This window comes from Sminthopsis crassicaudata, chromosome 2 (assembly GCF_048593235.1).
Source record: "Sminthopsis crassicaudata isolate SCR6 chromosome 2, ASM4859323v1, whole genome shotgun sequence".
NCBI classification, from domain to species: Eukaryota; Metazoa; Chordata; class Mammalia; order Dasyuromorphia; family Dasyuridae; genus Sminthopsis; species Sminthopsis crassicaudata.
The window spans coordinates 152,753,901-152,898,079 of NC_133618.1; positions in this window are offsets into that span (position 1 = coordinate 152,753,901).

Sequence of the window (144,179 nt, forward strand, 5' to 3'; positions counted from 1 at the left end):
TGTTTTCAACATTAATTTTTGTAAAATTTTGAATTTTAAATTTTTCTCTATTTTTTCCTTTCTTCCCTTCTCCCCAAGATATCAAGCAATTTAATGTTATATTATATATTATATAATACATAAATAATTATTATATAAATATGTAATATTATATGTAATATACATAATGATATAGATATTATATACAAAATTCAACATAAGATAGGGAAAATGGGGTAGAAAGCCTATGAAACCTTCTCACTGTTTCCAAGGAAAAAACAGTGTAGCACAAAACATTAGACTGGGGTCAGGCTGATCTTAATAATGGGATTATCTAGTTTCTCCCTTCAGATCTTCCTTTTCTTTCTTTGGTTCTTTCCGGTCCACACATACACACACTCCTTGCTCATCTTCTCTCTGGGTTATTTATAGATCATTGGTGACTTTAACAGTAGATAGACAGAGGAAATGAGAGGAGCTAAAAACTCATGCCAATCAGTTTTGTTGCCCTTTAGAGGATCTTGTAAAATGTACTTCAGAGGGCAGTGCAACTGTTAGCTGACATATATTCTAAGGGTTGTCAATATATTTTAATAATCACTGCTTTCCCTGCTTTTCATAATCACAGATAAATAGAACTTTGCTGCTATAAACTTGAAATAGTGATTGTAGGGGTAGAGTTGACTATGATAAACAGTGAAGATGAAGCTAAGGAAAACATTCAGGACTCAGAACTGTTCAAAGAGCTATTTCAATAGGAACTCAAGGTTGCTATCTCACACTTCTGTCTCTGGGTGTGGGTGGATCAGGTTAGGAGGAAGATTCTTTTCTGACAGGTTCCAGTCTTCCCTCCAATCTCTTATAGCTCATGAGTACTCTTCCCCATCCCATAGATTTCCCCCCCCCCTTTTTTTTTCTAGTATCACAGTAATAGAAGTGGGTATCAGTGTGGGGGAGGGGTATAGGATTGTTTTCCATTGATTTATGAGTGATTAATAATGATTTTTTATGACATTGGTTTTCCTGATTTGTGTTTTGTTGGTACTTTTTCAATTAAATGCTTCATAATTCGATACTTGATGATTTGTCTAAGGGAAATAGAGTCTGCCAATTTTTTGAGGGTTAGAGAGATGAATATATGTTCCCCATAGGTGCTCAAGTCTTCTTACATCTTACTCACCTTCATGACCTCTGTGATTCAGAGACAATGACTTCCTTGTTATTCATCATATATAACACATCTCCCCACTCGATATTTTCACTGGCTTTCCATCATACTTGTATTTCTCTCCCTCCTCATCTGTGCCTCTTACAAACCTCATTTCAAGAGTTATCATTCTTCAAGAAGCCCTTCCCAGTCTTTGTGACTCTTCATGTCTTCTTTCAGAGACTACTACTAATTTATACTGCATGGATCTTGTTTCTATTTAATTTTTTGCATATTATTTTCCCTATTAGATAGTGAGTCCCTTGAAGTAAAAAAATAGTTTTGCTTTCTTTTCATCCTCATAATATCTTTAAGCACAGTGTCTGATATACAATACATGCTTAATATGTGTTTCTTGACTTAACGACTCTGAGTACCATTACAGTTTGCTGCTTTCTGGTAGTTAAAGGGGAAGAGACATTATATATATATTTTTTCTCTTTTCAATCCTCCTGCCCAATTTCTGTCAATTTTTGATGGTACAACTTTCTGTTAACTCAATAAACGCTAATTAGTTGACTGACAGAGAAACCATGCATAGGTAAAGTGGGAGACATTGTTTCTCTTCATACCTAACATGAAAATTGCTTAGTAAATGTTTGTTTTTGCTGCATTTTCATATTTAATCCCTAAATGCACATCACCAAACTATTTTAACAACAGCTAACATTTATATATATAGCATTTTAGGTTTGTAAAATGCTTTACAAATAACATCTCATTTTATTTTCATAACCCTGGGAAGTAGATTTTAATATTCCCTTTTACAAAGGGGGAAACTGAGATGGGTTAAGTGACTTGCTCTGAGTCAAACAGCTAATCAAGCTGAATTTCAATCTTAGTCTTTCTGATTCTAAGTCTGTCTCTCAATCTACTACTCTGCCTTATTCCAAAAAAAAAATTCAAATTAAAAGAACTAGTTTTTCTCCTCCCTCACATTCCTGCTAGGTTTTTTTCTAGGGTCTCCTGATCCACATTATAGAGGTAAAGTCCCACTTTGTATAGATTTTGGAATCAGTTCTTCTCTATTAAACACATAAGAGGGACATCCCTCTTTCTGATGATATATCCCATGATGCCTGAATGGTTGCTTATTAGGGGATGTTTCCCAGGACTTTTTCAAATATTTGAATTCTATGTGGGATTAATGTTGCTTGTTCTGATGGTGATCAAAATTCTTTTTAAACTTTAAAGTGTTATATGTAAATTTATATCTAGGATATGTATCATAATATATATTGCATATATATGTCTTTCTAAATGTAAATCTATATCTACAACTATTATACACACACACAAACTTATAATTATTATGACTATCCCATAATCTGTGGATTAAATGAATTAAAGCAGTATAATTGGTTGGAGGAAAAATGAAATGATTGAAATAAAGAGAGAAACTACTTTATATAGTCATTGGCTGCAACTAAATTGTTCTCTTAAAGCTTATCTGAGCTCCCAGAATCAGGGGAGATATCTCAAGCAGTTCAAGAAACATGTCATATAATGGCTATCTATGCAGAGCAAAAATACAGGAAAAAAAAAAAGAACCCATGCTGTTGGCCTTTCATTTAGTTCACTCTGATTTTAGGAGAAAGCCTTCTCCTAATATGTAGCAAAAACTGTTATGCTGCCTCAGTGTTGCAATTATAATGTTGTATTTTGAGGTGTTGTGGGAGAAATATATGTATTACCCCTACAGAGCTGAAAAAGTACCTTTAATGTTTAGCGTCAACTCCCTGCTGTATAGACTTTGATTCATTCTGCTAATAGCAATTTTAGTGGGAATTTCTTTTGCTGAAAAGTTCAAACAGGACAAAATTGTAGGAATTTTGTTCATTTTTGTCCATTGTCCATTGTCCATTGTAGGAGTCTTTAATTGTTTAAGCAGTAGCTCACCATTGTATGTTTGGCACTTCTGTGCCACCTAAGCCAAATGTGTCATATAAACCAATGTTTTCAAGCTATGATTTTAAATATCAGAAAACGAATTATATAGATACTGGTTCTGTTTCTAATGCTTCTTATTTAGAGTAATTGACTCTATATTTTATTAGTCCTTCAATACAAGCCACAGGAGAAACACACACACTAGAACACATTCTTTTCATGATTTGTATTGTCTTTGCTTTCCCATTTATTTTTGTAATATTTATTAAGCACCTTTTATCAACACCATATTGAATGCTAGTCTCTTCCCCTATAGTCTAAGCAATAGACATTTTTTATCCCTGCTATAGTATGGTCAGAATACTGCAGTAATATATCAATACAAATATCTGTGGTAGACACTTTAGATGTACAATGAATTGGTTTTAGAAGTACAAAGGAGAATAGATTGGGTTACACTTGGGGAATTGTGCTTGTTGTTGTTCCTCCTTCATTCTCAAAGAGGACCACTGACATCACAAGGATAATGTTTTCACTTGCTCACTAATTGGATTTAAATGAAGCAGAGCTGGGCAAAGTCATCACCCTTAGTTTCTCCTCCAGAGTCCAGTGACAAGACAAGTCAAGATGATGACTTGAAATAGCCTAGGATGCAGAGGGTAACCTTGGTTTTTCAAGATTGTTTTGGGAAATTAAGCAATGCTTTTAACAATATCAAGCTGTTTTGGCACAAAGACCAACATTTTTAACCCAAATATTTTCTCAGCCTTATTATATAGTTGGTAATCTTGGCATACGATAGTCACATAAAAATCAAAAGGATATACAATTGAGGAAATATGATTGGAAAATGTCATGTGAGCAGAGCAACAATAACAGATAGACAGAACTATCTCTCCACTGATACCTATAAAACATAAAAGGACCTTGAACAAGGTTTCTAGCTTTTTGAGTGATTATGGAACATTTATGAAAGAACATGGATATAAATCATATAGAATAAGATGGCATAGATAGGTTTTGATTTGCTTAGTCTGAGTATTATAATGATATAATTGTATAATAATATAGTATTCATTATATTATTAGCACAGTACATAGACAGCATGGTGCTGATCTGTCTATACTGTGGATCTTGAGTTAGGTAATCAATTAATCAATAAACATTCATTAAACACTTACTAGTTCTAGGCACTTTCTTCTTCCTTTCCACCTTCCTTCCCTTCTTCCTCCTTCCTTCCCTGTTTCCTCCCTCAATCCCTCCTTCTCTTTCTCACATCTTCCCTTTTTACTTCCTCCCTTCCTCTCTTCTTTTCTCTTTCTTCTCTCCCTCCATCCCTGTCTCCTTCCTCCCTCCCTTTCTCCTTCCTCCTTTCTTTCTTTTTTCCCTCTGTATTATGTGATTATTTCACTAAGCCTAATTGTAAATTGTAAGTAGTCTTTTTCAGTTGTGTCTGATTCTTTGTGATCCTATTTGGGGTTTTCTTGGCAAAGATAGTGGAGTGGTTTGCCATTTTCTTCTTCAGCTCATTTTATAAATGAGAAACTGAGGCACACAGTGTTAAGTGACTTGCCCAGGTCACATAGGTAATAAGTGTCAGATTTGAACTCATAAAGATAAGTCTTCCTGATTCTAAACCCAGTGCTCCATCCACTGTGCCAACTAGCTGCCCCTCTAATTGTAGGAGAAAGGTATATTTTGTTGTATAATCCATTTGAATATACACAATTATCTGACACTAGCAAGATTGTAAAAGTTCAAAAACTGAGTCAATTTTAACTTCTATAACAGCCTAAGCTACATAATTACTTCTCTGATTATTAGAAGTCCGGATATTTGAATTCAAACTCGAGCTCTATAATTCTCTCTTTATGTGATTTTCCTGAGCTTCAGATTCTTCATCTGTTAGTGGAAGATGAATGATATGGTTGGTTAATCTCTGAGATCCCTTTTACTTCTAAATCTCAAGATTCTTTTTGTGAAATTCATTAAAAAGAAACCATGCAGAGATATCTGTACATTGGTGCAATAGACCCCTGAACATCTCTTTATTAAACAGAACTATATACCTTTTATTAAGTAAAACTGCCTATTATATGTTGTAGGTTTCATTAATATATAAACTCACAGGGCTGTTTCTAAACGCCTGCCTTCCTCCTCTGTTCCAGTTCATAACTGAATATTCCCTAGTTGAAGATAGAAGGTTGGAGTTTCTATTTTATTTAATTCTCAGGAATCAGAAGTAGTAGTTAAGACCCTGAAAATAGAGGTGTAGTTTAACTTTCATTCACTATGTTCTTAGCCCAGTAAAATGAGATCATTTGACAGAAATCTAGGTGAGGTTAAAATTCAATTTGACCCCTGTAAGGGTTAAAAAGCCTCTAGAAGCAAGGAATGCAGTTCAAGGCATGTGGGAGGACCTGAGGGATGAGAGGTTCTGAGGCGCAGGTGAGTCCTACTTGTAGGTGGGGCATAGCCTCAAGAGCTAGTGTCTGACTCCAGGTGTCACGCCTCCTTCCTTAGTGCTCTCAAAGCCTAGCACGCCTTTCTCCTTCTTCTCAGGCCAATCCCATTATGCCAGGTTCCTAGAGGACCTCCCCTTCCCCCATATCATCAGGGGGGTGTAAATATGTGCTGTCTAAGAATAAAGTTCTCTTTCACTTCACCCCTACCTTCTGATGGTCTGTCTCTATGGGATTCGGGTTGGTGCCCAAAGACGGGTAAGTGTGGCCCAGCTGTGCTGTCCACAGACGGGCATTAAGAGTAGCTCTAAGGGGAGCTACCAGGTTAGAGTAGTCCATAGGGGTGTAACAAGTGGCGCCCAAACAGGGACATTTTTGGCTAGGACCTCACCTTGTAGCAGGTCTACAGGTGGGAAGAGAGACAGAACTCTACTCTAAAGTGAGTAGAAAGTTAGGAAAATGGGATACGTTATTGTGACGATTCCAGACCAGAAGGTACCAGGGAAAGAAGCTTCTAGAATAGCAAAGCAAGTAAAATTAGAAATGGATTTTAAAAAGTGGGAGGTAATAGGTAATCAGATGGCTTCCTATGATAAGGAAACTCTGGGAGCCATCCCGGAATGGCATCAAGTGATTGGAGGCACTTTAAGAGGTGCAAGCTGCAATCCACTAAAAGTAGATAATGAAGTACAAATGGAGAGTCATAAAACAAATAAGGGTGGTAAACTGGCACTCACAGGGACCAGCCATGCCCATAAAATGGAGCTGGTGGAAATTAACTATGGAAAAGATGAAACTTTTCCTGATTTTATGGCCCACCTACAGGTGGCTGTTGAGAGGTCAGTGGGCAGAGGAGCAGCCTCCAGCTTTTTTATGCAGAAATTGGCAATGAAGAATGCTAATACTAACTGCCAGAGGGCCATGCCTACTATAGATAGGGAGGCTGGCCTGGAAGAGATGAAAAAAAAGAGATGGGAGAATATTGGCTCCAGTGCCTTTCAAATGGATGCCCCATAGCTGCTATATCTAAAGAGATTGCAGCAGAAGACCTGCCCTGGCAGTTTGCAGGCAAACAGGGGATATTCCAACCCCTGGTGGTTGCAAGTTTCAGATAAAATCTATGGAACAGGGACATATTGAAGGCTTGTGGGGCCTCAATCTATATGCAACCTCCACAGGATTTTTAATTGGGGTCATTGGGTGTTTGGTGTTGTTTCATATCACGCCCACACCATTAACATGGAAATCTAACACCCTGGTTTGGGTACCTCAATGGCCTTTCTCAGTTTATAAAACCCGAACCTTATATGAAATTATAAAACAACAGTTGGAGGCGGGACATATAGGATCAATGTCCAGCCCATGGAATAGCCTTGTATTTATTAAAAAGAGAAAATCTGGAAAATTCATAATGTTAGTGGACCTTAGGGCCATTGATGCTACTATTGAACTTAAGGGAGACTAGGAAACATCCCATTTACATCCTGCATGTATATTCTCACCAATACTGTGCAGGAGACATATTTGTTGCCATCTCCTAATCTAGTACCCACTGGCTGGCTAGTTACAGTAATAGACATACAAGATAGTTTCTTCTCCATCCCTCTGGACCCAGAGAATAAGAAAAGATTTGCTTTTGCCATTGCCTCTATAAACAATGTAGGACCTGATTTGCACTACCAATGGAAAGTTCTCCCCCAAGGGCTTTGTTTTAGCCTCACTTTGTGTCAGGTGTACATAGTGCAAGTGCTAGAGCCAATTTGGAAGGCACAGCTTCATGCCATGATACTGCCTTATATGGATGATATACTATTATCAGTGAGCAGTGAGAAAGATCTGTCTGCCCTGCTTAAAGAGACTATGAGCATTCTTGCTCCACATGGACTGGTGGTAGCCCCAGGAAAGATCCCACGTAAGTATCCCATCATTTATCTGGGACTCCACATGGGGACTTCTGTAGTTACTAATCAGATACCTAACTTACAATTAGACAAGGTGAATACTCTGAACCTATTTCAGAAACTAGTTGGACAAATTCAGTGGTTAAGGGCTCATGTCCCTATTCCTATTTCTTTGATGCAGCCTTTATATGACATCTTGAATGGATGTAAGAGATACCCAGAGCCCATTAACATCATATCAGACAGCTTATATGTTGTCCAAGTGCACAGAGGCATTGAAGGTACAATCTTACAGCCTCAGAATTCTTCAATTGCTAACCTTCTTGGTGAATTGCAGCTGATTTTACAGACTAGGAAACATCCCATTTACATCCTGCATGTATATTCTCACCAATGCTGTGCAGGAGACATATTTGTTGGCAATGAGGTGGTGGACCTTGCTTTACAATGCTCCCTTCTCAGGGTCACCAGACCTTCTGAATGTGCCCATGATTTTCTCCACTTACCTGCTAATTCTCTACATAGCCTTTATGGCCTCACCTGGAAACAAGCCCAACAGATAGGGAAGCAGTGTGCTCAGTTTCTCCCTCCTCCGTCTAGTAAAGGAGTTAATCCCAGGAGTTTATTCCCCAATGATTTGTGGCAAATGGATGTGACAAATGTGGATTGTGTGGCCATCCACATCTGTATTGACACTTATTCTAGATTCCTTTGGGCCACAGTGGCCTCCTGTGAGAACACTCCTTCAGTCATTAAACATTTATATAGTTGCTTCTCCTGTCACGGAGTTCCTAATACCATAAAGACCAACAATGGGCCAGCTTATACCCTAAGCAGATGGCCACCTTTCTCACCACATTCACCATTAAGCATGTTACAGGGATTTCTTATAATCCACAGGGTCAGGCCCTAGTGAAACAGGCCCATCATACTCTGAAAGCCACCCTTGTTAAACAGAAAGGGGGAGTAAATAGGCAGAACCCACGATGGCCCATACAGGTGGACATGGATAAGACTTTATATAATTACAATTTTTTGTGCCTGGATAGGGCTATCAGCCTCTCTCCAGGAATGATACATTTGGCACAATCTTATAGATAGGATAGAAAACTAAGCTCCATGAAAACTGCACTTCAAGCGCTAGAGAATATTCAAAAGGTCCTTTGGAAGGGTGAGGAAGGACATTGGCAAGGTCCATCCTTAGTACTTTGGAAAGGGACGGGATATTTATGTCTTACAGATCCTGATCGGAAGGCCTCTGGATTCCAGAAAGAAGGACAAGGAGAGTTATCCCTATTAAAATAGGGGCTGAAGAAGAAGAGGAGATGACTCAAGAGATGCCCAAAACAGTGCCATAGCAGAGAGATGACTACCCTTGCTGGACCAACTTAGTGATTGGATCCAACATACTTAGTTTCCCAACCCCTTCTATTGTATCCCATGGGCTCTATGGAGCCATTTTTGTATTGTTGTTTCTTTTGCTTTTGCCTACTTTGTTAGGTTGCTTTATATGTATTCTTATATATCTTATATATATATATATCTTATATCTTATATATATCTATCATATATATATATCTTATATATATATATATATCTTATATCTTATATATATATCTTATATATCTTATATAGGTTATATCTGCATAGTCTTGCAAAAGATTTCCCTAATAATCTTGTTGTGAAAGAAAATGTAAACAGAACCCCCCCAAAAAAAAGTTTAAAAATATTCGTCAATTTATATTCAGACTCCATCAATTCTTTCTCTGGGTATGGATAGCAATTTCACTGTTAAGTCCTTCAGAATTGTTTTGGAGAATTAGCTTCCCATTTTCAAATTTAGTAAGCTTTTATTGAGTTCCTGCTGTGTAGAAAGTACTGTGCCAAGACCTTGAACACAAAAAATGAAAAACTGTTCTTAGGAACTGGGTGTGAGATGGTGGAGAGGAGAAAGAGGGAAATGAAACATTCACAAAGATAGGCAATTTGAGGAGGCAGAAGACCTTAGCAACTAGAAAAGTCAGAAGAAATTCCCTGTAGCAAGAGGCAATTGAATTGATGACCTCTGCCTGCCCCCAAAGCTTTTATGAAGGGATAATCATTGTCCCCATCAGCACCTTGGAAGGTAATGCTTTTCCTTATGGTCTTTGGGGAGAGTGGTCCCACTCAGTTCATTTCCAAATAAAACATTGCTTGTCTTAGTTCTTGCTACTCTGAGTCCTGAAAATTGTTCTTTGGTACTTGGGACCTCAAAGATGTACTGGATGGCTTCAAAATCTGACATTTATTCAACTTTTAAAAACTTATAGGATTTTTTTTCCTCCATGCAGAACATCAGGAAGGATTCAAAATATTTAACAATAAATTTTCACTTAAAAAAATAATAGAAGAGATTATATTCATGACTGTCCATCTTTGCTTTCTAGTAGGTTATTTTTGTTCTCTGTTGTACACTTTTGCATTTTTCTGTTTTTCCTCTTTCATTTGCCCTACCTCCCCTAAACAGGTTAGAGTTAAGAAGAGATATATTTATAAATACATAGATATATACATACATATTCATACCCACAATGTATCCATCCACATATATCTATCTATCTAAACACACAATACACCTATATACATACATAAATGCATATATACACATTTACACATATATAAACATTCATCTAAAACAATGTTAATATATTGACATAATGCTGATTTCTCTCTTGATTGAATCTTCAAACTTGATTTGAGATCAGTGATTAGTCTTACTTCTCCTGCCCCCCAGTAGGCTCTTTTTATGCATCTATTCCTAAACATTAGGATATTTTAGCTTTTACCCACATTCACCTAGCCAGCAAAATCCTTGACTCTTAGATTGTCTTTATATGTTCACTTTTCTACTTGTAACTCTCTGCCTTATTTTTGGATTTATTAGTAAAATTCTTTTTAATTTCCAAGATAAAATTGACTGCTATTAATGGGAAAATGCATACTCCCAAACTTCATTTAGGAAGATTGATGGTATTATGAGATAAAGTTGGTAATCTTTGCCCTGTATTCTTGTTGGCAACAAAATTGATGCTTCTCTTATATAGGATAAGAACTATCCTGAGAATTTAAGCCACTTGTTTAATTCCCTACAGGTAGTATCAGTTAATCAATAATGATAATAATAATAATAATTATTATAATAATTATTATTATAGTTATTATTGTTATTGTTATTATTACTAACATTTATATAGAATCCCCTATGTGCCAGACACTGTTTTTAGTTTTTCTGTCTTGTGTAATCCTCACAACAAATCTGGGAGATAGGTGCTATTTTTACCTTCATTTTGTAGAGGAAACTGAGGGCAATAAAGGTTAAGTGATTTATCCAGCCAGTAAATCTCTGTGACCAACTTTGAATTTAAGATTTCTTAATCCCAGAGGTGATATATCTACTCTGTCACCTAGCTGCTCTATATGCCTTCACTCTACATTGAATATGCTTTGCTCTGCACCAAGAAACCTTTCCTCAAACGATGATGCTTCATGACTCTGGAGAAGATCGTTTAAATACATGTTTATATACTTATTATATGCAAAGGTACATTCACACTAATCCTTCCAAAACCAGATTCTCGTAATTATTGACCACTACACTTCCAAATGATGATTCTTGCCTCTCAAACTTATATCTAGCATTTGGCATTGAATCATCTATTTCTTGTTGGTATTGTAATGCCAGAGAAACTGAGGCAAGACAGAGATTGGTTTTTAATCTTTTAATGTGGGTAATTTTAGACTAGCCAACAAGTTGGACTCATGTCTAAAATCATTCTGGCCCTGAGAAACTGAGGCAGGGAACTTATATAAGATTTTAGTTAATTAGGATTTAACAGAGGCAGATAAGAGGAGTGAGGATGCTGGGAAGACAGACAAGCCATAATACCTGGAAAGGATCATAACTTAATTCTGACAGAAAGTTGTGGATAGGAGACAACAAGGTGAAGGGCAGTAAAACAAAACGAAGGGGAATTATCCCAACAAGGATTGAGATAATACACCTGAAGTTTATGACACAATAATGCCATATTAATTAATTAATATTAATGTCAATAATAATTAATGGTCAGAGCTTCAAGGTTTTTCCTGACTCAATTCTTCCAGTCCTAATGGAAAGGAAGGGGGCAGTAGCTATAATAATTTTATTCAGGGCATAACAGTATCCCTTGGCTTGTATTGCTTTTTAATGCTTCTTCTAGAGCTATATGTCTAAACATTATTTGCCTTTTTTGTTCCACACCCATTTCATTCTCTTTTACCAGTTTAGTTACAAAGCAGGAGGAATTAGTTGACTTAAAAGTTACCCTGACATTTAGAGGACAAAACAGAAAGGCAGGATGAGCTGGGAACTCTTTGGTTAAATGTATTAGAGATTGTCAGAAAGGAATTATAGTGTTGGCTACAAGGGATCCTTGAAATGTAGACTTCATTATGTAGTTCCTGGCTGTTGCCCTTCAGTCCCTCTCTTAGATCACCTTACATAGTCAGCTCATTTTCACTTAGATTTCCCTTGTAAATTAATATAATGATTTTGCCATTAGCTTTAGCACTTTGAGCCACAAATCCCACCAAAAGTAGAAGGGAAGTTGCTATAAACACATAGTTTTAAGGTTGTCCTTTGAACTGATCAATAAGAACTCAAAATGAGTTTGGTTCATCTTTATACAAATATAAAGTTATATGGTTACAGTTTTCTAACCTGATTAGGAACATTCTAAGCTTCTCTCTGTTCAGCTGAGTGTTCTTGCCAATCTCTGAATAACTAGATTTTTTTTTAAGAGGGGTAACCTACCCTCTTCGCCAGAGGGACTTAGTTTTTCAGAATAGCAATGAGGAATTCTGTTGTTCCCCTCGGGTAATCTCTTTCAGAGCTTGCTGTGACCAAAAACATCATGGGTGGAAATGGGGCACACATTTCTTTTTGATCTGACGGTTTTTATCTTGTCTACTTTGGGATGTTTAGGTTACCTCTGGAGAGTTCTGATGCTGTACTGCGATGTGATACAGAATCAATACATTCTCTTCTTTTGGATTAAATATTTGCCCAAAATGGGACAACATTTTTAGCTCACCCATTAGAGCCTGACTTGGGGAGAAAAAGTCTCAAAAGACGGCATCACTAAATGATGGGATTTCAGAGCTAGACTTCAGAAATTATTTCCTCTAATTTAAAGCTAGTTACAAAACTAATGGCAGAGGTATTATTAGAATAGAGGTGTCCTGACTCCCAAGTCTAATTCTTTTTGCCAGATTCATACTGTATATATGTCTTTAGGTGGTTTGCATTTTTTCTGATTTTTGGTTTTCATTTAAGTTGACAAGTTGCTTACTATGTAAAAGGGATTCTGTTAAATGCTAAGAATATCAATATAAGCAAAAAGAAAGTTTCTGCTCATAGGGAACTTACCTTCCAAATCTAGAAGGCAACACAAAAAAGTTGGAAAGCATGGAGAAGGAGAAGGAGTCTTTGAGAGGGGAAAAGAAGAGAAAGGCTGATAAATCAATAGGATGGCCTGGAGTGAAATGAAGACATGGCTGGCCTGAATAACTTCCTTCAAGTGAAGGTTCTTAGGAGGAAACAGCTGTGAGTGGTAAATAATAAGCTTTATATAAATGTCAGCTATTATTATTAATTATGAGTAGAGGATATTTCTATTGTGAGTAGTTTAGAAGTGATGGTAGAGAAATTTCAGAAGTAAGGAATGTAATTTTGGGTAGCTATTTAAACTAGGAAGAAATATATACATTGAGATTGGAAGCAACAAAATTGATGTAGTTCATACTAAAAACACATATACAGAAAACAGTAAGGTCACATTGACAATTTTCAAAGTATTACTACCTAACACACTAGTAAATCAAGCTGCTGACTGCTATCTTTAGTTGAAGTCTTCCCAAGGGAAGTTACTATACTTTTGAATAGATTTTATTATGAATCAGTTTTTCCTTTCAAGATGTCTATACTGACCTCTTTTCAATTGTCCATTGTCCTTAGTCTGCTCTTTGGGGCCAAACAAAATATATCTGAATTGTTTTCCATAGGAAGACCCTTTACTACATAGATAAAATTATTACGGTTCTTTTCCCACTCACTTCTTTATTCTGCATACCATATATTCCTATTTTATTCAGCCAGTCCTTGTATGAACTTGAGGCCCTTAATCATTTTGTTGCTTGAATGTAGGATACAGAACCTATAATTTCATTAATCTAGAGAACTTCAAGATTAGAAATCTCTCTCTACTAACTTAGGTTAAAATCTTTTCTGAATTTTATGGACAGCCTTCTAGAGTTCTAAAGTTAAGTGACTTGCTGGGGACTTATATATAATATGTAAGTAATAGTACAGAAACCATTAAATACATCAATCAGTAAGTCAATCAAGCAGCTAGTAGGTGTTAGCCTCTATAAAAGCACCAGGGAAACAAAAACAAAATCCCTAATGGTGAAAAAAGCAGGGAAGTATATCAAAATATGTATGACAAATATGAAGAATAAATACAAAGTTAAGTGCAAGGTGTAGTATGGGATAGAGAGATCATTAGCAGCCAAGCAATTCTTCATGTAGAAGGTGATATTTGAACTGCATCAATGTCTTTTTTTTTTTTTTTTTTTTGCTGAGGCAATTGGAGTTGTGACTTGCACAGGGTCACACAGCTAGGAAGTGTTAAGTTTCTGAGGTCACACTTGAACTCATATCCTTCTGACTTCAGGGCTGGTGCTCTATTCACTGTGCCACCTAGCTGCCCCATTAATGTCATGTTAACAGATATTAATATCTGATAGCTATGGGGGTTGTACAAAGAGTAGAAACTGCAAGCATATAAGAGGGATTATCAGAAATTACTGGCCTTTTAAAATTGTCCTAAAACACAATCTGACCACCTGATAATCCCTTTTTTATTACACATGTGAGGTCTCATATCAATGGACAAAGACCCATGTATTAGGACAATAGAGAAGTTGATGCATCCCTAAAAGCCTATGCAGTCATCGCCCCTTTAGAAAAAGCATTAAAATTAGAAATATTATTGTTCTGTAAGAAATGACCAGCAGGATGATTTCAGAAAGGCCTGGAGAGATTTACATGAACTGATGCTGAGTGAAATGAGCAGGACCAGAAGATCATTATATACTTCAACAACAATACTATATGATGATCAATTCTGATGGATGAAGCCCTCTTCAACAATGAGATGAACCAGATCAGTTCCAATAGAGCAGTAATGAATTGAAGCAGCTACACCCAGTGAAAGAACTCTGGGAGATGAGTATGAACCACTACATAGAATTCCCAATCCCTATATTTTTGTCTGCCTGCATTTTTGATTTCCTTCACAGGCTAATTGTACACTATTTCAAAGTCTGATTCTTTTGTACATTAAAATAACTGTTTGGACATGTATACATATATTGTATTTAACTTATACTTTAACATTTTTAACACGTATTGGTCAATCTGCCATCTGGGGGAGGGGGTGGGGAGAAGGAAGGGAAAACTTGGAACAAAAGGTTTTGCAATTGTCAATGCTGAAAAATTACCCATGCATATATCTTGTGAATAAAAAAAAAGAAAAATCATTAAAAATCCATGCTGATTATCATATTTCCATGAAATCTCTTAGAAAGTTATATCATATAAAGAAGAAAGAAGCAATTCAAATTGAATTTGAAAAGATGCACTGCTTATGTCCCTTATGCCCTTCACCCCTTCAGAACGGTGTTAATCCACAGGGGGGAGGAATAAACCTAATAATATGTGGCAAATGGATGTTACATATTACAAAAAGTCCAAAATACATGTTGCGGTGGATACTTATTCAGGATTCTCTATGGCCACTTTATAGAGAGGAGAGGCCACCTTTCATATTATCCACCATCTGTCTCATTGTTTTTCAATAGCAGGTTTGTCAATAAATATAAAATCTGTCCTATGTATCCAAGGCTATTCAGCAATTTCTTCTCAATCATGGCATATGTCATGTATTTGGCATACCATATAACCCCACAGGGCAGGCTATTGCGGAACATACAAATCAGGAAAAAAAAAGGTTCCTTCAAAAACAAAAAGGGGGAGTCAGAGGACACAAGGAGATATAGATAGTCGTATATGCTAAAATTATTTGAAATTTGACTCTCAAGAATTGAGTCCGGCTATGAATTTTTATACTTCAAAAGGTACAACAGGGCTTAATCAAGCCACTATAAGACACAGAAGACATGTGGAAAGGCCCAAATGGGTGGGAAGGCCCCTATAGGGTGTTAATTTGGGGACATCTCAAGGTTGTAGCTAACACCGAGAAGACACAGGAGAAGGTTATGCTGGTCAAAGAGACAGAGGAGGAGGAGAAAGATGAACTTATCCATTCAACAGATGCTCTCACAATGCTAACATGGATGCCATTGGCAGCCAATGGATATCATTTGGTACATGATGAAGTCATGTTTCAAGGAACAGGGAACAAAACAGTACTGTCAGTAAAGTGTAACTTTACAGGCCCCACTTTATGTCCACCATTATGTTGGTCAAGAAAAATATATCCCTATTGTGTACAAATGCAAAGCATCACACTTAATATGACTGTTCCAGGAATGGGGCTCCACCAGGTCTACCTGCAAGGAGTGCAAGGGACATCTTGTCCAAATACCACCTTTTTGTGTACAGGGGATTTGGACAGGTGCAAACTGACTAATGACTCCTGGTGGCCCCTTCTGAAACCACATGTTGGACATTTTTCTATTGGTATGAACTTGACAGGGAATGTTGTTCAATTGGTATATGACTGAAGGACATTTTTATGAGGAAATGCCTGTGCCTGTAGGGAATGCATGGAAATGGAATCTAGGGCATGCTTAGTGGAAAAGTAAGCATTTATGTGGGGAAATGACGTTAATAGTACAAATCAAGGTGAATATTTTAATGTTACCTGTAAAAACTGTACGGTTAGTGAATGCTTAGGCCTGAAATTGACCAACCAGACAGTGTTTGTTATTACTAATCAAACGTGAAGATCACATATTTGATACCATTATAAGAAAAAAAGAAAGACCAGTAACCCACAGAACTAACGATGCATCAGTTGTGTCATTTTAGGTATCACACTATTGGTGGCCCTGATTGCATCATCTATTTCATTAGCAATATCTATTTCTGAGGAATAAAATAACAGTGTAGGCACAATATGTAGAATTAGCTAGAAATGTGTCAGCAGGGTTTGCCAAACAAGCTAGAATGGAAGATCAGATTTATCTGATGATAAAAAACCTAAGAGAAGCTACTTTAGAAATAGGAATGGAAGTTGAACTACTTACATTATAGAGGAATCTTGAAATGAGATTACAGAAACACAAATATATGTGTAACAAGTCTCCAATATAATGTATCTGGGTCAGATTACTATTGGGATGAGATCAGAAAACATTTAAATGGTCTGTTCCTCAATAACACCATAGCCGATGATATTGATATAGAAAATCTATACAAATTGGTTTTAGACATCAAAAAGACTTCTCATTCAGATATGAACCTGGATAAGAGAGCAGAAAAAATGTACATTGATTTGATAACTCCTTCAATTGGTGGTGGGGTATTGAACATTGGATTGTCATAATTGTTGTTATCTTACTCATTTTATTGTGGGACCCATATATTTTGGGTGCCTCTTTAAAGCATTATTCAATACTGTGCAAGAAATCTCTGCTGAAATAAAACTAATGCACCTAAAAAACAAAAAGGGAGAGTTGTGAGGAGAAACCCATAGGAGTGAAAGGCATTTCCTTGTTCTTAGGATATGACAAGAAGTAGCCACGTAGACATGTGAGTGAGGGAGTAGCTGAGGGTCACAACAAGTTGCTGACTGTGCAAGGATGTTCTCATGGCGGTCAGCGGCTGACATGCTGGGCAGGCTCTTCTCCTATTGGTATTCCCTCACCATCCAAGAGGCTGAGGTGCTCATATAGGTTTTCTGCATAATGATGGAGAATGTTCACCAATCATGCTTGCTGACTCATATAAAACAAAGTCTGTACTGATCAATAATGTGAAATCTTTTTCTTACTATTACTACCTTCCATCCCATCAATCTGTTACTGAGAAAAGGAACCTGAGCTGGTCTCACTCTCCAACTGAATTGGCCATGACAGAGATGTAGTAGAACTTTTCTTCTATTCAAATTATAAAAGGCTTACAGAACCCACAAGTAATCATTACAATTCTCTTTCTTGTATAGTGGGTCTGATTCTGTATCCTTAAGCCTTATCCTGAAAATGTATCCTCTGAAACTTTTGACACTGTTACACTTCTTGATACTCTCTCTTCTTTCTAAGTTTTTGTGATACTTCTCGCCTGATTCTCCTCCGTGTCTGACTGATTTTTCTTAGTTTTCTTTGATGGATTTTTCATCTGGGTCATGACTTTAATTGTGGATATTCCACAGGGCTCTGTATTGGATCTTCTCTTTTTCCTCTATACTATTTTACTTGGTGAGCTTATCAGTTCCCATGGATTCAATTATGATATCTATGCTTATTATTTTAAAATATGTTTATCCATTTCTAACCTTCCTGCTGACCTCTAGCTTCATATCTTCACTATTTCAACTTTTCTAAAGCTGAATCTTTTCCCCCAAGATGGTTCCTTCATCCTAACTTGCTTATTACTATTGAAGGTACTTCACATTTCATCCTCCACCTATCTCTTCTACTCAAAAATCTCGTGGCTCACTAGCTTATCACTCTAGGATCAAATATAAAACCTTCTGTGTGGAATTCAAAGCCCTTTATAATCTTACACTCCTCATCCTACAACTTTACTCACTCCTCTAGCACATATTTTATGATCTAATGACATTGACTTCTTTATTATTCCTTGAACAAGGCAGTCCATTTCCTGATTCTAAGCATTTTCCCTGTTTCCTATGGCTGTATTGCTTTCTCTCTCATCTTTGTCTCCTGGTTTCCTTCAGGACCCAGTTAAAAATCTACCTTTTATAGGAAGTCTTTCCTGACTTCCCTTAATTCCTTATCATCTTCTGTCTGTTGAAAACCTCCAATTTATCCTGTTTATATGTTGTTTGTACAAAATAATATATAACTTTTTTTTTGAAAGTTGTCTTTCCCATTAGCCTGTGAGATCCTTACGAAGAGGGATTTTCTTTGTATCACCAATCTTTAACAAAGTGCTTGGCACATAGTAGGCACTTAATATTTACTGACTTATTGGTTCTACAGACTGATATATGTGTGTGTGTGTGTGTGTGTGTGTGTGTGTGTATACACACACACACACACATACACACACAGAGGCTTATGGTGCTTTCTAATGTTTACAATTAATGTTTGATGTGTAGACAATCCCCTGATATTCTGCTATGCCCCACTTTATATAGATACCTATATAAGCATTCAGACTTGTGGTACTATTTTGAGGGTTTGGATGTCTTCTGCAAAGAAAATGAGCTCACTAGAGCTCTTTCTGTGTAAATAATTCATAGTAAGTGCATAAAGCAAGCAACTGCTCTTCTAGCTGCCATATTCACGATCCCATTTCCCCCAGGAGACTAGCATTGCTTAGATCTCCCCCTCTACTCTCTAGACCAATGGCTTTTATTTGTCTCTAAGATAATGGGAATGGTCAGAAACTATCTTTTATCTTGACTTAAGGCTCACTTTCAGATATAGGGCCCAGGAACTCTTTTCTACAAGTGTGCTATTAGCAACATCTGGTGGAGGAGGTTGTAAATATGTACAAGCTATTTCCTCTAGAGATCCAGCTGTGCTCTGTGCTGTGTTGCTCTCTGGTCAAAAAGGGCCAATTTTGCAAGTGATACCCATTTTGAGACCTAGAAAAATGCATAGCTTTAACCCATACACTGTGGTGTTATAATAAATGATCATTTGATTGGGTTGTATCAGGCAAGACAAATCTAAAACCAGTATTTATAAAGATAAGATTGCTCCAATGAAGCATTGCCAAAAAGCAGAAATACTGGACATTTGAACTCATTTGGACCACTCTATGGCTTGGTTAGTAAAGTAAGATCATCTATTCTCTTTTGCTTTCATCTATGGCTTGCTAGTGATCCAAAAGACCTCCTAAAATCACTGTTACTTGGTAAATAGAAGGTGGAAGCTAAGATTTATCGGTGCCTCTCAGAATTGTTATGGTCATTTTTTTTTAAGTCTTCTAAGGAAAGCTCTTAGGGAATTGCCAGATATTATCAGGATTCTTCCAACCTCCCCTTGAAACTTTGCTTATCTGCCTGTTTCTGTGTTCTCTTTAAGTTCCAGAGATAAGAGTTGCTGTTCAATCCATAGTAGGTAACAGGTGCAGTCTCTTTAATCTTGTTTTGCTGTCACTGGTGCTAAATCTCATAGCAAACCACTCTCACTGAAGAACATTTGGGATTACTCTCTTCCTCATATTTATCTCATTAAAAATACAGTAAGTAAAATTCCATGCTGTAAAAATTCTCATGTCTCTTTTCTTATCTAGGTTAGGTATTGATTAAATTTATATTGCATCTTATTGTTTCAAAATGCTTTAAAAGTATTGCAGACAGTATAGGGAAAAACAATTCCTGGTACTCTATCACTTTGATGGAGAAAAAAGGTGTTTGGTTAACAGATCTTTATCATTTTGGAGCTATTGATTTCATTCAGAGGATCAGAATTTGTTGGTTTTGTCATTTAGTACCTATGAGACATCTGGCAAGTCATTTAATCTCTTTGTGTCTGCTTCCTGATCTATAAGTAATATTCATGCCTCTTCTATATAGTAGTAACAAACATGGCTGAGCATAGGCAAAATCAGGTAGGAGCAATGGATAAAGTCATGGAAGGGGATTTAAAGAAAAGAATGAGTTTGAGAAGGAAGATATTGGAGAAATAGCACTCAAACTCCTGATGGACTGTGCATCCCCCTCTCCCTCTGGTTTGCTAGAATTTTGATAGTTAGGCATTGTGTACTCTCTTTGTGTGTGTGAGTGTGTGTGTGTCTGTGTGTGTGTGTGTGTGTGTGTGTGTGTGTGTGTGTGCCCACAGGCAGCATTAAGGGGAAGGAAATAATAGAAACTAAAGCATTTGAAAGAAGAATGAGAAAGGATCTCAAGATTGGGGAAATGGAAATATGACTTCCTGGAAACAAAAAAATGCTATCTTGTTTATTCAATGTATGCTGCTTTTGGAAGAGCCCCAGGGTACTCTGAGTTCCAACATAGCAACAGGGAAAAGCTAATTTATTCTCATGTTTGTTTGTGAAAGTTTCCAACCAGGAGAGATGGAAAACTGAATTTATTGACTTTTGTTTTGCCTATTGCAAGAGTGTTTGTTGCAGAGACTGAAGGGCCAAAGGTTAAAAATGTGCCTGTTATGTGCATGAGTATTAACTTGTGATGTCTTATTTCTACTATTTTTCTTTTATCTTTTAAAAATTATTAAAAAACCACAGAATTAAAAAAGGAAAACAACAAAAATGTAGCATAACAAGAACATTGTCAAGTGCCCAGCAGAATATCAGGGAGGATTCAAAATATATGACAATAAATTACCATTTCAAGAAATGATATATAATAATAAAAGAAATTATATTCATGAGTATCCTTTTCTTTGCTTACTTTGCTTTGTTCCTGATATGTACTTTTTATTTTACTTTTTTTTTCTCCTTTTATCCCTTCTACCTCTCCAAGCAGGTTATGGTTAAGCAGAGATATATATTATATGTAGATATATACATATACACACGTACACCCACCCAAATCCATTCTACCACCCAGATATACACATATTCATATGCACACATATATATTTATAAAAACATTAACACCTACTCCCAGACCCACTCTCATATATATATATACATATACACACATATATAGAGCAACACACATACAGAGCATATCTACATGTATGCAGACACATATATGTATATAAACACATATATGCATACATTTACCCATATAAACATGCATCTAAAGCAATATTAATATGGCTGACACATAATGTATATTTATTTTTTGATTGAATTTTTAAATTTGACATTTCTTCTTTCCTATCCCTACTAACTCTTCTGTTATAATTCTGCTTCTTAAGTTGCCTTGCTATTACTTAATCTCTCCCTCATGAATCCCTTCCTAATCATTTTTTCCCAACCCTTTTCTTTACCCTCCATTCATCCTTCCTTATTTCTTTATAGATTTTGGAAGGTGCAATAGGGTGAATAGGTTTTCAGAATTAAGAGCCCTCCTCCCCTTCTCCCCTCATCTGATGCTTCTCTTTCTACTCTTCTTCTTCACCTCATTTGTATATAACATATCTTTTTCTAGGCAGTTTTGCTTGTTAGAGTCAGACCATACTCTACTTTGCTCCATGCTTTCTTTTGAGCTACCCAATTGCTGAGGTTAATCTTAAACATATAGTATATATTCCCATATAAAAAACAATTTGTCTATGTAATTGATCTTTGATAATGGCTCTTATATTGTTAAAATTTTTTATTAAATTTGGTTAGGTTGGGAAAAAAGGTCTCAAAAATTTAGTTTGTTGAATATCCAATTTTTTTTTCAGGAAATATTTTTGGCCATGGATCTGGTTCTTTTGATTCCCACCATGCAGGACCTGTGGTCTTTTACTGTAGTTGATGATAAGTCTTGTATAATTCTATTTGTAGCTCTTGTTTCTTGCAAAATTTTCTCTTTGATCTGGGGATTTTGAAATTTGTCAATAATATTCCTATGTGTTTTCCACAAAAGATCTCTTTGATGTGATAATTGGTGGATTTCTTCTATTTCTATTTTCTCTCCATGCTCTATCATTCCATGACAATTTTCTTGGATTATTTCTTGCATTATTGTATTAGGTTCCTTTTTTTGGCCACAGCTGTCAGGTGATATTATTCTTATATTTTCTCTTCTTTATCTGTTCTCAAGAGCTGTTGTTTTTTTCTAAGATGTTTCCCATTATGTTTTATTTTTTCATTCTTTATAGTCTGCTTTGTCATTTCTCAATCTCTTATAGTGTGACTGGCTTCTCCTTGCCCAATTCTAATTTTCAAAGAGTTATTTTCATCTTTAAGACCCTGTATTCTTTTTTTTTTTTAAGTTGGCTACATAATCTTGTTTTTCTCAGATGGTTTTTATTTTTTGGTTTTTTATTTTTATTTTTTCCTTACTGTCTTTCATTTTATTTTTAAATTCTTATTTGAGTTTTTCTACAAATTATCTCTGGGCAGAGAGCTATCTAACATTTTTCTTTGGGGTAGAAGAAGCTTTTTTAAAATTTCAGTGTCCTCTTCTGAAGATGAATCCTGGTTTTCCCTATTCCAATAGTTGATTTCTATGGCAGGGTTCTTTCTTCTTCATAGGTTCATTTTTTAAAAAATGAGAAGTATTAGTGTAAGCACCTCTAATGGTGGAGTGGGGGAGAGATACCTCTAGTTTTACTTCAGCTCTCCCTTCTGACCTGGAACCCCAGTCCATGAGCTCCCCACTCCTGCAAATGCCCACAGCTAGCAGCAAGTTAATCCCCAGGTTGGGGTCTTTCTTCAGATCTTATTGAGTTGTACTTGGAGGATCCCTGTGCTGCCCTAAGTCTTCTTGATTTTTCACCAGTCTATGTTTTCCTTGTAGCACAAATTTGTTCTGTTTGTGGGGGAAATCTGGAGAGCTTGAAATTTATTGCCTTTCTCTGCCATTTTCCTCATATCCTCCTTTTTCTACCATTTTGATGAAAGAATTTATATGTATTTTGTATTTAGTATTTGTATATGTATTTTATAAATAATTTAAAATAAAACACATGCAGATAAGGGATGAATGAGAGCAGCTACTAGACTCAGGGCTTAGGAGTCATGAGATTTGATTGGTGGATACCAATGATGTGGTGGACACAAAGCACAGAATGACACCATCACAACACTATCCAGAAGAATGAAGTGGCCAAAAGCTAAGGGTTATAGTCTATTTCTCCTAGTGTCAGGGGAGAGAGAGCCTACTTGAGAGTGCTCTCTGGTATAAGTATTCACTGCATTTAAATGGGGGACTGCAAAGAAACTTTCAAATTTTAAATGTGTGCTATTTATAGCAATCCTGTGACTTGGAGAGTACAAAAATATCCTCACATTTTTACAGATGAAGAAACTGAGACTCAAAGAGGTTAATTGGCTTATCAAATTCACATAGCTAGTACGAAACAGGACTGCACTAGAACTTAGGTCTCCTTACTCTACTAACTATGATCTTTTCACCACTATTGTTCTGCCCCTCTGACTAGGCTCACTTGTTATCAGTGCTTTGGATTTTGCAAAATGCTTAGTTGAAATAAGGATGAATGTCTGTGCCCCAGGAAATAGGCTTAATGACTTGTATTATCTAGTGATCAGAGGTTTGTGGTTGATTCAAAGTCTATTGGGTAACCAAATACAGGCAAACGCCATAGAAGAAGGGCCAACACAATATTTATGTTCCTTTATGTGAGCTACTATCACACTTAAAGAATGATAGATTTAGGAGGAACATTAGAGAATATATATTCTATCTCCTTCAATTTTATAAAAGAGGAAGTTGAGACCTAGAGAGTAAAAGTGACATTTAAAAAGTATTTCATGCATATCATCTCATTTAAGTTTCACAATAACCCTATGAAGTAGATTGGGTGTGTGATTATGACTTTGATACAAGGAAAGGATGCAGAGAAGTTTAGCATTTCTGTGGGTATAGTATTTTAACTCTTATCCCTTCTTTCTATCTCCCAAGTACACATTATTGGGTGAAGTTCTCGCAGCTGGATTAGCTACATCTATCCCAGAGTTTTAGGATATCCCATAAGAGTACAGAAGGGGTCATTTCTAATGTTATCATCTCAAGCCCCCATTGTAGTATGTTGTTTCCATTGTTAGTTAATAATGATTAGGCTCACAATTCTAATTAATCAATTAGATCAATTTACTTTTGCATAGGGATATTTACTTTGAAGTCAAATCATTTTTTGTTTTCTCATAGTTAAAGCAGTTTCTACATTAACATTTGCTCCACCAAATTTGTCATAGATGTTGAATGAATAAATGTAGTTTCCTGATAGTTTCCTTTAATCTATACTGATCAAATAGGCCCTTTGGGATCTTAGTCTGAAAAAAAAAAGCTTCATGGATTCTGGCTCCTGGACTTCTGATGGCTCATCATTCTAGTCTTTCAAATCTCACAAGGTCATTATTATCTCTAAAATATTCATTCACCTAAAATAAGAGAGAACACATCCAAATAGAGAAAGGGAGGTCTATATTCAATAGTACAAATATGAAGCCTTGGAAAAGGAAGGCCTGAGATCTCTTCCTCTCCAAGGGTTTACAAATTTCAAGAGATTATCTTTGGGTACACTAGGCCAACTCAAGCTCCATTGCCAATCAAAAAGACTCCTTTTCTTTGTGTGGTTAGTACAGTAGAGCAGGGTTTCTGAACATGCTCCAAATCAAAGAGTATGTTCTGTTACAAGTCATATGACTTTCCTGAAGCAGGTTCCCAATGTGCTGCACCTGAAAGACCTCTGATAGGGAAGTGATGATTCTTTCCAAAGGGTACTCACCTATAACGGATGCAAAATTAGACTTGGAATGGATATTTCATAATTCCTAAGGCTTGGGTCCTTTCTATTCCATCTGTCACAATATACATTGTAAATAATAGTGCTGACTACTGAAGGATACTACACCAAGACAATTTGTGTCCTTGGCTTGCACCTGAAGCAAAAGGCAATATTAGTGATTTCTTGGGAGGGAATAGCAGCAGCATATACCTGGTCTTCAGGTACTGCTTGTGAATCAGTAAATACAGCCTAGGAATAGGTTTTTTTGTTTGTTTGTTTGTTTATTTCTATGGTTCTGGCATACAATATTAGAACTGCCCTGATTTGCATCTTAATGCTTGTGTTGCTGGGTTTACTAACAACAACACAGTGAAGGGAATGAGTCTGGGACAAAATGCCAACCAATATTATGATGTTTAATTTACCAGTTCCTTCTGGAAACAAAAGGAGCAGGATTTTGGCAGGGGAGATCAGTTGTCCTTGTTTGTTTTTTTGTTTGTTTATTTGTTTTGCCTTAGAAACTCCCCAGTGGTCTATTTTAAGATCACAAAATTCAGATTAAATCTGAATTAAAACTCAGATGAAATCTATGAATATTGCTTCTAGTCTTTGAGTCTTCAGGTCTATAACTCTTATGCCTTGGAACCCTGGCCAAATAGGTGTGATGGAATTGAACACATAAGAGGGTGCTGGTCTCAGTCTGTGTAGTATGGTTTGAGGGATTCAGAAAAGATTCTCCTCTATTAACTCTTTTCCCACAATAGTGTTAATGCCTGTTGTTTAGTCTTTTCAGTTAAAATGAACACAATCCCAAGAGTCACAAGTTGTTCAGAGTCAGACTTTGGTATAAATTAAATTCCTTTCAAATACCTAGGAGCATAGAGAAGATTGTTATAGAGGAAAGGGGATGAAAAATTAGAGCTGTTAAACTGCCCAGGAAGAATGAAAGGATCTTAGACAGCCTTAGGGCATGAAAGGTAGATAATACCAAATATTTACTTTTTGCTTATGAAAAGTTTCCATGGTTTGTGTCTTTATGAAATTCATCTCTTTCTCTTGTACAAGGGATAATACTCCTTGACTTTGCTGCCATCCTTGGGTGATTGTATTTCCTAATCCATTAGTCCACTAATGGTTATTGTTACTACCACTATTTAGTTCTAGCCCCCTTTGGTTCTCTGACAAAACTTGTGGATCTCCCAAACTCCCAAGGTCACTTAGATACTTCCATTTCAGATCTTCATTCACTTTTTATTAAGAAATAAGAGTCAGAAAAGAGACAGAGGGAAGTCATGTGGTTACAGTTGCCACTGGGTAGGTGACTGACAATAGGCTTTTTCTCTCACTTTCTTTTTAGAAGGCAACTCCAAGTTGCCTTTTTCATGTTTTATCATGAAGTTATTGGGGTATATAGGGCATTCAGGAAGGTCTAGCGCCTCTGTTTGAGGGCTTGCTGCAGGGCTGCTCTTGTATCTTTGGTGTTCATTTGTAATTCAGCTTTCACTTGTAGCTCCAAGAAGCTCTAGTGTGTGCAGTGGCCATACTCAGTAAAAATGTCTTGGCAGACAGGCTAAATCAGGATGAGGGTAACTGATGGACCTCAAATGTGTTGGTGAGTTAGGATGATGAAAGCACATAAAGACTTCCCTGGCTGAACGGATGGATGCAAGTGCTGTGGAGCACTTAGAGCTTGGTCAGACATTGAAGACTCCAAGGTCATACTTGCCAGGCCATTGCCAATCATCCTGACTTTTGTCTTGCCCCTGGACTTTAATGACTTTGGAAGAGAGAATAAAGTTGATAACTTTAAATAACTCTGCCTCACTTAAATCTAATTAATGAGCAAGTCAAGACATTACACATCACCCACTATTTTATTGTCATTATTTTACTATCTTACTACTTTCTCTATCTAGGAATCTTGTAGTGATGGGCAAGTGACAAAGCACCAGGTATGGATATAGTCAGAGTCATGGGCAGCCCAGAGAAAGTGATCACCTTCTCACTGGACTGAAGCAGCAGTGGGATTCAGCAGCCCTCTAGGAGAAGTATTTTTATTTTTTTAAATAGTATTTTTAATATTTCCATATGTGTCATGCTGGGTAGGAAAAAGATCAGATCAAAAGGAAAAAAAGCACAAGAAAGGGGAAAAAACCTCAAGCAAACAAACAATAACAACAAGAGAGTAAAAATACCCTCTTTGATCCATATTCAATTGCGTACTTTTTTTCTTAAGGACCATGCTGCTCACTTCCTGACATGAGGAATGGGTTAGAAAAAGTGCTCTAAAAATTGTCTGCTTCACCCAGCCCTGGTCTGCTTACTGATTCAGGCAGGGATCCCAGTCTTCAGTTGAAATACAAAATATACAAACATTTTTGTGAATAAGACTGAAATTACCTTTAGTTTGTGAAATGTGTACATCCTCATGAACACCACAAAGTTTAATAGCTCTGAAAGACAAATGCTCTTGTTGCAAGAAGTACTGTAGGAAGTACTACATTCAAATAGCAGTCCTGAGGGAAACAAGTCTGGCAAATGAAGGTCAGCTTACTGAAGCTGGACATGTATACCTTTTTCTGGAGTAGTTGCTGTGAGGAGGAGCACTATGTTTCACAATTAAATCTAATCATGACACTGCAACTGTCACTCTCAGTTAAACACCATATCCCCATCATCAATGCAGATGATCCTACCATAGTAAACTTTGATGAGACCAAGGAAAAATTTATGGAGACCTGGAGACCGTCGTCATCAATGCTTTAATAGAAGACAAACTTGTAATTTTGGGTAAATTTAATGTCAGAGGAGGCACAGACCTAAAAGGGAGAACTTGGGAGAAAAAGCAACAGCAACAGTCACTTATTTCTATAAACTTGTACATCTCATGACCGTCTCACCACCAACACTTTTTCCACTTACCTTATTACAACAAAATGCTATGGTTGCACTTTCACAGCAAATACTGGCATTTAATAGACTATGCAATTGTGAGAAGAGACAAGCAATATGCCAGAGTGATGAAGGTGATGGTGCAAAATGCTGGACTTATCATAGACTATCTTCTCTAAGGACAATATTCTTACACTTTACCAGTTACAGTGGAGTAAAGCAGGGCCATGTGCTTCCTTCCATGCTTTTTAGCACAAAGTTTTCAGCAATGCTGTCAGATATCTTCAATAGAGATGAAAATGGCATAGTTACTGGACTGATGGTAAACTATTTACTTGGAAAAAAATTACAATCTAAGATAAAAGTGAAGGGTGAACTGGTGCATGATTTTTTGTTCACAGATGAATATACATTCAATGCAGCCTCTGAGACTGAAATCCAACAGAGTATGGATCAATTTTTTGCTACTTTTCCTAATTTTGGCTTTTAACAAATGGATTTGGATTTGGATTTTAACAAATGGAGAAATTTTGAGTGCTGTGGATAAATTCTTGGCAGTTTATTTTCCAGGGATGTCCAAATAGATGATGAGGTTAGTACATGGATTTTCAGATCTAGCTCAAAAAAATGTGTGGGAGAGAGGAAATATTAGGCTGCCTACTAAACTTAAGGTCTAACAAGAAGACTCTAGGAAGATAGAGAAGTAGGTCAGAAAATTCCAAGCAGTTCAGATTTTCCTCATAAACAAGATAAAATAGCACCTCAGTATGAACATAGAGAGGTAAAAACAAACAAGAGTTGGGGCAAAACAAGAGAGGCAATTGTCCTGGGACAAGTGGGGAAGATCCAAAAAAAGATTCCAGGACCAAAGTGTGAAGTATATAAACACCATCCCCTAGTTCCACTAAAACAGCAAGCAATAAGCCCCAGGGCTAGCTGTTGGGAGATGGCCTTGGTCCCAGCCACAGGAATTTTTACCTCCCAGATATTATAGAGAGGACAGCATCTGAGTCGGGGAAGATTGAGGGTACCTCTGCTGATGAGACATGTTAGGCCCAGCTGGGCTGCTGAGATAGGCCCCTGAGAGAGAAGGAAATAGCACATGCTTGGTGAGTAGAGAAGCAGGGGGCAGGGATGCTGCTGGCTGTGAACACTAACAGGAGGGTAGATTGGTTTCAAGTTCCAGGTCAGAAGGAAGAACTGAAGGAGGACTTGAGATCAGAGACATCATCAGCCATCCCCCAGGGCTAGAGATAATTACATTAACAATTTGCTCTAAATAAATTTTAAAAAAGAACAGGCAGAGGAGAAAGAACATAATCATAAAAAGTTACTATAAAGAATAGAGAAGATTGGGATTCATCTTCATGGGAGGATATTGAAGCAAAAAAGGACTTTCTTTCCTACACCAAAGAGGAATATTAAATAGTTAGTTTCCTTTTTTCCCCCCAGCTAGGGCAATTGGGGTTAAGTGACTTGCCTAGGCTCACATAGCTAGTAAGTATTAAGTCGGATTTGAACTCAAGTCCTCCTGACTTCAGGACTGGTGCTCTATCTATTGTACCAATTAGTTGCCCCAAATGGTTATTTTCTCAAAAAGAATTAATAGAACTTAAAAAAAAAGACTTTAACAATCAAATGAGAGAGATTGAAGAAAAGCTGAAAAAAAATCCCAAACCCAAAGCCCAAAATCCAAGAAAAAGATTATGAAAAGTAAGTCAACCAACTTGAAAAGGAGATCCAGAATGTTTAGGAAGAAAATGACTCCTTGATAACTAGAACTGGGGAAGGGGAAGCCAGAGAAGTGATCAGAGACCAAGAAGTAATAAAACAAAATATAAAGAATGAAAAAAAATAGAATAGAATGTGAGGCATCTCATAAGGAAAACAACTGATCTGGAGAACAGAATGAGAAGAGAAAATATAAGAATAATAGGATTACTTAAAAGTTATGATCAAAAAAAGAATCTTGATACATTAATACAAGAAATAATTAAAGAAATTTGTCCTGAAATATTAGAATAAGAGGGAAAAGTAAAAATAGAAAATATCCATTGATTACTACTGAAAGAGTGCCTATGAGGAAAATCTACAGGAATATTCAAAACCCCCAGATCAAGTAGAAAATATGAATAATAATAATAAAAAAACAATTCAAATAGAGTGAAACCACAATGAGAATCTCTGTAGGTCTTGATACACTATATTCTGAAGAGTAAAAGAATGGGGCTTGTAGCAGAAACTATACCTAGCAAAGTTAAGCATAATTCTGAATGAAAAAAATATATTAAATGAATTGCCAGACTTTCAGGATTTTGTTGCAAAAAGACATGAACTTAATAGAAAATTTGACATTTAAAATTGAAAAGAAATAAAAGGTGAACATCAAAGACTAATTACAACAGAACTCAAAAAGGACAAACTTTATGTTTTATATATGGAAATGTAAACCATATGTCTAAGATTGTCATTAATAATTGGGTTGTTTGAAAGAAATATTGGGGAAGAGCTGGGTATGATGTGATTCTAAAAAAGAAAAACTGTTTAGGAAAAGGTAAAAAAAGTAATTATATTGTATGAATGTGGTATCAAAGGAGGAATTGACAGGAATTAGAGCTGGTAATTCTGGAACCTTTCATCATATAAATTTAGAAAAGTCTTCTAAATGTATAAAGAAATAGAATAAGGGGGGTATAGAAAGGTATGCAGATTATTAGGAATGGTTTAAGATATATAGATTGTGAGGAACGGAACAAAGAGGGAGGGAAAGAATGAGGGGAGAGAATAAAGAAGGGGCATGTTAAGGTAAAGCCAGGCCAGGTTACAGGTAGAAATAAAGCAGAGGAGTCAGCTGAGACAGGAAATAAGATATAGACACAAACATAATGACAATAAATAATGATCAGTAGTAGAATTTATTAGAAAAAAACCCCATGGGTAGTAATCAACCATCGATCTTAGATAAAGTTAAAGCTAAGATAAATTAAATCAAAAAAGAAAAAAAATAGGTAAACTACATTGTCAGCCATATTAATCAATATTGCTTTAGACTATTTAAAACCAGATAGTATGTGTGTATGTGTATATATCCATGCTTAATTGTAACCTTCTTTGGGGAGGTAAGAGAGAGTAGTAAAGGGGGAAAAGCAACGAAGTAAAAAGTACACAGCAGAGAACAAAAGAAAACCTGTGAGGAAGCAAAGAAAAGATGAATAGTTCTGAGCCTAGTGGGTAGTATTTAAAATTATATAGGCTTTCTTGAAATGGAAATTTATTTCATATTTTGAATTCTCTTGTTTTCTGCTGTATACATAGCAATTGTTTTTCTTTTACTATTTTGCATTTCAGTTTTAAATGAATAAAAGGCAGAAAAAGCAAACTTAAGGTGTACTAAAATGTTGTGCTAACCTCATTGTTGTGGGCCTGTGAAACTGAGACAGTATACCAGTGCCATGCCAGAAAATTGAATCACTTCCATTTGAATTGTCTTAGGAAGATTCTGAAGATAACCTGGCAAAATAAAGAACCAGATACTGAGGTCCTCTTTCAGACTGAACTGCCAAATATTCAAACTCTACAGTAGAGAGTGCAAGTCTGATGGGCTTCCCATGTTGTTCAAATGCCAAAATTACATTCATCTAGAAGACTATTTTCATGGAAAACTTTTATAAAGAAAGTGTTCAGATGAAGTCAGAAGAAGTGATGCAAGGACACTCTCAAGGTCTTTCTGGAGAACTTTTGTATCAATTCTGAGACATAGGAGATGCTGGTGCAGGACCATTCAGCACAACACATCTACATCAAAGAAGGCACTAGGCTCTGTAAGCAAAGCTGAATCATAGCAGCACAAAGGAAATATAGAATGTGCAAATCTAGAAATATTCCCATTTAAAATGCTCACATGGTCTATTTGTGCTGAAACTGTGGTAGAGCCTTCCCGACTCATTTTGGACTGATCAACTGCAGTAGAACACACACTACCTTGACCCCCAAATTTTGATGTCATTTTGGTTCTCTTTGAGTATGAAGGATGAATAACAACAACTTCATCATGAACATAAAGGAAAGCTAGTGATGAAGAGGAGGCTTTCCCAGATCAACATCAGTTCTCTTCCAGTTCTGCAGCCAAGTAGAAGGCTATCCTCATACAATACAAAACTTTGAGTCATGGCTGTAGTTGTTTGGACTGAAAGCAATCAGGGAATATCTGCGTATTAATCAAGGACTAGTCCACTCAGCCCATCCAACCTTCACTACCTCAGGTTCAGGGACCAGAAATATTTTCATCCCAATTCAACATGAGTAGAGGAAAGAACAAATGAAAGCCACTTATTCCAGCCAGTACTGCCTTGAAATTCTGCTCCAGCAGGGACAATAAGTTACTAAAGTCAGTCTTTGGTGGTGGGAAATTTCTAACATTATAGTGAACAAAGTTATTTTTCAGTAATAAGGGGGAATTGGGAGTTATATATCTTTTAACTTAAATGACATGGTCCCAGTGGGACTTGGACCTATGGAGTTCTTTTCCTTAAAAAGAAGGTTTTTTTGGGGGGTTCTCTTTAGTATATCCTCAGATAATGAATGATGATTCTTGTGTGTGTTGCAGAAATGCCCTGTCTCTTGTTAACCTGGCATGTGAAGAAAAGTAATTCAAATACTAAGGACAAGTAGTAATTATGGGAATACATCAGAGATGTTCTTGCTGCCTTGGTAGCAGCTGATCACTGTGTGTCCAAAATTTCCAAATCAGGCCTTTCTCTTTATCTTGCCTCAAATGCATGCCTATTTTGGAGACTTAGGGCTCTGGTCTAGCCTTTCCAGACTTATGCTTTACTGTCTGTTAAAGAACCTTATGTTTCAGCCAGTCTGTACTATTGCTATTGCCATAATATATACCAAATTAACTTGTCTTGGGTTATATATTCACTCTATTTTTATGCCTATTCTCCCATCTTTGCTTGGTGAAATTCTATTCATCCTCCAAGACCCAACTCAAATCTCACTTATCTCAAAATACATTTCCTGTTTCCTCCTATAGTCATTCATTTTTACAAAGAGAGGTGAGTGCCTAAAGAGAAGTTGGGAGCAATCTATTTTACAACTAATGAGACATGATCATGAGCTTGGGTCTCTTGAGTTTTTTTTCTCTGAGTCTGACTTTAATGTGGTCCTCTCTAGTGCCTTCAGCTGATGAGGAAGAGTTTGTGTGTGCATTTCTTCCCAGGAATGGTTCCAGAAGTACCCTGTCTTATCAGCCTTGGATGTGACAGGAAGAAAAACAATTCTATACTCAGAGTCAAGTAGGAAACATGGAAATGAATCAGTGTTACTCTAAATGTCTTAGACTGTTATGTGTCTAAAATTTCTGAGACTTTTCCCATCACTATCTCTCCTAAAGAATTTAGTCTCTGACACTACCTTTTTAGTCTTAGGTCTCACAACCTTATCCCATATTACAAATCACTACTGTTTTGTATTGTAAATATTTGTACATCTATCTTCTCATTCCTACTAGACTGCAAATTATTGGAGAGTAGGGCGCATGTCTTATATGGATAGTGAATGGGGTGAAACAATATGGAAGAGGCTGGGGAGTCTGCTTCTAGGAAGGCATGATGGCCTGTAATGGAAATGTATTGCTCTCCAATATAGAGTAAGCACCAGTACTTCATAACTGGTTCCCAACTACTAGTAATGTGATGAAAAGAAACATTTTTGATTGGCTGAGTGTAACCACACCTAAGATATATTCAAAAAGCATAAGTCAACCAAAGCTTTGTTTTTTGGCTCTAGCTTTTTCTTGCCTGGCTGTATTTTGTAAAGAGAGATGACTCAGGCTCTCTCTATCTGAGTCCTAAATGTGCCCTCTAGCCAGGGATCTCTATCCATTGATTCTTTATATTTTTCTTTTTCATTTTAGGTAAAGGAGATTAGAAATATCCATGCCTTGTGAGCATTAAAAGTCCAGGGGAAGATGCCACCAGAGTCCAAGAATTTTAACAGGTTAGGATTTGCAAGAAGGAACAATGTAACAATCAACTTCTTGACCCAGTGCAGCAGTAATGGCAGAGATGCAGACTTAACTACCCATCTGCCATGTCAATTTGAAGTGGAGTTGGTGAAGAAGATGTTATGTTAAAAATGTCATTAAATCTAAACCCATTTGATCCAGGCACTGAGGTGACATTGCTGAGAATGTGTATATAGATGTTGGGGAAAATGTAAGTTCTGTTCTTGCTTTATTTTGGCAGTAAATATCTCTGTAAAAGCTAATTGATCTTATTTGGTTATATAGAACTGACTCATCAGTTAAAGGTGGCAAATAGTGACAGGAACATATATGATTGCACTAAAGAAAGACAATTGACCATTTGGGTCACCCCAGAACCTACAGGGAGAGATTTAGGCAGCTCTTCTATGGGAGAGTAAGGCAAAAGTCTCCCTAACTATGAGTCTGAATTCCACACATCACTTTATACTATGGTTAGCACATATGCTTGTTGAATGAAAGAATGAGTATACCATAAGACAGCAAGTAGACTGGAGTCACTCAGGGACTTGGTGGTAAAATCACAGGGATCAAACCTGGAGCTAGGAACAATTTTTCAGAAGTCACTTTAAATTTACATATCATAGAGAAGGGCCTGCCCAGGAAAAAATAAGTCTTTGTTCTTCTTGGCAGTCACAAAATGATTCTGGCTTCTTCTCTGTGTCAATAATTTTGAGTTATTTACAATTTTGTTGTTCTGGCTGAGAAACAGTTATAAAATAACCTGTCAAAACCATTCTCCATCTTATCTTACAAAAAAAAGGATATTGGAGGACTTTCAAGACAGGTCAGACATCATCCAGTGGAAATATGTTTTCTGTAATCAGAGGACTGCCCTTATCTGGCTCTGCCTTGAAAATGAACTTTTCCATTAGGTATATATAAGCTTTGTGGAAATTTCTGTTTTTGTTTTTTGTTTTCCTAGGTACTGTGCTTCATTTGCTGTGACTATTATTAAAGTATACCCACACATAATATTCCAGTAAAAAGGCAAATCTGAGGACATTGATTTTTATAATTCTTGTGCTTCTCATAGCTAGTTTATTACTTCTTTATATGAAAATCCCATGTCTGTTTCTAAGCACCAGTGTGAAGGAAGGCAAGTTGGTTAGTTTCTTTGGACCTCATACTATTTGTTTGTAAAATGAAAGTGTTGGACTAAAAGATCTGCGGTCATCTTCAGCACTAAATCTATAATGCTTTCAATGGAATTGCCATTCACCATGAGCACATCCTAGATGAACATGTGGTTGAGGTGGGGCAATATTGCAAATGGACACTAGGGGGTAACCAAGAAGCAGAAACAATTTTGCCTGATAGTGGAGGCAGCCAAATGCTCCAATCCAAGAGTAGGAGTCATAGGCATAAAGTTGGAAGGGAATTTCAAAGGCCATCTGATCCAACCTCCTTAATTTAAAGGTGTTTAAATGTTTAGAGTCTTGTTCTGGGCCACCCAGCTAGTAAGCACAAGAGGCAGCTAGTGATGGGTATTATGGTAACAGTTCACACACACATAATGCTTTTGTTATGGTTTCCTTAAGATAAACTTGAACTGCTGCAATGTAAGGTCATGAAGTTAGCAAGGGATAGAGTCCTGTAGGAGTCAAACCCAGGTTTCCCATCTCTAGGTTCAGTGCTGCTTTACCAGAGTGATGTGCTGGTTTCTTTTCTCTTCAATAATTCTGAGTGATTTTTTGCTGTTGCTCATTGTTCAGTTGTTTTAAGTCATGTTTAATTCTTTGTGACCCATTCAGGGTTTCCTTGGCAAAGATACTGGAGTGATTTGCCATTTACTTTTCCAGCTCATTTTACAGATGAGGAAACTAAGGCATGCAGGGATAAATGACTTGCCCAGGGTCCCACAGCTAATAAATATCTGAAGCCAGATTTGAACTCAGGAAGATCTGTTTTTCTGACTCCAGGCTTCAGGACTCTATGTGCTGTGCTATTATCTGCCCTCTGGGTTATTTGCAATTTACAATATGAGAAGTATAGAGATTTGATGAAAAGATAAAGGCCAATTCAATAAATTAAAGAAAAGACAGAGTAGTATTGAGGCGAGAAAGAACTGAAAGAGAAAATAGGGTTGGTATTCTGGGGAAGAGTCATAAGTACCAGTCAGGAAATCTAAGAAATCATCCGTAGCTGGAGAGTCAATAAACATTTATTACACTTAAAATGTGTAATATTTACAATGCTGATGCTAATCATTGGAGATAAAAAGAAGGGCAAAAACAGTCCTGGCCTGAAGAAAAATCACATTTTTATTGAGTTTAGAACACACAAACTACTCTCTCTCTCTCTCTCTCCCTCTCTCCTTCTCTCCCTCTACCCCTCTTTCCATCTTTCCTCTTCCCTCTTTCTATTCCCCTTTCCTTCTCTCCCTACCCCTCTTTCTCTTCTCCCCTCCCTAACTTCTCTCCCCTTTCCCTCTCTCTCCCATTTTCCCCACTTCTCTTCCCCCTTTCCTACCTCTCTCCCTCTCTCCCCCTTTTCCCCTTTCTCTTTCTTTCTCTTTCTTCCTCTTCTCTCTTTGTTTCTGTCTGTCTCTGTCTCTTTCACTTTCTCTCTCTCTCTGTTTCTCTGTTGGTCTCTCTCCATATATTCCAAAACATATATATGGATATATACACATTTATGTTTATTTCTGTATATGCACATTACCATACACATATATGTGTATACATATAATACACTTTTCCCCACCCTCTCCCCCACATTGAAAAGATAGAAGTTACAGCTAGGGAACTAGGGGTCATAGCGGATAGAGCATTGGTTATTGGAATCAGATTATGAGTTCAATTCTAGTCTCAAATACTTACTAGCTCTGGGACCCCAGGCAAGTCACTTAACCCTTTTGCCTTAATTCATCCTTCTGGAAAAGAAAATGCCAAACCACTCCAGTGTCTTTGCCAAGAAAAGTCTAAATGGAGTCACAAACAGCTGGATACAACTGGAAAACAATGGAACCAAAACTTACATATTGGATATGTATGGTTAAAGCAATTGAGAGGTTGAGGGTGACATAAAGATTACAAACCAGGGTTATTGGGAGGATTGTGCTTCCTCTGATAGTGAGAAAGAAGAGAGGAACATTTTTGGGGAAAGACTATTTTGTCCTAGACATATTTGATTCTAAGATGTCTACAAGAGATCTAGTTCAAGATGCTTAAGGGTTAGTTCATATTATTTGATGAACTTAGAGAGATTAGGACCGGACATATATATATAGGAAGGCCAAATACCAAGCCTTGGAGGATGCCCACATTAGTGAATATGACCTGAATAAAAGCCAAGGAAAGGAGACTGAAAAGAAAGGGATTTCGAGTCAGTGGATATCAGTTCAATTCTTCCTTGGCTATTTACTACCTATATCATCTTGTGATCTTAGTCCTCTTTGGGAAATGGAAAGCCCATATGGCAGCCTAATGGCAGAGGTGATAGAATGCTGAACTTGGGAACAGGAAGACAAATTCAAATTGTCTTTTCTTCAAATGAATTTACTGACTATGACCCTAAGAAGTATCTTAATTTCTCTGGGCATATTTCCTGTAATGAAAACATTGATCTCTTAGTTCTCTTCCAGCTCTGAATCTAAGGTCCTACGATTAAATATGGTGGTCAAAATATGAGAGCTGTGTTTGTGCAAGTCAGAGGACTAAGTGAAATCCTAGGAGCAAGTGAGGCCCTCAAGGCAATTTGCTTTGCTGTGTTCTACATTTTTTCTACCTCTTTTTGAAGCAGAAGGATATCCCTTTTGGCCCAGTATGACTAAAATTTAAAGGATACCTTCTTAGGTCAATGGTTGGGGAGTTGATAAGGATAGATATTGTCTGATCCATACTTTCCAATATTAATTAAGATTCCTAGTACTCTTATTGGGTAAGATTTCAAGACTCTGGAATCTAGGTCTTTTGGGAGAGGAATCTTAGGAGAAAAAATTTAAGAATTAAGAACAAATATGGAAGAAAAGTTTGTGTTTTCTTTGCCTCTTTCTCTCTGTCTCCCTGTCTCTGTCTCCCTGTCTCTGTCTGTTTCTCTCTCTCTCTCTCCCTCTCTCTCTCTCTCTCTCTCTCTCTCTCTCTCTCTCTCTCTCTCTCTCTCTCTCTCTCTCTCTCTTTCTCTCTCTCTCTCTTTCTCTCTCTCTCTCTTCTCTCTCTCTCTCTCTCTCTCTCTCTCTCTCTCTCTTTCTCTCTCTCTGCTGGGAAAGCTCCTTACAGACATTCCTCTCTTGCCTCTACTTTCTGGTCATAAAGATAATTTGCACTTGGCAGACTGCTAAGGAAATTGGGTCAAGTACACATTCCTTCCAACATTGAGAACATTTCTATGAGAAAGAAAACTGCCATTGGTAAATGAGAGTTTGGCACCTTCCATGAAAGTCCATGCTTGATAGCCAAATAAGGTCACTTTGACAGTTAATCAGCACTTCACTTTGTACTTTATGTCCAGGCAATTAATAGCAGACTGAAGCACCAACTATCCTCCTCTTCCTCCTGGGCCTATACAGTCCATTAACTTGCTTCTAAAGGACAAATGGGTCACATATTTAAATTGTGATATAATTTCTTCTTCATAATCACCCAGCCTCATAGTGGGAGGAGGATCTGATTTACTGCTGGTGGCTGCTTCCTGCTCAGTGCTGATGACTGTCTATCGTGGGAGGTTGAAAAGCTCTAAAGATAGGATGAGAGCAGCTGAGACTCAAAACATTCCAGTATTTTAAGGGCACAGGTTACAGGAAAGTTGCATTTCTTTGTTGATGGAAGGATTTCCAGACTAATGAAATAACAGGACCACATCACCAGCTGCTTGTGAAATATTTCCACTTGGATAACATTTAGGCATCTCAAACTTAATATGTCTGAATGAGAATTCATATTCCAGTGTTCTTCCAAAGTCTACCCTTTCTCACTGCTTAGCACCTTTATTTGTGTTGTGAATACTCAGGTTCATCAATTAGGATTCATTCTTTGCTTCTTCTTCTCTTTCCCTTAAGTCAATCATTTGTCAAGTCTTATTAATTTCAACTCCAAATCATCACTTGTTTATCCACTCTTGTGATCACCACCCAAATCCAAGTTCTCATCATCTCTTCTTAGGACTGTTACAAAAAACTTCTGATTGATGTCCTGCCCATTCTTTCCTGACTCCAATTTGACCTGAAAACTGCTATCCAATTGATAGTCCTGAAGCATTTGACTCAAGAAAAAAAATAAAACCTACACAAAACCAACTCCTCTGTTTGGTATTTAAAGTACATCACAATCTGACTTCTACTTTTCTTTCCCAACCTGTTACACATTATTCCTCTTCCTGTTTTCCATGTTCTAGCCAAACTGGCCTACTTACTATTTCTTTCACATTTTTATCTCTGTACAGTCTGTGCCTCAGGGCTGAAATGCACTCATTTCACTTGTTGGCTTCATAAATTGCCTAATTTCTGCTTGGTTCAGTTCAAGCACCTTCTCCCATATGAGACCTATCCTTAGTCCTCCAGGTCCAAGTGCCTTCAACTCCAGAAATCCCTTCCACTTTGGATATTTTATATTTACATTTGTTTATTATTTCCATCAGTAGAATCAAAGTCCTGGAGGGTGATTGTTTTGTTTTGCCTAGAGCTTCATGTAAATGCTTAAGAAATTATACATTTTTGTAGAATGTGGAAATGAATGAATGGAAAGAGGAAATTGTGAAATGAAGGAATAATAAGTGGTCCTAAAAATTCAGGTAAGTAAATGACTCAGATTATAGAGTGCTGAACTTAAGAGTCAGGAATTCTTGAGTTCACATCTGACTTCACTTAGTAGCCATGCAACTCTGGACAAGATGCTTGATTTTTGTTGACCTAAGTTTCCTCATTTGTAAAACAGGGATAATAATAGCACTTACCTTCCATGGTTGTTGTGAAGATCAAAAAAGATAATATTTGTAAAGCACTTAGCAAACCTTAAAATGTCAAAGAAATGCTATTATTAACAGATGAAAACTAAAGGCAGCAACGAATAAAAAACTTTTGTACTTAGACAATTCATTATGGCTTTCAAAAACACTTTCCTTATAATAATCCATTGAAGCAAGGTTTTCAAATGTCTTCATACTCATTTTTTCAGAGAAAGGAAATTAATGATTCACAGTCACACAGAAAATATATGAAACAGCCACATTTCAAATCCATTTCTTCTGGTTCCAATTTTTTTCTTTCTGCTAATCATTATCAAATTAAAAGTCAAAATAAACTGTTTAAAAGTGCCATTTGTTTTCAGAAGAAGAGATCATTGTAGACAGAAGTTGTAAGGAAAAAAAATTCTTGAAGGAAGTTAAACTTGCATTGGATTCTGAAAAACAGATAGGATGGTGAGGGAATGATCAGAAGGTAGGATGGGAGATGGCAGTATCAGCAAGATTATTGTTTGTCTTTTATTCAGGAAGAGGACCAATTCATTTGTATGCCATAGCATCACTTGCCATGACATGCAAATGAATTGGATTTGTGTGAGGGAGGGCTGTGCAAGGTCACCTGCCTTACTTTTCCTTCCAGAGCCTTCTGGAAACAGTGGCTAGATATAGATCAAGATGACTGGAGATGCCCCTGGATGTAATGGGACACCTTTATTTAAAAACTAAGGTCTTCAAAAGGTTTCAATTGCACTAAAAGGTTTAGACTAGACAATAACTAGTAATAAATGTTCAATGAATATTTGGGAAACAGCAAGGAATTTGTTCTAGCTGAGAATGGAAGGGCTTTACAGATAGATTAAGAAGCATGTGCTTTATTCTACTGGAATTAAGAAATGTGGGCTCTAGTTCCAATTCTGCTATTAACTAATAGTGTGGCATTTAGTTAACAACTTAAAGGCTTAATCTGAAAGATGGAGAAGTGGGATGAATAGAATGTCTAAGTCCCCTTTCAATTATATAGATCTGATATCTAAATTTATGTATATATATATATATATATATATATATATATGTATATATATGTATATGAATTAGCAATGTTAAAAAGGATGAACTGCCTACCCTGGGATCATCTGGGAGCTGAAGAAGGAAGACCAGTTAGGAGTTCATTGAAATAAGGCAGATAAAATGTTATAAAGGACTGGATTAAAATGGTGGTAGTAGGGGTGGATAGAAAGAAGTGAATTAAAGAAATAGTTTTAAGGGAAAAATTGACCAAATTGTGCAATTAATAAAATTTGGGAGAAAAGTCAAGGTTCTAGTTAAGATGTGACAAGAATCTTCTCTTTGATAATATAAATGATCACAACTAGCATTTTTATCATTACAAATACTATCTCATTACATCTTCACAACAATTCTTGGAGGTATGTGTTTTTTATTGTCACAATTTTATAATTGAAGAAATGGAGGAAAACAGAAATTAAAAGACTTATCCAGCTAGTAAGGGTCTGAAACTGTATTTAAACTCAGTTTTTCCTGTTTTAGACCTAACTCTCTATCTCCTGTGCCTCCTAGATACCTCCTTATTCTTGATGCTTTCTAATAATAACTATAATATTATATACTAATATACATTAAATATAATATATAACATTAATGATAATGGTAGGTCTAGTATTTATATCATTCTTTAAGGCTTACAAATTACTTTCCAAGTATTAATTTATTATCACAACAACTCTGGGAGGTAGGTAATACTATTTTCCATTCTGTAGATGAGACAACCGAGGCATAAGACCTTAAGTCTCTTGACCAAGATCATATAGGTAATGAGTATTCAAGGATAGATTGGAAATTGTCTTCCTGAGTCTATTAAGAATACCACTTAACTTGCCTCTATAAGAGAGTTATCCCAAGCTATCTCTTTGGGCCTCAGTTTCCTTATGTGTAAAGTTAGAGTATTAAGACTGATTTATAGTGCTACTTTCAGCTATAATGCATCACTAATATAATCTTCCTGACCATTCCTAGTTCTCTGAGTGTCTGTCAATTTCTATGATTTTGCTCAGTCACTCATCTTCATTCCATTATAGAGATTTCTCTTTCCTTAAAAGCTTTGTCAGTGAACTCTAGAAAATTTTTAAAAGTTTCATCAAGGGGTTGGGGGAAAATCCATTTTTGTTAACAAAACAGTTACCAAATGGATTTTTCCTCTCAATGAACAATGCTGTTAATGTGAATCATTGGGAGTAAAAAAAAGTCTGATATGTTATCAATCCTCAGGGAGCCAAAACCTAGAGAGTGGGTTGGATTTCTCTTCCATGTAACACCCTTTGGACAGGTTCTCCTGAAAGAATATATAACATCCTCCCTTTGAATCTAGTTCAGTCTTTCCTTACCAATTTTGCATATATTTGCACTGATAGCTCATAATTCACTTGTATCAAGACTTTTGCTAACCCATGGATGAGCGTATAGGTATGAAATTTAAGGTAAGAGTGGTACCTCCCCAGTATTCTCTGGAGTAAACACAATACAACTCTGTAGCCTACTACTGATTTCTTCCCTTCTTTATTGCCTTACTGGGTTCAAAGTCTAACTAGTAGGAATGACTGAGAATTATATCATAAAGTACTAAAAATGCAAAATATCTCTCAATAGTTAATTAACTTTAAGTCTCTATTGCAAAAAAATCACAGAAACCTTTTTTCCCCCATAATCTTTCCTCAGTCTCAAACTCTAGGCTTATAGACTTAGACAAGCATCAGTGCTATTGGTCATATAATACAAATAATACAAAGGCATAGATAAATATTTCAACTATATATTGGCAATAGTCAATCACCTCTGTTCTATTCAAAAGCAGGAAAAAATAGTCAGCTATAATTCTTTTGTCAATGATTATAACAGCTGATTCTTCCAAAACACTGAGACCATAGCAGTTAAAGTCATTTAGTTTCTCTTAGGAATTCTACTTTAAATATCTGCCCCACTGAATAAGTGTTGTTACACATGATTTGTAAATTGCTTACACTATGTCTTAGTAACAGGTCTGTCTTTTAGTGAACCATCCATACCATTTTGGGTGGGATTTTTATATCATTATATAATTTTTCTTCAGACTCTAGGATGATAGCTAACTTTTCATGTTTCCTACAAACTTGTTCCCTCTTGGTACTTAATTGTCCAAGTATTAGCAAATAAATGCTTTTAATTCTCTGCTTTCACAAAGATAACAGTTAACTATCAATTCCCAAGAGTCTATTTTCTATTAAAGACACAGTAATAATATTCAAAGACTCTGGGCTATTTAAACTGGGGTTACACAGAAATCATCCACACTGAAATTTACCATTGCAGAACTTGATATAAGGTCTCTGAGGACAGGCTTCATAGAATTTAAAGTTTTTTTCTGACTGCTCAATTAACCCATCAAAAATGCTCTCCAGCAATTTGGAACTATGCCCAAAGGGCTATCAAACTGTGCATACCCTTTGATCCAGCAGTGTTCCTAAAGGGCTTATATCCCAAAGAGATCTTAAAGGAGAGAAAGAGACCCTCATGTGCAAAAATGTCTGTGGCATTCTTTGTAATGTCTAGAAGCTGGAAACTGAGTGGATGCCCATCAATTGGAGAATGGCTGAATATATTATGGTGTATGAATGTAATGGAATAGTATTGTTCTATAAGAAATGATCAGCAGGATGATTTCAGAGAGGCCTGGAGAGACTTACATGAACTAAGGCTAAGTGAAATGAGCAGAACCAGGAGATCAATGTACAAGGCAACAACAAGATTATACTATGATCAATTCTGATGGACATATCTCTTCTCAAGAATGAGATGTTTCAGGCTAGTTCCAATGATCTTGTGATGATGAGAGCCATTTATACCCAGAGAAAGGACTGTGGGAACTGAATATGGATCACAACATAGAATTCTCACTAGTTTTGTTGTTTGCTTGCATTTTATTTTCTTTCTCATTTTTTTCCTTTTTGATTTGATTTTTCTTGTACAGCAAGATAATTGTATAAATATGTATGCATATATTTGGACTTAACATATTTTTATCATGTTTAACATATATTGAATTACTTGCTATCTAGGAGTGAGGGTAGAGATAAGGGGGGGGAATTGGAACACAAGGTTTTGCAAGGGTCAATGTTCAAAAATCATCCTTGTACATGTTTTGAAAATAAAAATCTTCAATAAAAAAAAGAAATCAAAGCAGACTAATTTCAGAAAGGCCTGGAGAAATTTACATGAACTGGTGCTAAGTGAAGTGATTAGAATCAAGAGAATATTATACACAATAACAGTTATGTGATGATCAATTCTGATGGACATGGCTCTTTTCAACAATGAGGTGATTCCTGCCACTTTCAGTAGACTTATAATAATAGAGAAAGCCATCTGCATTCAGAGAGAATAGGGGGACTGAATGCAAATCACAATATAGTATTTTCACTTTTGTTGTTTCCTTGCTTGTTTTTTCTTTCTCACTTTTTTCCTTTTTGATTTGATTTTTCTTGTGCAGCATGATAAATGAGAAAATATGTTTAGAAGAACTGCACTTGTTTAACTTATCTTGGATTACTTGCTGTGTAGAGGAGGGGGATGAGGGGATGAGAGGGAGAAAAAATTGGAACACAAAGTTTTTCAGGGGTGAAAACTATTTTTGCATGTATTTTGAAAAACAAAAGCTATTATAAAAATGCTCTCCAGTTCTCCCACATATCATAGTACTGATCTTAAGAAATATGTTCTCTTGTTAGTTTCTTTATGACTATGTTGGGAATCCTTACTTTTGTATGTTTGTATCTTCTCCCTCCTTCAGTGCAGATGTACATTTTTCTATTTTCTGGAGTTTGGCAGATTCTACAAAATGCCTGGAGACAGAGCGTGAACAATAAGTTTACTGCTAGTAGTTTCCATTTTATTAGTGCTTTACAATTCACAAAGCCAGTTCTTTACAAACTTCCTGTCAAGTAGGTTGTACAAGCCCATATGCTTGAATTATTCTTCTCCCTGCCCATTGCTGCTACTTTGAAGCTTTTGGGGAAGAGGCAGATTGGTTAGTAATATGAACAATAGGAGTAGGCCTTTTTTGTGAATGTTTATCTAAAAACTCATAAGAGAAAAAACTTGAAGCCTATCGGGAAGCACTATGGAATGGTTGCAGTGGTATGGGCAAGGGATGGAGGGTTTAATGACAAAATATACAACTAGATTTCATTCACTTGTGTAGTGGAGACAAGTTGGTCACAATTGCTAGAAAAAAATAGGATTTCTTTAGATGTCAGTCACTAGACAGTTAAGAAGAAGCTCTTGTTCTCTTTTCTTCTTCAGTGTGGGCAATTCCTGGGTTCTATCCCTTATATATTAAGGGCAACTCAATTAAACAAAAAGGCCAGTTTTTTTTTTTTTTTTTTTAGGGAAGGGCAGGGTCTTATTATGCTATAATTAACTGATTTCTTGCCTGTGAGTTCAAAGGTAATCAATTAGTTAAGTTAAATGCAAGCATGGGACATAGAATTTTCCCATAAAAATGTGAAAGTACAGGTTGGAATAAGGGACAGGTCCAGAGTAGAGGCATCCGTTCATAAGACAAGTTATACTTTCCAAAATATGGCTTTCTCTTCTTCATTGTTTGTATCTTCTCCCTCATTTTGCACACAATCCTCATTTTGCAGCTGAAGAAACTGTACTATGAGAAATGAAGCCATTTGTGCAAAAATCATAAATATAGCAAGTGACAGAAATGGGATCTAACTTCATCTACTATCCAGTTAAGGTTACTTTTCACTATTCACATTTTCAGTCAGAGATTTGTGCTTTCTCTTTTCAGAAAAATATTGAGAAAGGTGAATTTTAGAAATTTGATGATTTTTTCCATCTAGAATAATTGTGTTCATTTAGACTGTCATTCTCTTGGCCCCTTCTGCCACTGCACTATTTTTTCCAAACGGGATTGACTTTACTCAGAGGCAAAGTAGGTAGTTGCCTATGAAGTGTAATTTAAACTCCTGTACTCAAACTCTTTTGTCCTGCTTGCTCACTGATTTCTGACATCCTATACCAAGTAACAGAGACTTTTATTACATAGAAATAAGGAATATACATATATATATGCATATGTATCTATTGAGAGAGAAAGAAAAAGAAAGAGCAGAAGATGGAGGGAGAGAAATATGTAAAAAGGATGATTTGAATTCATATTAAGCTATAAACAATGAATATCAGAGCCCTCAAAAAAAGCAGCTTTTGATACCATTCTGCTAAAAATAGAGATGAAATTTTGACAAATCTTAGCCCAAGTTCCAAACAAAACTATAAGTATCATTCTAAGTATTCATATTCTCAAATTTATTTTTATCAATAGAATTATGTTATATAAGTGATCACATTTTCATTAAATATATAATTTTAGATATAAAAGCAATACAGATGATGATAATAATAACATATAGCATTTATATAGTACCTTTAAACTAATAAGCACTTTACAAATATTCTATCATTTTATCCTTAGAACAACCTTGGGAAGTAGAAGCTAATATTCTATTTGTTTTGCAGATGAGGAAATTGATGCAGACACAGGGATTGAGGGATTGTTCAGGGTCGCACAGTAAGTGTTTGAGGCAGAACTCAGGTCTTTCTAATTACAGGTGTCCTACCCTATTCACTGCATCAAAAAAAATGGAGAGATAATTAAAAAATCAAATTTCAGTTAAAATTAATAGGAAGCTGCTGTGAGAATTTGGTTGAATTTGATTGAAATAACCACTATTCTAAGGGGCCTATAAGGGACTTTTACTGAATGTACAAAATGCTGTAGTTCAGTTTCCTCCACTGTAAAATGGAGATAATAATAATACCACCTACATCATAGACTTGTGAGGATCAAATGAGATACTATTAGCAAAGTGCTTAGCATTGTACTTGGCACATAGTAGGTGCTTAATAAATGCTTGTTTCCTGTCCCCAGTCCAACTTTCTTCTTTTATAGATACAAGAACTGAAGCCCAGAGAAGGAAATAAATTTGGCCAAGGTAACAGTAACAGAGTAGTAAATACCAGAGACAGGACTGGACAAGTTATATCCTACTCCTCTCCTTTCCTGGGCTTCAGGAAGGCTCCATCTAGAAATGCCATCTAGGAAAGCAGTGACAGGAAAATTAGGCTTCTCATCTAATTCATTAAATTGTCAGGTAGAAAACTTAATTAATAGAATGTCTACCTCAGAGCAGGTGGAGTTGGTTTCCATAAGACCTAATGGAAGCCCTCAAGACTTATCAAACTCATATCACTTAGATATATCCTCATTCATTTAAAACTACATTGCTTCTTTTATTTCTCATCATGTAATAGAGCTAGGCAATACTCAGTTCCTTTATTTCTCTCTCATCTCATCCTCTTTCTCTTCTTTTAATAAAGGCCAACAGAGTTGTGATTAGAAGTTCTTTGTGATTCTTAAATGAATGATATAGGATACAAAGTACCAGGCTTTCCCTTGCCATTATTTTGTGGGCTGGCTATCTTGATACCAAATTTTAACATTACTATGGAAGAAACGCCTTTAATAAGAGTAAACCCTTAGGATATAGTTTTAGATGAACAGGGTATATATCTGGTCACTGGTCAATCTTTAGGAGCCTAACCTGACTATATCACTATATAACATAATTATAATGATAAAAATAAATTCTAGGATATGAATGACAAGCACTTTGTATTGTTCCTTTACTGTTGTTTGAAATTTAGGCCAGGATTTGTCAAAATTACACCCCTACTTTCAACAGAATAGTATCAAAATTGACTTTTATGAAGGCTATGATATCAATCTTTTATATCTTCATATAAATTAAAACCATCCTTTTTATCTCTCTCTGTCTCTCTCCATATATATGCTTTTCTAGTTTCTTTTAGTTTATTTTTTTTAAACACATTGTTTTATGAATTACATTGGGAGAAAAAAATCAGAGCAAAAAGAAAAAAAACAGGAGAGAAATAAAAAAAAACACACACACACCAGAGTAAATAAGTGAACATATCATGTGTTGATTTACATTTAGTCTCCTTAGTTATTTTTCTGGATGCAGATGGCATTTTCAGGCCAAAGTCTATTAGGATAGCTTAGTGGATTGCTGAAGTACTGAGAAGAACCAAGCTTTTCACAGTTGATCATCGTACATTCTTCCTGTTATTTGTACAATATATTCCTTGTTCTGCTTGTTTTGTTCAGCATCAGTTCATGTAAGTTTTCTTTCTATAATCAGTTTGTCCATCCTTTGTTATAGAACAATAATATTCCATTATCTTCATATACTACAACTTGTTCAGCCATTCCCCAGTTGATGGACATTCACTCTTTTTCCAATTCTTTGTTACCACAAAAAAGTTGCTAGAAACATTTTTGTGCATGTGGATCCTTTCCCCTCCTTTATGATTTCCTTGGGATATAGATCCAGTGATGGCACTGCTGAGTCAAAGGGTATGCACATTTTTATAGCCCTTTGGGTATAGTTCCAGATTGCTCTCCAGAATGGTTGGATCATTTCATAACTCCACTACCAATGCATTAATGTTTCACTTTTCCTACATTCTCTAAAACATTCATCATTATATTTTCCTATCATCTTAGCCAAGCTTAGAGGTAGGAGATGGTACCTCAGAGTTGTTTTAATTTGCATTTCTCTAATTAATAGTGAGTTAGAGAATTTTTTCATATATCTAGAAATGATTTTAATTTCATCATCTGAAAATTGTCTGTTCATATTCTTTGACCATTTAACAAATGGGGAATGACATGTATTCTTGTAAATTTGACACAGTTCTTTATATATTTTAGAAATGAGACCTTTATCAGAAATACTGGCTATAAAGATTTTTTTTCTAGCTTTGTATTTCCTTTTTAATCTGTTTCTGTTGATTTTATTTGTGCAAAATCTTTTTAATTTAATGTAATCAAAATTGCCCATTTTGCCTTTCATAATGTTCTCTAGTTCTTTGGTCATAAATTCCTCTCTTCTCTACAGATCTGACAGGTAAATTATCCCTTGTTTTCTAATTTGTTTATGGTATTATCCTTTATACCTAAATCATGTAGCCATTTTGAACTTATTTTGATATGGAGTATGAAATGTAAGTCTATGCCAAGTTTCTGATGTAATTTTACAGTTTTCTCAGCAATTTTTGTCAAATGGTGAGTTCTTATTCTAGAAGCTGGAGTTTAAGGATTTGTCAAATATTAGATTGCTATAGACCTTGCTTGTTGTGTTGGGTGTTTCTAATCTATTCCACTAATGTACCACTCTATTTCTTAGCCAGTACCAAGTGGCTTTGATAACTGTTACTTTAAAATATAGTTTTAAGTTTGGTACTGATAAATCACCATCCATTGTGTTTTTTTCATTAATTTCCTTGGTATTCTTAACCTTTTCTTCTTCCAGATGAATTTTGTTATTATTTTTTCTAGTTTTATAAAACAATGGTTTGGTAGTTTGATTAGTATAGCACTGAATAGTAGACTAATTTAGGCAAAATTGTCGTTTTTATTATATTAGCTTGGCCTAGCCATAAACAATTGATATTTTCCAATTGTTTAGATCTAATTTTATTTGTATGAGAAGTATTTTGTAATTGTGTTCATACGGTTCTTGGGTTTGTTCTACCAGGTAAACCCACAAGTATTTTATTTTGTCTAAAGTAATTTTAAATGGAACTTCTCTATCTCTTGCTGATGAGCTTTGTCAGTAATATGTAGAAATGTTGATTATTTGTGTGAGCTCTTTTTATATCTTGCAACTTTGCTAAAGCTGTGGATTATTTCTGATAGATTTTTGGATGGTTTTCTAGGATTCTCTAAGCATATCATATATTGTCTGCAAAGGGTGATAATTTTATTTTCTCATTGCATATTCTAGTTCCTTTTTATTTCTTTTTCTTTTCTTATTGCTAAAGCCAATATTTCTAGTACAATGTTGAATAATAGTGGTGATAATGGGCATCCTTATATCATCCCTGATCTTATTGGAAATACAACCAACTTCTCTCCATTACAAATAATGCTTGTTGTAGATTTTAAATAGATACTGCTTATTATTTTAAGGATATGCTCCCTTTATCCTTATGCTCGCTAATGGCTGAAGGTTGTGGTGTATAATTGTGATAGAATACTATTATGCTATAAGAAATGACATCAGAATGCTTTCAATAAAACATTGGAAGACTTATATGAATTGTTGTAAAATGAAGTGAATGGAACCAGAACATTGTACGCACTAACAGTAATATGTTGTTTTGGTGATCATCTGTGAAAGTTTTAGTTAGCCTGCTCAGGGCAACTATTTAAAATAATTCCAAAGGACCTATAATGAAAAATGCTACACATTCCCAGAGAAAGAACAAATGAACTCTGAATGTGGATTGAAGGATACTTTAAAAAAATTTTTTTTTTCTGTTCTAGACAACATAGCTACTATGGAGATACATTTTATATGGATAAATCCTATTAAATTTCTTGCCTTTGTTGGGAAGATAAAGGAGGGATAAATAAATTTTTCACAAGCTAACAAAGTGTTAATTTTTTACATGGAATTTGAAAATATTTAACAAAATAATTAAAATATATTTTAAAAAGGTTAAAGTTCATTGTCATCTCCAGATATGGGAATCAATTGGATAGGGCTGACTAAAAGGAGTCAAAATTAGTAATCTAGTTGTCAAACTCAGGTACAGTGATTAAGGAGGGGGGGAAGTCAAGGAAATACCAAAGGTTTGATTTAGATTTTAGATGTATAGAGATGCTGCAAATATGGTATAAGTAACAAGGGCTGATTTGATATTCTGCCACAATTTACTAGCTGTGAAGTCCTTCACAAGTCACTTAACATCTATCTCATGTATAATTATGGATAATAATACTTGTAGAACTTATCTTTGTAGAGTATTGTGAGCATTAAATGAGAATATATGTGTGTATTTGTATATATGTATGTATATACACATACATATATATATATATACTATATATGCATATACACATACACATATATTTTATAGATGGATATATATTTACATGTATATCTATATTTTTATATACACTATTCCAAAAGTTTTATATTAAAACTTAAAACTGCACTAATAGGTACAGCCTTTTCATGTTTATATATGTTTAAAAATTCCCAGTCTATGTGCCATATATATATATATGTCTACAAGCATAAATATATATATATATATATATATATATATATATACATGTTTGACTATCTGTATTACTTTATGACCCCCCCTCCCCCCAAATGCTTTATCAATGTCAGTTATTATTATCTTAATAGTACAAATTTAATTAGAAGCAGCCCAGGAGCAAGATCAGAGAGATTTGGGTTGCCCTTCATTCTTCCCCTTTACTACTTTAACACTAATCTCCCGAAGTTTTGAAGCCCCAGAAAAGCAAATTTCATTGGGACTATGATGTCCTATTATTATATAAAAAGATGAATTTTATAGAAATGCCTCCTTTAGGAGCATTGGCCCAAATAGCCAGATATATCACTTTATACCAAAAAAGTGTCTTGGGAATGGATTCAGTTTTCATATCATGGGTACTTCAGTGCTTATAATTTGCCACTTGTAGGTTAGATCACAATGAACCAAATTCTTCCCTCACCTTCCTGCCTAAGGCAGGACTCCCTGACCGACTAGAGGTGAACATTAGGGAAAAAAAATTGAGGGTTGTCTGATTCAATTGAATTTAGTTTAACAGAGGGGCACAATACTGTCTTTTTATATATCACATGTCATTGGGCTGGCTGAAAGACTGTTTCTTATGCCATGTCCGTTCTTGCTTTTCATTTCCCAGTGGGGAGGAAATACTTAGGCATTCTGCTATCGAACAGGACTTTGTGCTGGAAATGTGCAGAGGTGGATTCATGTATTTGCAAGCTGAAGCTCTAAATCTTAGTGTTCTTTTCCTAGATGGTTCAAGACTGTCTTCTATTCCTTGGTGATGGAGAGTTTTGCTAGGAAGAACAGTTTCATTCCGAGATTACAATAGAAAAAAGAGAATCAGTAATTTCCAGTCTGAGGGACAAACTTGTCACAAACTCTTTGCAAGACCTTGAATAAGTTCCTTAATGCATCTTCCTGCTGGGTGACAAGGGCTGAGACAGAGGCTAAGTGCTGCAAGCTCTTTGAGAACATCTCCTGGGGATTGGGGCACTTAGAAAAGTCAATGTTCAATTTAATTGTAAAAAAAATATTCTGAGAAGGAGGCTTTGAGAAGGTTTACAACTCTTTGTAAAGCCTAGCCCTCTGCCAAGGCTGAAGTCATCAACTACAATTACCTTGAAATCCCTGCTTTGTTCAGGGGAGAAAGATAGGGTCATGGGATAATAGCTAAAAGCAAGCATGTATATAATTTGAGCCGCCTCTGGAGTAAGTGGTATTACTATTCCTATTACTATCCCCATTTTACAAGCTGGAAGAGTTCACAGCAGCCCTGGCATTCTCCCATTGGAAGTACCCTTCACCCCTGCTACCTTTCCTGCTGATTGGATGGCTCTTCCCAGAAGGGTACCCATGCTAGTCTGGTTTCATGCCTGATCTCTTTCTCTCTCTCCAGCTCCCTCCCAATTACCTTGTATATTTTGTATATGATTAAATATTTTCTGAGACACGTATGAGATGTTCAACTTGGGCAAATCATTTAACTTCTCTCAGTCCACTTTCATTATCTGACAAGTGGTGGGTACCTAGATGGTACAGTGACCCCGGGCCTGAGTTCAAATCTGGCCTCTGTCACTTAGTGACTCTAGACAAGTCACTTCATGCTGTTTGTTTCAGTTTTCTCATCTGTAAGATGAGCTTGAGAAGAAAACAGCAAACTGCTCCAATGTCTTTGCCAAGAAACCCTAAATACGGTTGTGAAGAGTTGAATGTGACTGAAACAATTGAACAGCAATAATAACAATTATGGCAATACTAATAGAACATATTTCATAGTGTCATAGTGATCAAATTATATAGTACTTTGCAAATCTTAAAATAATATAAAAATAGAATCTCATTATTTTCATGGGCTTGGATCTGAATCACGTTTTAATTACTAGTTAACATTTATATGGGACTTTATATAGTTAACATTTATATAGAATTTAGTATGTGCTAGATACTGTGCTAAGTGCTTTACAGTTTACATGTACTATGTCACTCGACTGCTCCAATCATTTCTAAATAAGAAAAACAAAGTTTTCATGATTAGAGTTTTGTGAGTTTTAATGCTTGTTGAATATTGTAGAGAATTGGGGACTTTTGGAAATTATATATGATACTGAAGTTTGCAGATTGTCTGGGGACAATAAGAAGTCTTTGAAACTCTGTCTTGGGCCTTTAAGAGGGAACATCAGACACAGTTGGAAAATAGGATAAGATAAGAGATCAAAGATTTTTGGATCAGATTGAATTAGAAGGGGCATGAGAAGCCCAGTTACTCACTGTATAGATGAACACACTAAGCCCCAGAAAAATTGGGTGATACCCAAAGTCAAATAATAAGCAGCAGTGCTATATTTGAAGCCAATTTCTTCCTGGCAAAGCCATTATTCTTCTATCATACTAGCCACAGGGTATTACTGTTTATTCCAATAATACTTCTGAGCCCTTATGATCTACTGGGGTCTCTGATTACTGACCTTGACTGGCTTACTCTAGCTCTAAATCTGTATCTCACGGATTCTGACCTTGACTTCATCACCTGACTGCATATGTCCTCTTAAAAACCTTGCTAACTGGCTGTGGCTGTTGTAGCCTGTAGCTTTTTTCCTCCATTGGCCTGGATTGGCTCCAGTGCAAATTCTACCTGCAGGAACTTACAGATGGCATTTTTTGAGGAACTGTTGACAATGGGAGGGGAGCCAAAAATTGGAGATAGACAAATGTTGTCCTGATTTAAAAAAAAAAAAAAAAGGGACAAATTGGGTTTTTAAAAAGGTCAAATCAGTGACCTTCATACTAATCTATTTTCTTCTTCTCTTTCCTCTTAAACTTAACATGGACTTTGTTAGTTTTCTAATTATTAGTTATGGAACTCTCTAATGCATTTACTGCTTTTAGTATTGTATATTAGACAAATCTAATTGTCTATCAAATAAAATCTATTTGTGTAACAATTGCATTGATATCTTATCTTCCTTGTTTTCAGCCATTTCAATCCTGTTGGACTCTTTGTGATCCCATTTTAGGGTTTTCTTGGCAAAAATACTGGAGTCATTTGCCTTTTTCTTTTCATCTCATTTTACAGATAAAGAAACTGAGCTAAGCAGGATTAAGTGACTTGCCCAGGGTCACATACTGGTGTCTGAGGACAGTTTTGAACTCAGAAAAAGGAATCTGCTCCATTCTAAGTTCTTATCTTTTTATTGGAATATAAACTCCATAGAGACTTGAAACAGACCTTATCTAAACTGAATTGTTCTCTGTTCTATGTTCTAGAAGAAAGGAGATCCACATAGTTTATTGTAATATGGAAAATGGAGTCATAGAAGGCTCTGAAGTGAGTAGTGAGTGGGAAAGGGTGCAGGTGGTAGCTAGTGAAGAGTATGAGATATTTTTCTATATGACTCCTGTGGTGCTGGGACCATAAGAAACCATTTATCCCAGTGGAGGTTGAAGGGAGTATTTTAAAAATGGTGGGTTTAAGAGAAGTATTTCCTGTATCTGGCCAGCTTCTACTTGAAAGTGAAGTCTTACAGAAGAGTCTCAAGATGAGCCATACTCTTTTTTTAATTAATTATAGTTTTTATTTACCAGATATATGCACGGGCAATTTTATAGCACTGACAATTGCCAATTGTATATGTATGTAGAAGGGTAATATAGAATGAATGCAGATTAAGGACTTGTCATGGCTTCAAGGCTCAATATGGATTCAGTTACCATGGTCAGTAAGACCCAAATCTCTCTCTCCTCGTGTATATCTGAAGATACATAGGGAGAAAAGGGCTGGATTTGAGTCAAAGGATCTGTTTTTGGATCCTGAGTCCACTATTTACTACCTATATAATCCTGAGTAAGTAAGTCTTTGGTTCATAGATTCCTCATTTTAAAAAGGAAAACATCTTCATAGTGATAATCATCTTGGTACTTTACATCATAGAACTTCATTGGTTTATGCTACTGCTTTGTACAACAACCCCAGACCAACAAAGCAACCATGCAATAAAAATTTATTAAACACCTAATATGAGACAAATACCCATGTTAAGCACTGGAAATATACAAACAGAAAATAAAACAATCCTTGTTCCCAATAAACTTGCATTCTATGGGAAGACAGGGAGAGAGAAAAAAATAAGTTTATATGAAAGAAATGTAACATAATAAATAAAATAATAAAATGCCAGATAGCTAAACATAAGGTAATTAAAGAGGGAAAGCACTAGCAGTTATGGGATTAGGAAAGTCTTTGTGTGAAAAATGGTGCTTGAGGTGTATATTTCTATCTCTTCTTTTCAATTCTGTCCCCATTTCCAGTTGCCTTCAAGAGGATTGACGTGATGCTGTAATGATAACTTACTCTGACCTGAATGAGGTGTTTGGATATAAATTGGTGGAGATGAATCATACCCCAACTTGCTGTTTTAGACATGCAAAAAACTTCAAGCCCATGGAGAATGTCAATAAAAGCAGATATCTTTCTATGCTATTCCAGAGATCATTTTTTAAAGGACCCCATTTTCTTGAGGATGTGAATAAAGAGGCAAACACTAAAGGAAAAAGCTCACACTTCTCTTTGCAGTGAGTTGAAAGGCCTTTTTTTGAATGAATGAGGGATACCCACTGTCCTAAGAGAGTATATAGGAAGTACAGTCTTACAGAAGAGTCTCAAGATGAGCCATACTCTTTTTTAAAATTTTTTTTTATTAAGTATAGTTTTTGTTTACCAGATACACGCATGGGTAATTTTACAGCATTGACAATTGCCAAACTTTTTGTTCCAATTTTTCCCCTCCTTCCCCTCCCCCCCCAGATGACAAGTTGACCAATACATGTTAAATATGTTAAAGTATAAATTAAATACTATATATATATATATATATATATATATATATATATATATATATATATATATGTCCAAATCGTTGTTTTGCTGTACAAAAAGAATCGGACTTTGAAATAGTGTACAATTAGCCTGTGAAGGAAATAAAAAATGCAGGCAGACAAAAATAGAGGGATTGGGAATTCTATGTAGTGGTTCATAGTCATCTCCCAGAGTTCTTTCATTGCATGTAGCTGGTTCAATTCACTACTGCTCTATTGGAACTGATTTGGTTCATCTCATTGTTGAAGATGGCCACGTGCATCAGAATTGATCATCATAGAGTATTGTTGTTGAAGTATACAATGATCTCCTGGTCTTGCTCATTTCACTCAGCATCAGTTCACGTAAGTCTCTCCAGGCCTTTCTGAAATCTTCCTGCTGGTCATTTCTTACAGAACAATAATGTTCCATAATATTCATATACCACAATTTATTCAGCCATTCTCCAATTGATGGGCATCCTTGTAGTTTCTCAGTTTCTGGCTACTACAAAGAGAACTGCCACAAAAATTCTTGCACATGCAGGTCCCTTTCCCCTCCTCAGTATTTCTTTGGGATATAAGGCCCATAGTAGCAATGCTAGATCAAAGGGTATGCACAGTTTGATAACTCTTTGAGCATAGTTCCAAATTGTTCTCCACAATGGTTGGATCTGTTCACAATTTCACTAATAATGTATCAGTGAATTGAGTCATACTCTTAGGACAATCCCATCATGAGAAAATTTTAGCTCTACAACTTGAGCTAAGTTGGACAAGAGGCAACATGGTACAGTGGTTGGAGGGACAGTTTTGGAGCTAGGAAGATGGGTTAAAGTCCTGTCTCTGACACATATTGACTTCGTGACTTTGATCAAGTCACTTAATCTATATCCCAGGAAACTTTATAAGACTACACGTTGTAGATGAGTTGCTTCTTTACATTGGTGGTTGAAATTTTCCACATTGATGAAATCAACAATATTTGCATTCTCCTATCCCATATTCACCTCTCTAGCCTACATCTCCTGATCTGTAAAATGAAATATGTGGAATAGATGTTTCTTAAAGTTCTTTTCTAGCTTTAACAGTCTATGTTAATGATTTGAAATCCTATCATTGAGGTATTTATCTCTAGCTCTTGAGTTGATCTGTGCAGTATTATGTGGTGGAAATGTATAGGGGTTAAACCTTAACCATGCTTCCATTTTACTACTGAACTATGAATGTCAGGAACAACGGCTACCTATTATATTGGATGAAAATTGTGCCTTTCAATAAGATGACTTCTTTTCAAATATTTCTCACTTTATCAATTTTGTAGCTGTCTTATTACTTTCCTATCTTGCCAAGTAGGAAGGCAACAAAGCGGGTGTCTACTGATAGATGAAGTAATAAAGCTCCCACAGAAATCTAAGATTGCTTTTGTTTTGGAGTCACAACAGGGATCATTAAGAGAGATAAGTAAATAGTGTCTTATAAAAATGACAAAATACAAAACCAGCCCTTTAAAGGAGTTCTTGATGTTGGCTTTGATAAATAGGCTGCCTGTCTTTGGATAACTGGCAAACTCCATAAGATTGGGATGTTACATACCTTTGAATGTCTCTCAAAAACATAAAATATATTGATTGCCCCTATATTTTGGGTCCTGTACCTGGAATGAAATGTCACTGCTCTGGTTGCCATCTGCTACCACAGGGGATAAGATTTTAATTAGCAATCAATAAAATGCACTCTCATTTTTCATTATAATGAACCTAAAAGATGTTATTTCCATACAATCATTATTCAGTGTGGCTTTAAATGTCGGTAGTTAGCTGGTGAACTCAACCTATGAAAAAGAGGATTTATTCACTACCAACTTTTCCTGGTTTTCCTCAAATAGTTTCTTTATTCCTGGCAGTTTTGTAGAAGAGATTGCAATTTTTATCCTGCCACATACACCGAGGTTTCACTCAAAAACTTTGTTATCTTAGATTGTTTTTGTATGCTGGGTGAATGAGCTTCCCTTCACATCTCTGTCTTTCTGTCACTTTGTGTTTTGAGTCCCAAGACCATTGTGGGTCTAGAATGGGCTAATTTAATCTTTCGGGTTTTATTTCCACCACTCCCTTAACTGCTGTCATTCTATAAAAGCTACATTTATCTTGATAGCATAGATTCTGTAGTTCTTAATGAAGGTTGACAAGGGATCAGTGGGAAGAATCAAACCCTTCATAATTTTCTTAGGATCAATCATGACCAAGGAAACTGATAGCCTGAGAAATGTAATGACATCTAGATAGATTTCTGTCCATTTTCTTTCCCTAGTCAGACACTATTAAGAAAGAAGTTTGTAAAGCACCACCAGGATTAGGGGTGGAGTTAATAGGGTTTAGAGGTTTAAAGCATGTGGCAGTTAATACCAGTTTCTTCCAAGTCTGTGGGTGATTGATTCCCTTTCAAGGGTGATTTCCCTTTTTATTATTCCCTAATTACTTTAAGCTTAAACACCCACTTTAGCTAGAGAGTTTTCCCAGTTCCCAAGCCATTAGCTAATTTCCTTCTAATCTGTATCTATTTTATGACTTTTGTTGTAATTGTTATTTAGTTGTGTCCAACTGTTCATAACTTGATGGACCACAACATGCTAATATTTGTATATGGATTTATCTTGGCAAAGATAGTAGAGTTATTTGTCCTTTCTTTCTACAGCTCAGTTTACAAATGAGGAAACTGAGGCAAGCAGGGTCAAGCTCAGGGTTACACAGCTAGTAAGTGTTTGAGATAAAATTTGAATTTAAAACTGATTTCAGGCCCAATGTTTTGGAAGCCATCTAGCTTCCTTTATCTTATAGAACTATTTATAAATATTTGTACCCTCACCCTTCATCAGAAAGTAATTTCTTTGAGGCTACAATTTTGCCTTTTTCATTTTAGTACAGTGTCTGGTACATAGCAAGTATTTAATATATTTTTTACTGATTGATTCAACTTTTAATTCTAGTGCTTTCTGTAGATTATCTCCAGTTAATCCTGTCTCTCATTTGTTTGTATATATTCATTTGCAAGTTATCCTTTCCATCAGACTGTGAGCTCCTTAAGATTAGGGATTGTTTTTTGTTTTATGTATCAAGTATAAAGAAAGACAGGGACAATCCCTAACAATCTCTCAAGGAAGTTTATGGAGACATTCTAATCTCCATTCTAACAAGGGAAACAATGTATAAGCAATTATGTACCTGCAAAAAGTTATAGACAGGATAAATTAGAGGTAGTTTCAGCAAGAAAAGGGACCAGAAATGGCTTAAAACAAAATATTAACATCAGCTATTTTTATTACTGCCACAATTAATGCAGTCAATGAGTAGCTTTGTCATAATTTTCATTTGTGGAGTTTACTTATAATCAGGGAAGCTAATGTTTATTTTCTGCCTTGGTTATATTCAAATGTCTAGGCCTGTGTGATTGACCTTGAGACTATGCCTGAGCGTTCAAAGTTCTCTTAATTTGCAGCATAACCCAGAACTGCTTGAGATGATGTAATAAAATCTGAAAAGACTGTCCTGCTTGATACAATAAACTTTCTATTATCCATCATAATTAGAGGGTGGTGTAAAAATAACAGCTAATCTTTAAATAATATAATATATGGGTTATATTATAACAAAATATAATATAATATGACATTACATATATGTGTATAATATAATAATCTTTATAACAAATGAGAATATTTTAAAATAGAGAATTTTGGTTCAAGTCTTTATTCTTCCACTCAGAGTTGTAACTAGTATAGGGTAGATGGGGCTTTGATTAAGGGTACTGACATTTGGGTAAAGCATATTTTTTTTCCAATAATGTTGGTCCCTTCATCTTACATCTTACCTTGTTTTCTGGTAGACCATGCTATTATAGGGCATAAGTATCTATATCCCACTCCTTGCTGCCACTGAGAAATCCCATATCTATGGTACTCTTGTCCCTGACATTTATGATCTTGGGGGAAAAGTTCATTGTTGTAAATTTATATGTTGTAGAGGGATCAAGTTGGAGCATATCACTTAGCATGATATGGTGAAAGTAAATTTTAAGTTAGAATTAGACTTGTCTTTGAACCATTCATGTGAAGCTGGGTATGTTATTTTACTTTTTTTTTTTTACCTCTATTTTCTCATCTGTAAAATAAGGGAGATGTGTTACATGATCCCAAAGGTCACTTTAAGCTTTAAATTTATGATTCTATGACTCTTAGTGAATATCCCTATTAGTGAAACCTATCATATAAAATGTACATATTATTATATATGATTAATTATCATAGGATTAGCATAACAGAAAATTCATTTAAGGCTAAGTCCTACTGAATATGATGTTGCTCTTTTTTATGAATTCCAGGGCACCTTGGGATCTTAAAACATTTTAGGGGCATTATTGTTCACTATAATTATTTTCCAATAGCTGAAATACAAGTTAATGGCATGTTTTGGTTGATAGGATAATAATGATGATAATAATATGCTTTACATAGAGCATTAAGGTTTGAAATGTGCTTTTCATACTTTATCTCATTTGATTCTAACAATTACTATGTGGGACAAATTCTACAGTTTGCACATTTTTTTTATGGATAAGGAAGTTGTGTCTCAGAAAAGTCACACAATTAGTAAGTATCAGAGGAGGAATTTGAATTCAGATATGTCCTGACCCCAGATCCAATATTCTTTTCACAATATTACTCTGCCACATTTACAATATTCATAGGAAAAAACAAATAAATACCTAAAGGTGTTCAATGAATGCTGTCACTTGCCCAAGGAGGGAACTCATTATGGTAAGAGTACTACTTTTAGCTCTTCAGTATTCCCATTCTGAAGATACTGAAGGATGGAAGTAGGGATGAAGAGAGAAAAGGATACATATGGAAAGTTGGACTCCTATGGACCAAGCACAAGGAACCAATGCAGGGAGTAGAGGGTAGGTTGGGTTGAGGGCAGGAGAATCAAACCATTGGGGAATGAGTTAGAATCTTTGTGGTTTAACTTATGTGTGTATGTATCATGATGATAATAATAATAATTGAATATGTACATACACATACATATTATATGTATATATTTATGTATATCTATATCTATATCTTTAAGGTCTAATAAAATACTTCTCCCATAACTTAGACAAGTAGGCAATTAATTAATACTAAGGCCCTAATAAGCCCATATTATGTGTAAGTAAACCAAGGCAGAAGAAAAATGAAATGACTCATTAGGGTCACAAAGCAGGTAGATCTAAGGTATTCATACCTCATATCCATATATTTCTGATTGAGACAATTTTATTAACAGAAATGGAAATAATAGAAAATAGTCACAAGAGAGAAACTAAAAAATAGTATTTCCTCAGAGAAAGATACTTATTCACAATCAAGATGGCTCATGTGTTTGATTTTCCAGCACCTAATTTATATATAACTGACATCAGGATATTGTGATCCAATGATTTGACTAGAACCAAATGATTTGACTGTGGGACACCATTAACTCTTAGTCATAAGCAATGGATAGAGCAGTCAGGAATCCCTGAGTTCAAATTGGTCTCAGCTGCTCACTAATGTGTGACCCCAGACCTATTTGTGGTGTCTGACAGAAATCTGGGTTTTGGAAACTTGAATTTTTCACTCATTTCATACTTTGATGCTTTGGTACTATAATTTGATCAAGATCAAACCTCTGGCAGGGTCTGAGAAAAATCTACAAATCTGAGCCCAAGAAAAGACCTCAGAAATAGGCCACAAAAAGAATTCAGAATTTGTACTTCCATAACCCTGCATGGAAATGTGGATTCGAGGAAAAGCATTGCCGCTTGAAGGGAAGGTAAAGGTAATATTTTTTCCTTTCCTTGAGCTGCCATCTATTGCTTTAGAAGTAAATATGTCCTCTCCCGCCTTCTCTCTCTACATCCCCATTGCCCCTGGCTTGGAGGAACAGCTTTTGATTGAAATTAGGGTGCCTCAGCTAAGGGAGAACACCTGGAAAAGCCCTGAAGATGGAAAACATAATGACAAATGTTGGAGGGGATGTGGGAAAACTGTGAGACACTGATACATTGTTGGTGTAACTATGAAAGAATCCAACCATTCTGGAGAGCAATTTGGAACTATTCTCAAAAAGTCATCAAACTGTGCAGGCCCTTTGACCCAGAAGTGTTTCTACTGGGCTTATATTCCAAAGAGATCTTAAAGGAGGGAAAGGGACCCACATGTGCCAAAATGTTTATGGCAGCCCTTTTTGTAATGGAAAGAAACTAGAAACTGAATGGATGCCCATCAATTGGAGAAAGGTGAATAAATTATGGTATGTGAATGTTATGGAATATTATTGTTCTGCAAGAAATGAGAAGCAGGCTGATAGCAGAGAGGGCTAGAGAGACTTACATGAACTAATGCTAACTGAAAGGAACAGAACCAGAAGATCATTATACACAGCAACAACAAGATTATATGATGATCAATTCTGATGGACGGGTCTCTCTTTTGTTCAGTGATGAAGAGAACCGTCTACACAAAGAATCAGGACTGTGGGTACTGAATGGGGACCACAACATAGCATTTTCACTCTTTCTGTTGTTGTTTGCTTGCATTTTGTTTTCTTTCTCAGGTTTTTTTTTTTTCTTCTTGATTCAATTTTTCTTGTGCAGCAAGATAATTGTATAAATATGTATACATAATATTGGATTCAACATATATATTTTTTAACATATTTAACATATATCGGACCACCTGCCAATTAGGTGAGGGGATGGGAGGAAAAAGAGGAAAATTTGGAACAAAAGGTTTTGCACGAGTACATGTTGAAAAATTACCCATGCATATATTTTGTAAATAAAATAAAAAGGGAGAAAAAAGAAAAGCCCTGAAGATTTCAGGGTTAGGATATCTACTTTTCTAAAAGAGTTTATATTTGAAGCCTGTGAGAAAAACCTAAACAAGAAATCTGAGAGGTTCAAAAGAGGAGCAGCCTCTCTCATCAATGAGCTGAAGTAGACCAAAGGCATAAAGCCTTTATTCCAGAGCTATAAGTTGCCCCAGTCAGATATGTGCTCTATTCATTATGATTTTGTAAGTTCTTCCCTCAAGGACACTGTGTGCTTTGATGAGAGATTGTGTTCTGGGTTTATGAGTCGAATGTTATATTTTAATTATTTTTGCTTTATCCTTTATTTAACAAATAGCTAACAGGCAGCTAAGTAGTATAATAGATAGAGCACCAGACCTTAAGTCATGAAGACTCGTCTTCCTGAGGTCAAATCTGGCTCCAGATACTTATCAGCTGTGTGACCCTAAGTAAATCATTTAGCCCCATATTTTCAGTTTCTTTATCTGTAAAATGAGCTGGAGAAGGGAATGGCAAGCTACTCCAGTATCTTTGCTAAGAAAATCCCCAATGGGGTCACAGAGAGCCAATGACTCAACAACACACCACTTAACATTTATATTATGCCAGCATTGTGCTAAATATTTCCAAATATTACCTCATTTGATCCTCACAACAACTATGGGAGGCAAGTACTATAATCACCCCCTTTCTTTGGATGAGAAAACTGGTAAAGTGACTTGCCTGGGGTCACACATTAGTGAGCAGCTGAGACCAATTTGAACTCAGGGATTCCTGACTGCTCTATCCATTGCTTATGAAACATCCCCTAGTTAAAGAGTAGGGAGCTAGCCTTGATGCTGTGGGACTAGTCTTCAACCTGATGCAGTGGGATTGCAATTTAGGATGAGACTAAAATATATCTCACTTGACTCTAAAGTTTGGTGCTCTTTATGTAAGGATGTGACAACATATATATATATATATATATATATATATATATATATATATATATATATATATATATATATATATATATATATATATATATATATATATAATGTATATGTGCCAGCCCTTCTGAGGACACTTCTCTAGAGAGTGGTTTCAATATACTTCCCTTCAGGATACTAGGCATAAGTCTATAGGACTGGGTTTTCAACTGTTATAATTCAAGAGCTTGGTGTACTTCCTATTGATTATCAGCCTGAAGTCTCAACTGACTTTTTTATAATTGAATTTACTGAACAATTATATTAAATAGTTGATGAAAAACATTCCTTTCCAATTGTGTATACTTTTCCCACTTAATTGTGCAGAAGCCTGACTCTAACTCTCTGGCTCACTGTTGAAAAGTCTGCTGCTAAAATTCTACCATTTAAAATGCTCAGGGAAACACCATATACCAAAATAAGGTGGAAATGAGTTCATGATCTAGACATAAAGAATATTATAAACAAATTAGATGAGCATAGGATAGTTTACCTCTCATATCTGTAGAAGAGGAAGGAATTTGTGACCAAAGAACTAAAGATCATTATTGATCACAAAATAAATAATTTTGATTATATTAAGTTAAAAAGTTTTTGTACAAAGAAGGGAAGACATAAACTGGGAAAACATTTTTGTATTCAAAGGTTCAGATAAAGTCCTCATTTCTAAAATATGTAAGGAATTAACTCAAATTTATAATAATTCAAGCGATTCTCCAATTGATAAATGGTCAAAGGATACGAACAGACAATTTTCAAATGAAGAAATTGAAATTATTTCTATGAAAGTGTTCCAAATCACTATTGATCAGAGAAATGCAAATTAAGACATCTCTGAGATACTACTACACACTTGTAAGATTGGCTAAGATGACAGGAAAAGATAATGATGAATGTTGGAGGGGATGTGGGAAAACTGGTACATTATTGATGGAACTGTGAATGAATCCAACCATTCTGGAGAGCAATCTGGAACTATTCTCAAAAAGTTAGCAAACTGTGCATATCCTTTGATCCAGCAGTGCTACTACTACTGGGCTTATATCCCAAAGAGATCTTAAAGGAGGGAAAGGACCTGTATATGCAAAAAATGTTTGTGGCAGCCCTTTCTGTAGTGGTCAGAAACTGGAAATTGAATGGATGCCCATCGATTGAAGAGTGGCTGAATAAATTATAGTATATGAATTTATGGAATATTATAGTTCTGTAAGAAACGACCAACAGGATGATTTCAGAGAGGCTTAGAGAGACTTACATCAACTGATGCTGAGAGAAATGATTAGAACCAGGAGGTCATTATACACAGCAACAATAAGACTATATGACGATCAATTCTGATGGACATCACTCTCTGCCACAATGGTATGATTCAAATTAGTTCCAATTGTGATGAGGAGAGCCATATACACCCAGAGAGAGAACCATTGGAACTGAGTGTGGACCACAACATAGCATTCTCCCACTTTCTGTTGTTGTTTGCTTGCATTTGTTTTCTTTCTCAAATTTTTTTTCCTTTTTGATCCGATTTTTCTTGTGCAGCAAGATAATTGTATAAATATGTATACATGTATTGGATTTAGCATATATTTTAACTTATTTAACATGTATTGGATTACCTTCCATCTAGGGGAGGGGGTAAGGGGTAGAAGAAAAAAATTTGGAACAGAAAGTTTTGCAAGGGTCAATGTTGAAAAATTACCCATACATATGTTTTTTAAATAAAAAGCTTTAATTAAAAAAAACCTTAATTCAAAAATAAAAAAAGAAATAAAATGCTCAGGGAGTGGCTAGCTCACTTGATGAGCTAAATTAGTGTCTCTCTGACACACTCAAAAACCATCTTGTTCACACACTTAAAATCCTAGTCAATATGACCACTTTTACACTTAATACTTTTTAATGGAGGGGGACAGAAAGCCAAGAAGTGTTGTATATGAAGAATAGCAAGGCTGTGTCTTGGACTACAGTAGGGAAAAGGAAGTAAATATATGGTAAGATTAGAAAAGTTTGTTTTTGTGTCTCCAACATGTAATATGTTATCTAGCACATAGATACTTAATAAATGCTTGCTGATTGATTCAGTCAAGGCAAAAGAGCTAGCCTTACCACAGTGCCTGGCACATAGTAAATTAATTAATTATAATTGACTGAAACAAGAACTAGGACTTTTTTCTTTAACATGTTTTATGTGTATGTATGTGTGTGAGGTGAGGTGGGGTGTGGTTGTGAGTATGTAAATTACTAGAATCATAGATTGATAGATTTATAGCTGTAAGAGATAAAAAACAAACAAACAAACAAAAAAAAAAAAACAAAGCAAAACTCAAGACCCACAGAGTTGGCAAAAGTTACACAAATATTAATCAGCAAAGTTAGAATTGGAATACAGGTGTCAAATCCATTTCATTTTTCCACCTGAGCATACAAATTCAGTTTAGTGATACTAAGGCCATGATATATAACCTTCCAAAAAGCTGGAAACATAGATGATGATGATTATAGATACTATAAAGTTGGAAAAATGAGAAGAGAAAACCAAACAACTTTGTTTAGCTTTGCAAAAGTCATATTAATTACAGTCATTTGTGTGAACAGCTTACTATTTATGCTTAATTACCATGTATGATAATGATTATGTATGTAACAGGCCAACTTTTTATTTTATTTAATTGGAACATTTTCTGTTCATGGATGGTTATTCACCTAGCAATGTACTCTGTTTATATTCTAAAATAGTCAGATGAGTAATTGTTCTGAACTCTACATCCCCACAGAGAACAATTTAACATATTCTATAAACATTTCAATTTAATTTAACTTCAACTTACTGAATACCTAAAATATGCCTAACAGTTTATTTAGCACTGTGGGTGATAAGAAAGAATCCTGGATCTATAAAGAAATAGGGACCAAAAGAAATCAGTTAATATAATCTTCATTTGTGTCTTACAGATGTGGAAACTGAGTCAGTGAGAGAGGAGATTACTTAGTCAAGATCACAGGATCACAGAATTTTGGAGTTCATCTCTTTTGTGCCACTTCTCAGACACAAATCATCATTGGATTGGAAAAAGACATAGCTGGGTCAAATACTTAGGGCAATGGATAAATTGCTGGACTGCTTGGCTGTTTCATTGATATCCACAAAATAGTAAATCATATCTTGGAAGATCACCAATATGTTGGTTATAGAATTAGAATCACATTAGAATCATATAACTTTTTCATCCACTTACTCCAAACCATATTCCAAAAGGAATCCTTACTATATTATACCCAAATAGTGGTCTTCTAGCTTCCTTTTGTACCCTTACACTGAAGGGGAACACCTACAGCACCAGTCTGAATATGTTATATGCCTGATCAAGAAATTCCATTGGCTCCCTACTGCCTCTATCATGTAATACAAATTACTTTTTTGGCATTTAAAAAGGTGTTCCCCATTTTACTCCAGCCTACCTTGCTGTGTTTACTACATTCTTCTTCTTCTTCACACAAATATGGTCCTACTTGCTGTTCTGTATACGTGCCATTCCATTTTCTCTCTCGGTTCTTTTGAAGGGCTCTTCACTCATACTTTGAATAGGTTCCTTTTTCATGATGTCCTTGAATTTCTTCAAGGTCAAGCTTTGGTGCTATATCTTTCAGGAAGTCCATTCTTCTCTCCACATTTGTTGATTTGTTGGTATTTAGCACTACCTTCTTCCCAAATCATTTTATATATACTTTAAAATAGACTTTTGTATTTAATTTGCTTTCTATATGATGTTTTCTGCCTATAGAACATAAGCTCCTTGAATACAAGGACTGTTTTTTTTTTTTTTTTCTTTTTTGGTCTTTGTAGAATGTGCTGTCCATGGAGTGTTCTTGGTAAAGCTAGAATGATTTGCTTTTTCCTTCTTCAGTGAAGTAAGGAAAACAGAGATTAAATGATTTTCCAAGAATCACACAGCTAGTAATTCTATGAGGCAGAATTTAATCTCAGGTCCAGCATTCTATCCACTGAACCATCCAACTGCCCCCACAAGCACATAATAGGGACTTAATAATAATCACTTTTGAATGAATAAATGAATGAATCTAGTCTAATATCTCATTCTCTGATAGAACTTACTAATTTAAAAGGTTATCCATTACATTATTGAATCACTCTAATAACTAAAGTGTTCTTCCTTAAATTAAAAATACATTTTCTCCCTGTTATGGTCCTAGATGTTACCCTATGGATCCTCTTGGACCAAATAAAATCATTTTTATACTTGTTTACAATAATGAAAAAAATTAAATGTATTACTATTTTTATCCTTTTCTAAGGTAAACATTTTCATCTCTTTTGATCATTGTTGTTGTCATTCAATTATTTCAATCATGTCTGACCCTCCAAGACCCTATTTGGAGTCTCTGGGCAAAGATAATGGAGTGATTTGCTATTTTCTTCTCTAGTTCATTTACAGATGAAAAAACTGAGAAACAAGATTAAGTGATTTGTCCAGGGTCACTCAGCAAGTAAGTGTCTGAGGCTGGATTTGAACTTGGTTCTTACTGATTCTGGATCAGGCACTCTATTCACTGTACCACCTAGCTGCCTTAATTACCTAACCTTTCAATCATTATTTAGTAGGGTTTCTAGACCCTTTATCAGTTTGACAACTCTCCTCTGAATTCAGTCCAATTTGATAATAACTATTTAAAAATGGGACTAATAGTTATGGATACATTACTCTAAATGTGTTTCAACTAGTACAAAGTATCATGGGACTGTTACATTTTTATGAATTCTGAGATAGAATTAATTTATCAGTCACAACACACTACTGGTTCATATTTAATGGAGAGTCAATTAAAACTTGTTCAATATGAACTGCAGTTGAGTAATATTGCCTTTGAAACTAAATGGATTTACTCTTTTGAATTTTCATCTTCTAATTTTTTCATTATTTCACCTTGACAATATATTTTTTAATCTTTGTAAACTTCAGAAAATCATTACTTTATATCTTCACTCAAGTCACTGATAAAAACATAAAATAAAGATCAAAGACTAAACCCTGGGGATGCTATCACAGACCTTCCTCCAGTTTACTAACAAGAATTATAATAGGTGTAATCAGTTAGTTTCACATTGTCTATGTAAGCTGACTTCCAATACTATTTGGCATTCAGTCTATGTATCCCTGTAATGCTCAAAAATATCATAGGATATTTTGTCAAATGCTTTGACAAAAATTAAAATGCATGAAGGATACAACATTTATCCTCATCTGTTCCAATGCTTCAACTTACATTGATTATGTGGCACTTGTGTTCAACATACAGAGAGATAAATATAAGATATTGTGAGGAAGGATAGGGTGCTAATAATTAGTAGCTCAGGAATGGCTACTCAACTGAGCCTTAAAGGAAGCTATGGATACCAAGAATGAATATTAAGGAATATAATACATAAGGTGTAATCTGGTTGTGTAGAGATGGGGCGTGGAATGTCAAATTTGGGGAATAGATATTACATCAGTTTGATTGGAAGACAGAATGTATGAAAGAGAATAATATGAAATGCTTATGAAGGTCAGCAGGAGACACATGATAGAAAAATATTAAATACTAGGTTAAGAAATTTATATTTCATACTATAGAAAATTGGGAGCCCCTAAAGATTTTTGAGCAGAGGACTAATATAAGATCTATATTTTATGAATATTAGTTTGAATAGACAAGGGAATAGAGGGAGTAGGAAGGCTATTTAAAAGGTTTTTACAATAGTTTAGAGGTAATGAATATTAATTGGTGTATTGACTGTGAAAAGAGAGAAAGATGTGAGTGATGTGAAAGTAGAATTAGCTACACTTGGCAGGTGATTAGTCAAGGCCTTAGTTATTAGTGTTTTCTTTCCTAAAATGAACACATATACACACACATATAATGCATGTGGTACATACTATATATTTATATAGGGTATACTTGTGTATATATATATACACACACACACACACACACACACACACACACACATATATACAATATATATCATTGTGTGTGTGCGTACGCCTATATAAGTAGGTACACACAACACACCCCTTTCTTCCTTTGAATTATATTGCTACAGTAGAATGTAAGTTCCTTAAGGAAAGGGACATTTTTGTTTTGTCTTAGTAGTGACAGTGCCTAGCTTGGTGCTTTGTACATAGTACATGCTTAATAAATGTTATTTGTAACAAATAATGGCAAGGAAAAGTTGAGGATGACTAATGATGTAAATTTGGGTGATATGAAAAAATCAATTAAAAATCATCTTGCTGTCTTTCAGCAATAATTTTTTTTCTTCTATAGAGGATAACATAATCACTGTCATAGTAGAGTCAGCTATTCAAGTTGCATGGAGAAAATTATAAAGGGCTGGGTAAAAATACTTTGAAACTTGAATCTATTATTTAATGGATATGGATACTACTTCCATTGGTATACATCACAACTCATCTGGGCCTTGAATACTGGTGGGAAAATGATTAAGGATTTGAAAAAAAAAAGAGTATGATTAGTTGGAATTCCCTTTTTTCCAGTTTCATTCCATTTAAATGGGAGATTAAAAAACAAACAAACAAAACAGATTGTCAAACTAAGTGAAAAAATGCTTGTTGGTATTGTGAGGAAATTTCAATGTAGTTATGTAGTACTTTCATTGACATGATGATGTTATACTTCTAAGTTATTAAGATTTACTTAAATGTAGGATTTGCCCATCTTGCCCAGAAGAAAACAAGATACTTTCAGTTCATTGGCAGCTATTTTTTTTTTTTTTGTGTTGTTGTTGCTGTGGGTTATAATAGAATAATAATGAAAGGAAATCAGATTGTGTGTGTGTGTGTGTGTGTGTGTGTGTGTGTGTGTGTACACGATCAGAGGTGAGTAGAACTAAGAATGTTTAAGGAAATGAAACACAATCTTAACTCTATTATATCACATATATATATATATATATATATATATGTATATGTATACCTAAAATTCTCAAGTGCCAGGACAATGCATTTTTTAAACTGATGGTGTGGAAGAATCAGATAAAACATCTGGTTGACATCAAGCAGAAAAAACAGAAAATGTTTCTCAGGAGTCATGGCATCAGGGGAGCTCTGACTGTAATGTCTGGGATATTTTTGGCTTGTGGAATGAGAAATAAAGCAATTAAGAGCTGCATGGAAGGACCTTAGCTATCATCTAATCCAACCTTATCACCTTATTGATGAGGATACTTGTGCCCATAAAAGTGTCATGTCTTTCTCAATAGTGACAAAATAGGGACCATATATTCAAAATTGATGGCTGGTAGTCAGGGGTAAGCCTTGTACAGAGGAATAGTGAATACTTCTGTGGGGTTCTTGGAGTTACAAGATCTCTTCTGCACTTAATTACAACAGTTCCTAAATTTCACTGGGAGAAGGCAGAGGGAAAGGACAAATATTTATTATGTGACTACTATGTCGAGTACATTGTATGGGGAGCACTTTGCAAATATTATCTCATTTGATCCTTACAACAACCTTAGTATTATTATGATCCCTATTTGTAGTTGAAGAAATTGAGGCAGACAAAGGTTGTGACCTGTCTAGAGTCACACACTATTATATTTGAAGTAAAAAATTAAGCTCAGATTTTCATGGCTCCAGGTTCAGTGCTTTATTTACTGCACCACCTCAAAAGTCATTCTTGGAGTTGCCTCTTACAAATCCCCCAATATACAAGAAAAATACAAAATGTGTTCCTTGTTTGCAAAATGTCCAGACTCATTGGGAAACCTAAATTATGAAAGCCCAACAATAAGTTTTGATCACTGCCATTAATTACATATGTAAAGTAATCTCATTTGAGTATCACATTAGACTTGTAAGGTGAGTTCTATAAGGTCTATTATTCTCCTTTTCCAGATGAGGCTTAGTGAGAATAAATTACTTGTCTTGGGTCACAGAGGGGTAGATAGTTGGTACAGTGGATAGAGGGCAGGTCCTAGAGTCAGAAAGATTCACTTTCCTGAGTTCAAATCTGGCCTCAAGACACTTCCTAGCTGTGTGACCTTGAGCAAATAATCTAACCCTGTTTACCTCAATTTCCTCATCTGTAAAAAGAGCTGGAGAGGGAAATGACCAACCACTCCACTATCTTTGCCATGAAAACCCCAAAGAGAGTCACAGAGTTATATATATATATATATACTGAAATGGCTGAACATCATCAATGTGGTCACTTAAGTGAGAGGAAATTTGAATCTAAGACTCTATTGTCTCTAAGTCCAACATGAATATTATTATGACACACTGCCTCTTTAATGAATAAGTAGTGACTGAGTAACATAAATAGTGGACACTATGGGATTTTAGAAATAAGAAAAGTGATTTTGGGCAAAAATGTTTAGGAAGAGTTCATAGAAGAAGTAATTCTTGAAATGAGTTCTGAAGGACAGGTAAGAATTTAGTAGGTGAGGGGTAGATGGAAAGGAATTCTAGATGAAGGAAATGGTATGAAGAGGAGTTTAGATACAGATTTTATTTTTGCCTTTATTTAAATAATTTATTATAAATAATACCAATTTTCACTACAACCAATTATAGCTAATATGAAGACATTTATATTCAAACAGTTGAATTTCAAAGTCTAATATTTTATGACAACATTTAGTTACTAGTTCTGAACCTCCATCAGTTTTCTTTGTGGTTCATTGATTCCAGTTCAATTTCGCTCATAATATGATTATGATTTGCATTCTGTTCTTTGTTTCTGCTTCTGCTTTTGAAGATTAAAATTTCAAGTACTTTGTGATGACAGGAAAAGAACTGACTGCTACCATGTAAAAGTTCACGGAAAGGAAGAGTGGGAGATAAGGTTGCAAAAGTAGGTGTGGACTAGATTATGTTTTGGCACATAATTGGCATTTGATAAATACTTGTTTAATTTTTTGAAATATACTTTCTTTCCCTCTGCACTCTGGGGTAAAGCTCCTTTAACCCTATGCTAGTTATGTTATACTAGATGGACTAGATTGATTCAGAAAAGTCTAAAGTAATCTACTGAAAAAGGAGAATTAGACCATGAGTAGGATAATTTGGAGGGTTGGATTTGGAAGCAATTACTATGGGAAGTGTGCAGCAGAATGAACATTAAATGAGTACAAGGATTACCAAGAATCATCTGGGATTTGCTCAAAGTCCCAGCATGCTTTTGAGAACCAAGTTTGTATGACTCCATAAATTTTTCCACAGAATTTTGGGGCCTATAAACAGGGGCAGAAAAAGCAAGTGATGGTTAATATTTCATTCTCAGCTTGAGTAAAGGAAGAATCATGAATTTGTAAAAGGCAAACTGAGATTTGGAGTGATCTTTTCTGAGTTTGTTTGCTTTGGCTATCTCAATAAGACAATCTCCATTCAATTGTCCGTTATGACATGAAACAAGGCTTTTGTTTAACTGTAGGGAAAGAGTTCCTCTTCATTATGCTCTGTGCCATGAAATCAATTGAGAATTAGGATTCTGATTGCCTTGGAGGCAATCTTTTTACACTATTCATGAAATTGACTCTTTATATCACTATTGCCTGAGTTGCAGACTTGAAGCCACAGACAGTAAATCAATTGATCCTTTTGCAAATGTTCTTCAGAGCACCCAATAGAAAACTACATATAATTAGCTTGGTTGGTAAACTAGCAAGGAAAGTGATACCTTTTCTGAGCTCTGATTCAAGGGCATTGTCATACTTTTCAGCAGAAGATCAGTCAATTAGCCCTTTGTATTTTAGTGGGAAAAAACACTGGATTGGAGACAGAAAAGCTGCCACTGTTATGTATTACTTGTGTGGTTTTTTAGACATGATTTCCTTGTAGATAAAAGAGGACATATTGTAAGATCATTACCATCTCGTTACTATCTCTAAAACTATGTACCTATGATCCAGTTCCTACTGACTGAACATTTAGCTACCAGACAGACAAAATATATAGTTTCTAGCTCTGCTTATTATAGCTGTATGATGTTGGATCTCAGTTTCTTAATCTATGAAATGAATCTAATAATCCTTGCATGATGGATTTTACAGGCTTGGTGTGAATATCAAATGAGATGATGAATATGAAATAACTTTATAACCCTATATGTATTTCAAATGTCATTGCTTTTCAAAGGGAAATATATCACTTAACAATGGGACAAAGTTAAGGGATCATTTGCAGGTAATTTTAGAAATAATGCCCTTTGTTTTTATATCACATTAATTTCCAAATAAAGTTTGCAACTCTGTCCTACCCAGTAAAACTTTTATTTTAATGATTATTGAAAGATAAAGTAAAAGAAACAAAACCCTATGCTCAGCAAAACCAATTATGTGATTGTTAACACATTATGTCTTATGGTTTGTGTAGCTTTCTAAACCATAGCTATAGGTTTTTTTTGTGCAGTAAAGGGAAGAAGTTGTATTTTCTCTACTGTTCTTGAATATAATTTTAAAAATATTACATTTGAATTTAAATTTTGCAACTCTAATATCTATTCTAAGAATTAATTCCTCATTCAGGCCAAACCCCATCCCAAAATGATCTTACCTCTAAACTGCTAAGGATGATATTAGAAATAACCTACCTACCTGCCCAGAGCTGAAGCTTGGTTTCAGCTTTTCTAAAACCGTCTAGACTTTGTCCCTTAGCTTTAATCCATGTTCTAAATGACACAATGATGACATTAGAGAAAGGCCTTTGTAGTGATTTTTTCCCCTATTCTAAACTAGGGGCAGGTAGGTGACTCAGTGAATAGAGTAATAGGCTTAGAGTTAGGAAAATTGCTTTCCTTGAATTCAAATCTAGCCTCAAACACATACTAGTTGTATAACCATGGATAAGTCATCTAACCTTTTTGTCCTCATTTTACTTATTTATAAGATGAGCTAGAGAAGGAAGTGGAAAAGTCCCCTAGAATCTTTGCCAAAAAAACTCCAAGTGGGATGACAATGAGTCAGATATGACTGAAACAAATGAACAACAAATCAGGTTCAAGAAAAGCTAACCACAAATCTGTAGGAGGATTGATATAGTTTTCACTTTGCATAACAATAAGACTGGAAAGTGCATGGGAGAAAATACCCTGAGAAACATAATTTCCTTACCTTATTTATTCATTAAAAGTTTTTTTTTTGTTTCAAATTCTGTCCTTCCCAACTCTCTCCCACTCATCAAGAAGGCAAGCAACACAACAATAACATATATGAAATCATGTAAAATATATTTTCATATTAGCCATAGCAACAGAAAAAAATTAAAAATATGCTTTTCATTCTGCACTCAGAATTCTATAGTTCTCTCTCTGGAGGTGTATAGTTTATTTCATCATGAGATTTTTGGAATTGTCTTGGATCAGAATACTTAAAATTTTCTCATTTGATCATTGTTGCTCTTACTACAATTTTCTCTTGCTTTTTCTTACTTCACTTTACATCAATTGAACCCTCCCAGGTTTTTCTGAAATCATCTTGTCTCATTGTTTTTCTTTTCTATTAGAAACATGCATATTGTTAGGAATCATTCTTATCAAGTCATGTTAATAGGACAAACCAGCCCTTCCAGTATATTTCCCTGCTATCTTACCCTTCTTCAACTGTTCTTTTCCTTTCTTTTTTGTCTTGATGATCTCATTCCTTCTCACATCTTCCACTACTAAATTTAAACAGGTATCTTCACAAGTTATGTTCTGCTTTGTCTTTTCTGCCAAACTTCAAACCATATTTCCAACTGTCTATAAGACATCTGCATCAGAATAAACTACCTTAAGCTCAACTTTTCTTAAATTGAATTTATCATCTCTCTTATATGTCCTACTTGATTGTACTTCTAACTTCCCTTGTTAAATTTTTCATGGTATTTAATCATTCATACTTGACACTTTGGTATTACTTTCACTATTTCCCCCTCATACTACTTGCCATCAATCAAATGTCAAGCTTTTAGTTTTCTGTTTCCTCAATCTGTCTTCTCTAATTCTAGGACTACTATGCTAGTTTTGGACTTTAATATTGCAGAAACTCACAGTTTGTTGGGAATGATTGAGTTAGAAGGACTGGTGAAATCATCTCTAATTATGTATGAAAGGAAATAAAAGTGACATCAAAGAAAAGGGCAAAGCTTTGGAGAATCAGGCTGCTCCCTGTATTTTGGCTTTCCAAATCTCCTGGCCCTAATTTCCAATATAGCTGGTATTGTTACCCGTCTCAATTTTGGATCTTCATAGATATCCTTATACAGAGTTACAGTTAACGATTGGGACCTCAAAGGTTATCTAATTTAATGAATATCTTCCAAAGAATCATTTCTATACTTATATCAGTATACACTTATCTGTATATCTAGTAGATATATCAAATACATGTATTTGTCAGGTTCAACTAAGGTAATGAATTCAATTCTCTGCCCACAGCTTAAGAAGAATATTAACAAATTGAAGTATGTTCAAAGGAAGATAACCAGAGAGTTGAAGGTTTTAAATTTTATGCCATGGGATGATATGTTAAAAAGCTGGGAATGTTTGGCATAAGAGAGGGAAGTCTCAAGTAAGAAGCATGGTAGTTGGCTTCAAGCATTTGAAAGCCTGTCATGTAGTAGATGGATTTGAATTGTTCTGTTTGGTCCCTGAGTGCATAGCTAGGAGCAGTAATATAGTCAATAAACACATATCAGGTACATGTTATGTGCAGTATATGGAGCTTAGTTCTGAGGTTAAAAAAAAAAGCAAAATAAAGTTTCTGCCCTCAAGGAACATTTTAATGGGCAAAGGCAGCATAAAAAGTGAAGCTGAAATGTAAAGGGTAGAAGGAAGATCCTTATCAAAGGGGTATAATGGAGAAATCCAGAGGAATGAATCTTGGTGGGAAATGAAGAGATACACTGGTTAGAAATTTAAGAAAATAAACTTCAGCTTGTTTAAAATTAAAGCTATTCAAAAATGGAATGCGTTACCTCAGAAGATATAATGTTGTCTTTTTCATTAAATAATATACAAGCAAAAGTTGGTACCTTTCCTGTCATCTCTTTCATCCTCCTCTCCCTCCAATACTTCCCCCCCATCTATTTTGTATTTATTTTTATTTATTTATCTATATATGTAAATATGTGCATATCATTTTCCCATAAGAATATAAACTCCTTGAGAGCAAGGACATTTATCATTGTTTTTGTACCTCTATCACCTTACACAGCACTATGTTTGACATATAATATGAATTTATTAATTGATTATTGATTGATAGAATTCAGTTCTCCTTGGAGAAGATGGCTGACCCAAGGCACTTGTGGAATTATGAAAATCTATTAATTAAGAGAAAGGTAATTTCAGTCCCTCTCTCTTTGCAGAACATTACACTGTTTTTTGAATATAATTAAAAGCCTTTTTTTTGGCCTCAACTATTCAGTAAAAATCAGTTACTCTCATCTTTTGGAACTTTCAATTTATTATTTTGCCTGTGAAAGCTCGGCATTCAAGAGAACCTAGTTATAACCAATAAGTGGGATATCCTGAGACAAGCTATAGACAATCACTGACAGATAGCTTTTTTTCTTTTCAGATTGTTATCTTTTAGTTATCTTGCCCTGAACCCACAAGAGGCTTTTACATAGAATTCAAGCCACTTTCTCTGTCAATTCCCTATGTCTTCTTAATATGGAATGATGGAGTGAAATTTGGTCTCCTTAACTTTCTGGAACTAGGCAGTTGCTTCTGGGGTGGGTGTTTATAGGTGGACAGAAGAAAAAGTAGAAAATAGGTATTAAATCTAAAGGGATTTCATTCTGTGTTTCTGGTTTACCAGGGAGACAGTATTGTTCAGTCAGTTTTCACAACTTTCTTGTGAAAACACAATCAATTTTTTAAAAATAAATTATGTTCAAAAGCCAAACCCAAATATTTAAAGGAAAAATGGTGACTGATATCTCTAAGGGCAAAAAGATTATAGCATTGAATCTGGGGGGTGCATATTTTTGTAGTGTAGTATACCTCTTTTTATAGTAGGCAAATCATTAAATAGTTATGCCTTTGAAGCAGTGTGAAGGTTATCATCAGGGAGATACAGGAGCAGAAAGGGAGGGTTTTTGGATGTGCAGTAAATCAAGGACTAGCCAATAGATAAGCCACATGTTCCACTGTGGTTATCCACAGAATATGAAAAGATTTAGGGGACATTCTCTAGATTGTTGAAGACACTCCTCTGTTGAAAGTATTTGGGGAAAAAATTGACAAGAGGGAAAGGTATGGATTGGTTGCAAACTGTACAGATACATCTGCACAATGTGTTCACATGGTTGAGAATTCAGATGTAATGGATTATTAAGTTCTTAGTGTTGCAGGTCTTCAAATTATTGAAATAGATCGTGGTATTTATGGCTAGCACCACATCTTAAACCCACTTTGAGTCTCAGTGATTGACCAACAACAGGTCCCAGACCAAGCCTCACTTGCTCATAGTTGGGCCCTGACTAGCTCAAGATTCACTCTTGAGTGAATAGCAATTGTTTCTGTTTTGGCCCCAGATTTATTTATTTAGTCTAAATAAAAGAGGATATTCTTTGCCTCATCTCTTTCTTTTTTATTTAAATAATTTTTTATTAAAGCCTTTTAATTTTCATAAGTATGCATGGATAATTTTTCAACATTAACCCTTGTAAAACCTTGTGTCCCAATTTTTCTCTCCCTCCCTCATCCACTCCTCTAGATAGCAAGTAATCAATATATGTTAAACATGGTAAATATATATTCTAAATCCAATATATGCATACATATTTATACAATTACCTTGCTGTGCAAGAAAAATCAAATAAAAAAGGGAAAAAAAGGAGAAATAAAATAAAGTGCTAGCAAACAACAACAAAAAGAGTGAAAATGCTATATTGTGATCCACACTCACATCCCACAGTCCTCTCTCAAGGTGTGTCTTCATCACAAGGTCATCGGAACTAGCTTGAATCAACTCACTGTTGAAAGATCAGAATTGGTCAACATATAATGTTGTTGTTGTTGTGTACAATGATCTCCTGGTTCTGCTCATTTCACTCAGCATCAGCTCATGCAAGTCTCTCCATGTCTCTGTGAAATCATCCTGCAGATCATTTCTTATAGAACAATAATATTCCATAACATTCACATACTTATTCACTTCTCCAGCAGTTGAGTATCCACTCAGTTTCCACTTGCCCTCAGAAAAAGGACTGCCGCAAACATTCTTGCACATACAGGTCCCTTTCCCTACTTTAAGATTTCTTTCGAATATAATCCCAGTAGAAACACTGCTGGGTCAAAGGGGATGCACAGTTTGATAGCATAATTCCATAAAAGTTGTATCATTTCACAACTCTACCAACAATGTATCAGTGTCCCAGTTTTCCCACATCCCCTCCAACATTTATTATTGTCTTTTCCTGTCATCTTAGTCATTCTGAGAGATTTATAGTGGCACTTTAGAGTTGTCCTAATTTGCATTTCTCTGATCAATAGTGATTGATTGAATCACTTTTTCATATGACTAGAAATGGTTTTAATTTCTTCATCTGAAAATTGTCTATTCATATCATTCAACCATTTATTAATTGGAGAATGGCTTTGATTCTTAAAAAATTAAGTCAATTCTCTATATATTTTAGAGAGAATTTAATGAGGTCTTTATCAGAACCTTTGAGTATAAAAACATTTTCCTATTTTCATTGCTTCCCTTCTAATCTTTTCTGCATTAGTTTTGTTTGTACAAAGACTTTTTAACTTAATATAATCAAAATTATCCATTTTATATTCTATCTCATTTCTTTCTTAACTACCTTTAATCACGGATTGGACATTGCCTCAGTCAACTGTGACCTGTTAAAGACCTTAGCTTAAAGAGGCCAAAGTTTTCTATTACATCAAGGTCATCTCCTATTTTCCTAATCTAGAGGCTGATGGCTTTGTACAGCCTTCACTCACTTAAATCCAGTTCACTTGCATATCATTGCATCACTTCCCTAATCTTATGGTTCTCTTTGAGAATAAAGGACAAGCAACAATTCAATATTGCAAAGGGGATTCTAGGGCAGGTACTGTTTGTGATAAGTATAAAAGCTTTGAAAGAGATTTTGGCAAGTGGCTTCTTATTGGAGAGAGAAGCATAAGGAAATACAAAAAGATAGTCTCCAATGGCTCAAGGAGATGGGGTCATACATGCTTATTCTTTTCTATTTCATCAGTTCAGATGATCCTTTATGTCTTAGAAATATAACTTATGACTGGATAGCCTCTGAGATTCCTGCCAACTTTGAGAGTCTGTGAATAGAATCATATAATTTTAGACTGGGAAGGAGCCTAAGAGGCCAGTCCCTCCCCCAAAGCCTAATAAAACCATGTCAGATAGATTCAGAAGGACCTGGATTCAAATTCTGCCTCAGATGTTTACTAGCTCTGTGACTCTGAGGACATGTTTGATTTCTCTGAGCTTCAGTTTTCTTAACTGAAATATGAAGAAAATTATTTGGTGGTTCAGCATTAATCACAGGATAACACACAGTGCTAGGAGAAATTTTAGGGGTTATTTTGTCTATCCCTCATTTTACAGATGAGGAAACTGAGTCCCAGGAAAGATGAGTGTTTCACTCAAGATTACTTTGGTAATAACTATCAGAAAGATTTGAACTTGGGTCTTTTTCTTTCATATTTACTGCCTTTGCCACTGTAATATCCTACTTCTGCTCTATCCATTGAAGACAAATTGAATGATACATTGTTAAATTCTATAATTTAATAAAAATGTGATAAGAAAGAAAAAATGTAAATACTTTTAACCTATGATATGCCATAGGAAATAATTGCAAATGGGTACAATAAGATTTTAAATGAAAGAACAAAAAAAAAAAAACTTCTCTGCTTGTCTTTCTGAATTTTAATTATGGAACCCAGTGGTAGAACTCTGAATCTCTGTAGGAGTCATCCGATAACAAAGGGGTACCTAACATGAGGAAGCAAACAGAAGGTTGGATTCAGCATGAGATATGTGGACTCCTTCTGATATTCCTGGTGCAGGATTCTTTGACACACATGCCCACTTTACTGTTGATAGAGCCATCCCTCTGAGTCAGGCTCAATGTCTCCATCCTACTGTGAGAGATGATGGGAGGATTTACATGATTAGCTGACTAATTGGAAGCCTGTGGTCTACATACTGCACATCTCCATTGATTGGATTTGGCAGGGAATCAGGGAGGTACATTTGACAGATGGATGAAATACAAAATCCCACAGCAAAATTCTTCATTCCTTCCACTTTCTCCTCTCCTACTGATATTTACTTTAGGAAATTCAATCCAGAGGCAGGAAAAAAAAAGGTACTTTAAGAGAAGATTTTTAATGGACTTAGTTTTCTTGTCATAATATAGTTCTTCTTGTTGAGTCATTTCAGTTATTTTACTCTTTGTTATCCCTTTTGGGGTAATAATATAGAAATCATAATTAAATGTCCAGTCTTTTGTTACTGAATGTATTTGGGGATTTATGTAGTAGTAATAATTCTAGTACAGCTTTCCCTGTCAAGAGCTATAACTTGATAGAACCTCTTTTGAGTTAAATGCTTTTTACTGTTGATTAACCTTAAAGATGGAGTCACAGATGGTTTAGGTAGGTGGGATAAAGGAGGAGGGGGAGTTACCTATGGTTGATTTTCACCAGTTCTGATAGAGTTCCTTATGTCTTGGGGCATTAACCTGGTTTCTTGTTAACTGTGTCTTTGTGGAAAGCTATAGAATTGAAAGGTGAACAACTTCATCCTCATTTATCACAAGTCCATGACCTTTTCCACTTCACTATGATCGTTTATTTGCAAGTCCCTGGACACTCATGTGTTTCACCATGGTGGTTCTGTCTTTCTGTTTTACAAGTAAAGAATAGCTTATTCAACCCCAGGGGCCTCTAGCTTTTTAATAGTAGTCCTTAGTATTTAGGGATTAGCATTTGGATGAAGTTCATTGCCAATGGCAGAAAAATATGTGGCTGAAACATCACTGGCAAAACTGCTGATGGTTCCAAACTTTGTGAAAGTCATTGCTGTAGGTGTCAGGCCTTCTGCTTTTCTGATATCTTTAAATATTTGACTTATAGAAGGAAAAAGTGGGGAAGGTTTTTTGGCACTGTGCATAATTAAGTGTTCAATATGAATGCTTATATGATTCATTTCCCTTTTCTCCATTATTTAGCTGATTAGATGGTTATATGGGTAAGACATTCCTTATAAGAGTAAGATTAATGTGGTTGGTGAGATAGGTTCATGTGACTAATTTTAGAGTTAAATTATACAATTTGAGTCTTTACCCTTCTGATTTTTCACAATTGTACTGGTGAGCTTCATTTACTTGGCTTTTTCTATGTGAATGGTTAGGACTATCTCATTTGAGTGATTTTGAATTCAGTTCATCAGGTGACACTGACCTTCTTGCTTTTCTTTATGTATGAGGTTAAATTTTCCTTGTAATATAGCTTATGCCCCATGGCTTCACAATTGCCCTTCACTGAGTCAGTCCACCAGATCGTTCAGAAGTATGTTCCATATTGTTGTAGAGGTAGTTAAATATTCCTGGGTAAGGAGACCTCAGTTTCTGAGAGAGTTTCTGAGTTAAATCAAATTATCACAGATCCTGATATTTTACCACAAAAGAAAGTGAAATAATCAGGTAGCTAGAGCAAAGAAAAACCTATCTATATCTATATCTATAATCTTCTCTATTAAAATCTATAAAATAGCAGGAGACCCAAAGGGAGGAGACTGGTATGTTGCATAGATCTCAAATAGATTTACAGGAGCATATGGTCAAGAGTTACATCATAGATTCATGGATATCCATGCCATTGGAAGGAAAACCAATATTGACAAGATCATAGATCCATGGAGTCAATGTGTTGAATCACTCATCCCTCTCAACTTTGTAAAACATTTTTATTTACTCTTTTGGAGACATATTTGTCACTTATGCTTTGTAGGATTTTTATTATTTATTCATTAAACACTTTTTGAATGCCTAGTGTGTGGGAGGTAATAGCCATGTTACTCTCACATACTCTTTAATAATGGACAACACTTGCTTTTTTCTTTGTCATTGTGTTCCCTGGATTGTGGACTCTCTGGGGCTAGAATATAATTGTCAAACTTTTGTGCTTTGTACAGGGTTTTTAGAGTTTATGATAATGTATAAATAATTTAAAAAATCAGAGACATCTAATTAAAATAACTAATGATTAGAACTCTTCAAGAGGAGCAGAAAGAAATGGTAGTGGTTTCTGGAGAAACTCTGTAGGGAGCTCCCAAAGTCACTTAGTTTGCCCGTGAATCCCAGGGAAGTACAAGGTGGAATTTTCCAGCTCAGTGGCCTTCTGATTTTAAACTTCAGCAAATGAAAGTAGTATTGAAGGATGTGACTGGAAGACAGCAGCAGGGGAGCTATGCAAATCCCTGAAGTCGTCATTCAGCCTTTCTCTTCTTTTTACTTTTTATCAAAGCATTAAGCAAATACAGACTTTTTTTTCCTTTAAAAGGAAAAAAGAAAGACAAAAATGCTTTTTCAATTCATCAGCTGGAGGTCAGCATATCTCAAAGACTGTCCTTTCTTATTGTAGATTAGAAATATTTACTCTCCCTTAGAGCTCTTCCTGATTTCTAAGGGCTTTATGCTGGTTACTTAAAAGACCTATAACTATAAGAATTGGCTCATATGCCAAGATTCAGAAAGAATTTAGCATGTTTCTTTAGTAGGGTCAGGATGGAAGTTTCCAAAGGTACTCACTCAATTTTCATCTATCTTTCTTTTTGGAGAATATTAGTCTTCACAAAGAAACAAGGTAAAAAATGATAAAGAATTCAGAAGAAATCTGGAAATTGACAATAATGAAAACTGACAATGAGTGACATTTCTAAGACTAGAGCAGTCTTGTTCAGAACCTGTTCATGTTGCCCCTAGAGATTAAGGATCTAGGGATAATTGACTGATAGCATCTTTTGGGGCTAAGTCATCACTGACAGGGCAGTGACATGCCAGATTGTGCATATGATAGTGATAGAACCCATTTCTTTATTTCACTCTCATTGTGATCTGTGATTTTATAATTACTATAACTCTGCAAATTTGATACTGGTGATAATGCTGATCTTGGTTAACATGTCTGTAGGACATGTGTTTTTCCTGTTGTTCAACTGCTGACATCCTAGTGAGTATTTATTGGAGACAAATTAATTTCTTTCCAGGCTATCAGGGGAACAGTTATACCTTCTGTTCATCCACTTATTCTCTTAGTTGTCCTGATATGGGTAGCAATGAGTGATTGCCTACTAGCTTAAAGGAGTTAAAGAACCTCATTATGTGTCTCCCTGTTAGGTACTAAGGGGAAGTTTTAAAACCTATATTTCCAGGGAATTTTTGAGTGGATGCTCTAAATAGTTTGATGACTTCCCCATTCAACTAAATGATAGAATATGGAGCATTGTTTGAAGCCTCTAATAGGCTCTTCCCTCTGGAGGGTAGGTGCCATGGAATCTTACTGGTTCCATGATTATAGGACAAGAGAAAGTCTTGATTATGGGCTGATTTAGACTAGAGAGAAAGGATTCTTGTTGATTGAGCCATCCTCTTTGTGATCTGTAATAGAAACTAATTTGATAGCTCTTGTTATCTTGGTTATTGGCAGAGCACACAATAGAACAAACCTTTCTTTAAGCCATATTGTCTCCAGAGATATGTCAAAGATATAAAAGAAGACCAAAATCCTAGGAGTGCTTAAGTAATACCGGAAAAACTTTAGGTCTTTCCAATTTCCACTGGCCTTGAAAGAATCTTCAACAGAGAAGCCAGAGACAGTGTGGCCAAACAAAGCTGTTCAAGAGGTTCAGGTAAAGCAAAGTGCAGGAATGACAGATAGCTAATTTTTTTTTTGCCTAATGGCAGTAAAGTTATAGACAATATTAATGAACTGTAATTCTTGTGGTAAAAAAGAAGCATTTTGAATTTCCTAGATAGCATCATCTTGAAATCTGACCTTCTAATTCAAGGACAAATTCTTGGGCAGTACTTCATAGATAACCTCAAATTTCAAATAAAAACTTGGAAAAGGAGACTTAAATTTTTTCTCTTTCCATCTGTCCATCAGTTCTACTCTGCTCTTCATATAAGTCAAGAGCACTGATCTCTACCAATGAAGACAGCATCTCATACCCATGACTTTTGGGATTGGGGTTCCATGAGAGTTTGGGAATGAAAACTCTAGAGAGAGAAAATAATTATTTGATAAACTTTATCTGTAAGGGACTAAGTGGAAATGAGGAGATTGAGAAGGGATTGTAGGTCTAACCAGGCATTACCTAGATATAGGTGTTTGGAAATTGGCCAAGAGAATTGATGACAGATTGGGTTGAAATAGCAAGTGTCGGATGTTCATTCAATAGCAGATGAGATGCCCAGATCTACTATGTAGTCCTTTTCCTGCTTCCACTTCCTTCCCTGCAAAATTGCCTGGGGAAACCAGTAGTACTGATCACTGATTTTTCTATCAGTGATTTTGCTGAGCATAGGAAGAGACAATTCTGATCCATAGTAACCTTCTGCAGAGGGAAGCAGAGTTAGGTTTGCCATAGAAAGGAAGAGTAAGGATCCGGGAGCACCAGGATATTGAAGCTTTCAACATTACTCTAATCCAACATAGGGAAGAGCTCAGGCCCTACAGGTGGCACAGGTGATAGCAGTTAACTCCTGCAGAGTGTGTAGCTGACACAGGAAGGTCCAGGCCCTTGTGACAGAGGACAAGGCCAGCAGACCCATATGTAAACTCCAACAGTGCTAGTCAAGGGTAGCAGCAGTACGTAGTGGGAAGACACGCAGCCTTTAATGGCAGTGGAGAGTAGAGTAGTTCCAAGAGACAGATTTAGCCCAGTGGCAACTATAGTGGCAAAAAATAAACCCATTGTAGTTTACTGTTTGCTGTAATATAAAAATGGTTGCCTTTCTTCCTTCCCTCCTTCCAATATCTAGATCACTGTGTAATTCCTTCTCAAAAAGGGCTTGAGGTACCAAAAGGTGGTATCATTGGAAGGGTGTTTGCTTTCTGGCACAAAGGGGAGATGCAAGTTTCTAATCAGACCCACAGAAGAAAGGAAAAATCCCTCAGAGATCTCTCGAGGTAAAAATTTGGTGTTTCTCCCTATTTCAACATTCCTGCTGCTTCACACAGTAACACAGGGGAGGGAATTCCAGGGGCAGAGGAGATCCTGGCTGGTGGACCAGGAAATTCCAAATGGATACTGGTTCAGGATAATTCTTCCTTATCTTTGATGAGGATTGGTGACCATCCTTCTTGCTGTAGCCCTGATATTCTTGCTGCTACTCCTACCATTTTACATTGAGTATCCCATTGTAAGCTGCAAAGATTAGCATCTACCACACAGACCTAACCATTTAGATTTAGGACTCAGTCCTTCCTAGCACTCTTCACAAATTCAGTCACTCCTTCAGAGATCTATTATGCTGTTTGTTTTTGCTGTTTTTTCCTATTTTTTAAACTTGTTTTTGTTGTTGTTGATTCATTTGTCATGTCCAGTTCTATGATTCTATTTGGAGTTTTCTGAGCAAAGATACCAGAGTGGTTTGCTGTTTCCTTCTCTAGCTCAGGAACAAAGGCAAATGGATTAAGTGACTTGTCCAGGGTCACAAACTGATGTGTGAAGTCAGATTTGAACTCAGAAAGATGAGTCTTCGTGACTGCAGGCCTGACATTCTACCCACTGTGCTACATAGCTATAAGCTTCTTGAATGTTAAGGGATAGGGTACAATAGTAATAGCTCTAAAGTAATTTAAATAGGTGACCAGTGGTGTCAAGCTGAAAAAGAACATGTGGCCACTAATCCATACATAAAGATCCCTGTGGACTACACGTTAACTTAAATGTCATGTTGGCTATGTTTGGTTGTATTTTTATTTACTTTGTTATTTCCCAATTATACTTTTACCTGATTTTGATCAAACTTAGGAATACTGAGGACTGTATGTGGTCTGCCATACACGTCTCTGACATTTCTTCTCTAGAAAAAAAGGACCTTACCACCAAATGGTAAAGTATATTATTGTTGCTATTATTGTTCAGTTGTTTCAGTTTCCTCCAACTCTTTGTTTTTTTTTTAAATAATAGTTCTTTTTTATTTTTAAAATATATGCAAAGTTAGTTTTTACCAAGTGTTCCAATTTTTTTCTTCTTCCTTTCCCCCACCCCTACCAAACAGCAAGTAATCCAATATATGTTAAACATTTGCAATTCTTCTATACATATTTCCACATTTATCATGCTGTACAATAGAAATCAGATCAAAAAAAGGAAAAAAATGAGAAAGAAAACAAAAAACAAGCAAGCAACAACAACAAAAAAGGTGAAAATGCTATGTTGTGATCCACATTTAGTCCCCATACTCCTCTTTCTAGATGCAGATCTCTTCATCACAAGACTATTGGAACTGGCCTGAATCATCTCATTATTGAAGAGAGCCACGTCCATCAGAATTGATTATCATATAATCTTCTTGTTGCCGTGTATAATGATCTCCTAAGTTCTGCTCATTTCACTCAGCACCAGTTCATGTAAGTCTCTCCAGGCTTCTCTGAAATCATCCTCCTGATCATTTCTTACAGAACAATAATATTCTATAACATCCATATACCATAACTTATTCAGCCATTCTCCAACTGATGAACATCCATTTAGCTTCCAGTTCCTTGTCACTACAGAAAGGATTGCCATAAACATTTTTGTTCACATGGGTCCTCTTCCCTTGTTTCTGTTTCCACAGATACACTTCTGGATCAAAGGTATGCACATTTTGAAAGCCTTTTGGCCATAGTTCAAATTGCTCTGCAGAATGATTGGATCAGTTCATAATTCTACCAACAATGTATTAGTGTCCCAGTTTTCCCCCATACCCTCCAACATTTATCATGATCTTTTCCTATCATTTTAGCCAGTCTGAGAGGTGTGTTGTGGTAGTACCTTAGAGTTGTTTTAATTTGAATTTCTCTGATCAATAATGATGTAGAGCAATTTTTCATATGACTAGAAATTTACTTTTAATTTGTTTTTATTTTGTTTTAATTTGTTCATCTGAAAATTGTCAGTTTGTATCATTTGACCGTTTATCAATTTTGCCTCCAACTCTTTGTGACCCTATTTCTCATCTATAAAATGAGCCGAAATGACTCAATAAAATTGATAACTTAGTAGATCTTAGTCACTGGGAAACTCTGGGTGAGGCATACAACCCTTCAGCCCAGAGGGACTTGCTAACCATGTCTGATTTGGCTCCCCATCTCCCCTAAAGGCCCCAGAAAGCAGAATATTTTAACCACCCAGGTGTGGAGGCTCTAGAAAGCAATGGTACATTTTATCACCTCAACTTGGGGACTCTAAAAAACAAGACACAACAAATACCAAATTAGAGAGTTTGAGGGTCAGATCTCATGAGAGAGAAGGGGATTTCTTGATATATATATTAGAAAGAAGATGATTATTGTGTTATTGTTCTGGAAAATCTTACTTAGTGAGGAAAGCCAGTGAATTACTTCTTTAATCCAGATCTGATGAGAAATTATTTACTTATATAGTAGCCTCCAAAGTATATTTATCTTCGGAGAGGATTCCAAGCTACTGAGTGGTACTATGAATCTTAGAGTGATTATATTGTATTCTAGGACAAAGGGATTGCTGAAAAGTTAAAGATTTATCTTCACAGAGACTTTAAGTTCATTTCCTTTCTGAGAAAAGTTGGAAGGAGGAATGTTTGAGTGCCTAATATATTTTCTGTATCTTTCCATGTACTTCTGAGTTCTTTGTGTCTTTTCCATTTTATAGGTGGTAAAATGAAAGCTTTCCCATGTTTGCTATGCTTTTAGTTTCCATAGTGCCTGCAATTCCATAAGAATTGCAGACTTTTCCATTTGCATTTGCAGAAGCCTTGACATGTGCTCTACTTTTGAATAGGTTAATTTTTTCTGGAGCACTTCCAGATGGAGACAATGAACTGAGAAGAGATAATGACCCTCCTGGAGTCAGCTCCTAGAAATGGTCTCAGACCATATATGAGTCTTGAGAAGGGTCTTGGACTTTGGATTATACTTATAGTGGCTGCATCAGGAGACAATTATGAAAGAGAAGGCATTCAGTGAGTAGAAGACTTAAATATGAAAGACTTAGGGTTGAGTCCCAGGCCTGACACTTGCCAGATTTATAACTTTGGACAAGCTGTTCAACTTCTTTGGCCTTCATTTTCCTTTTCTGCAAAATGGAGAAAATTAACACACACTAAATGTGTGAACCAAAAGAGATAATAAATATACCTGATCTAATCCCCTTCCCCCCCCTTTTTTAACAGATGAAGACACTAAAGGCCAGAAAGATGATAGATAGTAACACAGATAGAATATGGACCTCTGAATCCAAAGCATTTTACCATTTTACCGTTTTGATTCCTTGGGTTCTTATTCTGTTGAATTCCTGAACCTCTGATTTCTTCCTAGACTTTCTCATCATAGTTCCACATTTACTTGAATTTGAAGGCATTGAAAAAAAAGGAAAAAAAATGAGAAAGAAAACTAGGGAAATCAGGTGGTCTCATCTCTATTGTTTCTCTTCTGCCCCCCCCCCCCTTATTGAGCCTCACAAGTAGTGAACTGTGAGAACAACAAACAAGTTTAAACAATTAATCTTAATCTTTTGAGGTCCTGGGGAAAACAAATGATGACATTCAAGCAAACAACATGACTAATAGGTATGCAGGTTGAGGCTGACGGAAATTTAATTTAACAATAAATAAACAGGAATAAAAAAAGTAGAGTCATAGCAGGTATTCAATGGAAATAAATTATTTCTTTTGCTCCCTGGTTTCAAAAAAGTTGATCTGTAATAATAGCCGAAGAAGAGTTATATGTAAATAATAAAGCCTTTTGGTTATATAATTGTTTGTTGATTTCTTGAATTGGGAATAGGGAACTACTTATGTTTAGAGACAGTGGTTACAGTGTATATATATCTATATCTATATGTAAGTGTGTAATACATATATGCACATTCACAAACACATGCATGTATATACACACACACATATATATATACATATATATATATATATATATATATATAAATTATGAAAGATTTATAATATACTAAGGGCTTATATTAAAGATACATTCTGGGGAATGGATTTCTTACCATTGATTTTTCTCATCAATTTCAGCCTTTTCAATTCAAAAAAAAGGAGAAAAGAAAGCCTTTCCTGGAGAATGAAAGGACAAGTTTGTTCTAACTCTATCTGGCAAAAGAACCAGATTGAAAAACAGTTGATTAAATTGTATAGCTGTTAGAATAACAGGCTTCCAGGAAGATAAAACAAAATTATTGTTAATATGTGAATTTCTTGAACTACTTACATTTGAGAAATATTTTTCCGAGAGATTTTTTCATATGAACCAGTTCTACAATGAAAACTCTTAATGCTAAAGCAGAACTTTGGATTTCTGTATGGCAGTCAAAAATCTAATACAGTTTTAAGTTGCATTAAGAAAGGTAGGGCTATGGGGCAGTTGGTGGTACAGTGGACAGAGCACCAGCCCTGAAGTTAGGAGGACCTGGGATCAAATCTGGCCTCAGATACTTAACATTTTCTTGCTGTGTGACCCTGGGCAAGTCACTTAACTTCAGTTGCCTCAGCAAAAACCAAACCAAACCAACCAAAGAACAACAATAACAACAACAACAAAGGCTGGGTTCTAAGAATAAGATGATATAAATCTTAATTTCTTAATCTATTCTTCACCTTCCCTATCCATAGCATCACCCCATGTTATAAAAATTAAAAAGAAGAAAAAAAAACAATCTATCAAAACCAAATATAAAAAAGAAAACAAATACTGGGCCCCAACAATATTCCATATTCATTGTCTTCTACTTTTACTAAGAATGGAAAAAGGATCATTTTTTTCACTTCTCCAAAGCCAAGCTTAGTTATCATTATAATAATTATGTTTCTTTCTTTCTCAGTGCTAAGCTTACAGTAGTATATGCTTAATGTCTGCTGATTTAATGAATCTCAGAAACATCACTTGAAGTCAGTTTTTAAACTGGAAAGTTTGGAAAGATAAGACTTCAGGGCCTTAATATAATATAATTTGTAATATGATATAATACTTGATAAGTAATAAGATTTATGTACACATTCTATCAGAAGTCTACCAATTACTTACAAGTTACTGGTGAACTTGAATAAAGCCTTTCACTTTTGTTTTTTGGTTCCTACTTTATTACCTATGGCCTTTTAAGTTCTTTATATTAATCTTTTCACACCCTATGATACACAGAGACTGAGAGACGGTTTCTGTTCTCTGACCTCTCTCACTGAGAGGCCATTGCATTGTCTGACCTTTCTCCTCTTCCCTCTGCCTCCAATTTATCTCATTTCCAGTCTTCGAGACCCGTGTCATTAAAGGCTGTATTGCAACTCCTTCAGATGTTATGATCCACAGCTGGAGGATCTTGGAGAATTGACCTATCCCTTAACACTCATCTATAGGCATATCAACTCCTTTGGATTATTGTAAATATCTGAATGACCCTGTGTATTCCCTTCTCCATACATGCTTCAAGAGGCCAGAGATTTTGTTTTTAATTTAATATATTCTCATAGTTTCAGAAAAATCTCTAAATCATTTAATTCCTATTCATTGTGCTTCTCCTTTGCCCCATCTATGAAGGTACCTTGTACTACTTAACCCAGTGTGTGTCTAAGTGGTACAATATGGCCCAGTTACTGGACTGAACACTTGGTTGTATATTAGAGAAACTAGTTTCTGATTTTACCTGAGCATTTGGATTGCTAAACACTCACCTCTTTTCAACAACGAAAATTTGGTATTATGTAGGATGGTGTTGTCAGATGGGTTGTTTGATATTTTATCACGGAAGCTAGGACTCTTTTCTCTGATGTAATGTTTATGGCTGCTCTAGCATGTTATTTTAGTTTTAGTTAAGAGAAAGGATTGCTTATTCTTATACTCCCTGCCTTGTACATTTTCAGGGACAGCAGCTTCATTCTTAGCCTTTCTTAACATATCCAATTTCTTTCTCCCCATGGCTCTTTCCTTTCTACTTCCAGGTTTCTCTTACCCTAAAAACTACCAAAAATAAATCCTAACAGAAGAGGAATCCTTACATCCATTAAAAAAATCTCTCAATATCCCAAATTCTTTGTTTAGTTCTGTTATCAAAGCAACTATCATTCTCATACATTTCTAGAACCTATTATGGTCTAAAAGAAACCTACTGTATCTATTTCATCTTTGTCTCTTAATTTTTTTATACTCTTATAATCTGATTTCTTCTCTCATTACTTATATTGTTATTTCACAGAAGACTTTTGGGTCCTTAGACAAATGTAGAGCGGCATCATTGGCTAAGGGAAGGAGCGCTAGATTTTGAATCTGGCTTAGCTTCAGTTTGACTGCATCACTTAATAGCTGTATGACCACAGTCAAGTGACAGGACCATACTGAACTGAAGTTCCCCTTCTGTAAAATAGGGGTAACACTTTCTGCACTGCTCATTTGAGGAGGTTATTATGAAACCTTGTAAAATCTTTTCTAAATCTTAAAATATTATTAAAAAACATAAGGATTAGACTTGGGATTTCATTGGGACAAGGAATTCTTCATGAGAAAACTCCCTTTCCAACTGCAGGTAGGGATATTCCCTGAAATTTACAGTAGATAATTGCCTAAAGCAAAGAGGTTAAATCATTTTTCTCTAGTCAAATGGACTATGCTTCACAAGTCTCCCTGTGGAAGAGAGGTTGGTTTGGGGGAAAGAATGAGTTCTCTTCCGGACATATTCCATTTGAGATTCTTACCATTTGATTAGAAATGTCCAATATGTAATTAGTAGTATAGGACTGTAATTCAGAAGTAAGATTGAGAATAAATCGAGTTTTGATCTGTTGTTTATCTGTAAAAGAATGAGTTAAATTCATGACAGTTAATGGAATCACACATATACACACACAGCAGGAGAACAGCTCTCAGAATAGATGTATATTTCTGTAGAAATTGCCTACTAATTGATATCCTGGCTTTAAGTCTTTCTCATTATCTAACAATCCTTCACATAGCTGTCAAAATGATATACCTAAGTCACATAAGTCTAACCATCATCTTTCTTTTACTTAAGAAACTACTACCTCTAGAGTAAAATACAAACTCTTCTCTTTGGCATTGAAACCATTTCAAAATCTGCATTCCAGTGTATAAGTAGTTCTCTTTAAGTTGTTCTCTTCACATGGCATCATTTCGACTTCCTCTTCCTTTGTACAGTCTGTTGTCAATGATCAGAACTGCTCTTCTTTGTCCCTTAGAATTTCTAGCTCCTTTAAGCTTTTGCTAAATTTCCATCTTCTTACAGAGGATTTTCTTGATTCTTCCAGCTGTTAATGCTCTCCTCTCTCTGCCCTCATTTATCAATCAACCAACAAATCAAATAATTTATTAAGTGCCTACTATATACCAGGTACTGTGCTAGAACTGAAGATAAAAAAGACAAAACTTAGTTTTTGCCCTCCAGGACCTCATATTTTATTTAAAGAAATAGCATAGACATAAAGAAGTCCTCATAAGATACGTGCAAAACTTTATATATTGTTTATATTTGTTTTATATATATATATATATATATATATATATATATATATATATATATATATATATATACTTCACTGTACACATGCTGTATTCCCTTAGTAGATTACAAGCTTTTTGAAGGAATGTACTAATTAATTTTTGTTTTTATATTCCTAGTACCCAGCATGATGTACTCCAGATGGTAGGTGCTTAATAAATGCTTATTGAATTGGATTTAATTGAATTACATTATAGCCCATTCTGAGTTCAAAGTCCTCTAGTATTTGTGATATTTAAAAGAGTTGAAAGACATAGTTTTTGGGTAATCTAATAATTTTATTAATGAGGCCAGCAGGTTATTAATAAAATGATAATTATTTGGCCATCTCTCTCAAAGACAATCATGAGGATAGACTTACAGTTTATATACTCTTCAAAACAATAGATAGTCCATCAAAGAACAATCAAGTCTATTTGTTAATGTGACCATCCATAGTTTTAGACTATCAGTTGGAAGAATGCATACCCTTTCCAAACCTGTGCAGAATATAAGCCGGTATATAACTTCTACCAGGTTTGGGCCTTGAATGAGAAAGTGAGTCAGATCTCATCATCAGCAGTGCCCTTAGAAATCAAACTTAAAACCAGCACTTTGTAAGAAATAGGGAGGGGGAGCTTGGAATCTCCCCAAAATATTGGTTATGGATAATCATTTCTTTCATTCCCCCATTTGATTGTATAGAGACATGGCCTTCTTAGTGAATCATTAACTGACTTAAAAACTTCCTCAAGGATTTCTGTCTATGGGATTTATGAGGAAAGAGACAAAATGAGGGGAAAGGGAGAAAGAAACATGGATGGCACATTTACAAAATCAATGGGAGCAATATTCATTGAAGAGTACCTTGCAGATAAAAGGCACAAAAAGAAAAAAGTAAATAGCAAAATAAAATTCAGTACCTTCTGTTCCTCTGGCAACATCTTTTTTTTAATTTTATAATTATAAAAAAAGTTTTGATAGTATATATGCATGAGTAATTTTTAAAATAAAATTATCCCTTGTATTCATTTTTCCAAATTCCATACATTTTATATGTGTTATAGTATAACCCAGATACAATATATGTGTGTAAATCCTATTTTTTTGTTGCACGTTAAGTATTGGATTCCGAAGGTATAAGTAACCTGGGTAAATAGACAGTAGTGCTAACAATTTACATTCACTTCCCAGTGTTCCTTCTCTGGGTGTAGTTGTTTCTGTCCATCATTGATCAACTGGAAGTGAGTTGGATCTTCTTTATGTTGAAGATATCCACTTCCATCAGAATAATCTTCATACAGTATTGTTGTTGAAGTGTACAGTGATCTTCTGGTTCTCTTCATTTCACTCAGCATCAGTTGATTTAAGTCTCTCCAGGCCTCTCTGTATTCCTCCTGCTGGTCATTTCTTACAGAGCAATAATATTCCATAACCTTCATATACCGTAATTTACCCAACCATTCTCCAATTGATGGACATCCATTCATCTTCCAGTTTCTAGACACTATGAAAAGAGCTGCTACAAACATTTTGGTACATACAGGTCCCTTTTCCTTCTTTAGTATTTCTTTGGGATATAAGCCCAGTAGTAGCACTGCTGGATCAAAGGGTATGCACAGTTTGATAACTTTTTGGGCATAGTTCCAAATTGTTCTCCAGAATGGCCGGATTCTTTCACAATTCCACCAACAATGCATCAGTGTCCCAGTTTTCCCACATCCCCTCCAACATTCATCGTTATTAGTTCCTATCATCTTATCCAATCTGACAGGTGTGTAGTGGTATCTCAGAGTTGTCTTAATTTGCATTTCTCTGATCAGTAGTGATTTGGAACACTCTTTCATATGAGTGGATATAGTTTCAATTTCATTATCTGAGAATTGTCTGTTCATATCCTTTGACCATTTATCAATTGGAGAATGGTTCGGTTTCTTATAAACTATGGTCAGTTCTCTATATATTTTGGAAATGAGACCTTTGTCAGAACCTTTAACTTTAAAAATATTTTCCCAATTTGTTACTTCCCTTCTAATCTTGTTTGCATTAGTATTGTTTGTACAGAAACTTTTTAGTTTGATGTAATCAAAATCTTCTATTTTGTGGTCGATAATGATCTCTAGTTCTCCTCTGGTCATAAATTCCTTCCTCCTCCACAGGTCTGAGAGGTAGACTATTCGCTGTTCTTCTAATCTATTTATGATCTCATTCTTTATGCCTAAGTCAAGGACCCATTTTGATCTTATCTTGGTATATGGTGTTAAGTGTGGATCCATATCTAATTTCTGCCATACTAATTTCCAGTTTTCCCAACAGTTTTTTTCAAATAATGAATTTTTATCCCAAATGTTGGTATCTTTGGGTTTGTCAAAGACTAGATTGCTATAGATGTACCCTTTTTTGTCCTTTGTACCTAATCTGTTCTCTGGCAACATCTTATACAAAGTTGTTATTTGGGTATCTTCTCAGAGCAGTTCCTCTTCAGCTTTAGTTTACTCATAGAAATTTTTTACATTCTTGTCACAGCTGAAATGTAGAGAAGAAATGATAGTTTTATTCATTAAAAGAAGTTATTTCGATACTTCTCTGGCCTTGGAGTTCCATCTACATATAGAACTGATGGTATGGATCCTGGGGAGAGAAAAACATATTTTTTCCTATGACTACAATTCACATTTATGTGGCACTTTAAGATTTATATGTCTCTTTTCTCAGAAAAACTCTTCTGGTAGATAATAGGAATATTAGCTTTTCTGGCAAGAATCAACCTCACCAATCCTCTTGCTGCTCAACTCTCCTGTCCTGATTGCTGACTGCTGCTCAGGAAAAATAATTTCAGGAAAGTTCCAGTTTTAATTCACTCCCTATTCTCCAGTCATTGCTTCCAAAGCTTTGCCATCAGAAATGTGCCCTTTTCTTCTGGTTCCATCTCCTTACTACAGATCTGGAATAATAATGATCAAAAGATCAAACCTTGTCATTTTTCTGGGTTAGGATGTGTCACTCTAGCCATGTGTGTCCCCTTTGCCATCCCTGTAACACTGTGAATTAAAATGTCCCTCTCTGGTCATCCATATTCTTTATGTCTCTTCAAATGTAAATTTCTTGCTCGAGTAGATTGCCTTTATTGTTATATTTGTATTCCTGGTACTTAGCCCAGTGCTTGGCACATAGGAAGTATTTAATAAATATTTCATTCATTTTATTCTTTATAGATGTAACAGATTTAGAGAGGTTAAATGACTTTCCTGTTGACATACAATTAACTGTACCTGAGTCAGAATTTGAATTCACATCTTCTGATTTCAAGATCAACCTTTTTTGTATCACACAATATTCTAGTCCTATGATTTTGTTGATCTAAAGAATGCCTGGTATTAAAGTCCTTCCAATAATGAAGATCACAAGTTCATTTGAAATTTATGTGAGCAAATTTCCTGATACATTCATAGATTAAGTGACTTGTCCATGATCACAAAGCAAGCATGTATCATAGATAGGATTTGGACCCCAGTTTTCTTGGTGACAAAATCATCCTTCTGTCCTCAGCATTATGCTAAGTAGATGGTTCTCTAATCCCATGCATCCTTTGACCCACCCAACTCCACACTAGAGTTTTCAAGGTTCTCTATAAACTGGCCTCAATGGTTCCCCCCATTATATTTTAATTTTAACTAATCCCCATTTCCAAACCAGTTAGACCAGTCTCCTTGCTATCCTTCACATTTTGACACAAATTACTATAAAAGAAGTTGATAAGGAAAGGAGTCCTTGGAAGTTAAACCCTCCTTTCTGCCTAAACAGTATTGCTTTCATTTATTATAGAGATGAAAGAAAACAGAGGCATTCTGGGAAGAATAATTCAGAGAATTTTAAACTCAGGGAAATTTATATATGCTCTCTTACATCAACACTGGGGCTCTGATGTCCTCCTACTTATAAGAACTAACAAGCATACGTCTTAAAGACAAGAATTAAGTGACTTTTGGAGTAATGAGTACAAGAATCAGGGATGAATGACTACATCCATCATAAGGAAAGATTTTTAAGAGAGGATTTTGGGTTGTACTTATGAGCTCCCAACAACCACTGTAGTGGAAAAGAAAAGACATTTTCTAACTAAATGTTGCTTCAGAATGTTAAGCTTCTTCAAGAAATATGACAGATTATGATGTTTCAAACAATCTCCACACCCTTATCTCTTTTCCAAATCCCCAAAGGAGAGCTATTTAAGAAGTTCTTTCCCAAATCCCCCCCCCAAAAAAAAGATAACATACTCTGAAGGATGACACAGTCATTTTCTTCTCACCTTGGTACTGCCCTCATTTAAAATCATATCATCAACCAAAGGCCAGGAAACCTATTTTATTCTCCTTTGAGATTTTCCTTTTTGGCAAGTGTGCAAAGGGGGAATAATTTTTCAGGGGAAAATTTTCCTTATTATCCATAGGTAATAGTGACTACTCTTCCCCCTCTATCCCTCTCCCATATAGGAGACAGAAATTGTCCCTTTCATATCCTTATCCATCTTTCTTTAGTACCTTAAGGGGCTTGGAGATGCCTAATCTCTACCATTGGTTCAAGTCCTTGCTTAATATGTATTTTTAACTTTTAACTGCCTCAGTTCCATTTAATCACTTGATAATTAGATTAGCTTTTATAAAAGAATATTTCAAAGTTACAGCCAGAAGAAATAGTAAAAACTCCCCCTCCCCCCAGGTCTCTGGCAGGGAGGTAATATATTAGCTCAGTTCCTATGTTCTCATATGGCATCAGTTCCATGAATAGGATTATGACTTAGCTCAGTTCTAATATAGTATCAATTCCTCTAAGTTCAAAGTCCAAAATCCTTTCTCACCACACTTTTCCTTCTTCATTTCTGGGCTGGCTACAAAATCCAGCCTGACTCCCATATCCAAAGTCACTATGATTCAAGCTCCAGGTCCAAGATTCCTCTCTTTATATCTAGAAGTAGAAAAAGACAAACACGATCCCCAAGCCCATTTCTGGAGGCTAGAGGGCCAAGGGGAAGAAGGCAGTCCTTCCTCACATAGCCTATTGCATGGAGCCACCAAAGATTGCATATTATTTTAATCTGATAGGCTTAAAAATGCAGGCAGTTCCTCTGTGCAACTAATGAAAAGAGGATGCTCCCCCCAAAATGGATGGGGAGTACAGATTTTCTTCTTCTAGGACTATATCCCTGACATCTCCCAGATGAGTACTTTCACTCTAGGCAATCTGTGCATTTGTCAAAACCTGGTTACAGAAGATATTTTTATTAAAATTTTTATTTTCAAAACATATGCAGAGATAGTTTTCAACATTCATCTTTGCAAAACCTTATGTTCCAAATTTTTTTCTCCCTTAGATAAGTAATTTATGTTAAACGTGCATTTCTTCTATACACATTTCCACAATTATCATCTTGCACAAGAAAAATCAGATCTAAAAGGAAAAAAAAAACTAAGAAAGAACACAAAATGCAAGCAAACAACAACAAAAAAGTGAAAATATCATGTTGTGCTCCATACTTAGTTCCCACAGTCTTCTTTCTGGGTGCAGATGGTCCTTTACAGAAGAAAAAAATTTTTTAAATCTACTATGTGAATGAATCAACTTTGTCAATAGGACAAAAAGGTCCTATGAGGATTTCTGTGAATTGACATCATTTTTACAGCTCACATGACAAGTTTTGGGAAAAATCAGCAATCAAAATTTCATTCATTCATTTATTTATTCAACAAACTTTTATTAAGCACTTATGTAAATTGTTCATATTTATTAGAAGTTAAGAGTAGGATACAAGGGAAAATAAGGCCTGATTCCTTCCCTGAGGGGATTTGTAGAGGTGATGTGGGTTGAGGTGCCTTTAAGATTCCTTTCTGATTCCCAACGCCACTATGGCTGAAGAAGCTAGGATCTTTGATTCACAAATCCTGGTCAAAAAGCACCCTTTTGAAATCCAATGATATTTGGGTTTTCCCAGCCCCCACCAGATCTGAGCTAACTTGGGCTTTCCCAGCCTCCCACTATCTGCTCAGGTTTCCCCAACCCCCATATAAGCAGCTTCCTCCTTATCTAAAAACCCATTGAATACCATTCAATTCTAACCCTGGCCAAAAGTCTGGGGCTCCACTTACCTTCAAGATCACCAAGAGCCCCCATTAGAAAAAGGGAACCCTGGAGCCCACTCTTGGAAGGAGCCCAAACATGGCATTCTTACATCAGCCATGCCATGGGTTCTGCCTAGCGACCAGCTCTAGCCCTGGTGTCTTTCTATCTTTACCCTTACTTCCAAACCCCTACAATAAACCTTTTTATCAATCTTGGTTTTTGGGCCTGTAAATTCCTTTACAGGGGACTCTGTGCCTTTACTAGACTGCATTTAACTATGTATCTTTGCACCGAACCAAAAAGGGGTTACCCTTACTTAATTCTCATCAGAGGCAGGATATTATAGTGAATATAGCAGAAGAGGCTTTGGGTTCAAATCCCAACTCTAATGCTTTATTAGCTAAGTGACTCTGGGAAAGTCTTTATGTTTTATGTTTACACATTATGTGTAAGACGTAATTAAATCTTTCTTCCTTCTCCATGAGACTGTTAGAAGGTTAAAATAGCAAAATATCTATAAAGTGGTTTGCTAATAGATTATGGAAATTCTAGTTGTTATTTTGAAGATGTGGAATTGCCTTCTTTAGAACCCTTTAAAACATGATTGTTTTTCACTAGTATGTAGTGGTATATGAATGACCATTCCTGAAAATCTCTTCCTTTGGATGAACTTGGTGACTTCTCAAGATCCATCCTTGAACCAAGATTTTATACTTGAGCAAATTTGTTGAGGGTTTGCACTGGTGGAATAAGTGACTTGGACTATAAAGTTTGTATTATCATATGTGAGATAATCAGGCCAGATATATTCATTTACAAAGCCCTTGGCCATAACAGTTTAACTGGACCAGAGCACTCTGTAAGGCCACAGATAAAAGCAAATGTTAGTTAAAGGTTAATGTGATCATTTTCAATCCTGAAAAATGATTCTAAGGATGGTCTTTTGTTCTTGTCTTGTGAAAAACGAGGACAGTTTAATTGGAGGAAGATAGAAAAGCAGAAGGAGACTGAAAGAGCTTAATGGAGATTGCTGAAATATAAAGCCATGAGTCCAGGTGTCAGGTTTGGTGTGGAAGGAGCCAAAATCCATCAGAGAGAAACATGATGTGTCAAAGAAGATGATAAAGATGCAGGGAGTACTTCTCCTACTGTAGACCGGAGATGATTGATAATAGCATATCTATATTTTAGAATCAGAGCTGAAGGAAAAAGATTCAACTCATGTAATAATGAGTTAAGGTTTACCTAAAGCCCTGTCCTCTCTGTCCTCATAATGTCTGTGAAAGTCGGTTAGGTATTATTGCTCTCATTTTACAGATGAGGAAACTGAGATTAGAGACCTGATTCAAGGTTACACAAAAGGTGTCAGACTTATGATCTGAATCAAATCTCCTCGCTAGTCTCTTTCTGCTATGCCAGGCTACATCTCAGCTTAGAGAATTCAAGTCTCTCTTCTTTCCTTCCCTTCCTCTCTTCTTTCCTTCCTCCTTCTCTCCTCCTTCCTTCTTCCTTCCTTCCTTCCTTCCTTCCTTCCTTCCTTCCTTCCTTCCTTCCTTCCTTCCTTCCTTCCTTCCTTCCTTCCTTCCTTCCTTCCTTCCTTCCTTCCTTCCTTCCTTCCTTCCTTCCTTCCTTCCTTCCTTTCTTCCTTCCTTTCTTCCTTTCTTTCTTTCTTTCTTCCTTCCTTCCTTCCTTCCTTCCTTCCTTCCTTCCTTCCTTCCTTCCTTCCTTCCTTCCTTCCTTCCTTCCTTCCTTCCTTCCTTCCTTCCTTCCTTCCTTCCTTCCTTCCTTCCTTCCTTCCTTCCTTTCTTTCTTTCTTTCTTTCTTTCTTTCTTTCTTTCTTTCTTTCTTTCTTTCTTTCTTTCTTTCTTTCTTTCTTTCTTTCTTTCTTTCTTTCTTTCTTTCTTTCTTTCTTTCTTTCTTTCTTTCTTTCTTTCTTTCTTTCTCTTCCTTCCTTCTTCCCTTTTGTTCTCTTCTTCTCTTCCCTTCTCTCTCTCACATATGTGATAAGTGTCTTGTGCAGGGTCAAATAGATAACAAATTATTTAAAGCAGGAACATGTCCTCTACAAAGTAAAGTACACTGCATTTTTGTAATAGTGAGCAAATAGAGCCTACTTTGGTTGGATGCATCCTCTTTAAGGTAGCTGTTTTGCTAGACTTAACTTGCAGCTGATCTCAATCCTGACCTTCAGGATTAACTTTCCAAAAGAAATGTTTCCCTTTCCAAGATAACTGCTTTTTCTACTGTTTTGTCTTTTCCCAAGATCTAAATCTCACTTTCTCTTGGATTTCAAGAAAAATTTCTTTTTCTTCAGTCACATTTTATGGAGAGAAGAAAGGATCAGATAGATGTTCTCATGGCCTATGTGCTTCATGCTTGCAAAGGATTCAAATGATACTTCTTACAACTAATGTCCCATTTAGCTCTGAGGTCATCTGCTTGTACCCTCCTGAAACATTTGTTTGTTACTGACATGTAATCTCTTTAAAATGTGGATGTGCAGCCCAATCATTTCAAAGAAATGTTAAGGGTTCCAGTCATACATCAGTGGGAAAATAGGCCTGTCAATATGTACCTTTTCCCCTCTAGCTGAAAAATGAGTATGGCAACCTCTACTGCCAAGATAATTTCTTGGTGATATGTGGAGAATTTAGACATAATTAATTCATTCAAAAATAATTTATTAAATACCTATGATATGCCAGGCACTATTCTAGGCACTGGGAATACAAAAGCAAAAAGAAATACCACTCACCTTAATGGAACTTACTTTCTATTGGAGAAAACAATACATACTTAAAGAAATGTCAAATAATTTTGGTGAGGAATAGTCAGAGACCTAATATAAAGAGTAGCTTATTCCAATAGAACAGAGGTTCCAGGGGACATGTAGAAGGACAGTAAAAAGTGGAATGAGACTTAGGAGGGACAGATGGGAAGGACATGGATAATATGAGGAAGCAGGGATTAATTATTGGCTGGGGAAGAATGCTCAAGGACCTTCAAAAGAACCATAGATACTGGGAATAAGGGAATTAATTTTAGGTGTATATTTTGGAAATAGCTTACATCAAATGGATCTTGGTGCATGAAAAAGTCATCACTCCACAGAACTTGTCATTTATCCCTCTTATTTTGTTGATCTAGGTGGCTTGTGGTGAAATAGTTTGATCTTTTTCAAGAAAGGCACTCTAGAAAAAATTGTTATGGAACTTGTATCAAGCTTTTCAGAGTGGAATAAATGGATATCTTATACCTCACCTTAAAAAAGTGATATGTCAGGCACTAATCAAGGTCAGGATTAATCACAGTATGCCCAGAGTCATTTTCCCTAGCATTCACCCATTAAAAATTTGAAGGTAAATTATAATTTACATATTTTAAACATTCTGGCAGTTTATGTCATAATAGGTAATATTACTTATGCACTTGAGAGTTATTAAGAATTTAGTCCCACAGCCTCCTCTTCCATACCAATAGGAGTGAATTGGAAGATAGGGCTTTGATCAAATTTATCAAACATCTCCTGCTCGAGTTTGTGTATAGTCATGCATAACTTAGCACAACTAATGAATCCTCAAGAGTTTTATCTATGCAAGATGTTCTACTTTAACCTGTTGTCTACATTTCCAGGAAGGGAAATATTTATCCCCCTTGGTGGGAGCAGCAGGATGAGTATGAGGAGTCAGTGATCTACAGAAGTCACCTTTTATTTTGCATGGTGACTTAGATTTAGTGCTAGATTCCAACATTTTAGTTTAAAACTCATATAGTGTCAAATTGCTTTTGTTAGTTAAAAGAGAAAGGAAAACCTGGGAGCATGAGCATCTTCCTGGGGCATATGGAATTGAATGATCAGGGCTTACTATGCTGAACAGGCAATTTGATTTCAGTTCTCCATAAAGTCATTGGATCACAAATTTAGAGGTGGGAAGGATCTTAGAGGTCCCTAAGTCCTAAAACCTCCATATATCCTTTCTTTTATTCTATAAATAATTTCTTTTATTTCTTTTAAATCTTGGTCCTGTGACCAAATGTTAGAAAGTGTCTCAAAATCTAGCACTTCTGTCTTACAGTGTTAAAGTTAATGGCTGACACCTCCTGGATGTTTGAAAAGGGATGTGGACAATAGAACTCAATTCATCTTTCCCCTATTCTAGCATTTCAAACACAGTAATATTTCCACAGGAATCATAAATTGAGTGACTTGTTATTGAAGATATAGAGCAAGATCTTCTTAATTTAATATTAAATATCTCAAATAGGGAGCTTGATATCTGTTTACTTATTTTGGACTCCAGACTTCCAAACTGACTTTTGTTAGTAGGAATTCTGATGAGTATAGGCATTAGATCACATCTAAGCAGATGGTGCTAAGAAGGAATACATGACTGAATATGCATCTAGTTTGCTTTCCTCGTTATAGGAATAATCATGTGCCTTCTATGTATAGGATTATTGAGAAAGCTTGTATGTCTTATTATGTACACTTCATTATAGATGGATTTGAATGTTGTCAAATTAAGGATTCTCCTGAGGGTGTAAAAGTGATTTGCTTAGTTAGACATCAGTGGAGTAGATTAGGTGCACAATACACAGTAGCAAATGATCATATCAATCTCATGTTTGGTAAACCCAATGAACCAAGCACAATAAAAATCTTCTAGGTAAGGAAATACCTTCATTTAATGTAGGTTAAATTTTACATTTAGAAAGTGGCATAGATTACTAAGAGGATAAGTGACTTGCTTAAGTCACATAACCAATATGTGTCATGGATGGGACTTGAATTCACTCATTCATTCATTCAATCAAAAAACATTCATTATCTCCTATGTGCCAAGTACTGTGCTAAGATCTCGGCATACAAGAAAGAGGCGAAAGCCATGCTCTTTGGCAGATTTTTCTCAGAGCTATGAGGTACTAAGATGTAGATGCATTAGAGGAAGAAGCCAGTCATAGAAGTGTATGGAAACATGGTAATAAGGCCATAAAAAGAACCTGATAAAGAATTATATTTTGAGTTTATTTCTGGATCATTGTTTTTTAGTTATCTCTAAGGGGTGAGATGTATCAGAAGAAAGTGGACAAAGGCAGCTAACTTGTGGGATACAAGGTCATTACAATATTTCTTTAATTCAGTTTTCAATTTGATCTCCAGGGCTCTTAAGATGAAACTTGCAAGACTTAAACCCTTGACTATAAACTTAATAGGAATTTGGTTCGCTTCATGAGTCAAGATAATTGTACTTTGAAAAATGTTTTCAATATAACATTAATTCTGACCTTTATGTGAAGTGTGACATAAGTGTGTTTAAAATGGATATTCATGCATGACACAATTTCCATTATCAACTAATAAGATTTTTTTGAGTAGGGTGCTGTGGTTGATGGTTGAGGTACTTAAAATAAACAATCTCTTATTTTTATGGTTTTATAGAGAAGCTTTGTAATGATTGAATTTTGATTTTTTTCTTAAGAAAAGATATGACTTCATAATTCTCAGGACTGTAGCCTATAATATATGTCATTCACAGATATTCATTTTTCAGCATATTTACTTTGTCAATTGTAGTTGATGTTAATAAAAAACAAAACATTAGTTCATCTCACATCATTGTCATTCTTTCTATTTCTGTTTAATTTGTCCACTGAATGTGGTACTCAAACTCAGGCTTTTCTCAAACAATTCATATTTTAGAAATTTGCATTAAACACTTACTGCATGCAGGGTGATGGGCTATGAATTGGAGATTTTTTTCTAGGTTCCTAGGCAAAATCTGAGATATGCAGAACTAATATGTCTTTCCCTCTCATTTTCTGTTTTCCAATTTCCCAGTTAAAGATATATAAATGTGATAAACTTTGCTTATATGATGAAAAGGAGAAAGCAAATTTTATCACATGATTTATATATGTCCCAATGAGATTTAATGAACAATATGAGTTATTGCAGAAATGAACTTTAGCCAGCAGGTTAACATATGGACAGTTAGTGCTTACAGTGCAAATGTTGTTCTGGTCTCCTTGGGGAGTTCCCGATGAAGGACATACTAGTTTGGCCTGTAAAGTTTCCTCTGTTCCTATTCCCATCTTCCCCACTCTGATTTAAGTACTTATGTCTGTATAAAGGACATAGGATAACTTTTACAACAATATGATTTGAGTCTGCATTACTTGTGTTTTAAATTTAAATTTATAATTTTTAAAAGGTTAATTTCTGATATCAGTTCTTATTAATGAGATTAATGGATTTTCAAGTATTTTTGAAGACTTATAAGGATTAATTAGCCAGATGGCATAAGTGTGGGCTTGTGGACAGTCTTTTTTTTTTTTTTTTTAGTGCTAATTAGCCAAATCATATGAACCTGATTGAAGTCTTCTCTATGCTCAGGATTTGGCTCTGACTCCTAGTATTCCAAGAGAGTGACCTGCTATGTAGGGGTATAAATAGAATGAATTGGCTATCATAACCAGTTCAAGAATGATGAATAGTTAATGACCTTGGGAGAAGTTATTGTTAGCATATGAGTCAGGACTTTGCTGTCAAGAAAAAAGAAAACAAAAATGCAAAACTTGTGAGGTTGTGAGTGTTCATTCTTCAAAGGAAAGTATCAATTCTGGATATGCCAGCAAAGCAAAAAAGGTGACAACAAATCATTCTTAGTACAAGTTTTTTTTTTTTTTTTAAATAAAAGAGTTTACCAAAACAGCTCACAATTTCTGCATATAAAACAAAATGACAAAAAAATAATAAAAATGAGAATGAGATATCAATGAAAACAATGACTTTAAAAATGTTGATTTAAATAACAAGACCAATAAAAAGCCAGACTCAGATAATCTCTTTTTTTCCTGTACTATCTTTCTTGCTGTGTCTAAAGGGATATCACCCACAGGTCATCCATAGCTCAGGTATCATGAATTGAACCATGATGGGGAATGAGTTTCTCCCTCCTTTTACCCCTAGTACTGAGAAAAGGATTTAAGATTTTCTTTTCTATTATATTTGTTTTCACTTTCAAATGCCAGTTCATTACTGAACCCAGAAATTAAAGCCATGGCAACTTTGGAGCAAGGATTCCAGGCAGGATGTTGCAGTCAGCTAGCCTGGAAGAGGATTGGTTAATTGACTGACACCTGGAGAAGCACGACACCTTCATATTAGGTAATCTAGTTATGCACAGGACCCTAGAGTAAATCCCTTACACCCAGAAGTAGAGTTGAAGAGGGGATACGTTCTAGACATGAAGGACACACTATGCAATAAAGGAAATAAACGATATATTTCCATATATGGGGAACAATGAACAAGTCATTTTGATTAGAAAAGAAAATGCATGAAGAAGAGTTTAAAAGCTTTAAAAAAGAGTTTTTTTTTTAACTTACTTTAAATAAATCTGGAAAGTTAGGTGAAGGAGAGATTGTGGAATGCTTAAACTCCAGCATGAAAATTTTGTTGACAAAATTGACAGTTGTTGATTAGGGAATGATTTGCTCAAATCATAAAAATACCAATTCACTATGTGGAGGATGGATTGGACAAGAGACCTAAGGCAAGTAGACAAATCATGAAGCTCTTGCAATAGTGTAGATCAGAGGTGTCAGACATGCATCACATGGTCTGAATAGTCCTTTAATCATCTTGAGTAACACTTAAGTCAGATTAAAATATAATTGGGAAAAATTTAACAAAATAAATGAAAACTAAAACATAAGTAATGATAATATGTGAATTTCTAAATCACTGTTTAGATATGGTTTTGTGGCTCCTGTTTATATGTGGAGTTGATGCCAGATAAGTGATGGGGTCAACAACCAGGGTGGTAGCCAATTAAGTAGAGAAAAGAGGACAGAGATGAGAAAAGTTGTCAGGAGAGAGTAGATCAGACTTGGCAACTGATTAGCTATGGGCATGGCTGAATGGACCAGTGAATGAGAAAATAATCAGGAAATAATCCATGGGGAAGGAGAAGGAGGGAAATTATTCCATTCTGGAATTCATGCAGAAAACTATTAAATATTATTTTAAAGTAAAGAGATTTTTAAATGACGTGACAGGGAAAGCAAGAATGACATTGTAGAAAGAAATCACACTGGTCCACTGTGAATGCTGGTTTTGTCATTTGTTATCGGAGATTTCCAATGTGAATTTTCAATACTTTCTTGGTTCCTTGAGAAAAACTCTTTTCTTGATCTTTTAGAAAAAAATTAGGGATCACATGAAAACAAACAAAATCCAAATTTCACAAGTACATAAATCATCACAAATAAGCATGAAAACAAGAAATAATCAAATATCAAAAAGAAACCAAAGAACTTTAATTAAATATAATGGAAAAAAATGAACCAATATTACTCAATGAAAAAACAAGTCCTACACACTACGTAGAGATCAGAGGACAACAGTAAGGAACAAGAAATAGTTCAAAAGAGAAAAAAAGCCATTAAAAGAATGTGTGATGCAACCAGATTGTACAGTGGCTAAAGCACTGGACTTGGAGTCAGTAATTTAAAAAAAAAATTTTAACACTTACTTTAACTTTTACTATATTTTCTCAATTATATATAAATAAAATATTTAAACATTCATTTAAAAATTCAAATTCCAAAATGTCTCTTTCTTTTCCTTTTATATATTTGGGTATAGACCTAGTAGAGATATTACTGGGTCAATGGTATGCAAAATTTTATAGCCCATAGCTCCAAATTGCTGTTTAGAATGATGGTATCCATTCATGACTCCACCAAGAATGCATTTGATTCCTTACTTCTAATCCTGACTTAATCATTTCCTATCCTAGACAAGTCACTTAACTTCCATTTGCCTCAATTTCTTTTTCCCCAAAAAATGAGGATAGTACCTATATTAGGGGTGGTTGTGTGGATCAAAATGAGACAATATGTGCAAATACTTTGCAAATTGTAACACAAATGTTAGCCATTCTTCTTTCTGAAGAAACTAGGAGTGAATTTAGATCTTAATAGGTCTTCCTGACTCAAATCTCTCTCCTTTCAAATCAGTCTTCCATAATTACCAGAAAGATATTCCTAAATTATAGGTCCCCATATTATATAATCTCCTCAACTCCATTCCCTGCTCAGTAGATTTTAGTGGGTCCCAATTACCTTTGAGATCAAATCCTAATTCCCTGTGTGTAATTTAAATACCTCCACAACTAAATTGCAAATTACTTTTCCAGCTTTATTTACTCACCTTCATTTACTTTATGCTTTAGCCAGACTGACTTTCTTATTATTCCTCACAGATGGCATTCTATTTTTCTCTATCTAAAATTCACTCCCTCCTCAACTCTTGCCTGTTAGAATTCCTAGTTTCCTCAGAAACTACACTACATTTTTTGTATATACTTACATGCACATGTATGATGAATTTCTCTCCCATTTCTCCTCCCTTGAGGGAAGGGGCTGTTTTGTTTTTGTCTTTGTAACTCCAGAACCAAGCATCATGCTTAACACACATTAGGTATTTAATAAATCTTTATTGGTAGATTGGTGTATGAAAATATGAGGGAAGTTTTCAAAAGAAGAAATTGAGCTTTGTCATACATGAAAAAAATGCTCTAAATCACTAGAGAAATGCAAATAAAGTAACTCTGAGGGGCAGCAAGGTGACGTCATAGTGCACACAGTGCTGAGCCTGTGTCAGGAAGGCTCATCTTCTTGAATTCAAATCTGGTCACAGACACTTACTGGCTATGTGACCCTGGGCAAGTCACATAACCCTGCTTACCTCAGGTTCCTCATACATAAACTGAACTGGAGAAGGAAATAACAAACCACTCTAATATCTCTGCTGAGAAGACTCCAAATGAGATCTCAAAGAATTGAATATTATTGTAAAATGACTGAATAACAATGAAATAATTCCAATTTGAGGATCTATCTCCCACCCTTTAGATTGACAAAGATGACAAAAGAAGAAAACTTCTGAAATGGTCCAGCATTCTACAAAACAATCTGTGCTCAAAAAGTTACAAAACTGCACATGCCCTTTGACATGGCTATTTCACTTCTAGGTATATATATATATATATATATATATATATATATATATATATATATATATATATATATATATATATATATATATATATACTCCAGAGATCAAAGAATGAACAAAAGGACTGAACTATAAAAGAATATTTACAATACCTCTTTTTATAATAGCCAGACATTGAAAACTCATGATATATGAATATACTGGAATATTATGGTGACACAAGAAATGACAAAATGAACAGTTTTAGAGGAAAATGGGAAGACTTTTATGAACTTACACAGAACAAAGTGAGCAGAACTGAGAGAACAATTTATACAATGTCAACAATATAGGAAAAATAATTTTCAAAGACTTTAGAACTCTGATAAATGCAATGATAAACTATGAGAACAGAATACCAGAGAAGTTATGATCTTAAGATGGAGGGGAGGGAGGGAGGGAGAGAAGAAGGGAGGGAAATAGGGAAATAGAGAGAGAGAGAGACAGAGAGACAGACAAAGAAACAGAGACAGACAGACAGACAGAGACAGAGAGAAACACACAGAGAGAAATAGAGACAGAGAAAGAGAGAAAAACAGAGACACACACAGAGAGAATGAGAGAGAGAAAAAGAGAGAGTGTGGTGACAGACAGAGACAGAGAGACACAGAGACAGAGAGAGAAACAGAAAGAGATATGGAGGGATAGAAGAGGGGATGGATGGAGAGAGAAAGAGAGAGAGAGAGGTAAACAGAGACAGAGACAGAAAAAGTCACAGAGAAAGACAGAGACAGCCTCCTCATATGAAGACCTATAAACATAAATATTTTCCCTGAATTGTTCTAGAGACAGATACATACACAGAGAGACAGACAGACAGACACACACACATACACACACACACAGATAGAGACAGAGACAGCAACAAAAGACAATCAGAGAGAGACAGAGAGTTTTTAGGGCACGGCCAATATATGAGTTTATTTTGTTGGACTATGCCTATTTATGATAAAAGTTAGAAGGTGTTTAATAAGTTTTTTGTTGAAAAAACAAAAACATTATCCTTTGCAATTCATACGCACTTGTACATACATAATTATATATATATACATATATATAAACACTGCATGTACAAATACATATGTGTATGGGTATGCACACAAACCACGTACATTTTATTCTCACAATACCCCATGTAAGATTAAGTAAGGTAAGATTGATTACCCCCGTCATACAGATGATATTAAAATGCAAGGAGGCTAGGTGACTTGCCCAAGGCCACACCATTAATAATGCATCTTTCTTTTACAACATGTAATTAAAGCTATGATTTATTTAATGCCTATGCCCTGTTTAGGAATACAACTCTCAATTAGAAAATTATTCCTGAGGGAAAATATCAACTCATTAGTAATAATATCAATTTTAAGACATAATTTACAACAATTTGGAGATAGTGGGCTAGATTTCATTTTGGAAATAAGTCAGTGATGCTTTTAAAAACAATGCCAAGTTTCCTTCTCATATGAAGACCCACTTTTTAAAAACATAAATATTTTCCCTGAATTGTTCTAGAGCCATGAATTTTTGGTATATCACACTCCCATGAGTATTAAAATTATGGATGAAGTAAGGGACAATGGAGAAATTCATAGTGGGTTCAAATAAACAATGACAAGTTGCTAATGACTGCCCATTTTTAAAAAGAAGTGATAGATTAGATATCATTAACAAAATTTCCTATTAGAGTCATGTATTGACAATGAGAAACTATCCAAATATTTCACTAATACACATAAATTTTTTTATTATATATATATATTTTATAATATTATCCCTTGTATTCATTTTTCCAAATTACCCCCCCTCCCTCTATTCCCTCCCCCCGACGACAGGCAATACCATACATTTTACATGTGTTACAATATAGTCTAGGTACAATACATGTGTGTGAATATCATTTTCTTGTTGCACAATAAACATTAGAATCCGAAGGTACATGCAACCTGGGCAGACAGATATTAGTGCTAACAATTTACATTTCCCCTCCCTGTGTTTCTTCTCTGGGTGTAGCTACCTCCGTCCATCATTGATCAACTGGAAGTGAGTTGGATCTTCTTTATGTTGAAGATTTCCACTTCCATCAGAATACATCCTCATACAGTAATACACATAAATTTTAAAGGACCCCAAAGAGAGGCTTTTTCCCCAGCAGATCACAGACAAGAATTATACTGGATAAAGGAGTATGGATGGCATCCTTGCCCTGATTAAGGAATTAACTATATTAACGATTGCAGATTCATTGGAACATGAGAACATAGTTATTTTCTGAAATTCTATTAAGTTTTTCACAGTCCCAATTCTCAGTGTTATTTCAGAAGTCTACGAACTGACTGGACTTTCTTTAATGATGAGATTAATTGCTTAATTAATTAATAACTGCCAACCACCTGCCACTAATGGGCAAGAAAGTGGGCTCAAATGGAGCAACAAGGCACTTTGAGGAAAAATAAGAGATAGTATGTTCCAGGCAAGTCAAAACACCTCTCACAGACCCAGAAAGAGAGATAATCCAATATCTAAATCGAAGAGCCCAAAGAGTACAAAGACCTCTGAAACTCCAAACCTGCTTCCAGACTCCCTTCCATAGCCATCATCCCAGGATTTAATCCAGATAGCGTTGAGATTTGGCAACTGCTGCTAAAAGCACTACATCCCCTGCTTCTATACTACTGAAGAGCCATAACAGTAGGTTCTAACTCTGAAAGTCTTTGGCACTTCCACATAGTTCCACATTAAAAAAGACATATGTTTAGCTGCTGTACTCTAAAGACTACAGGATCTTTTCAAATGATTTGAAACTAAAATTTCCTCTATGTGCTATATCCCCCAGCAGAATTTGAACTCCTTGGGGAAAAAAAAAAGTCTGCTTTGTTTATTTGCATAAAGTGTAGTGCTTTGCACATAGTAAGTACTTAAATTGCTTTTTAAAAAAAATCATTCATTTATTCAAAATGGCACACAAATCCAAATGACTGCACTGTGGCTATTTTCAGCCTATATAGCTTCAGGAACACATCTTCCTGTTTGGGAATTTAAAGTCTATATGACTTTGTTTAAATCATGATGGGGGTGAAGGTAGGGAGGGAAATGACATTTCCTTAATCCAGTGATTTTTCTGATATTATGATTAGTTTTAGAAACACGTTTCTAAGTATAATCATAATGTTTTTTATTACTCTAAATGCACTATCGTCTTTGTAATGTTTGACATGTCTTCCAGTCCATCTGACTAATAGTTATATCTGAATTCCAGTCTTGTTTATTTGTTTTTTTCTTTTCTTATCAGCTCTATGGATGTAGACAACTCACCTCCTCTTTCAGGACCTCAGTTTCTTTTTTTTTTGTAAGATGAATGTTTTGGACCAGAGATTCTTTTACTGTCTTTTTCAGTGGTAATATTCCATATTCCACATGTCTACCATGATCCTTCTACTTATAGATTGTCTTGAAAATTCACATAACATGACCTTGTCAAGGGTACAATATGGACATCCTAGATGTCAGGGTGGGAATAACGTGCAAAAAAGGGATGGATGGAGGGGAAGTAAAGTAGAACATTTTCTATTTGACAATTTTATTCATAGGACTATTGATCAATAATTATTTGGCACAAGAAAGAAGAGGTACTCTGGTCTACTCTTTATGGCAAATATATTAAGCATAAACAGTTTTCAAAATATAGACACTTCTCTTTTGATCTGTTTGGACACTATCATCTAGGCACCTTAGGGAAATGTTTTTGGAAGGGGGTAAGAAAAATAGGTATTGGTGATGAGGCTCAAAATTCATAAATGAATGAAAAGGATGTATTGAGTATTTTCTATGAATAAAACATGATGATAAGTGCATGCTGAGGGTACAGATACAAACACAGGGAAAATAAACTCTGCTTTCAAGGAGTTCACATTTTAATAGAGACAGCACATATAAAAGATTTCAGCTTTAAGTTAAATTTTAAAATGCCGTACAATAGCAAAATAGATGGTTATATGTCTTCTTTAAGGTAAGATCCACTAATGAATGTGTGTCTGCTTCTAATGTTGATCAATTTATCAATGCCAAGTATTTGGGTGGTGAGAACTTTCTTTTCTGGGTCTTCAATAGCAATGGTTGCTGAGGAGGTAGGGTTGCAGCACCTGCAGAAGTATTTGCCTGGTGACATCTCTATCAATAAAGCCTATCCCTGAAGACTCAAAAAACTCAAGAAAAGCAACCATTGTGAAAAGTGGGAGCAGAAGCTTGCTTTGTTATTTGTGAAATTTACTTCCATTTGCAAAAATCACGATCCTGGTTTCCTATGCATAAATGTGGTCTCAGACTTGGAAGAAACACAAAAGTTTTCTTCTTGAAGAAAGTTGAAGATGTTTCACATGAAAAAGGGATTAAAATCATTCTCTCACTTCCTGAAAGCAGAGGTAGGAACAGTGCAGAAATGTTGCTAAGATGCAGATGTAGGCTTTTTATAAGAGGAAAACAAAACAAAACAAAAGCTTGCTAACTAGATTTCCCCAAAATCAGAATGGGCTTCTTTGGGACATAGTGCATTCCCATCACTGGAAGTCTTCAGGCAAATACTAGATCACCACTTGTTAAGTAGAGTACAGAAAAAAATCTGTCCCAGGTATGGCTTAGATTAGATGGTCTCTGAAGCCTCTTCAGCCTTTGTATTTTTTTTTTTTTGGTACCATGTGGTACCGAAGTGGTAGAAATAACACATGGATCAAATAAGCTTTAATCTCTTGTCATAAATTGCATAATAAGATTATTTTAAATGACATGGAAAACTTTATTTTGCATTTAAAAACTTCCAAACAGCCTGCATTCTTCTTTAAGCTGTAGGCAGTACTTTGTTTAGCTCAGGCTGGAGAACAAATGTTTCTGTAGAAGGGAAAAGAGTATTTGGGTTTGCCTGGAGGATTTTGTTTGGATTAAGCAGCTGGCAATAGTAAAAATGAAGCTAACGGCCCATACCCTTCCCCAGTCATGTGGACAAGGTTACTGACCCGGCTTTGTTGGATTGATTTCTGCAATGCTTCATAGTTCACCTCACACGGTTTTCTTTGGTCCACTCAGTTCCACTTCAGTGTCCCCTCAGTATGTTCACACATGACAAGTCCAAAGAGGATTTCAAAAGGTTGTATGCAGATTAGCTGTCACTGGCTGGCTCTTCAAATGATTTCTTTTTATTTCTTTTTTTGTTTTTGTTTTGAATTGAATAGAATTTTAATTTATGATTATTCTCTGCTTCTGGATAGAAAAGTCAAGAAGCACAGGGAGAATTGAGACCATAAATATATCTATATATCTATCTATATCTATATATAAGTTTAGCAGAATGTCTAAAGACAAAGATCCCTGGTCTAGGACTCAGAACATGGGTTCTGGTCCCTGCTCTAATATTGAAAAGATAAGTGAAATCTCAGTTTCTTCATTTTAAATAGAAAGAATATGTGGAGTCGGACCAGAATGTCTCCAAAATTCTTTCCACTTCTGACACTCTTAGATTCCCATCCTGGTTTTATGGATATATTTGATTATATTCCATTTGGGGGCTAATGAACTACTTTGTATCACTCAGAGTTGAGCAAAACTCCATGTAAAACAAAGGTTTTAGGAGACTGTCTATTTCTCCTGGGGGTTTACATGGTCAAGTAGATAAAGCCTTCTTAAACCAATCCATGCCTCACCTCACCTTCAGAGTCCTCCCTTTCTCCTGAACTTGTAGCATGCAGCATCCATGTGAGCTCACCCAGCTTACTCTATGTCTTTAAGTTTCATTTTTTTCATTTTTATAATTAGAGGAATAGACAATATGATTTCTAAAGTTCCATCTAGTTCTGAAATGCAATAATAATAATCTTAGATGCTTATTCTCTGCACCACTCATTTGTTAATTAGTCATGGAGCACTAGGGGGAATTTCTAATACTGTATTTTATTGTGATTTAACTTGGCATATATTCATAATTATTTTCTCAACTAGACTTTAATTAATTTGAGGACAGAAATCTCATGTTTCAACTATTTACTTCCCTTAAAAGGCTCTAACATAGTATCTGGTAGAAACTGAGATTTAGATTGCTGGTGTGATTTGCCCAAAGGTTTCCAGTATCTCTTTATATGTTGTCTTCCCCAATATGAATAGGAATATAAGCTTCTTGATGGAATGATTAATCTTGCTTGCTTGTATTTAGCATAATGCCTAACACATAGGGAGCTCTAAATAAGTTCTCTATAATCTATCCATGTATTCATCCAACCATCCATCCATCGATCCATCTATCTATCCATCTATTTATTTAAGGCCATTCAATATACAAGTAACAGTATTAGGATTCAAATCTGTGTCTCCTGACTCCAGATACAGTATTCTTTCTACTATACCATGGTGTTTTATTCACTCTCTATAATCAACAAACATTTTGACCTTATTTTATTGGATTTAAAATGCAGGTCTCATCTGAGGTCCAATTAACTGTATGAATCCAAAATGTTCCCTTCTTTTTCTTTACCTTTAGACATTTGCCTGGTGAGGGGGACAGCAGTTTCGGAAGGAGGCCACAATTAGTATGTCAGTAGCGTGGACTGACAGGCTGTAAAACGACAGTCAGTTTCAGAATCATTTTAAATTAGATGAAGAAAAAAATCCCTTTGGAAATGTAGAGTAATTTCCTCCCCTTATTTATAATTCTGGTGATAGTGCAGTAGAAGAAGAGATGCTTTTTGATACGTAGCTAATCTTAGGTCACAGATTCAGCCAGCTAGTCCAAGATCTGGAGACTTTGAGGGACTTATGGAGCTAAAGAAATACAGATTGTCCTTGGAACTACAAAGGTCCTCAATTAATAGAAGTACCTCTTCAAGAGAGTGTGATGAGATAAAATTGCTAGCTTAGCAACCAATTAGCCCAGAGAAGAGAAAAATGGAAGCAAAGGGCTGTAAGTCCTAGCTTAACCTCTAAATTATAACCCAAGGACACACAGCTTTGGGGCTACTTTTTTTCTCATGATGGTGATGATGATGGTGTTGATAATGATTTTCCCATTTGATGCAACAGTTCTGCACAAATGTATATTTCTATAGGTCTCTGAAGTTTACAAAACATTTTTTGTACAATGACCCTATGTAGAAAGAGTGCAAGTTTTATCTGCTTCATTTATCATGTTGCAGAGTATGGCTGATATTTGGGTTATATGATTATCTACTGCTTGCTCATATATAGGAGAGGCTCCCTGGTAATTGAAGATACTGGGGAAAAAGATTTGCTAAGGATGAAGACTTTCTTTTTGTTCTAGCATTGTCTGTTTGTCTATCTGTCTATCTTCATTTCTGTCTCTTCTCCTCTTTGTCCCACCCCATTGAAAATCCAGGGCTAAGGCCCTTAACAGTTCTTAAATTTCCATTTTCTTTGGAAAAGATTGAGATTTAATGGCTTCTTGGCTGATTCAATCCTGAACCCTGAAACAGATACATTAAAATGCTTCTTTACCTTTTGCTCAGAAAAGTGTCAGAGGAGGTAGTATTCTCATCTCTCATACCTCAAAGTTTACCACCAAACTTTGGCCTTCTGTCTCTGCTGTAGATGGAGAGTGTAGCCACATCTGTGCTATGCATGGATGAGGAAAGTAAGGATCAGTACTTACCCAATGTTTTACAGTTTTGTAAAGTGAGTTCTATCGGTATTGTTTTCTCCCCTTTTCAGATGAGATAGATGAGACTTAATGAGTATAAATGACTTATCCATGATCACATATGCACAGATAGATAGTGTGGTGGATGGAGTGCCAGGCCTGAAGTCAGAAATACTCATTTCCTTGGTTCAAATATGAACCAAGGCCCCAGATACTTATTAGCTGTGTGACTCTGGGTAAGTCACTGAACCTTGTTTGCTTCAGTTCCTCACTTGTAATATGAACTGGAGATGGAAATGGAAAACTACTCTAGTATTCTTACCAAACAAATCCTAACGAATGTCGTGGAGGACTGAATATGACTGAGATGATTGAACAAAAACAAGATCCCCCACTTTTGCAAATAAAGCCAAGGAAAGTGTCTTCTCATTTATTCTTTGAGATCAAGCTTGCTTTTTATAATTTAAAAGCATTTATTTACCATAATTATGTTTTTTTTCATTTACATTGTTTTAATAATTATGTATATATATTTTCCTAGTCCTGCTTATTTCACTTGTCATCAGTTCAAAAGATGATTGCATAAAGCTAATGTAACCAGGGATTCAAGCCTAGGAATTTACATGAAGTTCAACATTTTGCTACTATTCTAGAGAGGGGGGTATTAGTTGAAAGGTGGTCTCTGTCTTTCTCTGTCTCTCTGTCTTGATCTCTGTGTGTCTGTTTCGCTTTCCTCTCTCATTTTAAATAGGATATCTTACTTTCTGGTTTCTGTTGTTGATCAGATTGGATAAATGGGCTAATTCACTATTCAATATTGTGATGATCTTTGCATATTTTGCATTTGATGGAGAGAGAAATCTTTAGATATAGAGTATTTCTTCACTTGAACCCAAAATGAATTTCCTCTAAATCAGAAATATTTAGGGGACATAGATAGACATAATTCTACCTTTTATCTCCTCTGCAGTTGTTGTTCATCCTTCATTTTTGACAATGACCAATGACATCATAGGTGTTGTCTTGAATTGCATGTGAATTGGATTTAAGTGGGGCAGAGTCATGCAGTCATCAGCTTCACTCTCTTGTCCTTGTCATTGACAAATAGTGACTAGACAAAAGTCATGATGACTGGAAATGGCGTAGAATACAATGGATGACCTTGGCAACTTTGATGTCTGACTAAGCTCTAACTATTTCACACTTCACAAAATAGAGGACTTTAAAGCATTTCTGATGAAAAAAAAAATTAGTGCTGAATAGAAAATTTGACTCAACTCTTGTTAAGGGAAGTATCAAAAGATAAACAGTGAAAAGAAATCATGTTATTCAATAACGGTAAGCTGTTCATATTCATACATGAGAAGATAATACTTTTAATCCCTAAGAATTTTATCATTACTAGGGAAGTAATGAGGAATATGCATGCAAAGAAGGCGCAGGAATAAGTTGACACTGATGGATGATATTTAAAAAATAAAAATTTAGGGGTGAAAAAGAAGGATGTCCACGATAGAATGATTTTCAAAAAAGTAGAATTAAGGAGTAGGAAGGAGGGATCAATTAGGAAAAAGGAAAGGAAAAGATAGAATGGGATAAATTGTCTGACATGGAAGGATAGGGGGATTGGCAGACAATGTTTGAACCTTATTCTCATTGGAATTGTCTCAAAGAGGAATGGTAAGCACACTTAGTTGAGTATAGAAATCTATCTTCTTCTACAGAGAAGTATAAGGGAAAAGGGATAAGAGAAAGGGAATGGTGATAGAAGGGATGATCTGTAGGGGGAGGCAGTAGCCAGAAGCAAAACACTTTTGAGAAAGGTCAGGTTGAAAGGAGAGAGAGAGAAGGATAAATGGAGAAAATAGGATGGAGGGAAAAACATTTCCTCACTGAGGAGAGCATGATGGCTAGCCTTATGGCCCCAATATCCTGCTTCATTCAAGAAAAAAATAAAAGTCTCACTTCAGGAGAGGTGGGAAAGATTCCAGAGATATCTATTTACATCTTCCTATGAACTGAATTTAGACAGAACCATGGGAACATAAATGTACATATATACATATACATATATGTATATGTGTTTATATATGTATGTGTGTATACACATACATATATGTATATATATACACATACATGTACATATATATGTATACACACACACAAAAAAAAAAAAACCCTTACCCAGGCAACGCTATAGTACTCTACTTTGAAACTATTAAATGCTTTAAGGCTTGTCAAGGATATACACACACATATATAAAATCTCATTTTATTCTTATGATTACACACACACACACACACACACACACACACACACACACACACACACACACAAACACCTATGAAATCCTGTAAGGTAGATCCTATTACTAGCCTCAATTTATAGAGGAGTAAATCAAGGCTCAGAGAGATTAAATGCTTTTTTTCCCAAGGTTATATTTATTCAGTGTTTGAGGAACGATTTGACCTCAGGTTTTGTGAACTTTAAATCTAAGGATCTATCCATTATACCATCTAGCTGCCATGTTTCTTCTCTATATCTCTTTTTACTTTTTCTTAAAATCTAGTAATATATCATTACATTCAGGTACCACAATTTATTTAGCTTTTCTCTAGATGATGAGCATCTACTTTATTTCCAGTTCTTTGTTACCAAAAAAGTAATATTATAAAGATTTTGGTATCTATATGGTTTTTTATGTCATTGAAGTTTTTGCATACAGTATATGTCTGGCAGGGAACTATCTAAATTAGAGGAATATTTTAGTCCTTAGTTTAATTCCAAAGTACTTTTCAGAATGGTTGTATGCATTGGTAGCTCCATTAATGATTTAGCAATACACTGCTAGTGAAGCTGTGAATTAATCTAATTATTCTGAAAGAAACATCTCAGAATTTTTTTCTTAACATATTTTATTTTATTAAATATTTCCCATTTACATGTAAAAATGTTTAAACTTCTTTTTCAAAAATTGAGTTCCAAATTCTTTTGTTCTTCCCCACTTTCTTTAAGAAGTGAAGCAATTATTATCCATTATATCATTTATACATGTGAAGTCATGAAAAATATATTTACATATTATCCATGTTGCAAAAGAAAATAGACCACCTCCTTCCCTCAATAAGAAAAAAAATCATCAGTTCTTTCTCTTTTTTTGTCATAGGTTCTTTGGATCATTGTCTTGCTCAGAGTAGCTAAATTTTTCACAGTTATTCATCCTTACAATATTGATATTACAGAGCTTTCTGCTTCTGCTTACTGTACTTTGCATCAATTTACATGTCCTCCCAAGTTTTAAATTAAACTAGCCTACTTATTATTTTTATAGTACAAAAGAGTTCTATTGCAATCATATATCACAACTTGTTCAGCCATTCCCCAATTGTTGGGTATTCCCTTGATTTCCAGTTCCTTGCCACCATAAAAAAGAACCATTATAAATATTTTCATACAAATAATTCCATGTTTCTTTTATATAATTATTTGGGATACAATTTTAGGATTGCTGGGTCAAAGGCATGTGCAATTTTATATCCTCTGGGCATAGTTTCAAATTGTTCTCCAGAATCATTGAACTAATTCATATCCTCACCAATAGTTTATCATTGTCTCATTTTTTCCACATCCCCTCCAGCATTTGTCATTTTTCTTTTCTGTCATGTAAACTAATCTGATAGGTGTAAGGTGGTCTCAGAATTGTTTTCATTTTGATTTTTCTCATTAGCAGTGATTTAGAGCATTTTATATGACTATAAATAGTTTTGATGTCTTCTGAAAACTGATGATTACATAATTTTTATACTTATTAATTGGGGAATTGATTTTTTAAAATAATTTTATAATTTGTAATTATTTCATAATTTGTAATTTAAAAAATTAAAATAACATAATAAATCAATAATTTAATAATTCAACAATTTTATATATAACATATAATTCATTATATATTTGAGAAATGAGGCCTTTATTAGAGAAACTTGCTGTAAACTTCCCATTTCCTAAAAGTTTCCTGCTTCCTTCTACTTTGGAGCTATCTAAGTTTTGTTTATGCAATTGCCTTTAAATCTCATGTAATCACAATTATCTATTTTATATTTTGTGATCCTATTCATGTTTTATGGGTCACAAACTTTTCTTCTCTTATTCATAAATCTGACATATTTTCCCTTGCTCCTCATATTTATTTATAATATCACTCATTATGTCTAAGTAATTTTAAAAATTTTGACCTTATTTTAATATAACTGTATACCTGGTTTCTTCCCATCCACTTTTCCAATTTCTAAGCATTTTTGTCAAATACTGAGTTCTTGTTTCCAAAGATTGGCTGTTTGGGTTTATCAAACAATTTCCTACTATGTATTATGTTCCTAATCTATTCCACTGATCTACCTCTCACTTCTTTGACAATACCAGAATATTATGATGATACTGGTTTGTAATACAATTTGAAATCTGGGACTGTTGTTATGCTACCTCCTTTCATATTTTTACATTGATTTCCTTGATATTTTGACCATTTATTTTTTTCAGAGGAATTTTTTTTCTATTCTATGAAATCATTTTTTTTGGGGGTATTTTGATTGGCACAACATGGAATAAGTAAACTAACTTAGGTAGTATTGTCATGTATATCATGTTGACTCTGATCACCCATGAACTATTAATACATTTCTAATTATTTAGAACTCTCTTTATTTGTATGAAGTATTGTATAATTGTGTTCACATAATTTATGAATGTATTTTGACAGGTAGATCCCTAAACATTTTATACTCTCTGCAGTTATTGTAAAATGGTATTTCTCTTCCTATTTTCCCATTGCGTGTAAAGTTCTGTTGTCCCCAGAGACTGCTGATCGCTCTCTGGGAGGAGATCTGCTGTCTCAACTCAATCTCTTGGACAGATTCTTCTTCCTGTAGAGAGCCGCCAACTCTGACCTAGAGTAGAGACTCCTCTCTCTTGCTCAATGTTGCCTCCTTTATCCTCCCAGAGAATGGGCATGGAATAACTCAGGGGCTTCTGGGAAAAATACTTCAACCAATGAACTTGCTCCTCCTAAGCATGCAAACTCCTCCCCAGAAGTTCAAAGGGATAAAACTCCCCCCAAAGTCCGGAACTAGAGAATTGTTAAATACCGATTTAGCACCTAGTAAGAATCTAATATCTCATTATCTCATTAGCACTTAGTAAGAACCTAACAATTGGGTTTTGTTGTTACTATATAGAAATATTGATGATTAGTGTGGCATTATTTTATATCCTCCAAGTTTCCTTGTGAATTACTTTGCTCAGGATTTTAGTTGCTTTTCTAGGATGTTCTAAGTACATCATCATATCATTTGCAAAAAGTGAGTTTTGTTTCCTCATTGTCTGTTTTTATGTCTTGGACATCTTTTTCTTGTATTATTGTTATAAATAGCATTTCTAGAATAATTTGGTGATTATCTAGAATTATTGGTGATTATCAAATCTTTGTTTCATCTCTAATCTTAATAGAAAGGCTTTAAATTTACCTCTTTATAGATAATGTTTGTTCTTGGTTTTAGATAGATATTCCTGACCATTTCCAGAAAGACTCCACTGACTCTAATGTTTTCTAATGTTTGCAATAGGAGAGGTTTCTCATAGCTTAACTTTTCTAAGATTTTATTAATCCCTTAACTTCTTTCTTATTTATTTTATGATTAGACTTACCAAACTCTGAGAGGAGAAAGTTGAAATCCCCAACTAATATAGTTTTGCCTATTTCCTTCTGTAATTCATTTAAATTTTACTTTAAGAATCTGGATGCTGGGGGCAGCTAGGTGGCACAGTCGATAAAGCACCAGCCCTGAATTCAGAAGGACCTGAGTTCAAATTTGGTCTCAGACACTTAACACTTCCTAGCTGTGTGACCCTGGGCAAGTCACTTAACCCCAGCCTAATTAAAAAAAAAAAAAAAAAAAAAAAAAAAAAAAAAGAATCTGGATGCTTTGTCATTTGCTGCATATATTTAATATTGATACTTAGTTTTACTATGTAAATTATTCTTGGTTGTAATCCCAGCTCTTTTGCCTTCTAGAATATTATATTCCACATCCTCTGCTTCTTTAACATAGTAACTGTTAAATCTTGTGTGATTCTCACTGTTACTCCATAACATGAATGGTTTCCTTTTGTCTGTTTCATGTATTTTTTCTTTGACTTGAGAGCTCTGGAATTTTGCTATATGGTTCCAGGACTTGTACTTATAGGTTTCTTTTGGGTTATGGGTTCTATCTTTTAATTTTTATTTTGCCTTCTGATTCTAGAATAGTGGGGCAGTTTTCCTTTATAATTTCTTGAAATATGATATCTAGACTTTTTTATTTGTTTTTTTCATAATGGTAAAAGAGTGGAACAGAAAGGTTTTCCTCCTCCCAGTTTAATTCATGGTAGCCATGCTTTGGATTAATTGTGATCTACATCTTCTGGAAAAAGCAGGAAAAAAATCGTAGAAAAGAGGAACCAGATAATTAAACATGATGAAGAAGGAAACTTGCTTAACTTTTTCTTTAATCAAAGAAAGAGATACTCACATATTTTTTTGAAAAAACATAATTCCAAAATTCCATTTCAGATGTATACTTATCTGTGACTGGGCAAATTACTGAATCATAAAGTCAGTGCTAAACTACATTGATAGAAAGAATTTACTTGTGGGGAGTAAGCTACACCAATAAAATCATAGATCTAGGTTACAAAATATAGAAATTTGACATTCTGTCCTTGGACTGCTTCTTCAATGCTCAGTCTTGGCAGACTGCTGTAAATTTTCTATCAAAAGGCAATTCTGCATCTATACTTGATCATCAAAGAAGTAAGTATAGGAACAAAAATCATTTTAAAATACCAAAGAAATTAATGATTTTTGTAAAGTTTATCAGGTCAGTTTACAATGAGAAGAATTTAAAAATACTTTTAATATCGAGTAGAATGATGGATTCAGAGAATTTTTCTTCTTTTTGCTTTTATTTTAAAAGATAAAACTTCTGCAACATTATTTTAAAAAGTGAGTAGTGGAGAAAAGATATAATTAATAGCCTGTCACATTGAACTAGAAGTATCTTGCTAATGCAGGATACATAAGCTATATTATCTATAATCTCTTATATTTTTAATATGAAATATGCTATAATCTATAAAATTATATTTTATATATTTCTCTAAATGTATTTTGTGAATCTGATCTAGGGATTCTAACAGAATGGCATTTTGTCAACTTCTGAGCATCCAGTATATTGTCAGATCATGTCTTTGGGGTTCCTCTTACAAAAGAAGAGAGAAAAAATCATGTTGATTTCCTATTATTAGAAGTCGAGGTTTATCATCTCTGCATAGTGATTCAATTTGTTTAAAAAATGAAGTCCAGAAAGAGGATTCCAGAAATTGTTATATTTTGAGCTTTGTTACTATCAGTCCTTCAAGAAATCCTGTTATTTCTCCACTCTATATGCAATTTTTGCATTGGAGACCTGAATCTCTCATACTGTTGTTCAATAGTTTTTCAGTCATGTCCATCTCCAACTCCATCATGATCCCATTTGTGGTTTTCTTGGCAAACAGATGAGGAAATAGGTAAAGTGATTTGTCTAGGGTCATATAGCTAGTAAGCATTTGAGGCTGGATTTAAACTCAGGTCTTCCTGACTCTAAGTCTGGTACTCTATTCCTGTGCCACATTTGATTAAAGACTTCTGATGGATTTTTGGAGAGCTAGCTGCTATGAGTGCCTGTACCCATTGTGATGTACACCAGAATGTTGACTTAATAGTTATGGGTCTATGGATCCCCAGAAGAGATGTATATTCTTTTAAAAAAACTTCAAAATTTAGTCTTTATCAGCATATATTTGTGAAGGAATGTATAGGGCAGGACTTCTCATTCTGTAATTCAAGAATTCTTATTTTTGAGAAAAATCACTGTGGAAAAACAAATGGACCTAAAAAGGATTAAAGTTGGGGAGGTTGTTTAATAATCACCTTAATTTGTATTTGCCTTTATAGCTCAAAGTAATTTTATATACATTAATACATTTGATCATCACAACAACCTTGTGGATAGGGTGGTACTGGTATCATTCCCATTTTATAAATAGGGAAATTGAAGCTAAAAGAGCCAAAAGAAAGTTCATATAGTAAGTAATTGACAGAGTTAGATGTTGAGCCTGGGTCTTTTTATTCTTTTTTTTTTTTTTTTTTTTTTTTTGTATGTGAGGTAATTGGGGTTAAATGACTTGCCAAGTACATAGCTAATAAGTGTTAAGTGTCTAAGGTTGGATTTGAATTCCATTCCTCCTGTCTCTAGTGTGGATGCTTTATCTCCTATCTCATCTAGCTGTTTCTTGAACCAATGCCTTTTGACTCTAAATATAGGAGGAATAATTTTGGTATGGTATATGTGCATATATTTGAGAATGGGGCAGAGGGAGTCATTGGGAAGGGGTCAGATGAAGCTCTTTTACCTAACATGGTATTGGCATTTCCTATTTTCAGAAGTGATTTAGTGGTGGGGGCAGGGGAGGAGAAAGGAGCAAGTTATTTAAAAACAGACAACATGTGTTATATTGGAGAGAACTGGTCTCAATCTCAGGTAAACCTGAGCACTTAAATGTTCTTATTTTGAGATATATTTTTGGGTCACCCTGGAAAGGTCATGTAACCACTCAGTGACTTAGTGCTATTCTTACTTGTGCTGGGACTTCTTGTCATTAATGAAATCACAGGTTTAAACCTTCCTCCAAAAATTAAGGAGAAAGAATGACAGCTGTTGTTGAGAATATTGAAGACTAGATGCTTTGACCTCACCAGACTGCTGGGGAAGCCTGTTCAACCCTTCTCAGGAGAATGTTTTTCATTTCTAAAATACAATATTTCATATTACAAAGAAGTCAATTATATTGAAATATAGTAATGAAAAGCTATAAAACTCTGTGAAGTCCAGGTTTAGATATTCTCTTCTAGTGTCATGTTGGGGATTTTCTAGGTTTTATAGTTTTTCCAGAATTAGAGAAACTATTCTTTTCCTCTTCTTGTCATTCTGGGATGACAAATTGTTTCCAGGAATTGTTTCACAATGCTTAGTGACTTACAAGATATAATAACTGGGGTTATTTAGTTATAAAGACTGCATCTCAATGTTGCAGAACTTTATACCTACTTGAGCAAGTTTGAATCTTCCCATCCATCTTTAAAGGACAGTTGAGGCAAATGGTCATCTTCTTTGGTCAATTTGAAATAACATTTAAAAATCAGTATGATATATTTGATAGATCAGTGTGGGTGGGGAATTTCATTGTTGGGAAAATTTAACTGTTTTAATTGTATAATACACACAAGAAAGACAATATCTGTTACACCCCTATGGACTACTCTAACCTGGTAGCTCCCCTTAGAGCTACTCTTAATGCCTGTCTGTCGATGGCACGGCTAGGCCACACTTACCCCTCTTCGGGCACCAACCAGGATCCCATAGAGACAGACCACCAGGAGGTAGAGGTGAAGCGAAAGAGAACTTTATTATTAGATAGCATATATTTATACCCCCCCAAGGATCTGGGGGAAGGGGAAAGTCCTCTAGGAATCTGGCATAATGGGATTGGCCTGAGAAGAAGGAGGGAGGAATGCTAGGCTTTGAGAGCACTAAGGAGGGAGATGTGGTACCTGGAATCAGACACTGCCTCTTGAGGGCTATGCCCCACCTCCACGTAGAACTAGCCTGCATCTCAGAACCTCTCATCCCTCAGATCCTCCCACATGTCTTAAACTGCATTCCTTACTTCTAGAGGCTTTTTAACCCTTACACTATCTTTTAAGGTTAGGGCTCAAGTAAAAGATGACTAATTGACTACTCACATTAATGAATTTTGGCAGCTTTGAGATATTTGGGACTGAGAGGAAGTGATGTTTGTTGAGCTGTTTAGGAAGAGTTTAAATGGGAATTAAAAGACCAGTTACTTGGGTATTTTTTTCTTAAAGAATAGAGATAAGGAGGAGGTTCCATTAATCTTGATTCAGTGTTTGGGGAAGGAGGAATTTTCATAAAGCTCTTTCTTTAGCTTCCAGAATCCCAGTCTGTTAGATTTTTGCTAAGTGCTAAGTTGGTACTTAACAATTCTCTAGCTCAGAATTCACACCTTTAGTTCAAACCTTTAAGGGAGTTTTCACCTTGAAGGAATACTTTAAAGAAGCAAATTCATTGGCTGTAGGAGTTCCCATAAGCACCTGGGAGTACTCACAAGCCCATTCTGTGGGAGAATAAAAAGAGGCAACATTGAGCCTGGAGAGCAGTCTAGACTGGGACATTAAGTTTGGATGGGAGTCTGGATTGAGTCAAAGAGAAGATGCAAGATTTGCAAGTCCAGCAATCCCACACTTTTGGAGGGGAAGGCTCCAGAAGCCTCCCAAGAAACCTGCTCACAGAGCAAAAGATTATACAGAAAAGAAACCTCCTCCAAGAGAAGGATTATAACTTAGAGATGACAGAACTTTACACTAATCTGCTAAACTTAAGATATAGTTTATATCTAGATCACCTCTGCTGTGCGCAAAAGAGTCCTGATTTATTTCTTGCAAGTACTCAATATAACTGTACTTGTGTCCAGTTCTGTCTAAATCTCTCTTCCACTGGACTCCAGCAAATCTGTCTGGACCCCTTCATATGCATTGGTATGACTCAAATATATAATAACTTGTCCCAGTAAAATTATCCTTAATATTGACACCTAATTATTCATCTTCAATAAGATGTGAATGGGTTGACTAGAATTCTGGCACAACACAGATCCTATTAAGATGTCTATACCTTACTTTGAAATTATAATCTTCCCCAAACAAAAGTCTCATCTTTTAGGTTTATTAGGCTACCTAAGTTAACTTTGGTCTATTTTATATGATCAAAGATTTAGAGTTGGGTTCTTAAAAGTCCTTCCTTTAGAGGTCATTTAATTCAATTATTTTATAGATAAGAAAATTGAGGCACAAAGAGGCTGATCATAGAGATCATCTGAAGTAAGATTTGAGCGCTGATTTTCCTGCCTGAAGGTCTAGTGTTTTCTTCACTATAGCAGAAGTTTCTTGTGAACATAGAGAATTGATTGGGAGGCAGGATAACTTTTGAATTTGGTCATAAATGAGCAAAAGAGCCAGATGAAGTGCTTCAGACTGACTCTCAAAAGGAACTTCAAGGGTTATTTGTTGCTATATGATATGATTTTTTAAATTTAAATTTTCATTTCTATATGATTTATACTTTTAAACTTAGCATTCTAACTTCTCTTCCCAGAAATTAATCATTGAACAAAAAATAAAACAGAAGAAGAAGTAATTAATACATTGATAGTTTGGAATTATAGCAGTGTTCCATGTTTATCCTCTCTGGCCTCTGCAATGTAGATGGGAGAGATTTTTTCATATATCTTGAGGGATAAACTTGGTCTTCATAATTTTGTAGTTTTGATTATTTTGTTATTATTCTTTTAATTTACATTGCTGTAATTAGAGGGATGGTTGTTAGGTTCTTACTAAGTGCTAATGAGATAATGAGATATTAGGTTCTTACTAAGTGCTAAGTCAGTACTTCACAATTCTCTAGTTCTGGCCTTTCCTGGGGAAGAGCTTGCATGCTTAGGAGGAGCAAGTTCATTGGTTGAAGTAATTCTTCCCAGAAGCCCTTGCATTATCCCATGCTCATTCTCTGGGAGGATAAAGAGGGTAGCTCTGGAGGAAAAAGGGAGTCTCTGCTCTAGACCAGACTTGAGGCAGCTCTCTGCAGGAAGGGAAATCACTTCTCTGGACCAGAGTTAACGACAACTGTCTGGAGACCAGGACTCTCTACAGGAAGAAGAATCTGTCTGAGAGATTTGAGTTGACACAGCAGATCTCCTCCCAGAGAGTGATTGGCAGCTTCTGGAGACAACTGCATGTTACACTTGACTAATGTGGACATATGATTAATGTGATTGTGAATGTATAATCTATATCATATTTCTTGCTCTTTTGAGAAGGGATGATGAGAAAAAGGGAGGGAGAAAAAGTTAGAATTCAAAATCTTACAAAAGTGAATGTTGAACATATATATTAGGAAGGCTTAAAAGTCTTCTAAATTCAAATAGAAACAAGAGGGCAAGAGAAAAGGGTCGGAGAAGAGATTAACAGAGGGACTCTTGAGGGGTAGACTATATAATAGAAGGGCAAGGCAACAGATAGAAGTAAAACAGAGGAGTTAGGAATGATAGGAAAAAAGTGATACATAGAAACATAAAATAAAGATCAGGAGTAGAATTTAATGTTTAAAAAATCAGGGGTAATAATAATATCTCAGACAAAGTTAAAGCTAAATAGATTTATTCAAAAGAGAAAAATAGAGAAACTACACTATATGTCAGCCATATTAACAATAATGTTTTAGATTTTTTAAAATAATTATACAGTATAAGGTTGGAATATTGCAGTGCTATAGGAAATAAGCTAGTGGATTTAGAAAAACATGGAAAGTCAGATTTATGGAGGGAGATGTTATTCACCTTCAGAGAAATGGAGGAAAAATGGAAACAAGCAGAGTACAACCATACATAGATGCATATGAATGTATATTTGTATATACATATGATTATAGATATTTATATATATATATGTTTGTGTATATACATAGATGTATATATTTGTATACGTGTATGAATATATATGTATATTATGTAATTATTCACATATATAAATAGTAATAAATTGTAGCCTTCTTGGGGGTTGGGTGGGAGAAAGGGGAAAAGCAATAAAGTAAAAAGAACACAGCAGAGAGTAAAAGAAAACCTTCAAGGAGGCAAAGAAAAGATGACAGCTCTGAATACAATATGTAGTAGTTATTACAAAGAGTTTCTTGAAATGTAAATGTATTGCTTTCTATTTTAAATCCTTCTGCTCTGCTGTGCACATGGCAACATTTATTTTCTTTTACCCTTTTTATTTAAATTTAAAGTAAATAAGGTTTAAAATAAATAACTTTTTAAAGAGTAAAAGTCATAATCTGCCTTTACATGTAATTGGAATATTATTAAGTGAAGGGAAAAAAAGATTTCAACAGTGATCCTGGAGAGGAAACTTGCCACATTCAAATATAAGTATTGCTACCAGGAAAGTAGAACAAACTATGTTCAAGGTAACTAACTTTATTTGACTTACATCTTTGAATAATATATACAGAGAAATAAATATAAAATGCATTATTATTTTTTTTTTTGTGGGGAGGACAATTAATAACTGTGGTGATTAGAAAATGCCTCTAGAAAAATCTTTGAAGAGAACTAAGAATTTCCAGAAGTAAAAAGGTATTGAATTCCTAATAAAGGCATGGACATGATGAGGAAACCCCAAAACTCTTAAAACCTCCTTGGACTCTGCCTCAGGGAAGGGACCCCACCCCAAGCACAAACAGTTTCATCCTTATCTAAAAACCCATTGAATTCTATTAAATTCTAATCCTGGCTGAAACTCAAGCCCAAAGTCAATCTGGGACTCCACTCATGAACCCCTTCAGTTTATCCAAAGCCCCTATTATAAAAAGAGCCAAACTGGAGTCCACTCTTTGCAGAGGTCCCAAACATGGCATCCTCACGCCGACCATGTTAAGGATTTCTGCCCATCGGAACCACCCTGGCTCTGGTGTCTTCCTCTCTTTACCTAACATCTTTTAACCTTACTTCCAAACCCCATAATAAACCTTTTTTATCAATCTAGCTTTTCGGGTCTGTAAATTCCTTTACAGGGGACTATTGTGCGGCTATTAGACCTCATTTAACTCTGTATCCTTGTGTCCAATTGTCCAAAGTACTCAATTTAAATTAATAGGTTATTTATTGAGTACCTTGGACAATTGCCATACCACCACCCATTATTCTTCCTTCTCCCCATCAATCTCCAAGTTCTATTGGTTCTCACACTCACAGTCCACTTTTTTCCATTGGATCTCCACTCTTCTCATCTTCTTCCACTAATACTACTACAATTATCTACTAATTGTTGTCCTTGAATCCACACTCCACCCTCTCCAATGCAACTTCTACACAACTTGCAAATCAGATATCCTGGTGCACAAGTCAGTGTGACTTTGTCATTCCCTTGTTCAAGAAGATTCATTGATTTTATTTGGCCTAAGATAAAAACCAAACTCCATTCTTTGGAATTTCATCTGTGTAGTTTGGCTACAGTATATTTTTTCAAATTATTTCAAATTATTCCTATTTATTCATTCTATATTTTAGCTAATTTGACTCACTTGTTGTTTCCCATATATATCACTGTATTTCCTGTGTCTGATGAGAACTAGATAAGGGGCACCTAAATGAAATTAGGTTTAATTGATATCTAGTAGCAGGTTTAGGGTACAGGGAGTAAAATAGAGCTTCCCTGCAACCCTTTGGATTTGGCACAAGGATATAAAGTTAAATAAGGTCTAGTAGCGGCGCAAGAATCAGTTAGCATTATTTAAAGGATACTGTTCATTCAATTCTATTTGTTTTGCTATAATATACTCTCTCCAAGATTTAAAAAAAATAACCATCAATGCTAAATTTATATTTTAGAGTATTATCTTTGTATGCATCTATTTGTTAATAGCTAGCTATCTATGTTCTTATACTTTTTCCAAATGATTACTAATATCATATGACTTTGGTGTGCAAAAGCTCAAGAATCCCTGTCAAACCTCTCACTTCACTGTGTTCACATTAAACCCCAAGATGTTTCAGTCGAATTGCTTACAGATGGTGTAGTAATGAGCAGTCTGCAGCAATATCCTTCTCCATTCAACACACCCTAATTATATCACAATATTGCCCCAAATGTGTATTATTTTCATTTCCTTCTGCAGAGACCCAACATACAATGTACAGGCAGAAGGACACTTACGAAAAAAATGATAATTTGTTGAGGAGATGGAGCCATGTGCATTTGAATTCCTTTCATAAAGAATTGGTGCCTTGCTAAAGGCATAGAAAATAACTTAAATTTTTAAAAAGCTATTTGTGTAAATAGTACCATCTGGTGGACTCAAGATATGGAGATTTCAACAAGATTTCAGTGTCATTTAGCTTTTAAAAATTAAAATATTAGTCATAAGAGTGGTGTAATTCTCTTTAGAAAAATTCATCAAGCATTTTTAGCCTGTTTTACACAAAATGGTCAGCTCAATCAAATAATTTTTGACTGTTTTTTCCTCTTTTTACCAGCTCATAATTAACTCATTGTTTTTGAGAAGATGGATATGCTTTTAAAGTTTATCTGATGATTGGAAAGTAATCTACAAAAATGATGGTGCTGCTTTAATTCTGAATGCTTTGCCCTACTATCTCCAGTGCTATTACAATGCTTGACAAATAAAAGGTGCTTGATGATGCTTGTGATGTGACTTGTTGACTCTCTATAAAAGTTTACTCTCATGTGGGAAGAAAATCACTTGTAATGTACCTGCCTTATCACTTTGGCAAGTGGCTTATGCATTGTATTCTATTAAAAAAAAAAAAAAAAAGAAAGTAAAAAGGAAAGGTACCATTTATGCTTCATCAACTTTCCTAATATTGGGATTAGCTCTTTATCTTCCCTACATTGAAATTTTGGAGGCAGGCAATCTAATTTATTATTATGTGACATAGTATGATTAGAGGGACATAGAAAAGACCCAGTTATTTTATATTATATTCATAATATCTTACAGTAGAAATATATTCCACTGGGTTAAAAAGTTTTCTTTTAAAACTAAATATTGAGTTTAAAAGTTAAGACAATATGCTAATTGTACCTGCCTTTTGTTCTTTTGCATAACAATTTAATCTGATGGATTGATTTAAATATTCTAAGAGATTGGGAGAGAGATGAGGGAGAAAGAAAGGAAGAAGTAATTTAAGTTTATGAGACATAGTAAGTGTATAAACTTAAATCAACTTCTGGAGTAGGGAAATCTGGGCAGTTAGGGGCAACTGGAGAGAATGGGACTGTTGGTAGGTTGAGTGAGCACAGAACAGGGAGAGTGAAGCCTGTAGAAGATACTTTTCACCTGTGTATTAGTGATCAGAAACTTTTTGCTGGAATTACATAGAGAATGATTGACTGGGACATATGAGAATTATTAAATTCAACTGTCTGACACTAGCTGCTAAGAGAGAGACTTTCTTAATAACAAAATTATCAGTGAAGAAGAGGACCACATATAGGAAGATGATGTTGCAAATGAAACACTGATTTAGGAAGAAATTTGGATCTTGCCACCCTTTCAAATAGTTGCTGTGTTGCTCTGATAGTGAAAATTAAAAGTGAATTTTAATGTCATCAAACTCACTTTCTAGAAGGAGTAAAATGAATTATTTGAATATTAGGATTTTTGTATTTTTTTAAGTATACCTTTGAATCTTTTCTGGCTTATTCCCTTTCTTTATAGTTAAATAAGGGCTGTTCAATAAATGAGTGCCTCATTGAGTGTCTCAGTGGGAGGAAACCATGTTAGCCATTTTGGAAAGACAATAACATGAATCATACCTAAAATTTCCTGAAGAAATTCAAGTAAAGGCAGAATTAGATAAAGAACCTGACACTTCAGTGGGACAAAATCCCCCAAAGCTGGACCTAAGTCAATAAATTTTCAATCTATTTTGGGGTTCTCTTGGGCTATCTACCATTTTGTTGACAGAAATTCTTGTTTAGTATGAGCCTTTTTTTTAATGTATTCCTCTGAATGTTAGTTTCATCAACTTGTCCCAGAAACAAAATTGGAGTTGCAAAAAATGGCCACATAAAATGCCAAAGATTCCCTAAAACATGGGGCCATTCTCCATTTCCAGCTTTATCTCATGTAAATTACTACACTTTATGCTCTAATCAAATTGCTATGAATTTTTGTCTCCATACCTTGTATGCTCTCTTATCCCATCTTTCTTTGTTGAACCCTGTTAAATTTAAGCAACACTACTAAATTCTAGTTAAATATAATTTCCTGTAGGGAGTTTTCCTTGATCTTTCTTATTAGTAATAATCTTTCTGATATCACATAATACTTTGTTCTGAATTCTTCTAATGTATGTGTTATGTAATGTTATATTCAAATTTTTTTATTGTTTGTTGCTTTATCCTTTGAATATATTGTAGGTTCTCTCAGGAGATCAATGTCTTATCTAGACTTTCTCTCCTTCAGGACCATGCAGTCCTCTGCATACAATAGGAGCTGAACGGAAGAATGAAAACTTTCTCCAGATGCTATAGCTTATTGGATCTTTTGGGAACATTTAGTTTAGAGCTTTAGTTTAGTCTATTTTTTTCCAGGGCCAATATTTGATCTTAGTTATCCTTCAGCATTTTCTGAAAGTAGAAAACAGGGTTCTGTTGTATGATGTATTGTCTGAGAAACTTTCTAAGTAGAGGGTAGCAAGAAGTCTGCTGGTGGGTAATCCTATTCTTGCTAATACTTTCCTTGCAGCTTAAAGGCTAATCTTTTACTTTTGGTCCCAGAGAAAGCATTACTCCTTTAGAATCTATAATAAATCCAGAGCTCAGAAAGACTGCTTTCTTTTCTGTGCAGTTCAATTTGTGAAATTCCAGACTAAACCAAGCTTTAAATTAATTTTAAGTAAGAAACTTCTTGAGCTTGTGGATGGGGAAATCTAGACATCAGACATTTGGAATTGGAAAGTAAAGTGATAAGGCTTTTCCAAGTACATTTGTGTGTGGGATGGGGATCTTCCCCCCATATATATGTTATCTCATTTTATCCTGGGAAATAGGTGCTATTATTATTCTTTTATTATTCTCATTTTACAGTTGAGGAAACTAAGATAAAGAAAGGATAAATGACATAGCTATAAAAGTCAGGTGGTAGATTTGAACTCAAAACTTTTTAATTCTAGAGTCAGAATTCTTTCCACTGAACCACCCAGCCACTCCCAATTTAAAGATGTAGATGGGACCCTCTCCCTGCGAAAAAAGCTGTGTCTATTCTGTAGGAGTGTATAAGTCCATTACTCATACAACACATAAAATGAAGTTAAAAATGAGGATGGGGTAGGTACAAGTACATGGGGAATAATGTAGGATTGAGGCACAGAGAGAAATGAAAAATTAAATATGACTGGTTTGGTGGCTCTTCTTTAAACTGTAGGTTTCAGGATTTTGTAAGGGTGGAGGAATCTTCCAGGGGAAGGCTGCTGGACATGGTTGTGAGAATAAAGACTTAAACTTTTAGGAGTAAATTATTCACAGAACATCTATAGCTATGTTTTCTTTACTTCGCAAAAGATTTCCACTTAGCCATATGTACTATGGATAACTAGCAAAGTCATATGGGAGATCTAGCCATTAACCATATGCTTTCTTAACTTGAAAAGTTTTTAAAAATAAAAGCAAACAAAACAAAATTTCAGGAGGGGAGAAAAACTTTCTTCCAAGTGACCCTGTTAAAAATTGTTTCTTTCCCATTAGCTTTTGTGCTCTATTAAAAGCATTACAGGTATCACTGAGCAAATTAAAGGACAGACTTACTTTTTTTCTGAATACACATGTGCCAAAAGTCAACTCTGTGCTATCCTCTGCATACAGAAAAGTAATTAAATATACCACAAATAGTATCACAGAGGACCTCTTGAAAAAGAGGCCCAATTGCTCTCATTCTCCTATGTCTCCTATATATATATATCTGTCAGCTAGAAGTACTCTGGGAATAAGAATCTGTGAAATTAATCCACAAATGCTGATGATTCAAATCCAAAGAAAAAAGAATCCCTATTACAGGAAAGCTCTATAGAGGAAATCTTTACTTTTCAGAGAGAGCTGAGGACTGAGAGTGGGTACACAATATTCAAGATCTAGATTCTAAGTGTAAAACAACACAACAGGGAAACTGTAAATCAGATGGCTAAATTTGTAAAGATATAAATGACTCCAATCAGAGAGCTAAGGAGCAACAGGGTTAAGTAGGGAAGATCAGAAAGATAAGAGATGAGGTATATTATCAGGTAGGAAGTTCTGTGAAACAGGACCTTTCAAAGTACATCTTTAGGGCCAATAATGTTTTGTATTTTTAGAGTTCTTTTGGCTCTTTTAAAATTGCTTCTATGCTTTTTGTTATTATAAACTTAAAATTCTCAATAAATGCTAAATATGGAATAAATCTCTAAATAACACTTAACTTAAAATTATTTTCATTTCTATTAAGAAAAATCATAACTCATTAATTAAAATAAGAACAATAATATTGTAGTTGTGCCACATCCATCCATATATTCATAAAGACTCCTTGCCCTTGGATGGGGGCCAACAGTCTGAATGCAGCTCTTATCTGCTAACTTTGATGTTTTCCATATTTCTTTGTAGTATTCATATTTATCATTTTTAATGGTTTCATAGAAATCTATTACATTAACATGGTATAATTTATTTGCATTCCACAATTGTTGAGCCAAGAGGATGAGGTTGAATTTTTGCCTTTATCTTATGGATCTGGACTCCCTGGTGAGTTCTGAATTGCTTCCTCTGCTTTGTCTCTATACTACAAACCTATACCTTGCATATATCAAAAGGTACATTATTAGTTCCTCCTTCTCTACTCCCTGATATTATTCATATATATGTGAATATGGTTATAAAAGAATCTTTCTTCATTGAGCTCTTGTTAAGAAGCTCTTTGGGATGAAACAGAGGTATATAATTTTTCACCCTGGATGTCAGTGCAACAGCATCTCAAGGAAAATATGTGCACAGATATATGTGTTTTTTCCATCTAAAAAATACCTGCACTACCAAATATCAACTTGTATTCATATCTTTCATAAGTCTCTCTAAAGCAACTCGAAGACATGAGATTTAAGAGTTTTCCAAAGCATTCATTCTCAATTTAATTACCATATTGCTGGCAAGAAAATAAGAATGCACAGTCCTCAGTTAGATTTACTTATGAGAAATGCAAAATTCCATGTATTCTGTTTATTTTGACTAATTTCCTAAAGCCATAAAAGAAAATATATTTCTGTCCTGTTGTCACATAAAGACAATTTAATGTTCTTCCACAAATGGGAAGGATGTTAGAATAGAGATGGGAGGCAGGAAGGTTAGAAGGTGAGAATTCACAAGAAATTATTGAGTCAAGATGTTCGTTATTATAGAGTTGATCAGAGCTTTTTATTGAAAATATAAAGGGAAATGAGTTAGTTTAAATGTGGATGAATTAGTTTGAATTTTTCCCCAACTGCACCTTGCAAGAATACAAACAGCAGAGTATATACTTAACTATGACTGTCAATTCCTCCAATTCACAGCAAGGATTCCTAGGAAAGATTAACCCAAAACACCCCTTCCTTCCACCCCAACCCCTGTTGTAACCAGAGCAGTATAAGGGAGTTGTGGAGTAAAGGGCAGAGTGTTGAACTTACAATAAATTGTATTCTTCAACCTCCATTTCTTAGAACAAATAGTGCTTATACCTTAATTTCTTAACTTGGGGTCCTTTAATATGTTTTTAATATTTTTACAACTATGGCAATGTAATTTATTTCATATTTTTCTTTGAGGCTTTGCATATAAGGTTTTTGCAACTTTTCTGAGTTTGTGTTTTGATCTTGTCTGTTACCATAGTAGCTTACTATGATCAGATACTTTTTCCCCCTCATTTTCCAGCCTATTTTGTTACTTTGAAAGTTGGGCTTTTAAAAGTTGGGCTCTTGGGATGGAGATATACAGAAAACATACAAAGTAATATTAAAGGAGAAAGAGTAACTGAAAGTAAATGGGAGTAGGGAAAAAAACCTTATGTCGAATATGATACTTGTGTTGGCCCTTGAAGAAAATTGAGGACACATAGTCATGGGACACAGTCAAGATAAAGAAACAGAACTGGCAGAGATTGAATGAATAAAATATTTATCAAAAGATTACCATGTACAAAGCATTATGCTAAATACTAAGGATACAAAGAGAAAAATATGGCAGTCTCTGCTTTTAAAGAGTTCTAATATTAGGTGGGGTTGTTGTTTATCCTTTGTTTTTGAAGAGGACCAATGATATCATGGGATGATGTTTTGATTTGTGTGTGAAATGGACTTAAGTGAGATAGAGTTGCACAAACTCTGACTCCAAAGTCATCAGAGCCCAATGGCAAGGTAAAAATCAAGATAGCTCAGGATGCATTGGATCTTGATATCTTCAGTGTCTGATCAAGCTATAAAATTTCAAGGTACCACACTTTCATGGACTGTTGGAATAAATTGTTCACCTCCATCTATTCCCCTGGGGAAGTCTTCACGTGCTTGGGTTAGATGTCTTTCTAATTCACCAAAGTATTGGAGGTCTGCCAGTTATCCTATAGGGAATACAACTCACATGAAAGATTTCAACTATGAATCACATAGGAAATTTTCATGGTCCTGATGGTGAAGGGCAAAGTAGATGGTAAGTGGTGAGTCCCTCCTCTGTTATGTTGAGGAGTTTACATTTTCTCTGGAAGATATGCTTTGTAAACATACAAATATACATGGTAATTTAAAGAAAATGAGAAAATAGAATACAAATATGTGGTCGAATTCTGCTATAGTACTGGACTTGGGAAAGGGCAACAATCACACTTATTCTATATATTTTCTCTGCTGTAATGTGAGAAATATGCCACATATCTTAATATACATAGGAAATATAATTTGTGTCATAGCATAACAAAATCTGTCATACAGTAAAGTGCCGTATAATCAGGTTTTGCTATGTAATTTATGCAAATCTGCACTATTGCTTTGTAAACAACTGCACTGAGATACAGTTAAGGTTTGCAGAGAAAGTCATCTTTATTTCCCTTACTAGTTTTTCTTTTATCTATGTAATTCCTTCATTGTGTTCTTCCTTTGATTTTCCCAGTTTTCACAGTGTGGATATTTTTAGTGGAAATGAAATTAAAGAAAAGGTGTTAACATTTACTTTGCCTCTGCACACTAAGGACAATGGAGTTGTTCCATTTGAACAGTCCCTGAAGCTTTCCATATATGTTCTGTCCTCTAATAGAAAGGGTGCTTTTTGAAAGCAAAGGCTGTCTTGCTTTTTCTCTTTGCATCTTTAGTTAGCTCAATGGTTTGTTTGTAATAAACACCTAAAATATTTGATTTATTCATTCTCCAAGTTTAAATTCTACAATTGGAGATAAGGAAACAATTGTCAGCAGATGGAGAAGGGCAGGTGCTTATAGCAATCTGTCCTTTACCCCTTCCCCCTCTCCTTGACCCCTATATTTTTTATCTTAGTTACAGTGACTTATGGCATAGCCTCACTAATTTAGGGCAAGGTAGCAGCAATGGGAACCTGCCCATCCTAGATTTATTAATGAAGTAATCTTGTTGATGAAGCATTAGGTTCCTAAGACCAGTCCTTTAGAACTGGCAGGGATCTTAGATTCCCCTCATTTTATTCTGTTTGTTTAGCAATGGAATCTCCCTGTCTAATCAAGGTTGGAAGTGCAAAGGCCACTGATCCTACTACTGACTCGTTTGTGAACTTTGACTTGTTCTAGTTCCAATCAAGGTTGATTCCCCTTTAGGTAATTTAGTGGCATTCTTGCTCCTTGGGACTCCTCTTAATACAGAAGCTGAATTGTCTTATTACTCTGCCGTTCAGAATTCTTGAGCAAAAAGAAATGCACCAGTCAGTGTTCCCAGAAGCAAGGATTACAATGTGTACTACTATACCCCTTCATTTTAGAAATTATAGAATTGAAGCCAGAGGGGGAAGAAGAAAAGGAACAAAAAGGGAATAAGTTTTTACATAGCACCTACCCAGGCACTGTTCTTCGTTTGTGTCTTTGTGTGTATATTCCTATAATAACCAATTCCTATACACACGACACAAATTTAGGTGACCTTAATTTGATACAATCCATCTGGCTGGAATTCTACTCCTGTCTTCATCTAGCCTTGATTGTGACATTGTCTTATTGGGGGCAGGCTCCACCTTAGGGTCACTTTTTTGAAATAGAAAAAAAAATCTCTTTGTCATTGGTGATTACTCTATTTTTCAAATCCTGGTAATGGGGGAATTCATGATAGAAGAGTCAATCTCTTAGCATTAAATAAATGCATTATGGGGCAGCTAGGTGGCGCAATGGATAGAGCACCAGCCCTGAATTTAGGAGTTCAAATCTGGTCTCACTGGTGACCCTGGGCAAGTCACTTAACCCCAGCCTCAAGAAAAATAAATAAATAAATAAATGCATTATTAATAAGCATTTAATAAATAAGCATTAAATAAAATTCTAAAGTAGACAATAGGGCAGCAATCTTGGAGTCAGGAGTACATGAGGTCAAATCTGACCCCAGACACTTACTACCTCTGTGACCCTAGGCAAGCCACTTAACCCAGATTGCTCTGCAAATTCTATCCCCCCCCAATCAAGCCAAAATAAACAACTCTCCTTCCCAAAATAAAACAGAAATAGGATAGAGAAATATGGTAGGTGAAAGCAAGATGAAGGTTAGCAGAAAGCTATTTTTTTCTGAACTCAAAGAAATTTGTAGTTTTCCCATTTTGGGATTGAATGAGGCATCTTTTGGTCACACTCAATCTAAGTGCAATAAAATTTGTGACTTTACTGCTTGCCCAAAAAAATAGATTGAGAACAAAAGACTCCCAAGGTTGCTTAGCTATCAGGTACTAAAAACTCTTAGGTAACATTTTCATGAGTTAAAATTAGAAGCTGTGAGAATGAATAATTTCCTTTTAGCTACATGGACCAAGGGGCAAATATATTTTCTTGATTTTGCCAAAGAACCATAGGTTTGTAATGATCTTCCCTGAGATAGATAGTATTATGTATTGTAGAGATCAGTGAGCTTATATTTACTAAGATCTAGATTTAAAACTCACCTTAAACATTTTTTAGTTTTCTCACTCTGGTCAAGTCATCTAAGCTTTCTAACATTCCACTTTCTCCTACCTCAAAAATAGCATCCATTAGCACCAGCTGACTTTTTTTGTGTGTGTGTGTAATTTTTTTCTTTTTTAACAAATACAAAATGAGAAAAAAAGATTGCAGACTATGAGAAGATTTAATATAAAAATAAATATTAATTTCCAGAAAACCTAAATAATAAATACTACATGTAATTTTGAAAGCTGTCCAGCTTTTTTTGTTTTTGTTTGTTTGTTTCTTTGTTGGTTTTCTTTTGTTCTATACTGTGCACATTTTACTTAATTTTTCTTTCTCTCTTACTCCATCACCCCAAAGAAGGCTATAATTCAGTGTGGATACATATACATCAATATCTATAAACCTATACAAAATACAGATACACACATGCACACATATATGTAAGACTACACTATGCTTATTTTATCCTATAATCTATTTCTCAGAAAATGGATAGTATTTTCTTTCATAAACCTGTCTTTCTATATTTTTCTGAACTACCCAACTCATCATTCTCTACACCACAGTAACATTGCAGTGCAATCATATCCTATCTGAGAGACTGTCTTTGTAAGTAATTCTCTCCAATTTTCCTCCTTTCTATTCTTGACTACATAGGCTTTATTTATACAATAATATTTTAATTTAAAATAATCAATATTATTCTTTTTATACTTCAACAGTATTCTTATAATATTGTTTAAGACCTGATACTGCTGAATCTCCTTATTTTACATTTCTCCTCCCCATCCCCCATTTCTTTTGTTTTTCTAGATGAAGTTTGTTAATGTTTTTAATTCAGAAAAAAAAATTAGTAATAATTTAATTGGCATAATGTTGAATAAATAGATTAGTTGGATGAAATTGTCACTTAAAATTATAATGGCTTTGCCTACACATGAACATTAAATATTGCTTCAATTAATTAGGCCTGAGTTTATTTGTATATAAATTATTTTATATCTATGTTCACATAATTTCTGGGTCTATTTTGTCAGATTTATGCTTAGGTATTTTGTGCTGTCTAGGTATTTTACATGATCTAAATGGTCTAAAACAACATTAAATTATATTGCTGATACATATTGTAGTTTCTCTATTTTTCATTCTTTTTAACTTTAACTTTGTCTGAGATCATAATCACCATCCTTGCTTTTTTATATGACAAATTCCACTCTTGCACTCTATTTTATTTTTGTATATATCATTTTTATAATGTTTCCTGAAGGCAACCTATTATTGAATTCAAATTTTAAATCTGTTATTTCCATTTTAAGGGTAATTTCTTCCCAATCACATTTTAAGCTGCAATTACTTGTGTATTTTCCTCCTTCCTATTTTTCCTTACTATTCTTGTCAGCCTATCCTCCCATCCTTTTTCCTTCCTCCCTCCTCTGCTTTACTTGTACCCATTATCTTGCCCATGTATTCCTTAGCCTACCTATCCCTCTAAAAGTCCCTCTGTTATCTTTTCCCTGACCCTATGATTTTGTCCTTTTATTTCTTTCTGAATTTAGAAGACTTGTATATCCTTCTACATACACACTCACACACACATAGACAGAGACATATAAACACACACCAACCATATTTGCTTTTTAACACATTCCCGATAAGAGTAAAGTTCTAATACTACCTGACCCACTGGCCCACTAGCTTCTTTTGTATCAATTGTTTTTTTTATGTGGCTCATTTGTATAATTTCTTCTTTTTTATCTCTCTTACATAATTTTTTAGAATCATCCCCATCATACTCAGTTCAGCCCATGCCTTTCTTTCAAGCTAACCAAATAATGATGACAATCATAAGAGAACTATTAATATCTTCACACATACAGAGTAAACAAATTGACCTTATTGAGTCTCTTATAGTTGGTCTTTAAATTTACTTTATATTCTTCCTAGATGTTATATGTTGAATTTTCCTTAAGTTCTGGGATTTTTGTCACAAAACCCCAAAAGTCTTTGAGTTTGTTAAATGTTCACTTTTTTTTCCTAATCAGAGTTATACTTAACTTTGCTGGGTAAATTATCCTTTGTCATAACCCCAGATCTTTTGCTTTTTGGAATATAATATTCCAAGATCTATACTTTAACGTAATTGCTGCTAGATCTTGTATTATTGTACTTTTAACTTATTGATATTTTTCTTGTTGCTTTTGAATGAACTGTACTGTGAAAGCTGTCTCCAAAGATGGAGACTGTGTTCTAAAGACTTAGTGAATGTGGGCTGTATCCCAGAGCCAGGTTTCTTTCTCCAGAGATCATGTGGTTTACAAGGAGTGGGATCTTTTCTTTGGGAGACTAAGTTGGGACCACCTTGGCATTAACTCCCATAGAAGATAATTTAGTAATCCTAAAGATATAGTTGAGTGAGAAATTTTTTTCTCATTTATGATTTAGAATGTGAGATCATTTGTTCTGACTAATCAAGGCAAAAATCCAGCCTACAGGGAGTGTTAGCCCAGGCCCCTATATAATTCTTGTCTGTTAACTGGGCCTCTCCTTTCCTTGTCTAACTGCTTGTTGGGAGGGACAACACTTTCTCTCGAGATTGTAATAAAATTCTTTTCTGCTTTTACTTTGAGAAATATCCTTGATTTATTTGAGCTGGTGGTCTTGTTACACATGCTTTCAATATTTTCTCCTTAACATGAGAGCTTTGAAAATTGGTTATGATATTCCTATAAGTTTTCTGCCTTGAATCTCTTTTGGATGATGGTTTGTTGGATTTTTAGTATTTCTACTGTCTTCTTATTCTAGAACTTCAAGGCAATTTTCCTTGGTGACTTCTTTTAATATTGTATCAAGATTCTTTTTTATTTAATTTATTTTTTCTCTTTCTTAGCCTCTTCT